At 45.2% G+C, this 144,179-nt stretch overlaps 1 protein-coding gene across 2 annotated transcripts; it reads right to left on the bottom strand.

The window, feature by feature from the left end:
- Nucleotides 1-34,601: 34,601 nt before the first annotated feature.
- LOC139231280 (retinal dehydrogenase 2-like) lies at nucleotides 34,602-119,248 on the bottom strand. Of its 2 annotated transcripts, none has more exons than XM_070862504.1 (13): nucleotides 119,057-119,248; nucleotides 118,187-118,291; nucleotides 107,633-107,773; nucleotides 93,438-93,567; nucleotides 90,415-90,476; nucleotides 87,757-87,885; nucleotides 83,505-83,618; nucleotides 76,313-76,415; nucleotides 73,129-73,313; nucleotides 38,062-38,226; nucleotides 36,610-36,767; nucleotides 36,420-36,494; nucleotides 34,602-34,819 (listed from the first exon to the last, which is right to left on the bottom strand). In XM_070862504.1, the coding sequence occupies exons 1-13, from the start codon at nucleotides 119,147-119,149 to the stop codon at nucleotides 34,747-34,749; spliced, it is 1,533 nt and encodes a 510-aa protein (XP_070718605.1). In that variant the 5' UTR covers nucleotides 119,150-119,248; the 3' UTR covers nucleotides 34,602-34,746. The 2 variants fall into 2 exon arrangements, with proteins under 2 accessions (XP_070718605.1, XP_070718611.1); XM_070862510.1 differs by lacking the exon at nucleotides 119,057-119,248 and adding an exon at nucleotides 118,372-118,405.
- Nucleotides 119,249-144,179: the final 24,931 nt, after the last annotated feature.

Raw genomic sequence — 144,179 nt, 5'->3', positions numbered from 1 at the left:
AGGTTGGGGAGTTGAGTCAGCTCTTCACAGGGCCCTCGCTCTGGGGAAGGTGTGCTTAACTCCAGCAGCTTTTTGCTTAGGAGCCACCCGAGAGGCAAATAGAAGAAACCGATGCAACATCGAGGAGGAGAAAAGAACCAACCAACAACGTAAAACACACCCCAGAGGGACCCCGAGCTGAAATAAGTGCCCCCAGAACCCTGGAGTTGGTAGGATTGTGAGTATAGTCCAAACCCCCTCACAGACTCAATTTATGATAGGAATTGGTAAGAAGGGTGGAAGTGGGAGGTGGGGTTGTGTGTGGGTGGAATGTTTCAACCTCTTATCTTCCCCTTTCCTGTTGCGAGAATGTTTCGTGTTGTTGAGTGAGATTGTGCCATTACTGCTATTTACGACTTCTTCCTATACCCTCTATCTTTGTGTTTACTATTCTAAATAAACAACATTAGCCATTTTGCACTCTTACTCACTGTGTCTGGTGCCTCGTTCCTCACCCATCCTCATAAATCGCACATACAGAACCTCAGGGGAGTGTGGATTCGAACCCACACCCAAGCTCCCCTTACAGGACTGTCAATATTGAACAGACCCAACATGCAGTGGTATATAGGTAATTTTGTCCATTATGACCTTGTTAAGAGTCTATTAAATAGAATTTTGAGCTGAATCATTTTACCAGGTTGTCCACAAGGTTTACACTGCTCAGGGATCACGTCAGGTGAGGACGTCGAGAGTTGTGTGACCATGAATTAATTTATTTTCTTGACAGCTGCTATAAAAGCACCCCATCTCACAGCTGTTCACTTTCCAAGATCAAAAGCATCTTGCTTACTCCATTTGGAAGGCATTTTGCGCTTTATGCAGGTTGCAAGTGTTTGGAGCAATCTCATTATCCAGTGTCGCCTCATTGGATAAACCTCTTTCACCATTGACAGATCACTTCTGTCATCTCAACTTCACCTGCCATCGATTATATTAGCATCGGTGTCCTTGAAACTATCTCACGTTGGTCCTCAGATTATCACCACAATCAGCCACAACACCAGCAGCACCAGGCACACCAGCAGCACCAACAACAACATCAACCTTCTCCGCAATCAATTGATGCTGCACAGGACACAGGGCATCAGCACCCGACCACATTGCTGCCCGGGACACCAGAGATGACCTCACCATGGCCACATTTACTTCACTTGATACTGTACACCTTGGCTGGCACATGATGTGCCAGGTTGGCATCACCCCGTACTAACAGCATGAAGCATCCCTACAATGCTCAAGCCGTTCCTTTCACACTCATCAGCTTTGCGGGGGTACCGTTATGTCTCACTAAGCCACTTCCAAAGGTGCACACAAATCTGTTCAAGAACGCAAAGTGTTGGAAACACAAATTTCAATGTTTGACAACAGATTAACTCAAACTTTATATGAACATTAGTTAAAACATCCAAGTGCCTACCCTTGTGTATTGTTAGTTGGTATGATTGGACTAGGATGAGGGTGAGTGTGAGGGATGGCTAGTGAGATGGGGAAGTGACAATGTAGATAGAGAGGGATGGATGCAGGTGCAAGATAAGTTGGTGTAGGATGTGCAGGAGTAGGGGAAGGAAGGCAGAGTGATGGGGACATGATGAGTGGCACAGCAGGATGAGGGGATGAGGGCTTTGCAGTAATGTTTCATGATCCACTGAGATAATTGAAATGTTTGTGCCACTGCAGCCTAGTCCTCTTGACAACATCCCTGCTTGTGTCCTCCTGTACAATATGCAACCAAGCTGCGTTGACCTCCTGGAGAGGTCTCTTCCGCCCATTGGAAGGGAAGAGACCCTTCCTGCATGCTGTGACTCTCTCAAGCATATGGAGAAAGTCATGGGAGAGCCTGGGTGCAGCGATGCACTTTTGTGCAGTGCTTGCCAGTATTTTCAGCACCACAATGCTGTAGAATGCTGACAGCACAACTATCAAAGTAAATTTAGCCATGGTCCCTTTAAGGAAACTGGCTGATGACACGTCATCAAATAACGTCATTAGAACTGCTTCCTTCAATTGGCCGGGAAATTTAGTGGGCGGACTTAACAAGCCCAATCATCATAAAATCATTTCTACACAGCGGGCTAGAGCTAGCAGCGAGGTCGGGACCCGCCACCGACCCCGGCTATAATGTATGCACCTGTGAGGATGCTGACCAGTTTGTAGAGCTGTTGAGAGCATGCGAGAGGTGGGCACCGGAGGGACTGGAGTGCCTTATCACCCCTGGCAACCAAATTTTAGTTTGATTTGAAGTCTAAATGTTAATTTGTTTATTGTGCTGGTTTTAGTGACAAAAGCTTAGTCAAAGAGGTAGGTTTTAAGGAGCGTCTTAAAGGAGGCGGTGGAGAGGTTTAGGCAGGGAAAACCGCCCAGGTAGCCAATGGCACAGCCACCAATGGTGCAGAAATTAAAATTAGGGATGCGCAAGGGACAGAATTGGAGGAGTGCAGAGATCTCAGAGGGTTGTGGGGCTGGAGGAGGTTACAGAGATAGGGAAAGGCGAGTCCATGGAGGGATTTGAAAACAAGGATGAGAATTTTAAAATTGAGGTGTTGGTGGGCCGGGAAACAATGTACATCAGCAAGCACAGGGGTGATGGATAAACGGGACTTGGTGTGAGTTTGGATACAGGCAGCAGCGTTTTGGACGAGCTCAAGTTTATATAGGGTGTGTTATGTATGAATAAAGAGTCTGACTGGACACTGTGAGCTCAAGGAAAAGTGTGACCGTAGTTTTTTATTGCAGGTCTCCAAAGTACCTCTCCAGCCTGTGAGACCTACTTAAGTACCTGTGCGCCCAAAGGATTATAGGACTCCAGGGGATGAGCCCTCTGGTGGCTGTACAAGGTATATACAAGATTACATATATAACAACACTTCCGCCCCCCCCCCCGCCCTCAAAATTCAACAGTGTAACTATTTACAAGGTGAGTCGATCTGGGGCCTTTCTTTCCCTGGTTGATCGTCTCGGTACAAATGCTGGTTTTGGTGAATCGTTTGTTGGGTCCTCGCTGGGCTGCTGTGTAGCTGGCCTTGCTGGGCTGCCTGGTGTGGTGAGTCCTGCTGGGCTGCTGCGGATGATGAGTTCTGCTTCGTGGCCAACCACGGTGTTGGTTGCCACTGGTGTGTATGTTGGGGGTTCAAAGAAGGTAGAGTCCAAGAAGGTTGTTCAGGCTAGTCCGTGAATCTGAGTTTGATTTGGTCCAAGTGTTTCCGATGAATGAGTCTATTTGAAAGTTTGACGCGAAAAACCCTGCTCCCCTCTTTACCACAACAGTGCCAGGAAGCCACTTGGGACCTAGTCCATAATTCAATATAAATACAAGATCATTGATTTCAATTTCGCATGACACATTTGCGCTATCATGATATGCATTTGTTGAAGCCGCCTGCTCTTTACCTATTCATGTAGATCAGGGTGAACTAACGAGAGCCTTGTCTTAAGTGCCCTTTTCATGAGCAGTTCAGCAGGTGGAATCCCAGTGAGTGAGTGGGGTCTCGTGCGGTAACTAAGCAGGACTCGGGATAGGCGAGTCTGCAGTGAGCCTTCAGTTACCCTCTTCAAGCTCTGCTTGATAGTTTGCACTGCTCTTTCTGCCTGGCCATTGGATGCTGGTTTAAACGAGGCAGATGTGACATGTTTGATCCTGTTACGGGTCATGAATTCTTTGAACTCAGCACTGGTAAAACATGGCCCGTTGTCGCTCACAAGGACATCGGGTAGTCCGTGCGTGGCAAACATGGCCCGCAGGCTTTCAGTGGTGGCAGCAGACGTGCTTGCCGACATTATTTCACATTCAATCCATTTGGGGTACGCATCTACAACCACAAGGAACATTTTACCCAAGAACGGGCCTGCAGAGTTAACATGGACCCTAGACCACGGTTTGGAGGGCCAAGACCATAAACTTAGTGGCGCCTCCCTGGGTGCATTACTTAACTGTGAGCATGTGTTATATCTGTGCATGCAGGACTCCAAGTCCGCATCAATACCGGGCCACCACACGTGGGATCTTTCTATCGCTTTCATCATTACAATTGCCTGGGTGGGTACTGTGGAGGTCACTGATGAAGGTATCTCTGTCCTTCTTGGGAACCACTACCCTATTTCCCCACAGAAGGCAGTCTGCCTGTATATACATTTCATCTTTCCGCCGCTGGAACAGCTTTATCTCTTCCTGCATTTCCACTGGACCAGCTCCTGTGAAGCACACAGCTTTAAACTAGGGACAGTAAGGGGTCCTGGCTTGTCCAGGTTCTAATCTGTCGGGCTGTGACAGGTGATTGCTCACTCTCGAATGCTTCCATAACCATGACTAAATCTGCGGGCCGCGCCATTTCCACCCCTGTGGTGGGCATGGCAGCCTACTGAGAGCATAGGCACAGTTTTCTGTGCCTGGCCTGTGGCGGTTGGCGTAGTTGCATGCGGACAATGTGAGCGCCCATCTCTGAATGCAGGCCGATGCATTTGTATTTATCCCCCTACTCTCAGAAAACAGGGATATCAGTGCCTTATAGTCAGTTTCCAATACAAATTTTAGCGCAAACAGATATTGATGCATTTTCTTTATCCCATAGACACATGCTAACGCTTCTTTTTCAATCATGCTGGAGGCTCTCTCAGCCTTAGACAAGCTCCTGGATGCATAAGCAACTGGTTGCAATTTCCCCAAGTCATAAGCTTGTTGCAATACACACCCGACGCCATATGACGATGCATCACATGCTAGTACCAAACGCTTACATGGATCATACAACACAAGCAATTTGTTTGAGCACAACAATTTTCTAGCTTTTACAAAGGCATTTCCTTGGCTTTTGCCCCATACCCATTTGTCTCCTTTACGCAGTAAGGTATGCAGTGGTTCTAACAGTGTGCTGAGACCCGGTAAGAAGTTACCAAAATAGTTCAGGAGTCCTAGAAACGACCGCAGCTCCATCACGTTCTGTGGCCTCTGTGCATTCTTGATCGCCTCCGTCTTCGAATCAGTGGACCTGATACCGCCCACCAGGATTCTTCTCCCCAGGAACTCCACTTCAGGCACCCTGAAAACACAATTCAAGCGTTTTAACCTAAGCCCCACGCGATTGAGTCGACTAAGAACCTCCTCCAGGTTCTGGAGATGCTCACTTGTGTCCCGACCTGTAATCAAGATGCCGTTCTGGAAAACCACCGTGCGCGGGACCGACTTCAGTAAGCTTTCCATGTTTCTCTGGAATATCGCTGCGGCTGATCAAATTCCAAACGGGCATCTGTTATAAATGAAGAGACCTTTGTGTGTGTTGATGCAGGTGAGGGCCTTCGATGATTCCTCCAGCTCCTGCGTCGTGTCGGCCGAGGTCAAGTCCAGCTTCGTGAACATTTTTCCTCCCGCCACCGTCGCAAATAGGTCGTCTTCCTTTGGTAGCGGGTATTGATCCTGCAGGGAGAAACGATTGATAGTTACTTTGTAATCACCACAGATTCTGACGATGCCGTCTCCCTTGAGGACAGGAACGATCGGACTGACCCACTCGAATTCGATCAGCGAAATTATGCCCTCTCTTTGCAGCCGGTCTAGCTTGATCTCTACCCTTTCTCTCATCATGTATGGTACTGCTCTCGCCTTGTGGTGGATGGGTCGTGCCCCCGGAATTAGTGGATCTGCACTTTTGCTCCTTAGAACTTCCCGATGCCTGGTTCAAATAGCGAAGGGAACTTGTTTAAGACGTGGGCACACGAAGTTTTGTCAGCGGACGAGAGCACTCGGACGTCGTCCCAGTTCCAGCGTATCTTTCCCAACTAGCTCCTGCCGAGCCACGTGAGACCATCGCCCGGTACCACTCAGTGTGGTAGCTTGTGCACCGCTCCATCGTAGGAGACTTTTACAGTAGCACTGCTGATTACGGGAATCAGTTCCTTTGTGTAAGTTCTCAGATTTGTGCGAATTGGAGTCAAGACTGGCATTGAGGCTTTTTCGAAAGTCTTTTTGCTCATAATGGACTGGCTCGCGCCTGTGTCCAGCTCCATTGACACTGGGAGTCCATTTAGTTCAACCTTCAGCATTATCGGGGGACACTTTGTGGTGAATGTTTGCATCCCATATTCCTCTGCCTCCTCGATCTGAGGCTCTCATTCATTGTGATCCACCATGGATCTGTTCTCCTCTGCAACATGGTGTTTTGCAGGATTAATAGGATTTGCAGCTCACCTGCACATACTTTGGAGGTGTCCCATTGTTCCACAGCCCTTGCAAATGTACCCTTTGAAGCGGCATGAATGGAAACAATGATCACCCCCCACAGCGCCATCAAGGTGTTAATGGCCTAGCATTCATCACCCTTGATGGTGGACTCTGAGACATCTGCGGACATGCAGCTGCAGGCATGTAGGGTCTGCCCTGTACATTGTGATTTGAAAACAACATCACTTTCTTCACAGTACTTGTAGCAGCACTTGTGTGCTGAGAGATTTGCTTAGTATTGTCACTGGTGGCAATGAATACCTGGGCTATCGCTATGGCCTTACTCAAGGTTGGGGTCTCCGCAGTCAACAGTTTTCGAAGTATCATTTCATGGCCAATGCCAAGTACGAAAAAGTCTCTGAGCATGTGCTCTAAATGTCCTTCAAATTCGCAATGTCCTGCAAGGCATCTTAGTTCTGCGACATAACTTGCCACTTCCTGGCCTTCAGACCTTTTGTAGGTGTAGAACCGGTACCTCGCCATCAGAACGCTTTCCTTTGGGTTCAGATGCTCCCGGACCAGTGTGCACAAATCATCATACGATCTCTCTGTGGGTTTCGCTGGAGCAAGCAGATTTTTCATGAGGCCATACGTGGTGCTCCGCAGACGGTGAGAAGAATCACCCTTCGTTTGGTAGTGTTTGCTTCTCCTTCCAGCTTGTTGGCCACGAAGTATTGGTCGAGTCGCTCCAGGAAGGTTTCCCAATCATCTCCCTCCGATAATTTCTCCAGGATGCCCACTGTTCTCTGCATCGTTGGGTTCATTATCTATATCTTGTCGCCAGTTGTTATGTATGAATAAAGAGTCTGACTGGATACTGTGAGTGCAAGGTAAAGTGTGACCTTAGTCTTTTATTGCAGGTCTCCAAAGTGCCTCTCCAGCCTGTGAAGCCTCCTTAAGTACCTGTGCTCCCAAGGGATTATGGGATCCCTTGGGACTCCAGGGGATGAACCCTCTGGTGGCTACACAGAGTATATACAGGTTTACATATATAACAGGGTGGAAGATGGGAAGCTGGCCAGGAGAGCATTGGAATAGTCCAGTGTAGAGTTAACAAAGGCCTGGATGAGAGTTTGAGCAGCAGATGAGCTGAGGCAGCGGAGGAGTTGGGCAATGTTACAGAAGTGGAAGTAGGCAGTCTTGGTGATGGAAAGGATATGTGGTCGGAAAATGATCTCGGGGTCAAATATGACACCAAGGTTGTGAACGGTCTGGCTCAGCCTCAGACAGTTGCCAGGGAGAGGGATTGAGTCAGTGGCTAAGGAACAGAGTTTGTGGGGGGGACCAAAGCCAAGGGCCAGAATTTTCCTTACTTTGGTAGGTCCAGTGCGGCCGGTGTCCGTGGTGGGTCCCGACCCCGTTGCTGGCTCCATCCCGCTGTATGAAATGAACTTAAATGCGGCCCATTAAGCCCGCCCAGTACGTTAGCCAGCCCGATTAGATGAAACGGGTCAGGTGGCGTCACTCATGACGCATTTTATGCCGGGATCCTTAAAGGGACCCTGGCCACATTTTAAATTTAATCTAATGTGGTGGGTGTTGAATCTTTACTGTACAATAATATAATGAAAGTTATATGAGTGACAAAGAAATATTTAAATAAAATTATCATTAAGTAATACGATTCCAGCTACAAAAACGATCAAGAACATAATTTTAAAAGTGCATTAATTGGGAAGTTATTGGTGCTTTCGTCATATCTATAGGGCTAGATTTTACACTTTTGTGCAGATCGCTCAAGAATAGGCATTATTTCTGGCGTGGGTGGGAAATATGGGTTTTCAAATCACCGGCTTGTCGCCATCTTTCAAACCCCCAATTTCCATTTTATAAAATGGGCGTTACCGCGAGCTATCTGAAATGGACGTTATCGTTAAATCTCTCTGACCTTCTGCCATAAAGTGTCGCCGTCCTTAGCAACAGCATGGCCACGCTCGATTCCCGCGATTCAGGAGGTCAAGGGTCATCATTACATGTGCATAAGAGGAGACACAGAAAGAGGGAGCTGAGAGGGAGTGAAGGCGTGTGTGGGTGTGATGTGGCTGCTTTGGGAGGAAGGAGGGAAAGTTTCGAGCTTAATAGCAAATTGTGCCAGAAAACTTAGCTGTTATCAGCCAGATATTTTCCCGAATTTGGTGCTTATAATGGAGGGAGTGGAGGAGGCGACACAGCACACTGTGGAGACTGATGCTGGCGAGAGCAGTGAGGTGGGAGAGGAGCACATTGGAGGACGCAAAAAAGCCAGGAGGTTCTCAGACGAGGCTAATGCCTTCCTCATGCAGGAGGTCGAGTCACGCTAGGGTGATTTGACACAGGGGGGGCATGGGAAGCCCACCCCAAAGGCCTACCAGAGGATATGGGCCAAGATAGCAGAGGTGCGTGAGGGCAACCAATGCCGCAAGCGATGGAACAACCTTGTCGGATCGACAAGAGTAAGTATTACATTTATTGACATGTACTTATGTATTTATATAATTTAATTTGTAAGAGTCATGAGTGACTATCATCAGATGTGAGGTCTTTCACTTTTACCGGGAATGTTGTACTCAAAGCCTGCGGTCACACTGCACGTCTTTAGGTAAAGAATGATAATTAGCATAATAATCATGATTACATCTATCGGTTATGTATTGTATCAGTCTCTGTGACAGTACCTAGCAATGATATCACACAATGATCTCGTGCCATGTCGTTCTGTTACCTTTTACAGAAGAAGTTATCGACGAATAGGACTGAGCAGAGACTGGGGCCACCAGTCATCAACAACCTCACTGACATTGAGGAGCGAGTGCTCACACTAGTAGGGACCCACCATGATATGATGCCACCTGAGTAAAGTATACACCATTGTGTGATGTAAAGTCAATAGATGCCACACCCACTCATGTCCGAACAATAATATATGATAGATGATTTCTAAAAGTGTCCTATAAATAATGCTGGCCTCATGAGAATCATTGCAATGCAGAATGTGTTGATGGTCATGAAATGTGATGTCTGTGATGATGTTGATAGCGGTGGTGCTTCTGTCGTGCATATGCTGTTTGTAGCGCTGGACTCATCTTGTGACCCTAGCACCACCTTCTCCTCTAATAACCTCATTTCTGTTTTGCAGCTCAGCCAGCAGCGCACCCCAAGGCAAGACCACAGAGGCCAGAAGGTGGGAGCGCAGGGCCAGACTCGCCGGTCAATCCTACATCTGGTGCTGAGGAGGTCTGATTCTCGCCTGCCAATCAACTGGGTTTGTTCTCCACGGATGAGAGCACCGACTTTGAGGAGTCTGCATCACCAGGCTCTAGAAGGCATTCGACCCCAAGGCCATCTAGTGCTCCTCTGGCCATCCCGACCTCCACTCTGGAGGTACAAAGCCCAAGCACCTCACCAAAGGGCACCCCAGGTGTCTCCAGGACGGCGCCGACCCCGCGGAGGTTTCGCCGACACAGTAGGTCTGCTCCACAAGCGTCAGATAAGAGTGGAGAGATGGTACAGTTGTCCAGGAGGATGTTAGACAGAGGTGACCAGATCCTACAAGCATTGGGGGGCATATCCCGACAGCTGGCCAGCATCTCCGGCACCATGACGGAGTACGTTCCGCAGATGGCGAAGGCCCTGGAGGCGATAGCCAGGAACACTCATGGCACAGGCCTCCCAGTGGTCCCGGAGCGCGGCACTCCACCCCTAGATTCCGTATCCCCCATGAGCAGCAGGAGAAAAATCCTGCTTCTGAATCCGATAATGTTCCCACCTCGGTACCCTCCACTCCCGGATCCGTGCAACCACAGGCTCTGCCTTCATTTCCCCCAATGAGGCACCGCCTGAGAAGCTCCTTAGCCAGGCAGCATGGAGCAAGGAGGGGAAGGGGTAGAGGTGGGGAGAAGAAGGGGAGGGGGGGAAGGAAAGTGAGGTGCATGTCTCCATCTGGGTGTATACAATTTGTTGTAAGGTATGGGGGGAGGGGGACACCCTGTTGGTTTGCATTTGTGTTCTGTGTTGCTGAACATGTTGACCATTTGATTGATGTCAATGTTCGAAAAAGTGGAGTGGGGGTGGGGTGTTTTTGCCCGTATTACTTATGATTTCAGACCAATAGTCATATTAAATGTCTTTTATTCAACATAACCTTGTTGCGCATTGTCTCAGATAGCTGGACTGGTGATTCCTTAACATGAAAGGGTATAATGACACTTCACTTGAATCAACTTAAACGTTAACTGGCATCAAGATGATGCCCACCATTGATGTCTGAGCTGCACACACAGCAATGTGTCAGCTTTGTCAATAACAGCAACGTTCTTCCAGGCAAATCGCTCATTTATGAGCTGCTGACGCAAAAGTCTTGCAGCTATGTAGCCACCATGGGCCCTTTCCTCTGGTCTGGAGGGAGGTGTGGGCATGTTTGCATAGTCAGCCTGATTGTCTGGTCCGAGGTCAGTATCCAGTCCCTCGTCCTCCTCTTCCTCTCTCTCCTGAGGTGGACCATCAGTCATTTCTGGCAATGCTTGTCCCCTCCTGATAGCCAGGTTGTGCAGCATGGAGCACACGACCGCGAATTAAGCTTCTGATCAGGGTTGTATTGCAGCTCCCCTCCTGAGTGCTCCACGCATCTAAAGCGGTGCTTAAGCACACTAATTGTTTTCTGGACCACATTGCGTGTGGCTCTGTGGCTCTCATTGTATCGCTTCACGGCCTCAGTGTGGGTGTCACTCAGGGGGGTCATCAGCCAGGTGGCTGGGCCATATCGTTTGTCACCATGCATCCAGCATTGACCTTGTGGCTGACTGGTAACCATGTCAGAGACAGCGCTCTCACGCAGGATGTGAGCCTCATTGAAGCTGCCTGGATATTTGGCATTTACTGCTCATAATTATCAGGTTGCAGTCGACAACTAGTTCTTTTCTGTTGCGAAAAACCTCTCGGTCCCGAGAAGGTGCCCGCATGGCCATGTGTGTACAGTGTATTGCTCCCTGCACCTTGGGGAAATGAGCAATTCAGTAGAATGCTCCAGCCCTGTCAGTCTGAGCCTCTGTGGTCATAGGGAAGTTGATTGTTACACTCATATAAAGGATGAAACTGGGTACTATAAGCAATGAGTAAGTGTGACCTTAGCTCCTTCAATAAGACTCTAGAATACAGGTACCTCGTGGGTGACCTGCATATATACAGTGCTCCCAAGGGATGCTGGGATCCCCTGGGACTCCAACAGGTAGGCCCTCTGGTGGTGGTGTGATACAGGTTGCCAAGGGTTCACATCACTCCTTCGTAAAGTCAATAGTACACTTATTTACAGGGTAAGATGATCTGGGGCTTTTCGCTCCCTTGTTGATCGTCTCGGTAAAAATGCAGGTGTGGGTGAGTTGGTTGGTTCTTCAATGGGCTGCTGGGCAGCCGGTCCGCTGGGGATGGTGAGTTCGGCTTCGTGGCCAACCATGATGTTAGTTGCCACTTATGTGTGTGTTGAAGGGTCGAAGTTGGTGGTGTCCTCTTCGGGTTGCTCGTAGCTGTTAGTGAACTGCAATTTAGTTTGGTCCAAATGCTTTCTGCATGTTAGTCTTATTGTGTTCCTAACACAGATGAGGCTACACACAAGGAGATTAAAGTAACAGTGACCTCAGTCTTTAATAAGACACTCCAGAGTGAAGAACAGGACTTAGGAACCGGCTTATATACAATGCTACTGTGCTCCCAAGGGATGCTGGGATTCCTTGGGACTTCAGGGAATGAGCTCCCTGGTGGCGGAACATGGGAGTACATGCTTTACACAACATCACGCTCCCCCCCAAAGTCAAAGTGAAAACTATTTACAAGGTGAGGCGGTCGAGAGCCTTTCTTTCCCTGGTGGATCGCTTCGGTACAAATGTCTGTTCTGGTGTGTTGGCTGTGCCCTCGCAGGGCTGGCATTTTGTTGGCCCTGCAGGGCTGCTAGGTGAGCCTGGCCTTGCTGGGCTGTTGGGCATGATGGGTTCGATTTTCTGATCTGGCGTGGTGTCATTGATCCTTTGGGTGTGTGTGTGGGCTCGAAAAAGGTGGTGTCTGCTGTGGGTTGTTCAGGGCAGTCTGTGAACCGCAGCCTCGTTTGGTCCAGGTGCTTTCTGCAAATTTGTCCATTGTCTAGTTTAACTACAAACACCCTACTCCATTCTTTAGCTATCACCGTGCCCGCAATCCACTAAGGACCATGTCCATAGTTTAGCACATACACAGGGTCATTCAGATCAATTTCCCGTGACACAGTGGCACGACCATCGTTTACATTTTGTTGCTGCCGCCTGCTCTCTACCTGATCATGCAGGTTGGGGTGAACCAGCGAGAGTCTGGTTTTAAGTGTCTTTTGCATGAATAGCTCAGCCGGGGTCACCCCTGTGAGCGAGTGGGATCTCGTGCAGTAGCTGAGCAGTATTCGGGACAGGCGGGTTTGGAGTGAGCCTTCTGTGACTCGTATAAGGCTCTGTTTGATGGTTTGTACTGTTCGGTCTGCCTGCCCATTGGAGGCTGGTTTAGACGGGGTCGAGGTGACATGTTTGATCCCATTGCAGGTAATGAATTCTTTAAATTCGGCACTGGTGAAACATGTCACTGACCAGTATGTCAGGCAGGCCGTGGGTGCCAAACATGGCCCTCAGGTTTTCAATGGTGGCAGTGGCGGTGCTTCCCGACATTATTTCACATTCAATCCAGTTTGAAAAAACATCCACCACCACCAGGAACATTTTACTGAGAAACGGGCCCGCATAGTCGACATGGATCCTCGACCATGGTCTGGAGGGCCAGGACAACAAACTTAGTGGTGCCTCTCTGGGCGCGTTGCTCAACTGAGCACATATGCTGCATTGCCGTACACAGGACTCTAAGTCAGAGTCGATACCGGGCCACCACACGTGGGATCTGGCTATCGCTTTCATCATTACTATACCCGGGTGTGTGCTGTGCAGATCCAAGATGAACGTCTCCCTGCCCTTTTTTGGGAGCACTACGCGGTTACCCCACAACAGGCAGTCTGCCTGAATGGACAGCTCGCCCTTTCGCTGCTGGAATGACTTGATTAGCTCTTGCATTTCAACGGGGATGCTGGCCCAGCTCCTATGCAGTACACAGTTTTTTACGAGGGACAGCAGAGGACCTTGGCTGGTCCAAGTCCTAATCTGGCGTACCGTGACAGGTGATTTATCATTTTCAAACGCTTCCATGACCATCAACAAGTCTGCGAGCTGTGCCACCATCAACAAGTTTGCAGGCTGCGCCATTTCCACCCACGTGGTGGGCAATGGTAGCCGACTGAGAGCATCCGCACAGTTCTCGGTGCCTGGCCTGTGGCGGATGGTATAGTTATACGTTGATAGCGCGAGTGCCCACCTGCAGGCCGAAGCATTTGTATTTATCCCCTTGTTTTCAGCGAACAGGGATGTGAGGGGCTTGTGATCGGTTTCCAGCTCAAATTTGAGGCCAAACAGGTACTGATGCATTTTCTTTACCCCGAACACACACGCGAATGCCTCTTTCTCAATCATGCTGTAGTCCCTCTTGGCCTTAGACAAGCTCCTGGAAGCATAGGCGACAGGTTGCAACTTCCCCACAACGTTAGCTTGTTGTAATACACACCCGACGCCGTACGACGACGTGTCACATGCTAGCACAAGTCTTTAACACGGGTTATACAATACAAGCAGCTTGTCGGAGCATAAAATGTTTCTGGCTTTCTCAAAAGCAATTACTTGTTTTTTTTTCCCATATCCAGCTCTCACCTTTGTGCAATAACACATTTAGGGGCTCTAAAAGGGTGCTTAAACCCGATAGGAAGTTACCAAAATAGTTGAGGATTCCCAGGAACGACTGCAGCTCCGTGACGTTCTGTGGCCTGTGCGCGTTCCTGATAGCCTCTGTCTTGGCGTCTGTGGGCCAAATGCCGTCCGCCACGATCTTTCTCCCCAAAAACTCCACTTCTATTGCCATGAAGATGCATTTTGACCTCTTCAGCCGCAGCCCTACGCGATCCAGTCGCTGGAGGACCTCCTCCATGTTTTGTAGGTGCTCGACGGTGTCCCGACATGTGACCAATATGTCGTCCTGAAAGACCACCATGTGTGGTACTGACTTGAGTAGGCTCTCCATGTTTCGCTGGAAGATCGCTGCAGCCGACCGAATTCCAAACGGGCATCTGTTGTAGATGAACAATCCCTTGTGCGTGTTGATGCAGGTGAGGCCCTTCGAAGACTCCTCCAGCTCCTGCGTCATGTAGGCCGAAGTCAGGTCGAGCTTGGTGAACGTCTTGCCTCCTGCCAGCGTCGCAAATAGCTTGTCTGCCTTAGGTAGCGGGTATTGGTCCTGTAGCGAGAAACGATTAATAGTTACTTTATAATCGCCGCAAATCCTGACCATGCCATCACTTTTGAGTACTGGAACAATCGGGCTGGCCCACTCGCTGAATTCCACTGGGGAGATGATGCCCTCGCATTGCAGCCTGTCCAGCTCGATTTTCACTCTCTCCCTCATCATGTGAGGTACCGCTCGCGCCTTTTGGTGAGTGGGTTGTGCCTCTGGGACCAAGTGGATCCGCACCTTGGCCCCGGAAAAGTTTCCAATGCCTGGCTCAAAAAGGGAAGAAATTTGTTAAGAACCTGGGCGCATGAGGCCGCATCGACATGTGATAGTGCTCGGATGTCATCACAGTTCCAGCGGATTTTGCCCATCCAGCTCCTTTCAAGCAGTGTGGGGCCATCGCCCGGGACAATCCAGAGTCGCAGTTCATGCACCGTGCTCTCGTAGGTGATCTTGACCATGGCGCTGCCCAAGACAGTAATAAGCTCTTTGGTGTACATTCTCAGTTTCATGTGGATGGGGCTCAGGGCTGGTCTGAGTGCCTTGTTGCACCACAGTCTCTCAAACATCTTTTTACTCATGATGGATTGGCTAGCGCCAGTGTCCAGTTCTATGGCTACGGGTAAGCCATTCAATTTTACGTTTAGCATTATAGGTCGACATTTCGTTGAAAATATGTGCACCCCGTGTACCTCAGCATCTGCCTCCTCTCTCCTGAGGCTCAAAATTGCTTTGATCCACCATGGACCGATCTTCCTCTGCCACGTGGTGGTTAGCAGGTTTTGCAGAGCTTGCAGTTCGTTTGCAAGCTCGTTGGAGGTGCCCCATTGTTCCACAGCTCTTGCAAACATACTCTTTGAAGCAGCATGAATAGGCTGAATGGAAGCCTCCACAATGCCAACAAGGTGTGAATTGCCTTGCATTCATCCTTTGTTGGAGACTCTGAGTCACCTGGGTCACCTGAGGCCTGCTGGCAGTTGCAAACTCGTGGGTTCTGCCCTGTACATTTCTGCTCGCAAACACAGTTCCAGTTAATTTATGAACATTGCTAGCACTTGTGTGCTGAGAGATTTGTTTGGTGTTATCACTGGTGGACATAAACGCCTGTGCTATTGCAATGGCCTTACTGAGGGTCGGTGTCTCTACACTCAAAAGTTTTCATAGGATGGTCTCGTGGCCAATGCCCAGGACAAAAAAGTCTCTGAGCATCTGCTCCAGGTAGCCATCAAACTCACATTGTCCTGCAAGTCGCCTTAGCTCGGCGACGTAGCTCGCCACTTCCTGACCTTCAGATCGCTGGCACGTGTAGAACCGATACCTCGCCATCAACACGCTCTCCCTCGGATTAAGATGCTCCCAAACCAGTGTACACAGCTCCACATATGACTTATCCGTGGGTTTCACTGGAGCCAGAAGATTCTTCATGAGGCTGTAGGTCGGTGCCCCGCAGACTGTGAGGAGGACCGCTCTCCTTTTTGCAGTGCTTCTTTCTCCGTCCAGCTCGTTGGCTACAAAGTATTGGTCTAGCAGTTCGACATAGGCTTCCCAGTCCTCACCCTCCGAGAACTTCTCCAGGATTCCTACAGTTTGCTGCATCTTTGCATTGGATTCGTATTCTCGTCGCCAGTTATTGTGTTCCTAACACAGATGAGGCTGCACACAGGGAGGTTAAAGTAACAGTGACCTCAATCTTTAGTAAGACACTCCAGAGTGAGGAACAGGCCTTAGGGGCCGGCTTATATACAGTGCTCCCAAGGGATGCTGGGATCCCTTGGGACTTCAGGGGATGAGCTCCCTGGTGGCAGAACATGGGAGTGCATGCTTTACAGATACACAAGTCCATTGGCCAATTTGACCTGAAACACCCTACTCCCTTCTTTGGCTATGACTGTGCCAGCGAGCCATTTGGGACCATGTCCATAATTGAGTACAAACATAGGATCATTGACCTCAATATCGCATGACAAATTTGCGCGATCATGGTCCATACTTTTTTGATGCCGCCTGCCCTCGACGTGATCATGGAGATCAAGGTGGACAAGAGAGAGCCTTGTTTTGAGCGCCCTTTTCATGAGCAGCTCGGCTGGGGGAACCCCGGTGAGCGAATGCGGTTTGGTGCGGTAGCTGAGCAGAACACGGGATAGTCGGGTCTGCAGGGAGCCTTCCGATACGCATTTCAAGCTTTTCTTAATGGTCTGAACTGCCTGTTCTACCTGGCCCTTGGATGCGGGCTTGAATGGGGCAGATGTGACATGCTTGATCCCATTGCGGGTCATGAATTCCTTGAATTCAGCACTGGTGAAACACCCATTGTCGCTGACTCGGATATCAGGCAGGCCGTGTGTGGCAAACATGGCTCATCGGCTTTCGATGGTGGCGGTGGACATGTTTACAGACATTATTACACATTGAATCCATTTTGAATAAGCATCCACAACAACCAAGAACATTTCGCCTAGAAATGGGCCCGCATAGTCAACGTGGATCCTGGACCACAGTTTGGAGGGCCACGACCACAAACTTAACGGTGCTTCTCTGAGTGCTGCACTGGCGCACGCATGACTCTAAATCTGAGTCAATGCCGGGCAACCACACATGGGATCTGGTTATGGCTTTCATCATTACAATGTCTGGGTGGGTGCTGTGTAGGTCACGGATGAACGTTTCTCTGCCTTTCTTGGACAAGATCATGCGATCACCCCACAAAAAACAGTCCGCCTACAAGGACATTTCGTCTTTGCGCCTGTGGAACAGCTTAATCTCTTCCTGCATCTCTGCTGGGATGCTGGACCAGCTCCCATTGAGGACACCGTTTTTTACCAGGGATAGTAAAGGATCCTGGCTGGTGGGCCATAATGAGTGAGTTTTCATTTTCGAATGCATCCATCACCATGAGCAAGTCTGCAGGCTGTGCCATTTCCACCCATGAGAACATCTGCGCAGTTCTCTGTGCCCGGTCTGTGGCGGATTACATAGTTGTATGCCGACAGCGTGAGCACCCGACTTTGGATGCGGCCAGAGGCATTAGTGTTAATCCCTTTGCTCTCTGAGAATAGCGATATGAGCGGCTTATGGTCAGTTTCAAGTTCAAACTTGAGACCAAACAAATACTGATGCATTTTTTTCACCCCATAAATGCATGCCAGAGCTTCTTTTTCACTCATGCTGTCGGCCCTTTTGGACTTGGACAGATTCCTGGATGCATAAGCGACCAGTTGCAAAATCCTCGATTCGTTAGCCTGTTGTAACACACACCCGACCCCGTATGACGACACATCGCAAGCTAGCACTAATTGTTTACATAGGTTATACAGAACAAGCAGTTTGTTTGAACGTAACAGATTTCTGGCTGTCTCAAAGGCAGCCTCTTGTGATTTCCCCCATACCCAGTTGTCTCCCTTTTGCAAAAGCACATGTAGGAGTTCTAGCAAGGTGCTTAACCCAGGTAGGAAATTACTGAAATAGTTGAGGAGTCCCAGGAATGACGGCAGCTCTGTCACATTCTGTGGTCTCGGTACGTTCTTGATGGCCTCCGTCTTGGCGTCAGTGGGTCTGATGCCATCTGCTGTGATTTTTCTTCCCAAGAACTCGATCTCTGGCGCCAGGAAAACACACTTCGAGCGGTTCAACCTGAGTCCCACGCGATCTAGCCAACTTACAAACTCTTCCAGATTCTTCAAGTTCTCGATGGTGTCCCGACCTATGATCAGTATCATCCTGGAAAACCACGGTGCGAGGAGCTGACTTTAGCAGGCTGTGAATGGCTTTGAGAGGACTGTCAAGAACGGGCTTTCAATAAGGTGAGGAACCTGCTGTGTTCTAACAAACTGTTGACTTTGTATGACCCCTGTAAAAAACTGGTTTTAACGTTCGATGCATCGTCCTACGGGTGTGTGTTGTAACAGGGTAATAATGACGGCCGACTCCAACCGGTGGCTTATGCCTCCAGGTCATTCTCCCAGGCAGAGCGTGGATATGGCATGGTCGAAAAGGAAGCACTCACTTGTGTTTACGGTGTGAAAAAGATGCACCAGTATCTTTTCGGTAGACGGTTCGAGCTAGAGACGGACCACAAACTGTTAACATCCCTGTTGTCCGACAGCAAGGCTGTCAATGCCAATGCGTCAGCTCGCATACAGCGATGGGCTCTCACGCTGGCTGCGTATGACTACACCATACGGCACCGGCCAAGCACGGAAAATTGCGTTGACGTGCTCAGCAGGCTCCCACTGGCCACCACCGAGAGGGCAGCGGAGCAAAGCACTGAGATGGTCATGGTCGTTGAGGCTTTTGACACCGCAGGCTCCCCCATCACAGCCCGCCAGATCAAACTCTGGACCAACAGAGACCCCCTCCTATCCATGATAAAGAAATGTGTCCTGACTGGGGATTGGGCGCCTGCACACAGGGCGTGCCCCGAGGAGGTCAGACCGTTTCAGAGACGAATGGATGAGCTCTCCATCCAAGCCGACTGCCTGCTATGGGGCAGCCGGGTAGTCATTCCCCAGAAAGGAAGGGAAGCGTTCATCAGGGAACTCCACAGCGAGCACCCTGGCATCGTGTTAATGAAGGCCATTGCCCGGTCACATGTATGGTGGCTGGGGATTGACTCAGACCTGGAAACTGGGTTCGCAGGTGCACGACGTGTGCCCAGCTGGGCAATGCCCCCAGGGAGGCCCCACTCAGCCCGTGGCCCTGGCCCACCAGACCATGGTCACGTATTCAGGTAGACTATGCGGGCCCGTTCATGGGGAAAATGTTCCTGATCGTTGTCGATGCATACTTGAAATGGATCGAGTGCATCATATTAAACTTGTGCACGACATCCATCAATGTGGAGAGTCTGCGTATGGTTTTCGCGACCCACGGTTTGCTGGACATCCTGGTCAGCGACAATGGCCCGTGTTTCACCAGCCATGAATTCCAGGAGTTTATGTCGGGTAATGGTATCAAACACGTTCGGACAGCGCCGTTCAAATCGGCTTCCAATGGCCAGGCGGAACGTGCGGTCCAAGTCATAAAACATGGCATGCTACGCATCCAAGGACCCTCCCTTCAGTACCGCCTATCACTCCTCCTGCTGGCCTACAGATCCCGCCCGCACTCGCTCACGGGAGTCCCGCCAGCGGAACTCCTCATGAAACGCACGCTCAAAACGCGGCGGTCTCTCATTCACCCAGCACTGGCAGACATTGTTGAGGGCAAGTGCCAGTCCCAAACCGAGTTCCATGATCGAAACTCAAGGGGGAGGTGTATAGAAATGGATGACCCGGTGTTTGTTCTTAACCATGCTTTGGAACCCAAATGGCTTGAGGGCACAGTAATTGGCAAAGAAGGGAATAGGGTCATAGTGGTCAGGCTAAACAATGGGCAGATATGCCGCAAACACTTGGGCCAAGTAAAGAAAAGGTTCAACATAGACACGGAGGAACCTGAAGAAGAGCATGAGATGCCACCCACACCACTGCCAGTGGATGAGCAACGAGGACAATCCACAGCATGCACAGTCCCTGCGGCCAGCCCGGACAGGCCGGAATCACCTCAGGTGACAGAGACGCGTGCCAAGGCTCAGCCACCAGAGCTCCAACTGCGACGCTCCACTAGAGAGCGTTGACCACCTGAAAGACTTAACCTTTGACACAAAAAGACGTAAGGGGGAGGTGATGTCATGTATGTAACCATCATGCAACGGTAATCTTCATGTAATTGTAACCTTCATGCAACTCCTGCACACTGTATTTATACCCTAGAAATGCACACCCTGACCACAGACGGTGAAATTGTGGGAGACACTCCTCATCTGGGTTTCCAGGTATAAAAGAGGAGGTCCCACCCAGGGTCAGGACTCCTTGGTCCTGGGAATAAAGTTTAAGGTCACGTAGTGACTGTGTCTGCATACATGCCTTGTGTGAGTTTGTAGTACGGTGCAGGAACACCACAGGGCCAGCCCGATTGTTCCAGTACTCAAGAGTGATGGCACGGTCAGGATTTGCAGCGATTATAAAGTAACTATTAATCGTTTCTCGCTACAGGACCAACACCCGCTACCTAAGGCAGATGGCCTATTTGCGATGCTCGCAGGAGGCAAGACGTTCACCAAGCTCAACCTGACTTCGGTCTACCTGACGCAGGAGCTGGAAGAGACTTCGAAGGGCCTCACCTGCATCAACACACACAAGGGACTGTTTATCTACAAAAGATGCCCGTTTGGATTTCGGTCGGCTGCAGCGATCTTCCAGAGAAACATGGAGAGTGTTAGATCTCTTAAATCCCAATGAAATACGAACTCCGATTGTAGTTTTAATTTCTTTATTTTTGGCAGCTGTAAAAAGCTCTTGGCTTTAAGCCAGGTCTTTGTCCTTCTGAGACCACATGGTCAAAATGGCTGGACTTATACCTGGATCAATTTACAGAAAAGAACTTGCCTTCTTTGACCTTATTGGCTCAATTAATAGTCTTTTAACCTTTTAATTGGCTCGCTACCCAGGGGTACTAAAATGTCAAGTTGATTGATGACTTAATGCAACATGCTACCACTCACGTAGCATCTCTGACTTGTTGTCTGTGAATTTTCACAGCCTGTCTAAATGCAGCCTGTTTGAATTCTCTATCAAAGAGCCTACTCAAGTCAGTACCACACACGGTGGTCTTTCAGGACGACATAGTGATCATGGGTCGGGACACTGCCGAGCATCTTCAAAATCTGGAGGAGGTCCTCCAGCGACTGGATCGCGTAGGGCTGCGGCTGAAGAGGTCAAAATGTGTCTTCATGGCAACAGAAGTGGAGTTTTTGGGGAGAAAAATCGCAGCGGACGACATTTGGCCCACAGACGCCAAGACAGAGGCTATCAGGAACGTGCCCAGGCCACAGAACGTCACGGAGCTCGGTCGTTCCTGGGACTCCTCAACTATTTTGGTAACTCCCTACCGGGGTTAAGCACCCTCTTAGAGCCCCTACATGTGTTAGTGCACAAAGGTGAGAACTGGGTATGGGGGAAAAACCAAGTAATTGCTTTTGAGAAAGCCAGAAACATTTTATGCTCCAACAAGCTGCTTGTATTGTATAACCCGTGTAAAAGACTTGTGCTAGCATGTGACGCATCATCATACGGAGTCGGGTGTGTATTACAACAAGCTAATGTTGCGGGGAGGTTGCAACCTGTCGCCTATGCTTCCAGGAGCTTGTCTAAGGCCAAGAGGGACTATAGCATGATTGAGAAAGAGGCATTAGCGTGTGTGTTCGGGGTAAAGAAAATGCATCATTACCTTTTTAGCCTCAAATTTGAGCTGAAAACCGATCACAAGCCCTTCTCATCCCTGTTCGCTGAAAACAAGGGGATAAATAGTAATGCCAGCATATAAAGGTGGGCACTCACGCTATCAACGTATAACTATACCATCTGCCACAGACCAGGCACCGAGAACTGTGCGGATGCTCTCAGTTGGCTACCATTGCCCACCGCGGGGGTGGAAATGGCGCAGCCTGCAAACTTGTTGATGGTGGCACAGCCCGCAGACTTGTTGATGGTCATGGAAGTGTTTGAAAATGAGAAATCACCTGTCACAGCCCGCCAGATTAGGACTTGGACCAGCCAAGATTCTCTGCTATCCCTAGTAAAAAACTGTACTGCATGGGAGCTGGGCCAGCGTCCCCGTTGAAATGCAAGAACTAATCAAGCCATTCCAGCGGTGAAAGGACGAGCTGTCCATTCAGGCAGACTGCTTGATGTGGGGTAACCGCGTAGTGCTCCCAAAAAGGGCAGGGGACATTCATCTCGGATCTCCGCAGCACACACCCAAGTATAGTAATGATGAAAGCGATAGCCAGATCCCATGTGTGGTGGCCCGGTATCGACTCTGACTTAGAGTCCTGTGTACGGCAATGCCGCGTGTGTGCTCAGTTGAGCAACGCGCCCAGAGAGGCAGCACTAAGTTTGTGGTCCTGGCCCTCCAGACCATGGTCAAGGATCCATGTCGACTATGCGGGCCCGTTTCTCGGTAAAATATTCCTGGTGGTGGTGGATGCTTTTTCAAAATGGATTGAATGTGAAATAATGTCGGGAAGCACCGCCACCGCCACCATTGAAAGCCTGAGGACCATGGTTGGCACCCACGGCCTGCCCGACATGCTGGTCAGTGACAACAGGCCATGTTTCACCAGTGCCAAATTGAAAGAATTCACGACCCTCAATGGGATCGAACATGTCACCTCAGCCCCGTTTAAACCAGCCTCCAATGGGCAGGAAAAGCGGGCAGTACAAACCATCAAACAGAGCCTTATACGAGTCACAGAAGGTTCACTCCAAACCCACCTGTCCCGAGTACTGCTCAGCTACCGCACGAGACCCCACTCGCTCACAGGGGTGTCCCCGGCTGAGCTACTCATGAAAAGGACACTTAAAACCAGACTCTCGCTGGTTCACCCTAACCTGCATGATCAGGTAGAGAGCAGGCGGTAGCAACAAAATGTAAACGATGGTCGCGCCACTGTGTCACAGGAAATTGATCTGAATGACCCTGTGTATGTGCTAAACTATGGACATGGTCACAAGTGGATTGTGGGCATGGTGATAGCTAAAGAAGGGAATAGGGTGTTTGTAGTCAAACTAGACAATGGACAGATTTGCAGAAAGCACCTGGACCAAACGAGGCTGCGGTTCACAGACTGCCCTGAACAACCCACAGCAGACACCATATTTTTTGAGCCCACAACACACACCCAAAGGATCAACGACACCACATCGGACCAGGAAATTGAACCCATCACGCCCAACAGCCCAGCAAGACTAGGCTCACCTAGTAGCCTTGCATGGCCAACAACACGCCAGCCCAGCGAGGGCACAGCCAACACACCAGAACAGACATTTGTACTGAGGCGGTCCACCAGGGAAAGAAAGGCTCCCGACCGCCTCACCTTGTAAATAGTTTTCACTTTGACTTTGGGGGGGGAGTGATGTTGTGTATCTGTAAAGCATGTAATCCCATGTCCCGCCACCAGGGAGCATCCCTTGGGAGCACTGTATATAAGCCGGCCCCTAAGGCCTGTTCCTCACTCTGGAGTATCTTATTAAAGACTGAGGTCACTGTTATTTTAACCTCCCTGTGTGCAGCCTCATCTGTGTTATGAACACAATACTGTCGAAGGCCTTTTTGCTCAGTATGGACTGACTCACACCTGTTCAGTTCAACTTTTAACATTATTGGTGGACATTTCGTGGTGAAGCTGTGTACCCTGTACACTTCTGCCTCCTCGGTTCACGTCTCAAGTTCAGCCTGATCCACCGTGGATCGATCCTCCTCTGTAACGTGATGGTTTGCAGGGTTTGCAGCTCGCCTGCACATTCGCTGGAGGTCATTATTGGTGGACATTTCGTGGTGAAGCTGTGTACCCTGTACACTTCTGCCTCCTCGGTTCACGTCTCAAGTTCAGCCTGATCCACCGTGGATCGATCCTCCTCTGTAACGTGATGGTTTGCAGGGTTTGCAGCTCGCCTGCACATTCGCTGGAGGTGTCCCATTGTTCTGCAGCCGTTACACGCATAGTGCTTGAAGCGGCATTGATGGGCCCGATGTTCACCTCCACAATGCCAACAGGGTGTTAACTGCCTCGCATTAACGATTGATGGCGGACTCTGGGCCATCTGAGGTCATGCAGCAGCCGGCGTGTACGTTCTGCCATGTATAATCCTTTTCGAAAACGACGTTACTTTATGCACAGTACTGGCTGAAGCCTCTTTTTGCTGTGAAATTTGTTTGGTGTTATCGCTGGTGGACATAAATGCCTGGGCTATCGTTATGGCTTTGCTCAGATTCGGTGTTTCAACAGTCAATAGTTTGCGAAGGATTACCTCATGGCCAATGCCAAGCACAAAAAAGTCTCTCTGCATTTGTTCAAGGAATGTCCTGCAAGGCGCCTTAGTTTAGCGACATAGCTCGCCACTTCCTGGCCCTCTGACCGTTGACATGTGTAGAACCGATACCTTGCCATCAAAACGCTTTACTTAGGATTTAGGTGCTCTCAGACCAGCATACACAATTCTTCATCGTATTTGGTTGTTGGTTTTACCGAGCTAGAAGATTCTTCATGAGGCCATAGGTTGTTGACCCACAGATGGTAAGGAGGATCGCCCTTCATTTGGCAATGTTCTCATCCCCTTCCAGCTCATTGGCCACAAAGTAGTCCCAATCGTCCCCTTCTGCGAACTTCTCCAGGATACCAACTATTCTTTGCATTTTCACGTGGTTGTTCTTTATCTCGTCGCCAATTGTTATGCTCATATAAAGGATGAAACTGAGTACTGTAAGCAATGAGTAAGTGTGACCTTAGCTCCTTTAATTAGACTCCAGTGTGCAGGTACCTCGTGGGTGGCCTGCTTACATACAGTGCTCCCAAGGGATGCTGGGATTCCTTGGGACTCCAAAAGGTAGGCCCTCTGGTGGTGGTGTGATACAGGTTGCCAGGGGTTAAATACATAACACTGATAAAGTCCATCCTACGCGCATACAGGGCCTCTATGATCTGTCTAATGCAGCAATGTGTGGCATGCTGAGACATAGGGGAAATGTCGACTGCGGTGACCTTGACCTCGATGTACAATGATGTCCTGAAGGTGCTGGCAGGCTGCAGATCTGCCCTGATGAGCTGGCATATTTCACTGATAACCACTTTGTGGAAGCGCAGTCTCCAAAGGCAGGGGTTACTGGATAAGTCGAGCTAAGACCGCTTCTCTTTGTAAGTGCTGGGGGTGTATGGTCTGGACCTCTTCCTCAGTCTGGCACATCATAGATTGGGCACGTAATGCTGTGGATTAGACGTTGTGCCATTTGCACTCTGCAGTGTCTGCATTGTAATTGATGCAGGTTGAGAAATGGCTGGCCACATTCCAATAAAGTTAGAAAGCCGATTGTTCACAAGCATTAAATTTCCACACTAAAAGACACCGACAGTGAAACCCAATCGTCCACAGTATGAAAAGATGTCTTTTCAGATGGTCACATCACCTGAGAAGAAGTCCAGAGTAAATCCAAACTCCCCCGAAGTTGAAGCAGCTTTTTCAATGAAGTGACCTGCGATTTACAAAATGGCGTCCACACCTCTCTGATTAGTTCAGAACAGTTCAACTTTTTCAGAGCGGTGTTTTGGGCGAGCGATATTGTGGGCGCGATGTGTGCGAGGTGCTGAAAGTAACGCTGGGCGATATATTGGGCATTAGTTTCGGCAAATGTGATCTATACAACAACAAAAAAGTGGGCGGTCGGGATTATTGAATCTCGGCGTTAATTACGTGCCAAAAGTTTAGCTGGCCGATATTATGGGCACTGGGTTCACCCATTCTGATGATTCCGCCCAAAAAAAGTGGGCGGGTGGTATTATTTTTTCCCAGCATCACGTACATGGCGGAAGTAACGCTCGCCGATAAGTGACCGAGAAATGGGCATCAGTTTCCATTTTGTGGCTAAATGGGCGATATCTGGGCATTACACCTCATTTCAGCGTTAAAATGGACATTAAGTGGGCATTATGCATGCAAAAATAATGGAAAATCTATCCCATACTCTTTTGTATCAATAACTGGTACAAATAAAAGATGTGTTTGTATAGGTAATATGTAAATTTAAGCAGATTTTAAATGTAATTATAAAGGGATGGATATACAATCTTATGCAAGTTCAGCGGAGGAGCTGCAGAATCCCTGACAAACACTAAGTGGTGCTTACATTTTATTTCTGGGATTTCTGTAGCCCTACTGTTGAAATTAACAATGGACAAGTGAGAGAACCTCTGCAGAAATTCATCCTAACGTCTCAGACAGAATAATTAAATTAGTCATATTCAGGAACTGAAATCAAATTGAACAAGTGGAGTGAGTGATGAGAATAAAATTGTTACGGTTGATGACTTGATTTAATGTGTAACTGTGAGAAAAACCTAACCAGAAACCACAGAAACATTTATTCAAATGGTATATGGCATTTTTTATAGTGCAGATCACTTCATTGCAATTACTGTTCAGTTGGAAGGCGGGTTCCTGACCGGCTGTCAAAAAAAACAATTTTCCCACCCGACCCGACCCGCCACCAATCGCGTCTGCCACTATCACGGAAAAGTCAGCCCAAGGGCTTGGGTCTTCCCAATATTTAATTTGAAAAATTTCTGCTTATCCAATACTGGATGTCAAACAGCGTGACAAATCCGAGGCAGTGGAGGGGTTGAGAGATGTGGTGGTGAGGTAGAGCTGGTCAGCATCAGTGCACATGTGGATGCTGATGCAGTGTTTTCAGATGATGTCGCTGCAGAACAGCATGTAAATGAGAAATAGGAGGGATCCAAGGATAGAACCTTGGGGACTCCAGAGGTAACGGTGCAAGAGCAGGAAGAGAAGCCAATGCAGGAAATTCACTCACTAAGATTGGGCAGATAAAAATGGAACCAGCAAGGGCAGTCCCACCCAGCTGGTTCACAATGGAGGAGAGGTGTTGGAGGAGGATGGTATGGCCAACCATGTCAAAGGCTGCAGACAGTTCGAGAAGGATGAGGAGGGATAGTTTATCATGGTCACAGTCACATAGGAAGCCTACAACCTGTGCAATCCCCAGAGCTCTATCCTGCTGTTTCCGGTTGTCCAAGGGGAACATGATGACAATGCTTGCTTTAGCATACATGGCAGCAATCACCTGCTCAATGCTCTGCTTGAAACGGTGGTGGAAGCAGTTTCAATAATAACTTTCAAAAGGCATTTGATAAATATTTGAAAAGGAAAACATTCTGGGCTATGGGGATAGAGCAGGAGAAAGGGACTAATTGTTTAGCTCTTTCAAAGATCCAGTACAGGCATGATGGGCCAAATGGCCTCATTCTGTGCTTTTCATTCTATGCTTCTATGATTTGAAAAGCATGAACTGCAGACAAACAGATATTGCTGATATCCCCTGTTGCAACCAGGAAAGATCTGGAGGCAAAAGGCTGCAGTGACTTTAACTGCTACAACACAAAAGTATAGTATGCAGGTACAGCACGTGACCAGGAAGGCTAATGGAATCTTGGCCTTTATTGCAAAGGGGATGGAGTATAAAAGCAAAGAATTCTTGCTACAGTTACACTGGGTATTGGTGAGGCCACACCTGGAATACTGAGTGCAGTTTTGGTTTCCATATTTATGAAAGGATATACTTGCTTTGGAGGCAGTTCAGAGAAGGTTCACTAGATTGATTCCGGAGGTGAGGGGGTTGACTTATGAGGAAAGGTTGCGTAGGTTGGGCCTCTACTCATTGGAATGCAGAAGAATGAGAGGTGATCTTATCGAAATGTATAAGATTATGAGGGGGCTTGACAAGGTGGATGCAGAGAGGATGTTTCCACTGATAGGGGAGACGAGAACTAGAGGGCATAATCTTAGAATAAGGGGCCGCCCATTTAAAACTGAGATGAGGAGAAATTTCTTCTCTCAGAGGGTTGTGAATCTGTGGAGTTCGCTGCCTCAGAGAGCTGTGGAAGCTGGGACACTGAATAAATTTAAGACAGAAATAGACATGTTTCTTAAACGATAAGGGAATAAGGGGTTATGGGGAGCGGGCAGGGAAGTGGAGCTGAGTCCATGATTGGATCAGCCATGATCGTATTGAATGGCGGAGCAGGCTCAAGGGGCCGTATGACCTACTCCTGCTCCTATTTCTTATGTTCTTATAACAGCTATGGCAGTAAGTTGTAAATCTTGCTGCAATGGTGACACAACTCTGCGACAAGCCCCCTAGAGTGCGCAGTCTCCTTTTGCTCCTCAGAGAAGTGCAGGTATGTTAATTTGGTCCTATGGACTTTGTTGGGAGGGTAAGGATTCCTGTGAGCTCACCTCCTTCTAGCTGCTCCTATAGCTACAGTTCCATATGCTGCTGCTCCTCTTCTTCTAGCTCAAATGCAATTACTTGATTTTAAAAAAGTGCATTTTCTGTAGCTCCCTTAAGATTTCAGAAGATTTTCCAGTGACCAAAAGAACTTTAAAATCAAGTAACTTGCCAAAAACTACCAGCAAAATGTCTCCCAAATAGTTGCAGTGTTTTAAATGAGAACAGGTGAGGATCCTTTTAGAAATGGGAATGGCTGCCTTGCATCCTTTACATCCATGATAAGTGGGCAGGTTGAGGAACTAGCAGTGGCATTGTTGATTGACATTGGGGTCTTAACTGCTTATTTTTACCCCATTTGAATATATTCATTGGGCCCCTGTCCTGCTATCATCCACTTTAGAGATGTAAATAGGGCGATAGGGAGACAAAATTCATCCCCTGCTTTTTTCCAAATGTGCTCAAAATGATTTTTTCAGAATGCTGTTTCAGAGAAACATCAGTTAGAAAATAGAATTATTTTTAAGGAGGTGATAAAGCTTCTAAGTCCGCATGTTTTTTTTTCAAGTTTATAACTCAACATATTTAAAATATTTTTTAAGTGTTCAATGCTGTTTAATTCTGGAATCAAAAGAAAAACCCTAACACAAATATATTGATATGCTCACATTACTCACTAGTAATGATTGAATCTTCAAAAATAACATGTAAATGTTCATGCACATATGTTGTACATTTCTAAAATACAGAGTGCGTCATAACAACAATTGTCCAGTGTAAAGTACTAAGCTATCAATTACTAAATGCTACATTGAGATATATAACAACAATTAATGAAACCACAAAAACATATAAACAGCACCTTTTGCATGCACCTTTCTGGAGCAGTAGAGCTAAAGGGCCGAGATACAGGGGAAGGAAATGGATTTGGCACTCAGTTCTCTGAATCCAAAATCTAGATTCACATTTCATAGTTTGACAATAAGTTTTAAAGTCAGCTTCAGCAATTCCCAATCAGTTATCATCCCCTCATCATCATCCCAATCACTACACCTTTAGTGAACACATTTTACTTCCAAAGCCTGAATGGACCAATTTGGATAAAATATTCACATTTAGCAACTTCTTCACAGCTCAACCTGAATGCAGTCATATGCCTTGGTAGTCTGTGACACATATTGAAGGAGTACTGTATACTACATACAAAACTTTTAGCACTATTACAAAGCAAAATTGTAACTATATTTTAATTTTTCCCTCATTAGGACTACATTTACATAAATGTTAAAGGATAAGGTAATAAAATCACTTTACAATTACAGCATGACATTGTCTGTTATGATGATATTTTTATTTAATTATTGACTAACTGAGGTGACGGACTATAGGGTAGAATTTAGGGCAGCAATTTTAACCTAACCCAACCATCGGAAAACTGACGGGATCAGGTCTAACATTAGTTTTTCACCCGCCTGATTTTGCTTTCCATTAAAGTCAATAGAGAACAATATTGGGCAGGGGTGTTAAACCAGCATTTTACCCGATCCCATGGGTTTCCTGCCCAGGGAGTTAGGTTAAAATAACCCCCTGGTGTTCTTAGCACAGAGCTTCATGCAACGGGAGCATGTATTGGAAATGTAGATGTCAAGGCAACTCGCAGAATTCCTGGTCCACACGGGTTTCTGGTCATTAATTTTAATAACTGGAAAACTGTGTGGGCCTCAAGTTAGACACAAGCACTTCCATACCTGAATTCTCAACATGCATTCCCATCACTTGAAGCTCTGTTCCAGGAGTGCTACATCATTTAAAACTCCCCCTGGAGGCATGGTACATGACAGCAACAAACTTATAAAAATGATGTGCTAAATCATGAAGTTGTGATTAGGCAGCCAAATTTTAAATCTCTGCAGGTTGTAAGAGGAGGGATAGACTGAGAGGGGCAAAGAGTTGTAAAATGTTGATGTTATGAGAAAGACTGAGTTAGAGTAGGAGAGAATCATAGAAATTTACAGCACGGAAGGAGGCCATTTCGGCCCATTGCGTCGGCCGACAAAGAACTATCCAGCCAATCCCACATTCCCAGCTCTTGGTCTACAGCCCTGTAGGTTACAGCACTTTAAGTGCACATCCAAGTATTTTTTAAATGTGGTGGGGGTTTCTGCCTCTACCATCTTTCAGGTAGTGTGCTCCAGACCCTCACCACCGTCAGGGTGAAAAAATTTCCCCAAAATTCCACCTCTAAACCTCCTACCAATTACTTTAAATTTATGTCCCTTGGTTGTTGACCCCTCTGCTAAGGGAAATAGGTCCTTCCTATCCACTCTCTCTAGGCCCCTCATAATCTTATACATCTCAGTAAGGTCTCCCCTCAGCCTCCCCTGTTCCAAAGAAAACAAATCCAGACTATCCTATCTTTCCTTGTAGTTAAAATTCTCCAGTCCAGGCAACATCCACATAAATTACCTCTGTACCCTCTTTAGTGCAATCACATTGTTCTTGTAATGTGGTGACCAGAGCTGCACGCAGTACTTTAGCTGTGGCCTGACTAGTGTTTTGTACAGTTCAAGCATAACCTCCTTGCTCTTGCATTCTATGCATTGGCTAATAAAGGCAAGTATTCCAAATGCCTTCTTAACCACCTTATCTACGTAACCTGCTACCTTCAGGGATCTGTGGACATGTACTCCAAGGTCCCTTTGTTCCTTTGCACTTCTCAGTGTCCTACCATTTAATGTGTATTCCCTTGCCTTGTTAGCCCTCCCTAAATGCATTACCTCACACTTATCTGGATTGAATTCCATTTGCCACTGTTCTGCCCACCTGACCAACTTATTGATATCTTCCTGCAGTCTACAGCTTTCTTCTTCATTATCAACCACACAGCCAATGTTTGTAACATCTGCAAACTTCTTAATCATATCCTCTTACATTCAAGTCTAAATCATTGATATATACCACAAAAAGCAAAGGACCTAGTACTGGCCCTGCAGAACCCCACTGGAAACAGCCTTCCAGTCACAAAAACACCCATCAACCATTACCCTTTGCTTCCTGCCTCTGAGCCAATTTTGGATCCAACTGGCCACTTTGCCTTGGATCCTATGGGCTTTTACTTTCGTGACCAGTCTGCCATGTGGGGCCTTATCAAAAGCCTTGCTAAAATCCATATGCACTACATCATACACACTACGCTTATTGACCCTCCTTGTTACCTTCTCAAAAAATTCAAATTAGTCAGACATGACCTTCCCTTAACCAATCCATGCTGACTGTCCTTGATTAATCCATGTCTTTCTAAATGAAGATTTATCCTGTCCCTCAGAATTTTTTCCAATAATGTTCCCACTACCGAGGTTAGGCTGATTGGCCTATAATTACTCGGTCTATCCCTCTCTCCCTTTTTAAACAAAGGTACGACATTAGCAATCCTCCTGACCAAAATGTTTTTATGCTCTCTCTCTGCTTTCCTAATTTCCTTTTTAACTTCACCCCTGCACTTTTTATATTTCTCTAGGGTTTCTGCAGTACTGAGTCCTTGGTATCTGTCATAAGCCTCCCTTTATTTCTTTATCCTACCCTGTGTGCCCCTTGACATTCAAGGGGCTCTAGATTTGTTAGTCCCACCTTTTTTCTTTAAGGAAACATACTTGCTCTGAATCCTCGAGGTCTCCTCCGTGAATGCCTCCCACTGCTCTGACACTAATTTACCTTCCAGAAACTGTTCTAACTTGGCTAAATCACATTTCAGCATATTAAAATTGGCCCACCCCCAATTGAGAATTTTTATTCCTGGTCTATCTTTGTAATTTTCCATAACTACCTTAAATCTTACTGAATTATGATCACTAGCACCAAAATATTCTCCCACAGATATCCCTTCCACCTGCGCAGCCTCATTCCTTAAAACTTCCAGAACCACCCTTTCCCTTGTTGGGCTTGCTACATACTGGCTAAAAAAGTTCTCTTGAATGCATTTTAGGAATTCTGCACCCTCTATAACTTTCACACTAATTCTATCCCAGTTAATATTAGGATAGTTGAAATCCCCTACTATTACTGCCCTAAAGTTTTTGCATTTCTCAGAAATGTGCCTACATATTTGCTCTTCTGACTGTTTGGGGATCAGTAGTTCATTCCCAGCATTTCTTCTTCAATTCAACCCATATAGCCCTATTTGATGACCCTTCTAACATGTCATGACTCCTTACAGCAGTGATTGTTTCTTTAATTAATACTGCGACCCCCCCTCCTTTTTTATCTCCCGATCTATCCTGTCTGAAAACCCTGTAACCAGGAATATTGAGCTGCCCTTCTTTCAGCCACATCTCAGTAATAGCTATAATATCATACTCCCAAGTGTCTATCTATGCTCTCAGCTCATCGACCTCATTCCCTTGACTCCTTGCATTAAAGTATATACCATTTAGCACTGCCAACCTCCCTTGTTGTCTGTTTTCTAGCCTTTGTTTCCTGTGCCTTCCAAATCCACTTTCTAATTGTCTGCTTTCCAATTCCAACTTTGCTTCTCTCCCTTCTGAATCTACTCTCAGGTTCCAATGCCCTTGCCAAGCTAGTATAAACGCTCCCCAAAAACACTAGCAATCCGCGCCCCCCCCCCCCCCCCACCACACCCCCCCTCCCCTGCTAGAATATTGGTCCCAGCTCTGTTGAGGTGTAACCTGTCTGGCTTGTACAGATCCCACCTCCCCCAGAGAGCGGATACGAATTCCTCTGATCGATATGTATTGCAATGTAATAAGCGCATTGCTGAAGATTTCTTCTGTTTGCTGTTTCTAAGGGTATATTCAGATTATAACTGTCAGTTCGCACCAACACTGCAGTTAAAGTGTCAATAGAGCTTGAATCCTGAGCCAGGGCCCAACCCGACAAGAAGAGTAAAGTGGAGAGAGACTTGCTGGAGGAAGCAGTCTCACTCCAGCTCCTGATCAGTTCGGGCCTTGTCACCTGATTTGCACTCCACCACTGAGACATTCCTTGGTGCTTCTCCCACTTCACCAACTTAACTGCGGCAGAAACCCTGTTTACTTGTGTAAATGGGGTCTCTGCCAAACATTCGCCGCAGTTTCAGCGGCAGAGCAGGAGAAGGCCAGAGGAAATTTCTGGTGCACACGTTTAGCTTTGGTGAGAAGTTGATAGCACTTTGCATTTGTGCTAAATCTGTAGCGTGAATGCACTGTAAAGAATGCATTTATGATTAGGCCGGAAATACTAAAGAGAAGAAATCTTCATGAACTCGTGTACAATTTCTCTGCACAGGTCGAGAGAAATTTTTAACCCAATATATGTCTTGATTTCTATGCAGGAATAAGAAAGGAAAAATAATTATGAAGAAACAATGTTAAAAGACTTGGATTTATACTCCTGTAGATTCTCCTATGAGACTGCCAGGCTAATATCTATCTTACTCACTGTTTACAAATGATTGATGTATTTACTATGCCACCCGATGAACATGTTCTAGTGTGTAATTTATTTTCATCGAGCTGTTTAATCACCTGCATAACTACAATCATTGCACTTCAAAGAAATTCATTGCATGTGAAGTGCTTTGAGATGTTTCTGCGAGTCGTGATAAGGTGCTCTATAAATGCAAGTCTTTTTCTTTATGTGCAGTTTAAGGCATTAGTGAAATCTTCTTTGCTTATAATATGGCTGAATTGCAGTGGTGATCATCATAATTCTAGCTGAGAGATTTCATTTTGACTGTTAAAGCTGCCATGCCCCCTTATTTTCTGAGTTTCCTGAAACCAATGCATTTATATTTTATTAAATCTCTCCTGATGTCAAATTTATTATTTATTATTTATTTTTTATCTGTCAAAAATGATTTGAAAATAGTGGGAATGCATTTTTAATGTTTGTTTTACAAGCTGCAGGATATGTGCTGACACTTCAAATAAGTTGATGAATAACTGAATTTCAAAGCAGTTTTGACAAACTTGTAGTATTAGGTAAACAGTATTACATCAAATATTTCAACAATTGAACTTTTATCACTTTGATTGACAATCAGATAAGCTGAGTCTCTTATTAAATGACTGAAACCCAAAATCCTAGAAACAAAAAATTCCAAACTAAAAATTAATAAAACTATTTTTTGATTGCTGTTTTGCTGTGTAAACACTAACAGGTAAATACTACTTTGATATATTATTCATACTTTGTGGGACAGAGCAGCTGTAATATACAGGCCTGCATTATTGTGAAACTACACAGATGAAACATGATGTATTACTTTAGACTTCAAAAGCCTCACATCGCAGTGCTGTATCTAGTCTCTAATTCTTCAGGCATAACATTTTGTAATTTAGAATATTTTAGGAATTCTTCTGTGGAATTTTGATGGTGATGGTCTTAATCTCGGTGTACTCCTGGAGACCATATTCTCCCCTAGACAAAAAGAATTATAGTCAGTAATTATGCTTTTGTATTGAATTCTATGTAATGTAGATGATGAAAATTCCTATTCATCTGTAGGTATTTACATATTTGAACACATGTCTGTATTTGATCAATTTAGCCCCAACTTTCTAAGACCAGCAAAACTGGAGCTACGCTCATACCCAGGTCCGCAATAGCGAGGGCGGACTTGACTGAACTTGATGAAGCAAGCACCTCCTCTTCATTACAACTGGCTCCCTACACATGCAATACATCCACAGGGAGGCAGACCAGCTGCCAGTTACGAAATCCAGCCTGCTAGCTGTTCTTAAAGGGCTGCTGCTAGCCCTTAAAGAGCAGACATTATTTGGCACTGCCAACAAACCCTTTGTTGGATAGGTATATGTCTGCAAGTAATAATGTGGGCTAAACTGCAGTTCCAAGTTCCACTTGCATAAGATACTACCTGCAAAAACAACGATGATAACTCTTTTACAAAATCTTGGCCCGGGAGAGAGACTATTTGGGCACAAGGGTGTTGTTTGGGATTTCTTTCATCTTTTTTGTTGTGTTCAACTTAAAAGTCCAGGCTGCACACAAGTAAAGCTCAATTACTGCCACTGAGATGCTAAAGACAGATCTCCTGTGACATAACCAGATAGGATTGGTGTTTGTCAACATGAGTCCTTAAATATTGACAGCAGTGAAATATCCCCAAGGTGTCTTTGGATCTGAAAATTCTATGCTTTCATGAATGTGTCCTCCTCATCCAATTTATGCAGCATTATGGGAACAGCCAAAATGATTCTTATTCTTGCAACTTTGTGAACTACATTTTGTACTGCTGCAGTCATTGTCAAAATTCCAGGAAAGCGGCCGTAGTAAACTGAAAAGTTTCAACAAAAATGCAAAAGCAAAAGGGAGAAATAAAAGACTGCAAGATGCTCAATGCACAAGTAGAGAAATGCTTACTGGCAAGAATCTAAACTTCTGCATTCAGTGATAGAAATTGCAACTTTATATCGAGCCACTGCGAAGCAGGCTAGGTTTATTTCCAGGTCATAGCCATTACAAGGTGTAGGCTGGCAATAGAGCCTCACCAAACTTGCTGAATTCAACGATTTTCATAAATCTTATTGAAACGAGGCTTGTGCATGACTTCAGCATAGCCTCCGTTCAGCTGAGAAAAGAAATCACATGTTGAAACATTCAGCATAATCTCCAACGCATGCCTCATTCCAGCAAGGCTCCATGCTGCTCTCAAAGCCTCAGAAAATCAGGGCTGTTGCATCAGCCTAGAGTTGTGCTGCTTTTAAAAAATGTACCTTAATCCTATACATAAAGGGTTTCCTATTAAAATTAGTTTAATTATAACTCTAATCTTAACCCTTGTTTTTCTTCACATGGTGTTTTCAGGTTTTCCTATCTTTCTGTGGGCCTTTGCGCTCTCAACAGTAGAAAATCTAATAAACCTCCTTCCCCCAGCAATACATAATTATGGTATTTCCTTATCTACATTTGTATATATTTTGCAACATAAAATGGCATTGAACTAAATGTGTGCACAAATCGTAAATATCATTAAAAGCAATATTTTTTCAATACTTACATTTCTCTACCATTTCCAGACATTTTAAATCCGCCAAAGGGGCTTTGAACATGCATTGCATTGTAGCAATTAACCCTGTCGGAATATTAATATATTCAGCAGTGCAATTCAATGCAATAGGACTTCCAGTTCATATATAGCTCAGTGGAATGTTATCATATTCTGTAAATACTTAAAAAAATCTGCTTACCACACAGTTCCAGCTTGAAGAGCTGAAGCCACGGTAAATGCTTTATTGATGTCTTTGGTGAAAACTGCAGCAACCAAACCATAATGAGTGTTGTTGGCTCTTTGAATAACTTCATCTATTGTTTTAAACTTGATAATCTGTTGCACCGGCCCAAAAATCTATTTTTTTTAAAGGAGGAAATAAATTGCTGTGGAAACAAGTCTTAATGCACAATCATTTTAGCAATCCTTACACACTGGCATTGACTAACAAAATGTTTTAAATGATCATAGTTAAAGTGTATTTGTTATATAATTTATGTTATTTTGTTCTCTTGTTTTTCCTTTTTTTAAATTAAATCACATCTTGGGTGAAGAACTGCTCTGGTCACTATGTGCAGTGATATGATAAATGTTTTTAAGAAGAATATGTTTACAATTTCACAACACCTATCAGACAGGTAATCCTCCCTCATTTTTGGTCATTTATAACTGTGGCAGGCAATGGTTATGTGGTGGCAACAAACAGTATCTATGTGTCCTATTGATTACTGCGGTCGCCAAGTAAGGCAACATTATGTTGTTATGGTCAAATAGCCTGCCAACATACACTGTTCAAGCCTAGACTTTGTTGAATTGTGACTTGGACAAATATGGAACCCTGCAGATGCCCATAGTCTTACACAAGCGAGAGTTCTTGCCTTTAAGAACAGAGCATCAATAATTGAAAAACAAGAGAAAAAAATCAGCAGTGCCACAGCATTGCTTGTTATGACAAGGCAAATACAAATTAAATTAACATAATGTATTACTCTAATTTATTCTATAATTTAAAAATGATCGTAGACTGCTTTATAAATATTGGCACCTGCAATGATACTGATGGCCTAAATGTTGATAATACTTGAAGAACAACCAGGATTAATTAGTCTGACATTAATCAGCCTGTGTTCACTATTATATTAAAAACATGTATCGTATTGAGGTCTAAAAATGCAATGGAGATAATGTAGCTTTTTGTTTAAAAAAAAGAATTCCAATGTTTCCCACTGTACTGACATTTTTTAAGTTTGCTGATATTGTTTTCCATCAGATCAAATGATCTGGGCTGCAGATGTCATGGCTGCTTTAAGTGGTATTCTGGGTCTGGTACCAGGAGGTGTACTTCTCTTTTATGAGATATGATCCTGCCAGCCTCTCCTCCCATAATATGAAGCACTCACTCCACCATTATGAAATGTTGTCTTTTATCAGCCTGGGTGAGAGCTGGGGAAGCTCCCCCATTGAGGGTAGACTGGAATCAAATACCAGTCAAGGTCAGCATTCTTACTCAGGCTGTAGTGTCAGACCCAATGAGCCATGTAAGAGAATAAACAAAATAATTATGAACTTCCCTTTTATGATGAATTGTTTAGGAGTACAAGCCTGAAATACATATCTGCATTACAATCTGGCATTTGCAAAGCTACATTACCTCTTCCTTGGTGATGCGCATTTCATCTGTAACCTCTGAGAAAACTGTAGGCTGAATGAAGAAGCCTTTATCTCCCCAGGGCAAACCTCCACATTCCAGCTTGGCTCCTTCCTTTTTCCCACTCTCAATTAAACTGAGAATTTTATCGTATTGCTTTTTGTCAATCTGCCAAAATGTTATCACAGAAGATAAATTATTACTTTTATCACACAAAGTAGTTTGATGATGATCACTTAAGTGTCTGAGCATCGGCTATCTCAAGTAAATTTTTGTACCAAAAACAGGTCGATTGTAAAAATGACTTCAAAGTTAAATAGTAACGAAAAGAATACGGTTTGCCTTGTTGAGCATAATTTCAATAAAATTTATGAAAATCGGGTCTCACATTGAATTCAACAACTTTGCTGAGGCTCTGTTCTCAGCCTGCACCTTGTCCATATATAATGGGTATGACATCGAAATAAACTTGGCCCGCTATCGACCCCTTCCCTCAGGCGATAACCTCATTGTGCCCCATTAGTGTCCCCTGGAGGCACTAATGGGGCTATCAAAAAGGGCAATTTCACCCCAATATGTTTTGCTGGTGTTGATTGAGGGACAAACATTGACCATGACACTGAAAGAACTCTCTTGCTCCTTTTTGAACAGTACCATGGGATCAGAACAGGCAGATGGGACCTTGATTTACATTTCCTCTGAAAGATGGTATATCTGATATTGCAGCACTCACTTAATACTGCAATGAAATGTCAGCCTAGATTATAATAGTAACTTTTCTTTATATAGTGCCTTTAGCGTAGTAAAACATCCCAAGGTGCTTCACAACAGTGTTACAGACAAACAGATAAATTTGACCAAGCCACAGAAGAAATTAAGGCAGATGATCAAAAGCTTGTTTAAAGAGGTAGGTTTTAATGAGCATCTTAAAGGAGGCAAGAGAGGTAGAGAGGCAGAGAGGTTTAGGGAGGGAGTTCCAGAGCTTAGGGCCCAGTCAGCTGAAGGCACGCCCACCGATGGTTGAGCAGTTATAATGAGGAATGTTCAAGAGGCCAGAATTTGAGGAGCGCAGACATCTTGTGGGATTGTGAGGCTGAAAAGGATTACAGAATTAGGGAGGGGCAAGGCCATGGAGTGATTTGTAAACCAGGATGAGAATTTTGAAATTGAGGCGTTGTTTAACTGGGAGCCAATGTAGGTCAGAAAGATTCGTGATCTTGACTTGGTGCGGGTTAGTACACGGGTTGGTGAGTTTTGGAAGACTTTAAGTTTACGTAGTGTGGAATGTGGAAGGCCAGCCAGCAGTGAGTCAGGTCTAGAGGTAACAAAGGCATGAATGAGGGTTTCAGCAGCAGAAGAGCTGAGGCAGGGGCAGAGGCAGGCAATGTTACGGAGGTGGAAAAAGGCGGTTTTAGTTATGCTGTAGATATGTGGCTGGAAACACATTTCAGGGTCAAATATGACACCTAGGTTGTGAACAGTCTGGTTCACCCTCAGATTGATGCTAGGGAGAGGGATGGAGTCAGTGCTTACGGAACGCAGTTTGTGGCGGAGCCAAAGACAATGGCTTTGGTCTTCCCAATATTTAATTGGAGAAAATTTCTGCTCATCCAGTACTGGATGTCGGACAATCAATCTGACAATTTAGATACCAAGCAGGGGTCAACAGAAGTGGTGAAGAGGTAGAGCTGGGTGTCGTCTGCGTACATGTGGAAACTGACTCCGTGTTTTTGGATGATATCACCAAGGGGCAGCATTTAGATGAGAAATAAAAAGAGACCAAGGACAGATCCTTGGGGGACACCAGAGATAACGATGTGGGAGTGGGAAGAGAAGCCATTGTTGGAGATTTTCTGGCTACGATTAGATAGATAAGAATGGAACCAGGCGAGTGCAGTCACACCTAGCTGGACATTGGTGGAGAGGTGTTGGAGGAGGATGGAGTGGTCAATTGTGTCAAAGGCTGCAGACAGGTCCAGAAGGACGAGGAGGGATAGTTTACTTTTGTCACACTCACAAAGGATGTCATTTGTGAATTTGATGAGAGCAGTTTCGGTACTGTGGCAGGGGCGGAAACCACACTAAAGGGATTCAAACATTGAATTCATGGAAAGATGATCATGGATTTCGCAATTACTTTGGACAGGAAAGGGAGGTTGGAGATGGGGTGATAGGCTAGCAAGCAAAATTGGGTCAAGGGTTGGTTTTTTGAAGAGAGGCGTGATGACAGCAGATTTGAAGGAGGGGGGAACAGTACCTGAGGACAGAGAATCGTTAACAATGTCGACTAACATGGAAGTTATGGGCTCAAGTCCTGCAGTAACCTAACTGAAAGGCAAGAGTGCTACCACTGGGACAAACTGACAAAGGGATATACTTCAAATAAATAAATTAGCACCATCACTGGCAGATGTGGTAAGAGGAGATATCTGCCCTGGCAGTAAAGTATGACCCAGGTGCTTTTTCAGTGATCGGTAGGATTTCCTCTACTTTTAACTGTGAGGATGTGACTCTCATGCAGCAATATAACCACTTGAATAGTAAGCCATTACCATCCATGGACACTCAGTGAGATATTAGGGGAAATCAGGCAATCAGTGAAAACAATGTTTTTTTTTGTTGGCCGACTGCCAGGTCGGGCCGACAATTATGCCCGCAGATTCGGCTGGGCCGTCTACAGGTAGCCTGGCACCCCTCTTGGGTGACAGACTACTGGCCCAGCCGAAACTCTCCCTGGTGGCCCAGTGGCTACAGAGTTCGCAGCGGCCGTCCCCTGTAACTGATGGGGAGGGACGTTGTGACGCGCCAGCACGATGACATCGTAGGCAACTCTGACCCGCCCCCACTTCCACCCCGCTAGTGGTGGCTATTCTTCCGCCCCTCTCCCGCTCCGACCGGAAACATCACCCAAAAAGCTGAATTTCTCTGTATTGTCCGCCCCATGCATTGGGGTGGACGGAACACTTCAAGAGCGGTAGGTGCGACTCGTTTCGGGCAAAGGGCAATTTCGGGCCCTAGACCTCTGTTGGTTTTGGTCATTTTCAGAATGAAAACATGGCAGTCCAATACCAACCTAGAAAACTAACAAGAGCTAAGCAGCAGCTGACAATTCAGTGAGTCACCATCAGTAGGGGAATATGAAAAGCAACTGTACAGCTGTCACTCTGCACCAGCTACCAGACACAAAGAGCCAGTCAGCCATCAACAGCTAGAAAGCCATTAGAAGCCCACTACAGCAGCCTATCAAACTACAGTGGGCTATCCCTCACCAGAAGCCACTCAGCCCACATCCATTCATCACCAGCAGCCAGCTAGCCAACTGACAGAAACCACCAACAGCCAGCTAGTGCTGGCTACCATGAACAGAAGTTAACGGGGGAAGCAAAAGTTCTGCTTTGTAAACTATGGAAGTAAGAGAGTTATCATCTGTGGGTGAGCAGCTTTCATTACTTCAGGATATCCCAAAATATATCACAGTCAATTAAATACTTTTGAAGTGTAGTCACTGGTGTATGTAGGAAAACTAGGGGTAAAAGACGCCGCAGCAGAATCAATAAATCCAGCAGGAGAGATGTTTATGCTGGGAGAGCCACCAGGGTAGAGTGGGAAAGGAAACAGACCAGGATGGGAAAAGCAACAGCAATGAGAGAGGCAGCAGCAGGATCTGTCGCTAGAAAACTAGCAGAAGCTGGAAGAAAACAAGACTTCCGTATTAACAAAGTTGACATCACCTTGTGCATCTCTCTGCTCCAGATTTTCAATCCCCTCCCACTCCTTCCAGCTCTTTAGCTGCAGATTCTCCTGCTGCTACTCCCACTACTGATTCTACTACTTTTGTTGAGTGGGTGATTGAGGCCAGGCTGTACCAATGTTTATAGTAGGCAAAAAGTGAGCATGAGCTGGCTTATAAAATATTATTTTGTTGTAAAACCCAACTGGTTCACTAATATCCTCCAGGGAAGGAAATCTACCATTTCTACCTGCTCTGGACTGGATGTAACACTAGTTTACACAATGCAGTTGGCTCCGCGTTTTGGAGCTTGAGTGGAGGCTGCAGTCACTGCGGTGCATCCGCGAGACTGAGCGCTACGTGGATGGCACGTTTCTAGAAGTGGTCACCCCGCAGCTGAAGACTGTGCAGGCAGAGATGGAGTGGGTGACTGCCAGACAGGAGAGGAGGACTAGGCAGGTAGTACAGGAGTACCCGGAGTCCATCTCGCTCTCCAACCGGTATTCTCTTCTGAGTACCGGTGGGGGCGACGGTGCCTCTGGGGAGTGCAGCCAGAGCCAAAACCACGGCACCATGGGTGGCTCAGCTGCATGGGGGGAGGGAGGAAGAAGAATGGAAGAGCTATAGTGGTAGGGGATCCAATAGTCAGGGGAGCAGACAGGCGTTTCTGTGGCCTCAGACATGACTCCAGGATGGTATGGTGCCTCCCTGGTGCCTGGGTTAAGGATGTCACAGAGCGGATGCAGGGCATTCTGAGGGAGGGTGAACAGCTAGAGGTCGTGATCCATATCGGGACCAATGACATAGGTAGAAAGAGGTCCTTCAGGCAGTTTAGGGAGCTAGGAGCGAGATTAAAAAGCAGGACTTCAAAAGTAGTAATCTCCAGATTACTCCTGGTGCCACGAGCTAATGAGTACAGAAATAACAGGATAGAGCAGATAAATTTGTGGCTGGAAAGATGGTGCAGGAGGGAGGGCTTTAGATTCATGAGGCATTGGGACCGCTTCTGGGGGAGGTGGGACCTGTGCAAGCCGGACGAGTTGCACCTCAACAGAGCCGGGACCAATATCCTCGAGGCGGGGGTGGCGGGGGGAGAGTTGCTGGTGCTGTTGGGGAGGGTTTAAACTAGCTTGGCAGGGGGATGGGAACCTGAGAATAGATTCAGTAGGGAGGGGAGTAAAGCTGGAATTAGAAAGCAAAAATGTAGAAAATGAGTTTGAAAGACAGTGGAAACAAGCAGGAAAAAAGGTTACAAAACAAATTTAAAAGCTCTTTGTCTAAATATACGTAGCATTCGTAACAAAACAGATCTGTTGATGGCACAAATAGATATAAATGGGTATGATTTGATAGCCATTACAGAGACGTGATTGTAAGATGACTACGACTGGGAACTAAATATTTGACAATTCGGAAGGACAGACAGAAAGGAAAAGGAAGTGGGGTAGCACTTTTAATAAAGGACGGGATCAGTGCGTTAGTGCTCAGACGATGAAGATGTTGAATCAGTTTGGGTGGAGATAAGGAATAATAAATGGAAAAAGTCACTGGTGGGCATAGTCTATAGGCCCCCTAACAGTAGCTACACTGTTAAATGGAGCAAAAATCAAGAAATAATGGATGCTTGTAATAAAGGAACGGCAATAGTCATGGACGATTTAACCTTCATATTGATTGGACAAAGCAAATTGGCCAGGGTAGCCTTGAAGAGGAGTTCATAGAGTATATCCAGGATAGTTTCCTTGAACAGTACATTGTGGAACCAACCAGGGAGCAGGCTATCTTAGATCTGGTACTGTGTAATGAGACAGGATTAATAAATGATCTTGTAGTAAAAGATCCTCTAGGAATGAGTGACCATAACATGGTTGAATTTCAAATTCAGTTGGCGGGTGAGAAAGTTGGTTCTCAAACCAGGGTCCTAAGCTTAAATAAACGAGACTACAAAGGTATGAGGGCAGAGTTGGCTAAAGTGGATTGGGAAAATAGACTAAAGAATGCGACGGTTGATGAGCAGTGACTGACATTTAAGGAGATATTTCATAACTCATAACAAAAATATATCCCAATGAAAAGGAAAAACTGCAAGAGAAGGGATAACCATCTGTGGCTAACTAAGGAAATAAGGGAGGGTATCAAATTGGAAATAAAGGCAAACAATGTGGTCAAGACTAGTGGGAGGCCAGAGGATTGGGAAATTTTTAAAAGCCAGCAGAGAATGACTAAAAACATGATTAAGAGAGGGAAGATAGATTATGAAAGTAAACTAGCACAAAATATAAAAACAGATAATAAGAGTTTCTACAGATGCATAAAAAGGAAAAGAATGGCTAAAGTAAATGTTGGTTCCCTGGAGGATGAGACTGGGGAATTAATCATGGAGAACAGGGAAATGGCAGAAACGTTGAACAAATATTCTGTATCGGTCTTCACCGTAGAAGACACTAAAAACATCCCAATAGTGGATAATCAAGAGGCTATAGGTAGGGAGCAACTTAATACAATCAATATGTAATGAACACGGTGGATAAAGGATAACCAGTGGATGTCATGTATTTGGACTTCCAGAAGTCATTTGACAAGGTACCACATAAAAGGTTACTGCATAAGATAAAAGTTTATGGGGTTGGGGGTAATATATTAGCATGGATAGAGGATTGGCTAACTAACAGAAAACAGAAAGTCAAGATAAATGGTTCATTCTCGGGTTGGCAATTAGTAACTAGTGGGGTGCCGCAGGGATCAGTGCTGGGACCCCAACTATTTACAATGTATATTAATGACTTGGAAGAAGGATACCGAGTGTAATGTAGCCAAGTTTGCTGACGATACAAAGATGGGCGGAAAAGCAATGTATGAGGAGGACACAAAAAAATCTGCAAAAGGACATAGACAGGCTAAGTGAGTGGGCAAAAATTTGGCAGATGGAGTACAATGTTGGAAAGTGTGAGGTTATGCACTTTGGCAGAAAAAAAAATCAAAGAGCAAGTTAGTATTTAAATGGAGAAAAATTGCAAAGTACTGCAGTACAGCAGAACCTGGGGGTCCTGGTGCATGAAACACAAAAGGTTAGCATGCAGGTACAGCAAGTGATCAGGAAGGCCAATGGAATCTTGGTCTTTATTGCAAAGGGGATGGAATATAACAGCAGAGAAGTCTTGCTACAGTTCTACAAGGCACAGTTTTGGTTTCCATATTTAAGAAAGGATATACTTGTTTTGGAGGCAGTTCAGAGAAGGTTAACTAGATTGATTCCAGAGATGAGGTAGTTGACTTATGAGGAAAGGTTGAGTAGGTTGGGCCTCTACTCATTGGAATTCAAAAGAATGATAGGTGATCTTATTGAAATGTATAAGATTATGAGGGGCCTTGACAAGGTGGATGCAGAGAGGATGTTTCCACTGATAAGGGAGACGAGAACTAGGGGCATAATCTTAGAATAAGGGGCCGCCCATTTAAAACTGAGATGAGGAGGAATTTCTTCTCTCAGAGGGTTGTAAATCTGTGGAATTTGCTGCCTCAGAGAGCTGTGGAAGCTGGGTTGTTGAATAAATTTAAGACAGAGATAGACAGTTTCTAACTGATAAGGGAATAAGGGGATATGGGGAGCGGGCAGGGAAGTGGACCTGAGTCCATGATCGGATCAGCCATGATCGTATTAAATGGAGGAGCAGGCTCGAGATGCCGGATGGCCTATTCCTGCTCCTATTTCTCATGTTCTTAATATCACTAATAAAGTAGTATTAGGTAAAATAATGGGACTAAAGGCAGACAAGTCCCCTGGACCTGATGCCTTATATACTTGGGTCTTAAGAGGAGTGGTTGCAGAAATAGTGGATATATTGTTTGTAATCTAACAAAATTCCCTGGATTCTGAGGCGGTCCCAGCAGATTGGAAAATCGCAAATGTAATGCCCCTATTTAAAAAAGGTGGCAGACAAAAAGCAGGAAACTATAGACCAGTTAGCCTAACATCTGTCATTGGGAATATGCTGGAGTCCATTATTAAGGAAGCAGTAGTGGGACATTTGGAAAAGCATGATTCAATTAAGCAGAGTCAGCATGGTTTTATGAAAGGGAAATCATGTTTGACAAATTTGCTGGAGTTCTTTGAGGATGTAACGAGCAGGGTGGATAAGGGGGAAGCAGTGGATGTGGTGTATTTGGATTTCCAGAAGGCATTCGATAAGGTGCCACATTAGAGGTTACTGTATATGATAAAAGCTCACGGGGTTCGGGGTAATTTATTTGCACGGATAGAGGATTGGCTAACTAACAGAAAACAGAGAATTGGGATAAATGAGTCATCTTTCGGTTAACAAACAGTGACTAAGTGGCGTGCCGCAGGGATTGGTGCTGGGTCCTCAACTATTTACAATCTGTATTAATGACTTGAATAAAGGGACCGAGTGTAATGTAGCCAAGTTTGCTGATGATACAAAGATGGGTGGGAAAGCAAATTGTGAGGAGAACACAAAAAATTTGCAAAGAGACATATGCAGGCTAAGTGAGTGGGCAAAAATTTGGCAGATGGAATATTGGGCTAGGTTTTCCACTTTTGTTTGCATGCTTAACGCCCACGTAACATCCATTTTACCACTGAAATGACATATAACGCCCATATATCACCCAGTTAGCCACAAAATTGAAACTGACGGGCATGTTTCGTAAACTTATCGGTGAGCGTTATTTTCCCCATGCGCGTAAAGCCGGCAAATAATAATACCGCCCCCTAACTTTTTTTGGGCGGAATCATCAGAATGGGTGAAATCAATGCCCATAATATCGCCCAGCATTACTTTCCGCACGCAATTAACGGCGAGATTCAATAATATCGACCGCCTACTTTTTTTGGTCGTAAAGATATTTGCCGAAACTAGCGGCGATGAGATTGCCCAGCTTCACTTTCACCACCTCGTCGCACACATATCGCCCACAATATCACTCGCCCAAAAAACCACCCAGAAAAAGTGGAGCTAACTGGAACTAATCACAGCATTATGGACGCCATGTTCTACATCACGTCGCATCCTTTAAAAGGCTGGTGTGTTTCAAACTCGGGGCAGTTCGGATGTACTCTGGAGGTCGGTGGAGTTGATGTGAACACCTGTACAAACATCTTGACCATACTGTGACTGATTGGAATTTAATAGGTGTCTTTGTTGGGACATTCATTGTCTGTGACCAATCGGTGGAAAACAGAGAGCTATTGCAATGGGGTCTGTTCTTTCTCACCCTCTCTTGATGACCATGCTGCAGACTCGAGATGGCCGAAGGTACGCTCCACAGCATTATGTGCCCAATGTAAGACGTGCCAGACTGATGAGGAGGACCAGACGTTACACCCTCGCAAGTACAGGGAGAAGCAGTCTTACCTCGACTTGCCCGACACCACCTGCCTTCGGATACTGCGCTTCCATAAAGAGGTTATCACTGAGGTATGCCAGCACATAAGGGGAGATCTGCAGCCTGCCTGCACCATCAGTACTGCACTGTCCGTCGAGGTCCAAGTCACCGCGGCACTGTCATTCTATGCATCAGGTTCTTTTCAGGCCTCAGCAGGTGACATCTGCGGTATTTCTTAGCATACCACACATTGCTGCATTAGACAGGTCACTGAAGCCCTGTATGCACACAGGAGGGACTTGATCAGCTTCCCTATGACCAGAGAGGCACAGAGTGAGAGGGCTCTAGGATTCTCCAGAATTGCAAACTTCCCCAAGGGGCAGGGAGCAATAGACATTATGCACATCGCGATGTGGGCACCTTTTCAGGATGCAGAGGTTTTCAGAAACCGCAAGGGATTTCACTTCCTGAATGTCCAACTCATTGTCGACCACCAGCAAATTATAATGGCAGTGAATGTTAAATTTCCGGGCAGCATCCATGATGCTCACATCCTGTGTGAAAGCACTGTATCTGACTTGTTTAACAATCAGCCACAAGGTCAATGCTTGATGCTTGGTGACAAAGGATATGGCCTCGCCACCTGGCTGATGACCCCCCCTGCGTGACAGCCACATCGAAGCCGAGAGGCGATACGAGCGCCACAGGGCCACTCGCAATATCGTGGAGAAAACCACTGGAGTGCTTAAGTAGTGCTTTAGTTGCCTGGAACACTCAGGAGGCGAGCTCCAATACCACCCTGAGCAGGTAGCTCAATTTGTGGTGGTGTGCTCCATGCTGCACAACTTGGCTATCAGGAGGGGACAAGAATTGCCTGATGAGTCTGACAGTCCACCTCACTAGAGAGAGGAAGAGGAGGATGAGGGGCCGGACACTGACATCGGCCCACACAATCAGGCTGACGTTGAAGCCATGCCCCCGCCCCCCTGTAGACTGCATGAAAGGGCCTGTGGTGGCATGATAGCTGCAAGAGCCTTACGTCAGGAGTTCATCAACGAGCATTTTGCCTGAACGAATGTTGGTGTTATTTACAAGCCTGACACACTGCTGGTTGTGCAGGTCTTACATCAATGGTGGGCATCACCTTGTTAAAGTTAAAGTTTAAGTTGATTGAAGTTAAATGTAATTATACCCTTTGACGTTGAGGAATCACCAACGTGTAATGGTGCAGCTATCTGAGCCAATGCTCAACAAGGTTTTGTTAAGTAAAAAACATTAAACCGAACAGTTGTCTGAAATCATCAGCATTTCTGCAAAAACCAACCCTTACCCCCTGCTTCTCCTCCCCACCTCTGCCCCTTTCCCTTCCCCTCATGACTCCAAGCCGCCTGGCCGAGGAGCTCCTCAGGCGATGCTTCATTTGGGGGGGGGGGAGATGACGGCTGAAGCGCTGCTTGGACAGATACGGGAGAGGACAATCCCGAGGTGGGAACGTGCTCCAAGCCAGAAGCAAGATGTTGCTCCTGGCTCTCGTGTGTGGTTGGCAATGGGGGTGCGGCACCGGGTGCCTACTGGGAGCCCTTTGCCACCAATGTTCCTGACTAACAGCTCCAGGGCCTCCACCATCCCTTCCATGCTATATATTATTTGTTGGACAAAAACTCGGTGCCAACTATGTTCTTGGTGCTTAGTAGGCTTTTTGCTGCTGGTGAATCTCCCTCATGCCTCCACAACAGCCAAACAAGCACACACCACAGCCACACATGCCTTTAGGTCCTCTCAGCTGCCTCTCTCTCTCTGTCTCCTCTTCTGTGCATGTCATGATGACCCTTGACCTCCTGAATCACGGGAATCGAGCATTGCCATGCCGTTGCTAACACTTTACGGCAGAAGGTTAGCGATATTTAACGATACTGCCCATTGCATATCACTCGCAGCAACGCCCAATTCCAAAAATGGAGACTAGGTGCTTTGAGAATGGGTGAGAAGCCAGCGATCTGAAAACCCATTTTTACCACCCACGCTGGAAATAACGCCCATTTTTGGGCGATATGCACAAAAATGTAAAATCTAGCCCATAATGTCGGAAAATGTGTGGTTACCCACTTTGGCAGAAATAATGGAAAAGAAAATTATAATTTAAATGGAGAAAAATTGAAAAGTGCTGCAGTACAGAGAGACCTGGGGGTCCTTGTAAATGAAACACAAAAAGTTAGTATGCAGGAACAGCAGATAATCAGGAAGGCAAATGGAATATTGGCCTTTATTGCAAGGGGGATAGAGTATAAATGCAGAGAAGTCCTGCTACAACTATACAGGGCATTGTTGAGGCCACACCTGGAGTACTGAGTACAGTTTTGGTCTCTGTATTTAAGGAAGGATATACTTGCATTGCAGGCTGTTCAGAGAAGGTTCACTAGGTTGATTCCGGAGATGCGAGGGTTGACTTATGAGGAAAGGTTGAGTAGGTTGGTCCTATACACATTGGAGTTCAGAAGAATGAGAGTGATCTTATTGAAACTTATAAGATAATGAGGGGGCTCGACAAGGTGGATACAGAGCGGATATTTCCACTCATAGTGAAAACTAAAACTAGGGGACATAGTCTTAGAATAAGGGGCTGCCCATTTAAAACTGAGATGAGGAGAAATTTCTTCTCTCAGAGGATTGTAAATCTATGGAATTCTCTGCCCCAGAGAGCTTTGGAGGCTGGGTCATTGAATATATTTAAGGCGGAGATAGACAGATTTTTGAGTGATAAGGGAGTAAAGGGTTATGGGGAACGGACAGTGAAGTGGAGCTGAGTCCATGATCAGATCAGCCATGATCTTATTAAATGGCAGAGCAGGCTCGAGGGGTCAAATGGCCTACACCTGCTCCTATTTCTTATGTTCTTATGTTAATGTTCTCTGAAGTGACTACTCAAATATACAAGCAATCACTGGTCAAGAAAAATGCCCATCACCTTCTCAGAACAAATTAAAAAAATCTTTGGCGCTGACTTACCTCATGGTGAGTAACACTGCTGTTGCACCCTTAAGAAAAGAAGCAGGAATTTCCTCAAAGTTCCTCCTTCTCTGCCGCTCTAACTGGGATTTCTGGCAAAGTTATGGCAGCGCAGTTGGATTAGCTCCGAGGAAATTCACCACCAGTATTACCTCTGCCCTTAGGCATCTACAGAGACACACATGGAAGCATATACATTGGTGCAAAACTGCTGCAATCTCACTCTGAATGAGATAGGAGAAGAATACACAACTTCAGTCATACAGTCCCATCTCTCCTAGGGGGCACTGAAGGCAGAATGAACAGACTCCTCGGTGTGGGTGCTATCAAGTCAGCCAGAATTATTACCTCTGCCACCTGGAAGTGGCACTGGCACTGTGTGCAAACACTCACCCCTGGATTTCAGAGCAATGCTGCTAGAATTACCACATCATTAGCAGGGATTGCAAGAGTACATTGCACACCTCTCCTTTATCTTCCTTTCCCATCCTGGGAACCAGCATACATCTGTTTAAAGCAGAAGTCGCACAACTAACTGTTCACTCTGCGCTCTGGTTAAGGGCCCCTAAAACTCCTTATCCTGCATTATGGCTTCACAGCTCCCTAACATAAAACAACTGTATTGGACAACCTCAAAGCCCTCCTCCAATTTAACATCCTCACACCCCCAAATCTGTTACTTCACCTCATCTATGTCACTTACCACACACACCTTAATTTACAGCCTTTTACTTATCACTTTAAAGGAGAAATTAGTACCCAATAACCAAGAAAGGCAGGCCAATGGAGGCTTTCCCCCCTTTGAATCCCTTACCCTCTTTGAGAACATAGTCAGGCATCTTGTGGGGAGGGACTTAGCTCTTGCCGTGGGAGATGGTGAGGTTGTGGCATCTTGCCAGCATCAGGTTATTGACTGAGCATCTGTACTGTCACACTGGCTTCCATCTGAAGCAATCTACACTGCCACAAGCTTTCATCCCCTTTTCTGTCTCCCAAATTGCAAAGGAGTGCCACTCATTCATGTTTGCCTTCTACCCTCCCTTCCTGCAAATCCACCACAGCACAGGAGAAGGAAGATGATGGTGTTGAAAAGGATGATGAGGACCAAGTTCCCCCAAAAAGTTGCAGCTGCATAATACTGCCATCCCCTCACCTTACCACATGGGTCTAAATAAGCAATTCTGAGGACAGTGATGGCTCAGTGCACTCTGGCGCATAGTGCAGCCTGATGAAAGCTTGTGATCTGAGTTCCCTTTGAGCCTTCTAATCAAAGCTGTAGCATTGTGGGATGATGCCAAGCTGAGGTAAGATACCTATTTAAGTGCAGTGCAGTAAGTTTCTAATGCTACAGCAAAATCTGTTATGTCTGTTCGCAATGAACCCCTCACTCTAAACCTTCCACCATGATCAGAGCACTGCAATTTAAAGGCTTGCTTATACAAGGAATTGTTTGCTCATATCAAGGAGCTAGGAGTTGAAATGGCTCCTGCCATAACATTAATTGACTGCATAAAAATAGTTATCAAAAATGCAATATTATGTGAAGAACCTGTTAACGGAGTATTCATCCATGTTCAAAGCTTCTCATCACATTCCTCATTTTTGGAAATAGTCTTTATAAATGGCAATGGACAAATTTAGAAAAATGCCTGTTGCTTGTTATGGTCAATTAATATGAACTTATGCAAAATTGTGCATATTTGGACTTTCTACGTAAAACTTTGCAAATGCAGGTTGATAAAGCCACAAAAAAGGCAGAATAGAAATTTGGCTTTATAAATAGGGATATAGCGTATAAGAGCAAAGAGGTATTGATAAACATGTACAAGGCATTGGTAAGGCCACAGTTAAGAGCACTGTGTGCGGTTTCAATGATAGAAAGAGCATATAGCATGGATCAACCAGGATGATGCCAGGGATGAGAAAATGTAGTTATGAATAGAGGCTGAAGATATTGTGACTATTTCCACTGGAGCACAGAAGGCGAAAGAGAAGACTCAATAGAGGCTTTTAAGATTCTAATGGTTTTGATAGGCTTAATAGAAAAAAAGACTATTCCTCTGGTTAGGAAATCAGTAATGAGGTCATATCTTCAGAACTGTCATGAAAACGTGAGGATAGAAGATAGGAGAAATTTTGTTACACAGGGAGTTGTTAGTGCCTGAACTGTTTTGCAAAAGAAAATAGTTCAGATAGAAACCATTTCATCTTTCAGGATCACTGACATGATGGACTGAATGGCCTTTTTGTGTGCTATAAACTTCTATAATTAAAAAGATCTACCACTAGACCAGTGGAAGGAGCCAGAAGAGTTGCCAGTCTTTGCACAATAGTCACAACAGTTCATCCTGCAGACGAACTTTTTGACCCATAGCTTAGATACAGTGGCTGTTGGTAGTTTTACCACTATGGAGAAGGAGGAAAAGACAGCTTGAACTGCAGAAGGGACAACAGATGCACAATTCACTCCATGCATTGCCCAAGGTATCAGATCTACTGTAATGGAATCACCTGCATAGGCCTGACAGAGGAGTGACTGAGGAACTTCTGGTTGCATAGGAGAGTTGCCACTAATTTGTGACATTTGCTCTAAGATGACCAGTAGTTAGAGTTTAACATTTCTACTCTGCCACCAGTGTCAATGAAGGCCACCATCCACCTCAATTTTTTGCCAGACACTAACAGGAGACATCTCAAGAGTCAATTATTTTTCTATGCATTGCTCCCCTATGGCAGTAACTGAAACCTAATTTTCCATGCACACAGCTACATGCATCTCAACAACAAACCACTGGCAACAACCTTAGATTAGATGTCAGCCTTGGCTCAGGGGTAACACACCTGCTTCTGAGTCAGAAGGCCGTGGGCTCAAAACTTGAGCACATTATCTAGGCTGACACTTCAGTGCAGTACGAAGCGACTGCTGCAGTCGGTGGTGCTGTCTTTTGAATGAGATGTTAAACCGAGGCTCCATCTGCCCTCTCAGATAGACATAAAAGATCCAACGGGACTATTCAAAGAAGAGCAGAGGAGTTCTCCTAGTGTTCTGCTAATATATATCCCTCAACAAACACAGACAAAAATCAGATTATCTGGCCATTTATCTCATTGCTGTTTATAGGACCTTGCTGTGGATAAATTGGCTGCTGTGTATCCCGACAACCATGACTACACGTCAAAAATTCTTCATTGGCTGTGAAGGACTTTGGGAGGTCCTGATGTTATGAACGGTAATATATAAATGCAAGTTATTTCACATGCACTGTGCGTCAATGTCTGGCTGTGATCGGTTAGTCCATGTTTTCCCTTTGTACATAGGGCCTCACATGACCTGCCCTCTCAGTGACAGTGGCTGAACTTTCCCACTCATATGACTGTTGTCGAGAAGGTAGGTGTGTTGTCAGCTGCTGTGCAAAAATATGATCCCCTAAATCCTTCTATTCACCAGGTAAGATAACAGGGTTCTCGTCTGAATTAATGTCTGCATTGCGGTGGCTTTGATGTGATAAAAAGAGGAAAATGCATTCTTAAAGACAACCATTTCAAATCCACCACAAAAAAACTGCAAAAGCAAAATACTGCGGATGCTGGAATCTGAATAAAAACAGAAAAAGCTGGAAATCTCAGCAGGTCAGGCAGCATTTGTGGAGTGAAAGCAGAGTTAACGTTTCAGGTCAATGACACTTCGTCAGAACTGGAGAGTATTCGGAAAGAATCGATTCTTAACAAGCACTGAAAGGGGGAGGGGAAGAAAGAACAGAAGGAAAGATCTGTGATAGAGTGGAAGACAGGAGAGATTAGAGAGACAAAAGGGATGATGGCCCAAATTCAAATGGTACGCCAATGCCAGGAGTTAGAAAAACATTAGTCAAGAAAGGATGTGAATGGTGGGATAATGACCAACTGCCATTAAAGACAAGGAGGAAAAAAAGAAAGAAACAGGCTCTGAGGTGGGGGGTTCGGCGGGGGGGGGGGGGGGGGGGGGGTGTGGAGGGGAAAGGGAGCCAATGATTGGCAGCGGTTATGCTCGGAAATTGTTGAACTCGATGTTGAGTCCAGAAGGCTGTAAAGTGCCTAAACGAAAGATGAGGTGCTGTTCCTTGAGCTTGCATTAAGCTTCGTTAGAACAGTATTGGAGATCGAGGACGGAGAGGTCAGAGTGGGAATGGAGTGGAGAATTAAAGTGACAGGCGACCGGAAGCTCAGGGTCAGACTTGCGGACTGAACAGAGGTATTCTGCAAAGTGATCACCCAATCTACGTTTAATCTCCCCAATGTAAAGGAGACCACATCATGAGCAGCGAATACAGTATGCTAAGTTGAAAGAAGTACAAGTAAATCACTGTTTCACCTGGAAGGAGTATTTGGGGCCCTGGATAGTGGGAAGGGAGGAGGTAAAAGGGCAGGTGTTGTATCTCATGCACTTGCACGAAAAGATGCTGTGGGAAGGGGAGGAGTTGCTGGGATTGACTGCGAAATGGACCAGGTTGTCGCGAAGGGAACGATCTCTTCAGAATGCTGAGAGGGGAGGGAAGGGGAAGAGGGGAGGGGAGGGGCAGTGGAGCTCGGACATGTGTCATGCTCCTCCTGTGCTATGTGGGAACTCAGGGACGCTTCCAGTGTCCCTGATGACTAAATGTGCGGGACGTGTAACCTGCTGCAGCTCCTGACAGACTACATTGTGGCACTGGAGCTGTGGGTGGATTCACTCTGGAGCATCCGCGATGCTGAGGATGCTGTGAATAGTACGTTTAGTGAGTTGGTCATACTGCAGGTAAAGGTTACACAGATAGATAGGGGATGGGTGACCAACAGGAAGAGCAGTGGAAGGAAGGTAATGCAGAAGTCCGCTGCGGTCACCCCCCTCCAAAACAGATACACCGTTGTGGGTACTGCTGGGGGGGATGACTCACCAGGGGAGGACAGCAGCAGCCAAATCCATGGCACCATAGGTGGCTCTGCTGCACAGGAGTGCAAGAAAAAGAGTGGGAGAGCTGTAGTGGTAGGGGATTCTATTGTAAGGGAAAAAGATAGACTTTCCTGCGGCCGCAATCGAGACTCCAGGATGGTATGTTGCCTCCCTGGTGCAAGGGTAAAGGATGTATCGGAGCAGTTGCAGGACATTTTGTAGGGGGAGGGTGAACATCCAGTTGTCGTGGTGCATATAGGTACCAACGAAATAGGTAAAAAATGGGATGAGGTCCTAAAAGGTGAATTTAGGGAGCTAGGAGTTAAATTAAAAAGTAGGACCTCAAAGGTAGTAATCTCAGGATTGCTACCAGTGCCACGTGCTAGTCAGAGTAGGAATCGCAGGATAGCTCAGCTGAATACTTGGCTTGAGAAATGGTGCAGAAGGGAGGGATTCAAATTCCTGGGACACTGGAATCGATTCTGGGGGAGGTGGAACCAGGACAAACTGGACGGTCTGCACCTATGCAGGACCAGAACCAATGTCCTAGGGGGAGTGTTTGCTAGTGCTGTTGGGGAGGGGTTAAACTAATATGGCAGGGGGATGGGAACCCATGCAGGGAGATAGAGGGAAGTAGAATGGGGGCAGAAGCAAAAGATAGAAAGAAGAAAAGTAAAAGTGGAGGGCAGAGAAACCCAAGGCAAAAATCAAAAAGGGCCACATTACAGCAAAATTCTAAAGGAGCAAAGTGTGTTAAAAAGCCAAGCCTGAAGGCTATGTGCCTCAATGCGAGGAATATTCGTAATAACGTGGACGAATTTACTGCACAGGCAGCAATTAATAAATATGATATAATTGGCATCACGGAGATATGGCTCCAGGGTGACCAAGGCTGGGAATTTAATATCCAGGGGTAGTCAACATTCAGGAAGGATAGACAGAAAGGAAAAGGAGGTGTGGTAGCGTTGCTGGTTAAAGAGAAAATTAACGCAATAGTAAGGAAGGACATTAGCTTGAGTGATGTGGAATCTGTATGGGTGGAGCTGCGGAATACCAAAGGGCAGAAAACGCTAGTGGGAGTTATGTACAGACCACCAAGCAGTAGTAGTGAGGGTGGGGACCGCATCAAACAAGAAATTAGGGATGCGTGCAATAAAGGTACAGCAGTTATCATGGGCAACTTTAATCTACATACAGATTGGGCTAACCAAACTGGTAGCAATACTGTGGAGGAGGATTTCCTAGAGTGTATTAGGGATCGTTTTCTGGACCAATATGTCGAAGAACCTACGAGAGGGCTGGCCATCCTAGACTGGGTGATGTGTAATGAGAAAGGAATAATTAGCAATCTTGTTGTGCGAGGTCCCTTGGGAAAGAGTGACCATAATATGGTAGAATTCTTTATTAAGATGGAGAGTGACACAGTTAATTTAGAGACTAGGGTCCAAAGACTTAAGGAAAGGAAACTTCGATGGTATGAGACGTGAATTAGCTAGAATAGACTAGCAAGTGATACTTAAAGGGTTGATGGTGGATAGGCAATGGCAAACATTTAAAGATCACATGGATGAACTTCAACAATTGTACATCCCTGTCTGGAATAAAAATAAAATGGGGAAGGTGGCTCAACCATGGCTAACAAGGGAAATTAAAGATAGTGTTAAATCCAAGGAAGAGGCATATAAAATGGTCAGAAAAAGCAGCAAAGCCGAGGACTGGGAGAAATTTAGAATTCAGCAAAGGAGCACAAAGGGTTTAATTAGGAGGAGGAAAATAGAATATGAGAGGAAGCTTGCCAGGAACATAAAAACTGACTGCAAAAGCTTCTATAGATATGTGAAGAGAAAAAGATAAGTGAAGACAATCGTAGGTCCCTTGCAGTCAGATTCAGGTGAATTTGTAATGGGGAACAAAGAAATGGCAGACCAGTTGAACAAATACTTTGGTTCTGTCTTCACGAAGGAAGACACAAATAACCTTCCGGAAATAGTAGAGGTCCGAGGGTCTAGTGAGAAGGAGGAACTGAAGGAAATCCTTATTAGGTGGGAAATTGTGTTAGGGAAATTGATGGGATTGAAGGCCGATAAATCCCCGGGGCCTGATAGTCTGCAGCCCAGTGTACTTAAGGCAGTGGCCCTAGAAATAGTGGATGCATTGGTGATCATTTTCCAACAGTCTATCGACTCTGGATCAGTTCCTATGGACTGGAGGTTAGCCTGACATCAGTAGTGGGGAAAATGTTGGAATCAATTATTAAAGATGAAATAGCAGCGTATTTGGAAAGCAGTGACTGGATCAGTCCAAGTCAGAATGGATTTATGAAAGGGAAATCATGCTCGACAAATCTTCTGGAATTTTTTGAGGATGTAACTAGTAGAGTGGACAAGGGAGAACCAGTGGATATGGTGTATTTGGATTTTCAAAAGGCTTTTGACAAGGTCCCACACAAGAGATTGGTGTGCAAAATTAAAGCACATGGTATTGGGGGTAATGTACTGACGTGGATAGAGAACTGGTTGGCAGACAGGAAGCAGAGAGTCGGGATAAACGGGTCCTTTTCAGAATGGCAGGCAGTGACTAGTGGAGTGCTGCAGGGCTCAGTGCTGGGAACCCAGCTATTTACAATATGCATTAATGATTTAGATAAAGGAATTGAGTGTAACATCTCCAAGTTTGCGCTTAGCTGGGTGGCGGTGTGAGCTGTGAGGAGGATGCTAAGAGGCTGCAGGGTGACTTGGACAGGTTCGGTGAGTGGGCAAATGCATGGCAGATGCAGTATAATGTGGATAAATGTGAGGTTATCCACTTTGGGGGCAAAAACACGATTGCAGAATATTTTCTGAATGGCGGCAGATTAGGAAAAGGGGAGGTGCAACAAGACCTGGGTGTCATGGTACATCAGTCATTGAAAGTTGGCATGCAGGTACAGCTAGGGGATTTGAGTATAGGAGCAGAGAGGTCTTACTGCAGTTGTATAGGGCCTTGGTGAGGCCTCACCTGAAATATTGTGTTCAGTTTTGGTCTCCTAATCTGAGGAAGGATGTTCTTGCGATTGAGGGAGTGCAGCGAAGGTTCACCAAAATGATTCCCGGGATGGCAGGACTGACATATGAGGAGAGACTGGATCAACTGGGCCTATATTCACTGGAGTTTAGAAGGATGAATGGGGATCTCGTAGAAACATTTACAATTCTGACGGGACTGGACAGGTCAGATGCAGGAAGAATGTTCCCAATGTTGGGGGAGTCCAGAACCAGAGGACACAGTCTAAGGATAAGGGGTAAGCCATTTAGGACTGAGATGAGGAGAAACCTCTTCACTCAGAGAGTTGTTAACCTGTGGAATTCCCTACCGCAGAGAGTCGTTGACGCCAGTTCATTGGATATATTCAAGTGGGAGTTGGATATGGCCCTTACGGCTAAAGGAATCAAGGGGTATGGTGAGAAAGCAGGAAAGGGGTACTGAGGTGAATGATCAGCCATGATCTTATTGAACAGTGGTGCAGGTTCGAAGGGCCGAATGGCCTACTCCTGCACCTATTTTCTATGTTTCTTTGTTTCTATGTGATTGGTGGTTGGATCATGCTGGAGGTGGTGGAAATGGCGGAGGATGATCCATTGAACATGGAGGCTGGTGGGGTGAAAGGTGAGGTCAAGGAGAACCCTCTCATGGTTCTGAGAGGGAGGGAAAGGGGTAAGAGCAATAGAACTGACATGGTCGAGGGCCATGTTAACCACGGCGGAGGGGAATCCTCTGTTGAGGAAAAAGGAAGACATGTCAGAGTCGCTAGTGTGAAAGGTGGCGTCATTGGAGCAGATGCAGCGGAGACGGAGAAACTGGGAAAATGGAATGGAGTCCTTTAAGAATGCGAGGTGGGAGGAAGTGCAGTCCAGTTGGCTGTGGGAGTCACTGGGCTTATAGTGGATACTGGTCAAAAGCATATCCCCAGAGATGGAGACGGAGAAGTCGAGGAAGGGACTGGAAGAGTCAGAGATGGACCATATGAAGGTGAGGGAAGGGTGGAAATTGGATGCAAAGTGAATGAAATTTTCAAGTTCAGAGCGAGAACAGGAAACAGCACCGATACAGTCATCAATGTACCGGAAAAAGAGGTGAGGGAGGGGACCTGAGTAGGACTGGAACAAAGAATGTTCCACATATCCCACAAAAAGGCAGGTATAGGTAGGACCCATGTAGGTTCCCATTGCAACACCTTTAATTTGGAGGAAGTGAGTGGAGTTAAAGGAGACGTTCAATGTGAGAACAAGTTCAGCCAGGCGGAGGAGTGTGGTGGTGGATGGGGACTGGTTGGGCCTCTGCTCGAGGAGGAATCAGAGCGCCCTCAGGTCATCCTGGTGGGGGATGGAAGTGTAGAGGGATTGGACGTCCATGGTGAAAAGGAGACAGTTGGGGCTGGGAAACTTGAAACTGTTAAAATGACGGAGGGCGTCGGAGGAGTCGCGGCAGTCGGTGGGAAGAGAGTGGACAAGGGGAGTAAAAATAGAGTTGATAAAGGAAGAAATAAGTTCTGTGGGGCAAGAACAAGCTGAAACGATGGATCTATCGGGGCAGTCCTGTTTGTGAATCTTAGGAAGGAGATAGAAGCGGGCTGTGCGGGGTTGGGGATCTATGAAGTTGGTGGCTGTGGAGGGAAGATCTCCAGAGGCGATGAGGTCAGTGACGGTCTGGGAAATTATGGCTTGGTATTCGGTAGTGGGGTCATGGTCCAGGGGGAGGTAGGAGGAGGTGTTAGAGAGTCGGCGATCAGCCTCTGCAAGGTCGAGGTCAGTTCGCCAAACAACAACAGCGCCACCCTTGTCAGCAGGTTTGATGACAAGGTTGGGGTTGGATCTGAGCGAGCAGAGTGCTGCAAGTTCAGAGGGAGGTAGGTTGGAGTGTGTGAGGGGAGCAGAGAAATTGAGACGGCCGATATTTGCAATGAAGAGGTCTAGAGATGGTAAGAGGCCAGAAACTGCACCTGAATTCTCCTCCCAGAAAAACCCACAATTCCTTTTAAAACCTGCTGGAAGTCTGTTCTACCATATTTAAATGGGTCATGGGGATACCGCTAACGTGTCCACCCCATTCCCTTCCATTTCTACACTAAACCCCTGTTCAAATAGTTACTTCCATTGTAACAGAGCTGCTGCAAGGTATCCTTGAGGCTGATACCCCATTGAGGATGAGGATGTACTAGTTGAGCAGAAATTTCCTCCAACTAAAAAATGAGAAGACCCAAGCCATTGGCCAAAATTTTCATTCTGCAGTGCGGCGGGACTGGAGGTGGGTCGGGAGTAAAATTTGAAAAATTTGGGAGCTTGTCGGTACCCCACCATCATCCCCCCTCCTCGCACCTTTAACTTGGGCACATTTGCCAGCGTGGCACGGGCCCGGACAGCAGAGGTAGGTGACCTAATTCAACTCATTAATACCTTGTGGTCAGACCCTTAACAGTGTTTTTAACCAAACCTTTTGAATTTCACGGTGTGACCACTTTAGAGCATGGAAAGCACAATAAATACTGCCACATGACACTTACTTGCCTAAAGGAAAGGCTCTTGATGAATGGATTTTGAGCAGAGATTTAGGTGTCGACAGTTTGCAAATCTTTTCTGCAAATTTGGAAGCCACTCTCACCTCATTGCTACTAATTATCACACCATTGACAGATTGCTTCTCTGATCTCTACTTGACCTGCCATCTATTACATCAGCACGGGTGATACTGTCTCACCTTGGTCCTCAGAATTGGACCATGAATAGCCCCAACACCAACAGCAGCAACAGCACCAACAACCTTCTCCTCAATGACGTGATGCTCCACAGGACAGAGGGCATCAACAGAGAGCTGCACCACGTCGGTTGCAATACCTCCAACCCAGGATATACAGGCAGAGGATGAGCTTGCTCAACATGACTGAACAGCAGTGCCAAAGGAGGCTCAGGCCATTGCACCAGGTCATCGCAGACATTTGCAATGTGCTCGAGCAAGACCTGCAGCCCAGAGGAGTGGATGGACATGCCTTACCAGTGGCTGTCAATGTCACCACTGCCCTCAACTTCTTTGCCTCAGGCTCCTTCCAAGGATCTGCAGCAGACATCTGCGGCATTTCGCAGTTGGTCGCCCACAGATGCATCACACAGGTCATCAATGCTATGTTTGACAAGTCAGCCAATTATATGAACTTTGCCACTGATAAAGCCAGTGTTACTGAGCGGGTGCTCGGCTTTACCACTCTGGCTGGATTCCCACAGGTGCAGAGGACGTCATTGACTGCACGCATGTGGCCATCAGGGCACCCCATCATAACCCAGGAGTGTTTGCCAACCACAAAGGCATCCACTCCCTCAATTGGTCTGCAATGACAGGAAGATCATCATGCATGTGTGCGCCAAATTCCCTGGCAACTGTCATGACTCTTTCATTCTACGCCAGTCCATCCTCCCTCAGCTCTTCGCACCTCAAAACACACTTACTGGTTGGCTGCTTGCAGACAAGGCTATCCACCAAAGACGTGGCTCATGACACCCTTGAGGAGACCAAGTACCGTGGCCCAGGAGAGATACAATGAAAGACATATGTCCACCAGATGAGTCATAGAGCATTATAGGCATGCTGATAATGCTCTAGAGATACCTTGACAGATCTGGAGGAGCTCTTTAGTACACGCCAGCCAGGGTCTCCAGAATCATCGTTGCAAAACATTGCAACATCATCATCATAGGCAGTCCCTCGGAATCGAGGAGGACTTGCTTCCACTCCTGAAGTGAGTTATTTGGTGGCTGAACAGTCCAATACGAGAGCCACAGATTCTGTCACAGGTGGGACAGATAGTCGTTGAGGGAAGGAGTGGGTGGGACTGGTTTGCCGCACGCTCTTTCTGCTGCCTGCACTTGATTTCTGCATGCTCTCGGCATTGAGACGCGAGGTGCTCAGCGCCCTCTCGGATGCACTTCCTCCACTTAGGACCGTCTTGGGCCAGGGACTCTCAGGTGTCAGTGGGGATGTCGCACTTTGTCAGGAAGGCTTTGAGGGTGTTCTTGTAGCGTTTCGGCTGCCTACCTTTGGCTCGTTTGCCATGAAGGAGCTCCGAGTAGAGCATTTGCTTTGGGAGTCTCGTGTCTGGCATGCGAACGATGTGGCCTGCCCAGCGAAGCAACGAGGATTAGCACTGCAAGATGAGCAAGGAGCAGAGCGCATTGCCTCTTCAGAGGAGGAGGAGGGGGAAGGTGCATCAGCTGGAAGATGAGAAGGAGCAGGAGGAACCTGAGATTTAGATGCCAGCAGCACCTGAGCACATTGCTGCTTGGGAGGATAGGGATGGCCTCACCATGGCCAGATATACATAAGTTACTGCATTACACCCATGTGCCTGCCACATGCTGTGTCAGGTTTCCTCCACCCCCCAACAACACTATAAAGCATCCCTGCAATGACCAAGTAATTTCTTTCACACTGACCCCCAATGCTGGAGGTAATTATGTCTCATCATTCACTCCAACTCACTAAGCCACTTCTAAAGTAGCATACAAAAATGTGAATGACTGGAAAGTGAGTAAAATAAATACTTTTATATGTGGCATAACAGTAACAGAACCTTAACAAAAATACTTCTTTAAACACCCATGTGCTTAACCTTGTGCATCTACTTCTGTGTCAATCTTTGCTGATGCATGCTTCTATGAGGTACAACCACTGTGGTTTCAGCAGACGTACAGCAGGCTGCTCACCTCCCTGCTGCAACTGCGTAGACACTTTTGGCGGTCGTCCTCTGGATTTTGGAGCCTGTGATAGACCTGCCAAAGTCTGCTCCTCTTGCGCGTGTACGGGGGAAGATTCGGCTATCACTATCCGAGGAGGCATCTGGGGCTCTGGCTGAGGGGATCGCAATGGGGGAGAAGTGTGAGCACTTTGAGAGGAGCCCACACTTCCATGTCCCCTCTCACCATTATCCCTCTCATGGGCCACCCGCACTTCCCTGCTAGCAAGGAGCTAGAGAGCACTTTTCCGCACAGCAGCGGGGCCATGAAGACCCCAGTCTACTTTGGCATCCCTCCGAGAGAGGAGGTCTATGAGCCTCTGTCATCTGTTCTCCATAGATAGCATGAGCTCATGTGAGTGGCACATTTGCAGCACCATGCTGGTGGCCATTCTTTCCATGGAAGAGCCTACCGTCGCTATCGCCTGCGACACAGTGGTGCTCATGTTGGAGATGGACTCCTCCATTCTCTGCACATTTGCAGACATTGTGGCCACAAAACTTGTCAGAGCCTCTTGCACTTCTTCCTACACCTCCATGATCACCCTCTTTTTGGATGGTCTCCGAGGTGCAGCGTCTTTAAGCAGCTGAACAGAGCTGGCAGCATCCAAGGCTCTCCGGCAAGGAGTCTCCATTGCTGTCCCTGTCTCCTCCATCTGCTCACTTGCTCACTTGTGACTGGTGACACACCAGATGACAACACTACTCTGTCTCGCGTAGACCCACTGAGTTGTGCGTATCTGCGCAGGTGCTGGGTGTGCTTTGGTCTGGTGACGGTGCACCCTCAGAGGCTGGAGGCTGCTCTGATGAATTGTCTTCTTCTTCAGCCTGGACGGCGGGGTGTGCTCTTTATGGACCTGTGGGAGAGTAAAGATGATTTGGAAATGTTATATTAAGAATGGGTAATGATACCATTATGCACATTCACTGGCTGCTGACATCTCCCCATATGAGTGACTGCTGTGTGCCATGTGGCTGTATGAGATGTAATTCTATTATCAGGTTGCTGAGTTGTCTCCCACAGCCAGCTGCTCCCCAACTCCTGAGACCTCCAGGGCGACCTCCTGTGTTGCTGTCAAAGTGGCAAACGATGCAGGGCCACCTCTGGTTCTCTCCCTCTCCCTGTTTTTGTGGGCTCTTTTCTCTTGCAAGGAGGGAAAGAAAAGAAGTTTGAGTGGGCGTGATGGCATGAGTGTAAGGAATGTGTGGATCACAGCTTTAGAGCGTCACTATGAGGGAGTATCGTGCCAATGCCAAGTGCCCTCCTTGTGTGTTGTTAGTTGGTTTGATTGCATTAGAATGAGAGTGAGTGTGAGGAGTGGTTAGTCAGATAGGGATGTGAGCATGTAGATAGAGAGGCATGGGTGGACATGCAAGGTATGTTGGTATGAAGAATGATGTGGATGAGTATGCTTGGGAAGACAGAGTGATGGGATGTGATGACAGGCACAGCAGAATGAAGTTGAGTGTGGCTTTGCTTCTCACCTTTCCTGATCATGAGATCATTGAAGCGCTTCTGGTATTGCCCCCAGGTCTTCCTCACCACATTCCTGCTATTGACCTCTTCTGCTATTTTGAGGCAGGCTCTTTTAGTCTCCTGGGGAGGTCTCTTCCGCCCATCACCTGCGGGCTCTCACTCGCGCCACAAGAATATGTTGAGAGTCATTTGAAAACCTGGGTGCAGCCCTGTGTTTCTGTGAAGCCATCTGTGCAAGGCTGAGCACTAACCAGATGGCGATATGAACTGCCTGCACACTCCTAGATATACCTTCAAATGCAATGTGGCCAAGGCTGCTTTAAATATCCTGGCTGGGAACGAGTCATCGATGACGTCATCAGTCCTGCACCATTGAATAGGGCTGGGAAACGTGCAGGCCTGCCTTAATAGGCGCCATTAAAGGAAAGTCGCTCCGAGGAGCAGGATTTCCAAGCAGGATTGGTGGGGGGAGGAGTTCTGACCCCAAACTCTGTGGAGTTTAGCTTTTTTTTTACACAGGATCGCCGTCTGGAAGTCAGCCTTGGCTCCCCCTTCAGGCGGAGAACACCGCAGGAGAAGCCTCAGCCCAGGAGTAGGTACGGTTGTGCTGGTTAGAGATCATGAGGGGTGGTTACAGGAGGGTCGCGGGTGGGGTCCGAGCGGTGGGGGGTGGGGGGGGAAGGGGGAGTTCCGATCACAGAAAGGGAAGCTGGTTAGTTTGGGGATCCAGGGCGAAGCACTCGTACTCCTTCTGGCCCACAGGCTATGCTGAAAAGGCAATTACCTCTTTCACGTAGGAGTCCTCGCCTCCTTTTAGCTATCGGGTTTCCCGAGGCCTGGAAAACCCGGCCGGCCAGACTTAAATTTAAATCAGAGAAAAAATCTGAGGCGCGCACCCTCACTAAAATATTTAAATGAGCGGCCTGTCTCCTAGGAACGGGTTAGCTGCCCGCCTTCCGTCCCACCTCCGTTAAAACCGGATATGGGAGAGTTCGAGACAGTTTGGGTTTGGGTTTGAGATTTAAACATTTTTTACATTCCACCCAACTCAAATCCACCAATTTTTGGGGGTAATGTTTCAGGTTGACACCATTAGACGAAAGCTGGTTGACATTAAATGCTAACCCTATTTTTCTCTCCACAGATGCTACCTGACCGGCTGAGTGCTTCCAGCATTTTGGGTATTTATTTCAGATTTCAGATTTCTAGCATCTACAGTTTAATTTTTTTTTTGTTTAATTATTGGTGAGTTAATATTCCATGTTGCAATTTCAAGGGTGAATGTGCTATGTTCTCTTTTGGAATAATATCCCTTTAAATCTGATATTTTTGCTTCTTGTGACTGTATTTCATCAATTGTTGTCTCACTGAAAATTATAATTCAATGTCTTGGGAAGACAATATATTGTAATTATTGCAATCTCTAGTTGCCAGATAGTACTGTAATGCTGATGTATTGAACTTTACTGTTACAGTATCATATTCAAACACTGATAATAACCACTCCTACAGTCATCAGCTCATTCCATTGTCACATCAAGTTAATGCTGTGACGTGTGACATTGATTAACATAAAAGAATAGGCCAGGGTAAAGCATTTCAGTTAAACAGGATAGGTACATAACATTGATCCTATATTTAACAGTTCAGTGAGATATTAAATGAATTTGTCATTGGATTTTATTTTAATAAGTGACAATGATTAATCAAGAGTTGTGGTTAACAGAGGGACTGCACTAAAGTTTGAAATATACTTGCACTCTGCAGATAACAACAGCATTAAGCAATCTCATATCATATATGCTGTAGGTCTGTTTTATTATTATGCTGATAATATGTCCAGGTTCCAATCTTAACCAAGCACCAATCAACACACAGGCCCCGATTTTAACTCCAGGTGGATTTCCCGCACAAGCCTGAGTTAAATTACTGTTAGGTTTCAATGATGAGGGACTGCGGTTGCAGACGTGACTCTAGGATGGTACATTGCCTCCCTAGTGTCTGGGTCAAGGATGTCACTGAGCGGCTGCAGAACATTCTGATGTGGGAGGGTGAACAGTCAAAGGTCGTGGTCCATATCGGTACCAATGACATAGGTAGAAAGAGGGATGTGGTCCTTCAGGCAGCATGTAGAGAGCTAGGAAAAGGATTAGTAAGCAGGACCTCAAAGGTAATAATCTCCGGATTACTCCCGGTGCCTCACACGAGTGGGAACAGATATAGAAGGACGAATGCGTGGCTGAAGATATGCTGCTGGAGGGAGGGCTTTAGATTCCTGAGGCATTGGGACCAGTTCTGGGGGAGATGCACAAACTGGACGGGTTGCACCTCAACAGGGCCGGGACCAATATCCTTGCGGGGGTTTTGTGGTGCTGCTGGGGATGGTTTAACTAGCTTGGCGGGGATGGGAATCCGAAAGTAGATTTAGTAGCGAGAGAAGCAAAGCTGGAAATGGAAGGCAGTAAATTAGTAGGTGAGTTTCGAAGACAGTGGAAGCAAAGGCTAGAAAATAGACAACGAAGGAGTTTGGCAGTGCTTAACAGTATATATTTCAATGCAAGGCTGATGAGCTGAAGGCACAGACAGACATGTGGAAATATTACATAATAGCTCCTTCAGATACATGGCTTAAAGGGCAGACATGGCAGCTCAACATTCCTGGTTACAGGGTTTTCAGATGAGAGAGGATAAAAAGGGAAGGGATCGCAATATTGTTTAAGGAAAAAAATTACAGCTGTGAGGAGGGCTGATATGTTAGAAGGCTCATCAAATGAGGTCAAAAGGGTTGAAATGAAGAACAAAAAAGGGACAATTATACTGCTAGGAGTGTACTATAGACCCTCAAACAGTCATAGGGAGATAGAAGAGCAAATATGTAGCACAAAAACAATATGGCGATGATAGTAAGGGATTTCAACAATCCTAATAATAACTGGGATAGAATTAATGTAAAAGGTATAGAGGACATAAAATTCATAAAATGCATTCAGGAGAACTTTGTTAGCTAGTACATAACAAGCCCAACAAGGGAAAGGGCAGTTCTAGACTTAGTTTTAGGGAATGACGCTGGGCAGGTGGAAGAGGTATCAGTTGAAGAGCATTTTGGTGATAGTGATCATGATTCAGTTAGGTTTAGCATAGTTACGGTTAAGGACAAAGATAGACCAGGTATCAAAGTTCTCGATTGGGGAAAAGCCAATTTTGTTAAGATGTGATTTAGCAAAAGTGGACTGGAAACAGCTACTTGAAAGTAAATCAGTGTCAGAGCAGTGGGAGGCATTCAAGGAGGAGATAGTGAGGGTCCAGAGCAAATATGTTGCCGTAAAGCAAAAGGGTGGGACTCCCAAATCTAGAGCCCCCTGGATGTCAAGGAGCATATGGTGTAGGATAAGGAAAAAAAGGAAGCTTTGCCAGATAAGGAGAGCTAAATACTGCAGAAAGCACTAGAGGAGTATAGAAAGTGAAATTTAAAAGGAAATTAGGAAAGCAAAGAGAGGGCCTGAAAAAATATTGGCAGGTAAAATCAAGGAAAACCCGAAGATGTTTTCTCAATATATAAAGAGCAAAAAGATAACTAAGGAAAGAGTAAGGCCTTCGCCATCTCCAGGCCAGGTCCAAGACCACCCCAACCTCGAGCTTCAGTACGCAGACAACGCCTGAGTCTGCACACATACAGAGACTGAACTCCAGGATATAGTCGACGTATTTACTGAGGCGTACGAAAGCATGGGCCTTACGCTAAACATACGTAAGACAAAGGTCCTCCACCAGCCTGTCCTCGCCGCACAGCACTGCCCCCCAGTCATCAAGATCCACGACGCGGCCCTGGACAACGTGGACCGTTTTCCATACCCCAGGAGCCTCTTAACAACAAGAGCAGACATTGACGACGAGATTCAACACCACCACCAGTGCGCCAGTGCAGCCTTCGGCCACCTGAGAAAAAGAGTGTTTGAAGACCAGGCCCTCAAAACTGCCACCAAGCTCATGGTCTACATGACTGTAGTAATACCCGCCCTCCTGTATGGCTCAGAGACATGGACCATGTACAGCAGACACCTCAAGTTGCTGGAGAAAAACCACCAACGATGCCTCTGCAAGATCCTACAAATCTTCTGGGAGGACAGCCACACCAACATTAGCATCCTCGACCAGGCCAACATCCCCAGCATTGAAGCACTGACCACACTTGATCAGCTCCGCTGGGCAGGCCACATCGTTCGCATGCCAGACACAGACTCCCAAAGCAAGCGCTCTAGTCAGAACTCCTTCACGGCAAACGAACCAAAGGTGGGCAGAGAAAACGTTACATGGACACCCTCAAAGCCTCCTTGATAAAATGCAACATCCCCACCGACACCTGGGAGTCCCTGGCCAAAGATCGTCCTAAGTGGAGGAAGAGCATCCGGGAGGGCGCTGAGCACCTCGAGTCTCATCGCCGAGAGCTTGCAGAAACCAAGCACAGGCAGCGGAAAGAGCGTGCGGCAAACCAGTCCCACCCACCCTTTCCTTCAATGACTATCTGCCCCACTTGTGACAGGGACTGTGGTTCTTGTATTGGACTGTTCAGCCACCTAAGGACTCATTTTAAGAGTGGAAGCAAGTCTTCCTCGATTCCGAGGGACTGCCTATGATGATGATGAGGGCCAAGGAGAGACCAAAAAAGTAACTTATTTGTGAAAGCGGATGATGTGGGTATGGTTCTTAATGAATACTTTGCGTCTGCCTTTACAGAAGAGAGGGATGATGCAGACATTGTAGTTAAAGAGAAAGAGTGTGAAATATTAGATGGGATAAACATAGAGAGAAAGGAAGTATTAAGAGGTTTCTGCTAATAGCCTCTGCTATTTTCTCTTTTGCTTCTCTTAACAGCCTGTGATACATTTCATCCGGACCTGGGGATTTATCCATTTTCAAAGCTGCTAGGCCCCTTAATAGTTCCTCTTTCACCATGTTTATCTCATCGAATATTTCACATTCCTCCTCCCTCATTGCAAAATCTGCATCGCCCTCTCTTTTGTGAAAACAGATGCAAAGTATTCATTAAGAATCATACCCAAGCCTTCCACCTCCACACACAGATTTCCTTTATGAACTCTAATAGGCCCCACTCTTTCTCTAGTTATCCTCTTGCTCTTAATGTATTTATAAAACATCTTTGGGTTTTCCCTGATTTTACGTACCAACATTCTTTGATGTTCTCTCTTTGCTTTCCTGATATATTTTTTAATTGCAGCCCTGCACCTCTTATACTCCTCTAGCGTAACTAAAAGCCAGTCTGCCTAGCCTGAGTAATTACAGGCCAATCAGCCTAGCCTCGGTGGTGGGAAAATTATTGGGAAAAATTCTGAGGGACAGCATAAATCATCATTTAGAAAGACACGGATTAATCACGGATAGTCAGCATGGATTTGTTCAGGGAAGGTTATGTCTGACTAACTTGATTTACTTTTTTGAGGAGGTAATAAGGAGAGTTAATGAGGGTAGTGCATTTGATGTAGTCTACATGGATTTTAGCAAGGCCTTTGACAAGCTCCCATAGGGCAGGTTGGTCGCACAAGAAAAAGCCCAATGAATCTAAGGAAAAGTGGCAAGTTGGATCCAAAATTGGTTCAGTGGCAGGAAGCAAAGGGTAATGGTCGAAGTGTGTTTTTTTTGCTAGAAGGCTGTTTCCAGTCGGGTTCCACAGGGCTCAGTACTAGGTCCCTTGCTTTTTGTGGCATATATCAATGATTTGGACTGCAATGTAGGGGGCATGATTAAGACGTTTGCAGAATATACAAAAGTTGGGCGTGTGGTTGATAGTGAGGAAGAAAGCTGTAGAAAAGTGCAAGAAGATATCAATGGACAGGTCAGGTGGGCAGAAAAGAGGCAAATGGAATTCAATCAGAGAAGTGTGAGGTAATGCATTTGAAGAGGGCTAACAAAGCAAGGGAATACACATTAAATGGTGGGATACTGATTAATGTAGAGAAAACAGAGGGACCTTGGAATGCATGTCCACAGATCCCTGAAGGTAGCAGGACAGGTAGTTAAGGTAATTAAGAAGGCATGCGGGATAGTTTCCTTTATTAGCCGAGGCATAGAATATAAGAGCAGGGAGGTTATGCTAGAACTGTATAAAACTGTATAAAACACTAGTTAGGCCACAGCCAGAGTACAGCGTACAGTTCTGGTCACCACATTACAAGAAAGATGTGATTGCACTATAGAGGGTACAGAGGAGATTTACAAGGATGTTGCCTGGACTGGAGAATTTTAGTTACCTGACATGTTGAGTATTTCCAACAATGTTTAATTTAATTCCAGCAGATTAATCATTAATTCCTGGAGACTTCAGGACAATCCTGAAGGGTTGGCAACTGTAGGAACAAAGGTGCATGTCCCACCAGCAATTACCTGCTTACAACAGGAGGTCTTCAGATTTTATGGGGCAAGTGGGGGTGGGGTGGTGGGAGGAAGCAGCAGAGGAAGCCCTGGTAAAGGTTGAAGTGCTGCACTTAATGTTGGCCTGCTCGTAAAGCAGTACCAGAATGCGGAAAATTTAACCCATGTGTTATAAAGGAACCAGAAGCAGACAGCCTAAAACTTAGCAGAGATTGATTCAAAAATGATTTGAACTAAAAATAAGTTTTGGGAGGGCGATGCAATTGTGGGAGTAGATGCAAAGGGGCTTCCCAATGCAGCAGCCAAAACCATTTGGAAGGAAGTGGCATTAGTAGTGAGTGGCAAGTCTTTAACCTTCAGGACCCTTCTTCAATGCAAAGAAAGGTTTAATGACCTCACAAGGTCATCAAAGCTAAGAGTGATGGTTGCTAGTTAACATTAATGTATATTTTGTGCATTTCAGACAGTAGATCCATATTTACCCATTGAAGCATCACTATTACTGTGGGAATTCTATTTGGAAAGTAATAAGAATTCTCAAATAATTGTCAAATGAAACCGTCTGTGATTAACAATGAGAAGTATTCATTTGTCAGACAAGAATGGATTCTGCTCACTAAATGCTAATGGTCAAAGATCTGAAATGATTTATCTGTTTTGAGGCTTACACTCTGAGGAGACAATTGCATGAGCTGAACAGGAAGGAAAAGACAGACAGCAGGAAACTCTTTACCTTTCTCATTCTTCTAATCTCTATGATAGCCAGAAGCAAGAAACATGTTGTATAGTGAGAAGGAACCAATGCCAGAATCTTCAGCATTTGGCTCTGTCAGCAGAAATTGGCCCACTCTGTCATGACTCCTATCATTCACATTCATCAGTCCAGATAATTAACTCACGGTGATTTTGGGCACGCATTCCCCACAATTTTCTGTGCAGTGTGGATGGAAATTCGAGGGCAGCCACAGTTCATCATATGTGCTCTCAGTAAATTAGGTTTACTGCCAGGAGTGCAATTTCAGAAAATTGTCCCTATAGTCTAGAAGGTAGCAGGCCAGGGTTAAATAATGGAAATTAATATTCTGGAGTTTTGTTTGATTACCATTGGGGATCAGGGAGTATTTATGCAGAACTTTTCCTAATAGAGTAGATTTCACATTATCTGTGAAAGGAGAAGGCTTAATGAGCTGAATAACCTTTATGAATTCTATGCTTTCTTATGTTCTTGTGATCTAATATTTTTCAGTATCTTCAGAAAACCTTCAGTGCAGATAACGAAGGACTCCATAACTGTGCCAGACTACTGCAATATAATTAGTTTAAGTACAAAAATTCAACAATAGATATTGCATAAAGCAATAGTTGGGATGGAATGAACTTGAGCTTATCAGAATATCAGTGTTCAGAAGATGTTCACAGAAGATCGTTTCTCTCATCGTTTATAGCAGCATCTTAATTATTCAATTAGTCTACAACACATTCCGTGTGGGCTGGATTTTAAGGAGGAAGGCGGGTTAGTAGCGGGGGGCTCTGAGGCGGTTGGGAAATCCGGGAGGCCGGGTTTCCAGCAGACCCTGCTGAATTTGCATGCGAGACCTCGGTTTCCCGATCACAGCCAGAAGGAGCAGGTGGGTAGGCCTGCTTCACTAGGCTGCACAGAGGAGAGAGGGAGAGTTTGTGTAGTGGCCGGGCCATTAACAGCATCGGGGGGTCAGTCGGATGATCGGGGGTCGGGCCGGGCCATTAAGCAGGTCGGGGGGATCAGGCAGAAGATCAGGGGATCAGGTTGAAGATCAGAAGTCGGGCTAGGTCATTAAGTGGATCAGTGGGTCGGGCAGAAGATCAAAGGGTCAGGCTGGGCCGGGCCAGGTCGTTAAGAGGATCGGGTGGGGGGAGGTTCGGGCAGAAGATCGTGGTGGGGGGATAAGAGAGGATCGTGGCCAGATGATTGGGGGTGGATGAAGGAAAGATCATGGGTGGCCACCGGAGGATTGTGGGAAGGGGTGGAAGAGAAGAACGTGGCCGGCCTCAGCATCATCGGTGACAGCTGGGGGTGTTCGGAAGCCTTGTGAGGGGGTCTCCCTCCGATCATAGGGGGTGGGTTAGGTAGTGACCCTGGATCCAGGAACTAAGTGTAAAGGCACTTATCTCCTGGATGTAGCAGTCTGCCAGGTATTACGAATTGTGTAAAATCCATTTGATAGAGTTAAAAACAAAATGGAAGTTACAAAAAGAGGCTTCCAGTCTCATTGTAATATTTAAATTGATATCTCGTCCCCTGGGAGCAGGTTGGCTGCCTGTCCCCATCCTGCTTCCCGTCCCGCCTCCATTAAAATCAGAAGTGGGCGGGTTGGATGCAGGGTCAGGTCAGGAGTACAATTTTTAACAATTTAACTACTCCACGCTCCAAACACATCTGTTCTTTTAGGTTAAGATTCCCCCCTTTCCTCTGATACCTGTGGCCCATGAGTGACTGCTACATGTAGAGGATTTCCGATAACACGCTTCTGTGCTAGTGTAGTGCTCTTGCAGACAAATTCTTTGTAGACAGATTCCTCCACAAATATTCTGGATCCTGCCAAACAGCACTGTCCCTGATTGAAGAAGAGACCATGATGAGCTTGTTCTACGGCAAAGTCCACTGCAAAATATAAGTCAGGTTGGCATAGTCATTCATATTTGAAAATGTGAGACATAATTTTGGGAAATTTAACACAGTTTAATTTATTTATAAGATTTCAAATCCAGCATTCCAATAGAATGTTAATTTATTCCATTTAATCCTACAGGATTTCTCTTGTAAATCTAAAAGTATCTTGTATGAACATATAGAATAATCATTAAAGCCACATTTTAGAACAGCAAAATCACATGGAAGTACTACTCACATCACATTGACTAGATCCACTTATTAAATATTAACAAGCACACAAGTTTATGACCTACTATTACACTTAGAAAGTAATTAAGTGAAGTTTCATTATTCACCATTTATATTAAATAATTTGATAATAGATTATGGAATTGAATATTAAAAAGCAAAACTTAAAATGTTACTAATCACTTAACCTGAAATGGAGGAATATTCTGGCTTCTTTAGCATATGTTGGAAATTCGATGGATTAATCCCACTAAACAGTTTCATTTTTTAAAATCACATTTACCAGTTCCCAATTGGTCCTCTACTTACAGAGGATGGAAATTCTGGCCGAGTGCCTGTTATCTCCTGTTCTTTAAAGAAAATAATAGATTCCCCATTATTTTATTTGACATTTTCTTAGAAATGTCAGTATTATTGCCGGCATGGAGCCCCTCAAGTCAGGTCTCTCTCATCGCCAGGCCGCTGTGGGGATGGGGTCTAAGCTTACGGCAGGGCCTTGGGAGCCAAGGGACTAAAGGGAATCATGTTATAGTCAACTGAGTATGATTGGAACAAGAGCAGTTCATCAAGTGCCTGGTCATACATTGTAGTTAAATAGTTAACTTGGGAAAATACATCTTGTGCTGTGGCAGTTTTATTGCCATTCACTGTTGCCTCAAGTAATCTCAATGAACAATTCCAGTGGTGTGGTATTAAACCTAGTTTGGGATTTATGAGATTTTGTCACTGATATTACTCCACATGAGTGAGATCTTGGCATAGTTTGCAAGTTACTACTATATATCATAAAGGAAATAACAGCAAATGGCGAACAGAAGACTTGGGCAATAAGTTGCAATGGCCACATTCTGGTTAATGAATCATTGTTTGAATTTTGCCAACAGTTAATCAATTACAACTGGACTTCTAAATCAACAGTTTTTATGCTGTATACATTTCAAAAAATTCATTGATAGCTGTGTTCACATATGTAAGTGGTGGAATTCAGAAAATTTATTATTGTGCAACTAGCTCTCAGAAAATGTCAGATTGTAACAATGAACATTACAACAATCTTCTATAAATGTGTAAGCTGCTTTGTCAACAAAGTAAAATATGCACTCTTTTGGCCAATAGTTATTGTAGTTTGATTATAATTTATCATGGGGTATGTTTTATCTTTCACCATCAGATGGTAAACTCAACGGGGCCAAAATTGCCCACCGCTGGAAATGGAGCGCACCTACCCTGTTTCTCGTATTTTTTAATTCCGCTCTTTGGCTTTTTATTTTCGGCAGACCATAAGTCGGTCATAATGGGGGTGGATATGTGGCAGTGAGTAAACGTTCGCACTCTAGAGTGGCGGAAGTTGGAGGTGGGTGGAGTGGCCGCGGCTCTCAGTCATCAGCGTAGTGCTGATGATGTCATCACGGTGCCGCGTCACCACGGCTCTCCCTTTCACTTAAAGGGGAGAGCCTGCGCAATTGTTTAAGTTCAGTGCACTGGGCCACCAAGCAGGGTTTCGGCCGGGCCAGCAGCCTGGCACCCAAGAGGTGGCAGCCCGGCCGAACCCAGGGGCATAATTTTCAGCCTGACAGGCAGTCGGCCGACAAAAAAGAAACACATGGCGGCAGTGGCAGTAGGTCCTCCCCTTTAATGGGAGCCACACCGCCATTTTAGAAGGACTACAACCTCACTGCGCCAGCAGAAAAAAGCATCTTTTGGCACCGCGTGGTGGGAGCCAGATTTTTTGGGCAGAATTTCACCATCGAGATGGGAACATCGGCGGTGCGTGCTCTTATGACACACTTAGGACGGATTGGCAGCAGTGGAGCGGTAGTGGGGGGAGCGGGTCACCGCCGGAATACCACTGGAGCGGAATTTAACAATTGCGGCCATTACACGAGAAATCGGCAGCCATTGCACTTGGCAGCGTGGCCGCCGATTTTCGCCAGTAACAGGCCTTAAGGGAAGGGGCAATTTCGGCCCCAGCATCTCCCGATTGCCGCCCGTTATGCATGCACCTGATAATTGGTCAGAGTGTAGAACAAGTGGCCAATCTGTGATGTTCAATTTGCTCCTCAGTGATGAAAGTTGAAATCTACCTCCAATGCATATGAACACAAAAGCAAATTTACAAATTCAAAAATATTATTTCCAAAAAAATACACAAGGATGAAAACTCCTCCAAAGAGGAAAATAATGAAGTAGTCCATGCCAGCTTACAGCAGGCTTGGACTGACAAGTGGCAGATAACATCCTCACTGTACAGTGCTAGACAATGAACTTCTCCAACAAGAAAAGGCCCAACAACCTCTTTCTCACCTTCAGCTGCACCAGCTTGACACCATCAGGAACAGAGGAAATCTGCTTGAGTGGTGCTCTTGCCACTGGTCTCAATTTCCTTCCTTCCACCACTAGCATACAATGGCTGTAGTACGTACTATCTAGAGGATGCACTCCACCAACTCTCAAAAAGTCACTTTGTCAGCCTTTTCCAGCTCCTCTACCACCAAGAAAGACAAGAGCACCAAAGTCATGGGAACACCATCAACTACAATTTCCCCTGTAAGTCACACACCATCCTGACTTGAACATGTATCGCCCATTGTTGGGTCAAAAACCGCTAAAACTCCACCACTACCTTCTTGAGATAACTAGGCAGAGGCATTAAATACAACCTTGGCAATATCACCCACATCTTGATAACAAATAAGAAAAACAGGAGAGGCATCTGATAAACATGACATTTTTAAATAGAAATAACTTTTAATACTAACAGTCTGCATCAGCAAATATGATGTTTGGATTCTTCCCTCCAAGTTCCAATGTTACTCTCTTTAGATTACTTTTGCCTGCTGCCTCTTGTATTAGTTTACCAACCTGAGTGAAAAATTATAATTATAATTGTGAATATGATATCCATATAAAGACTTATTTTAATATTGCACTACTAACGTTTCACATACAATTGATAACTTTAAAATGTAGCGACTAATATTTTTAGGCAAACATGAAAGACATTTTTTCATGCAGCATGATCTCAAAACCAACATGAGAAGATTTTTTTCCCTAGCGAGGTATTAGTTACATGGGTCAGATTGCCTCCTTAAAAAATCTTGCTAATTGCCTTTGCCCATGTAAACACAGAATGCGTTTGAGCAAGTCAGACTAGAAGACCTTTGATTCACTAGCAAAGTTGCCGGTGTCACCTGCAACTGGAGTTAACAAGCGTGGAAAATGACGGCAACGCTAATGGAGCAAAATTGGTCTGAGGAGCATGGAGATTGGTGGTGCAGCACTTACCTTTCATGCAACGCCGTCCTGGTGGCATTGCTGGAGGCATTCGAGATGAAGTTCTTGTCTAGGTGCGGCGTTGGAGCTTCCCACAACCTCTGGAATCGAGGCTGTGGAGCTCGCACAGAATTGTGGTTAATGAAGAGGTCTGAGAATTAAAGGGGCCATGCACACTGAAGCAATACAAATTTAAACAAAGTGAAACAATGCAGGTTTCAGCCCTTTCTGCCTTAAAAAAAAATTACATTATAATGAAGTCCCAATGTGAATATTCAACTCTTAAAGCTGAATTACCTTCCAAACCACAACAAATGGGAAAACTGCCTCAGCATTAACACAAATGGCTCAGCAAGCCAAGGAAGGGGCACCCAGGGTCTCCCATGCACCATCCAGTTTTGTGCAGAGGGTCAACACTGCAAGACAGACCTTCTACCCACAAGGATCAGGAAACTCTTGAGAAAGAAGGATGTGGGAGTACATCACCGAGGCCATCGCTGCCAGCAGTGTCGCCGCCCCCCCCCCCCCCACTACTTGGCTCCAATGGCCAAAGAAGCTTTATGACCTCAGACCACTGATCAAGGTCAGTGAATGCATCTTCAAAAGCCGTCTCCTACCAACTGCAATATTAGCGTCACACACTGCTCAATGCACGACCCCCAATCACTCATCTACCACCAATCTGCACTAATCAGGAGGCACATCTCCCAGTCCTAACCTCAACTCACCTCCTTGGAGGAGATGGTGCAGGCTATTCTTGACGAGCGGTGGGGTGAACGGATACAAGATGCTGGTATCCTCATATGTTATCCTCCTTCTGGCATTCACCTCATGCTTTCCTGCCCTCCCGTTACCATAACTCCATTCTTGTGCCTTCCTCGTTTCACACACCCAAGAAATGCAGCCTGCCCAGACAGTGGGTGACCAAGAAGAGGGAGAGGAGAGTGAAGAAGAACAAGGAAGATTCATTTGACACTCCCAGCCACCAGCTCTTCAAGATCAACTAGCAAGGACATTTGCTGAGTCCCCTACTGAAAGTCAGCAGCCTTCCACCAGCCAAGCTGCAGCCACTGGGGTAGCATTGCGAGACATCAGTAGGATAGGCAAAGGCACACACAAAACAGTCACTAAGAGAATGCATATGGGTGATCAGTTGATTTCCTGATGTTACATTGGATGAATAGACGTATATAGGTGGATTGGAAAGTTTGCTTTTTGGTGGCTTTTATTTCAGCATCGTGGCCAAGAGGACATTGTGATGGTAACAGATGGAAGGTTAGATGTGGGACTAATGTTGAAAGGGGAATTGGGGTTGTGGTCACTGCGGATGATTCTATCCTGCATATCCTGGCCAGAAAGGGACTGTCTGGGATGCATCCTTCTATCTGATTCCTTATCTTCTGCTTCCTCCTCTTCAGCTTCCTCCTCTTCTGTGTCTTCCTCTTTCCTCTGCAAGCAGATGCTGTAAATGTGAAATGACAGCAAAAATGCTGGAAATACTCAGCTGGTCAGGCAGCATATTGACATGTGTCCTGAACTCTGGTTTTCTCTCCATGGATGTTATGTGATCTGTTGAGTATTCACAGCATGCTCTGTCTTTTTCAAAGGCTTTCATTTACCGTCTGAGCCCTTGCAAGCATCCAGCAGCATTCCCTACACAGTTGAAAAACTTTTCAGATCTATTGTAGCAAGCCACGACTTCAATAAAATCAAAAAAAAACAATCCAAATCCTTAAATTTAAACTTATCTACCGATTTGTGTATTCCTTTAAGAACTCGAGACGTCGCCACTGCTTAGGACCAAGTGTTGAATTCAGCGCTCGGGTCGAAGGTCATGTTGGTGACATTAAGTCAGCTTTGCATGCTGATTGATATTACCACAATGCCTTTTTTTTTCAAGGCACTGTCAGTTACCAGCTGTGCAAAGGGGGAGTGGAATATAGCGGCTGTCGTGGGAACTGCCACTAGCTGCCAAAAGAGTGGCGGTGGCCATTTCAATCACTATTTCATGGTGCTACGGAGTGGCGGTAAGTAATGAATTTTTAGCTCCTCAAGTTTAATTTTTCTCCTGTGTTAATTTAGCTAGTCTCATCCTTGTTTTCAAATCCCTCCATGGCCTCGCCTCTTTCTAGCTCTGTAATCTCCTCAAGCCCCACAACCCCCAAGATATCTGCGCTCCTCTAATTCGCCCTCTTGAGCATCCCTGATTATAATCACTCAACTATTAGAGGCCATGCCTTCTGCTGCCTAGGCTCTAAGCTCTGGAATTCCCTGCCTAAACCTCTCCACCTCTCTTTCCTCCTTTAAGACGCTCCTTAAAACGTACCTCTTTGACCAAGCTTTGGGCGCAAGTTTCCACACGCGCCTAGAATGGCGCAGTCCCGACCTGGACGCCCGTTTTTCGCGCCACAAAGTGCGCCTAAAAAAATCCTCAGTATTCTCCACCTACTTGCAGGTCCTCTGGCCCTCGGCGCAGCCAGCACGAGCTGTGGGGGGGCGGAGCCAGGTCCCTGCACTGAAAACAGTGCCGGGACCTCTGCACATGCGCGCTACAGTGGGCACGCAAGTGCAGTAGCTCCAGGCGCCGAACTGTGTGGCAGGGGCCCGAAGCCCGCAGCCCCTAGCCCTGGCTGAATAGCCTCACTGGGGCTGCGTGAATAAGGCTCCTCCCACAGCCAGCTCCTGCTCCCCCGCCCCCGACCAGACCCGATACTCGCTCCCCGCCCCCCACCTGCCTCCGGACCAGACCAGACCCGACACTCAATCCCCGCCCCCCCCGCCTCCGGACCAGACCCGACACCCGCTCCCCCCCCCCCCCGACTGACCTGACCCGACCCGACCCGCGCTCCTGTTCCCGCTCCCCGCCTCCCCGCCTCGACCCGACCTGCGCTCCTGTTCCCGCTCCCCGCCCCCCCGACTGGACCCAACTCGACCTGCGCTCCCGCCCCCCGACTGGACCCGACCCGACTCCCGCTCCCGGACTGGATCCGACCTGACCTCCCCCCCTCCCTCCCTCTCTCTCTCCCCCTCTCTCTCCCCCCCTCCCTCCCTCTCTCCCCCTCCCTCCCTCTCTCCCTCTCTCTCTCCCCCCTCCCTCCCTCTCTCTCTCCCCCTCCCTCCCTCTCTCTCTCCCCTCTCCCTCCCTCTCCCCCTCTCTCTCCCCCCTCTCTCTCCCCCCCCTCTCCCTCTCTCTCTCTCCCCCCCTCTCTCCCTCCCCCGACCCAAACCGAACCTCCCCGACCCGACCCAACGCCACCTACCTGTAAATCTGGTGCTGGGGACAGGCCCTGCCCGAAGTCTCGGGCCCAGCCCATTCAGCCTTCGGTCCCGAAAGGCCTGCCTGAAGCACTTTCACATAGGTAGGAAGATGGTTTATTTAATCTTTTCTTTGCTTATAAATGTTTATTCAGGTTGGATTTATTTGTATAATATTTGTAGAAGTATAAATAAGGATTTATTGTAGAATTTAATGACTTCCCTTCCCCCCCCCCCCACCTCGTTCTGGACGCCTAATTTGTAACCTGCGCCTGATTTTTTAATGTGTAGAACAGGTTTTTTCAGTTCGACAAAAATCTTCACTTGCTCCATTCTACTTTAGTTTGGAGTACGTTTTCACTGTGGAAACTTTCAAATCAGGCATCAGTGGCCAGACACGCCCCCTTTTGAAGAAAAAATTCTGTTCCAAAGTAGAACTGTTCTACCTGACTAGAACTGCAGAAAAAAAAATGTGGAGAATTGCGATTTCTAAGATAGTCCGTTCTCCACCAGTTGCTCCTAAAAATCAGGCGCAAATCATGTGGAAACTTGGGTCCTTTAGGTCTATCGTCCTAATTTTCTCCTTATGTGGCTCGGTGTCAAATTTTTTATCTTATAATGCTCTTGTGACACGCCTTGGAAGTTTTACCACATTAATGGCGCTATATAAATCAAGTTGTTTTTATTGCTGTCTCAGCGGGATGACATTAGAAGTATCTGAGGTTAGGGAAAGAAAAATCTGCTAAGATATTTGCTTCTGATAGATATTCAGTGGTCTCTGCTATCGACTCCTGTAAGAATGAACTGAATGCAATATCCAATGATGTGACCACACGCTTTATTTTGACTACAGAATATTGATGTTATGTGTCAGAACCCTACGCAAGTTTTAATGGACTCAGTCACACTCTCTGACATGTTACAGAGCTCCCTAGCAGGTAGTCCAATACATTGTGCATTGCTTCTTTTAAAGGCTGGACCCTTTAAAGTCTGCATCCCTCGCTTCCTTAGCAGAGCTAGAATGTGAGCTGCTCCTCCAATGAACTGTTTCCTGGGACACTCTTTCCACTTGAACCTGTTCCTACTCTCTTGTGCTCTGTGAATCATCCAGTGAAGTCCCCTGTAACTCACTATCTATGTCAGATGGGGTGCCAGTTCCTGTACTGGTGCTTTGAAGGGTAAGAGCGAGTGATGGTGCATATTCGGGAGGGTTGTTCTCCTTAACTTGTGTGCCTGCAGGGCCCCAATTGTCAAAGGACCTAGAAAAAGGGTAGAAGGATAACGGATAGCACATAATTGCAAGGGTAAGTAGTAGTAGATGTCTGATAGCACAATGCAGCACTAGGTTGGCATGCTGAGTGTGTGCATACACGTGTGTGTGTGTGTGTGTGTGTGTGTATGTATGTGTGAGTTAAGTAGAAAGAGAAAAGGAAGGGCAAATGCCCAAACACCCTGTTGTGGGTAACTTCGCCATCTCCAATGTTGCGTGCCCTTTCCCTGCCAATGAGGTCAGTAGCAACCTCTTGTTCTTCAACTTTCCCTTTGATTATCTGTCAGCTTCTCCTGTAAGAAAACCGTCAGTGGGTTAATATGTATACTTTTGAAGGGTTGTGAAGATGTATTCGGCAATTTAGCAAAAAATGCATACTGAGAGGAAGAAACAGCAAGTGTGGTCAATAGGGGAAGTACATAAGAACATAAAAAATAGGAACAGGAGTAGGCCATTCGGCCCTTCGAGTCTGCTCCGCCATTCAGTAAGATCATAGCTGATCTGATCATGGACTCAGCTCCACCTCCCTGCCTGTTCCTGATAACCCCTTATCCCTTCATCGTTTAAGAAACTGTCTATTTCTGTCTTCAATTTATTCAATGTCCCAGATTCCACAGCTCTCTAAGGCAGCGAATTCCACAAATTTACAACCGTCTGAGAAAATAAATTTCTCCTCATCTCTGTTTTAAATGGACGGCCCCTTATTCTAAGATCATGCCCTCCAGTTCTAGCCTCCCCATCAGTGAAGTAGTTGTGGAGTCAATAGCAGGTCTTGAGTGTGTGAGTGCAAGCAGAAGGAGGTGTAGTGAAGTATTCCATTGTGCTCAAAGGAAAGGCATGGGAAGCAGGAAATTAAGGATTGATATACTGGAGCTAAAGTAGGGTGCTGCAGGTCTGTACAAAGAGTAAGTGCGACATGAAGGGGAGTCTTACCTTGGCAGCCTGATGAAGTCATGAAATTTCTTCCTGCACTGCAGCCAGCTCCCAGGAACAATGCTGCTGGTCGTGACCAACTCAGCCACCCCACTCCATTGCTGCAGGCTAATTCGATGAGACACATCGCCCATCGGAGAGGAAGAGGATGTCCTCCCTGTTGCTCACTTGCTTTATGAGCAGTTCCATGGCAGCATTAGAGAATCAGCATTCCCTGGATGATGTCATGCAATCTACTGCTTTAATAATTCACTGATCACAATTCAAAAGTGCACCTCCCCTTTAAGGGGATGTAGGCTGCCTTTGAGTAGCTGTCACCCTGCCAGGTTTACCACCAAGCCAATCAGCAAGCTGCTTATAAAGAACACAATTAATATTAGCAGCTGACCTAGTCATGGTAAATGAGACCCCAACATGCAAATTGATTTGGCCTTCCACCAACTGCATTGGATAGAACCATGTCCACCGCATGCCCAATATATACTGCAAATGAAAATTGCGGCAAATGTTCTTGAATTCCTGGACCATGAAAATGCCAAAAAGACAAAAATGGTTCTATGAATGTGGTATTTCATTTTCTATTATGGGATAAAAGATTCCTGCTATACACATGTCCATAGAGAGATAAACCACACTTCGAAATGACTAACAAGGATAGTGCTGCAGCCACAGCAAAAAAGGAATGCACTATTTATTATTAACACTTATATGGTCCTATTTCAATCCTTGGTAGTTGAATGGGGAAAAGAGGAGGTGGTCTGGCAGTGAGTTTGCAGTTAATTTATAATGGTTGGAATAGATCAGCCGATCGCCCACCGAATTTGCAGGAAAATGGGAAACCTTCCAGAATTTCAGGGCCTTTACATCCAACTCTATAGCAGTCCAGGCGGGAAATACATTTGAGGCTTCCCAGTAAGCATGTGGCTTCATTAGCAATTAGCTGAGGTTCTTCACATTTGTCTGCTGGGATTTGAAGTTTCAATTTTGGAATTGGAATTCACAGAATTTAGTTAAACATTCATCCCTATGTTGAACGTACTCAAGAGTAGTGTTTTAGCACAAACCATTTCCAAACCCTGGAGACAGCAAATATGGTTAGAGTCCTTTTGAAATCTGTGATTTTTCAAAAGCAATAATTACCAACATTATCCAAAAAAAACCTCCAAATTGATTTGAGATATACACAGTTTTACAAAAGAATGGTGTTTAATTCAAAGTACCTCAGTAGAACCGGTGAAGGCTACTTTATCTATGTCCATATGACTGGTTATAGTTGCTCCTGCTGTACATCCATATCCTGGTACAATATTCACCACCCCAGGAGGAAATCCTGCCTACAGAGAAAAGCAGTTAATATTCATAAAACTTTATGATGATTTAGTTAAGAATGCATTGTGCTCTTTAGTTTATAAATGACTTTAAACAGTAATCAAAAAAAGTTATCCAAATGATAACTGATCCAGATGGCCACCATTGATAGAATGCTAAGAATACATTTATGATCATGAAAATGGAGGCAGATTATAAATCCACGTAAATATATGGAGCTGTGGATATCTTTCAATGCAATATATTAAAATCGGTTACAAATTTAAATCAAAATGAATGGATGCTGAATGACACTTGATAGGTCTGCAGGTATCTCACTTGTCTTTTTTTGCATGATAATCAGGTATGACATTAGTGCCACGAGTACTGTTCTTTTTGACCTAGCAGCACTGATTAAAAAAAAGAAGTAATTGTATAAGACTTTGGTTAGGCTTCACTTAGAATACAGTGGCTCTGATTTGAACTCCAGGAGGATTCCCTGCTCAGGCTTGAGTTAAAATTATAGTCGGGTCTCAATTATGTCATTGGGCCACAGCATGTTATGTGTAAAGGACATGTATATGGAAAGAAGGCTCCGGCCACGTGTCCTTCCTGCCTGCTCAGGAGAACAGGTCAAAATTGTAGATGTTGTGATCATGGCAGCTTTCGGACCATTAAGAGCCAGGGTGATTTTAACTGCCCACCTGCTAGTTTTCTGCAGTGAGTAGAGCTAAAATCGCCCCCTGTGTCACGTTTTGATCTCCTCGTTTGGTGGGTGATCCAGAGGTCTAGGAAAAGGATCAGAAAAGTGCCACAAGAATGATGTCCACCTTAAAACCAGATAGACGTAAACATCTAGATCTATTTACTTTAGAGATGTGTAAACTCTGGGAAATCTAAGTGTTTAAAATACAGAAGAAACTGTTCATATTGATAGATTATTTCAATTAAATAGGTTAGAGAGAACCAAGGGCCATTTGTATAAGTTACACAAGGGTAGAAGTAGGTCTGATGTCAGACGGGTCTTTCTTTCCCATAGAATAGTAGACCTATGGAACAAGCTGCCAGCTCGTGCAGTGAGAGCTGATTTACTGCATTCCTTCAAAAGAGAGCTGGATCAAATCCTGGCTGCAGCAGAGATCACGGCATACAAAAGGCCGGTGGAAAACGAAGTAATATAAATCATGGTCAATGTAATCACCTGGACTAGTTTTGATGGCCAAAGGGAGCTGGAGAGGAACTTGACCATTTTTCTCCCTTAAATTGGCGTGTTTTTTAAATCTGCTTTTTATGCCTCTCCCAGGTGATTACATGGCAAGCTGGTAGGTGTTATGATTCATGATGCTTAGGTTATCACAACTGTGCGGGGCAGGTTAGGTGGACCAGCTGGTCTTTTCCTATCCATCATTTTTATATGTTCATCTGTTTGTAAGTTACCTGTACTTCCTCCCTGGGCTATTATTGGTACAGAATTACTAGCAAATCTGAAGAAAAGAGGCAGGCTGCTCTGGAAAAAGATAAGTCAGTGCTATTACTAATATGCCAGGCAAATTTCCTGTTGTGTAATGAATTGATTGGCTGTTGAGATAAGAGCATTTAGAGTCAGATCTCATTTTAACTGAAATACTTTATTTTATATTTTGAAGGTGCTTTCAAAGTTTATACAGCTGGTAGAATGGTAAACATTGCATACTCCAACCACAATCAATAGTGGAAGATAAGGAATAATCATAACAGGGAAAATGGAAAATATGTTGGGTAGACTTTCTACCATCTGCACACTGGTGTGAGTTGAGAAAAGTGGCCAAGGCAACACATGATGTTCACTTTGTCTACATAGATATATTTATGGGGTGAGGAGAATGGTGCAATAATGAATTGGAATGGAGTTTTATTTTCTTCCTGTTTCATTGGCAGGAAATACGCTTCTGCTCATCAAATGTAAAATCTGGCTCAAGTCATGCTCTACACTGATGTGGCAATTTGGTTTGTCTTCGATTGTAACAACAGGCGCTCAGTGAATCTGGGCACCAAACTGGTTCTCTAAGGCAGCAGGCTAGTTAGGGAGGTGAGGAAATTGGCCAGCTTTAAATTAAGCTTTGAAGAGTCTGTCCAAGCTCACTAGCTGATATGGCTGTGATTTGAAACATAATTTAGTTATCAATAAGCATCTGCTTTGTTACAAGAAACAGATTTCTCCAAATGTTATTCACGAATAGAGGGGAAAACAAGTAAAGAAAAGAAAGACTTAATGTAATAAAATTCTGAATGTTTCTTTGAAAGGTTGCATAATAATCCTATGCATTTTTTAAATTTTAAGCCTCATAAATTTTGCATGTGAAAATTGCAACATTTTTTTGACAAAACGATTGAAAGTGATCCAATATTGCTAGAGTGATTCTGGCTACACACATGGACCATGCACTACAGGTTTTTAAAGATTGGATTATGCAAAACAATATTTTTATACAATGCAGAAGTCTTTTAAAATCCAAACTTGGTATCATCAAATGACTACTTGTTGATTTATTCATTTTCTATCCAACTGTTTTACAAACCTGGTGGTGTTTTGTCCTCTAGGCCTCAGCCCTTCATCTAGATTTCTCAATAAAAAGTGTGGATTCTTGAGGACATTTGAAAAACAATTAATGATCTGTAGAACTTCCAACTCAATATTATTTTTAGATTGGATAGAGAAACACAGAATGCCATTGCTGTGGTCATTTGACTGATTCTGCCTGAAAAAATCAAAGTACTTTTCCCGTGGAAGTTAATTTTTAATTTTCAGTGGCAAGAAGTACCAACTTGCTGGTCTCCCTGTTTTTACTGAGTGGGAACAAGGTCACAGCTGGTTGCTAGAGTTGATTAATAATGAGAAATTTTAACTTTTCTTGTATCCACACGAAAAGAAATCTCAGAATAACTTGATAACAATGCTGAGTACTTTGATTTTAATAGCATTATGTAACTGAAGTGTTAATACCTTGCTTCTTAAAAGTACATTTGTCTTAGATTAACAGTTAATTTCAAAAAATCAGTAAGCAGGAAGTTTTGCATCCTTTATGGCAGCTGTTCAGTAAGGTGCCTGAGGATATCAACTCAAGCTTGACTTGACCTATACCTTTAGTATGAAGTGAAAGAAAAATGATCAACCAATTCCAGTTCGATGTCTACAGTTCTAGTAAATAATTTACTTGCAGTGACTTATGAAAACCACTCTACCTGCTAGATTTAACCATTTACAATTAAACTGACTCATAGCTTATTCTAAATGAGCCAGGAAAGGATGTAAAGAATTTTAACCTTGACCGTGATGCAGCAGAGGGACTGGAGAGAATAAATTGAAAAATTATGAGCAAATACTCAATGGTTATTGTAAATATTTTAGAAATCAGCGCACCCAAAAACCTGAAAGAGCTAGCCCCCTAAATTGGATCGCACCCGAATTGAGGGGTGCGGGCGATCTGGATGCAGGGCACAGTGCACTTGTCAATTGAGGCCCGCAGCAGGAATACGGCAAATGAGTCCATTGCCCGCATTAGTATAGTTGCCAGTTGCGGCCCCAAAGGCAGCTCACCAGTCATAAGGATTAGCAAGATCAGCTGGCTGAGACTGCAACAAAGGGCCTAAGGGGTAATCGGGAGCGGGGGCTGGTCGTGAGCAGTGGCTGACAGCATCCCCAGTTTTAATGTAGAGACGCCTGCATAAACAAATTTTTGGTTTGGATCTTAAAAGAGGAATTAGCTCCTTATTAGCATATTCAAGGAGCCAAAACCTGTTTTAGGTTACCTCCAGGGACACCTCTACAGCAGCTGATCCAAAATAGCATTGGATGTGTTTCCAATGCTGTTCAGGTGTGGGAGGTTGGCCCCCTAAATTGGACTTCTTTTCACACATTTTACATCCAGACGCAGGCGCAACAAAAGCCAATTTCACCCCTACAGCATTTTCATTCAGCTGGGGAGTCTTATTCATGCCAAAACATCACAGATAATGAACCTTTATTAATTTGGCACTTGGTGCTGGGTGCCAGTCCATACTTTTAAGACATTTACATGGATTGATATGAATCTACTTGAGTTTACAGCTGAAGAACCATGTATTTGATTTAGTAAGGAACATCAGTAAGTGCTTAGCTCATAATTCTCAATTTTAACCAATTACCTCTTTGATTAAAGCTCCCATGTAGAGCGCGGTGAGTGGGGTTTGCTCTGCTGGTTTGATAACGACTGTGTTGCCACAGCAAAGTGCAGGAGCAAGCTTCCAAGTAAACATCAGCAGCGGGAAGTTCCACTGTTGTGACAAAAGGTATTACATTATTAGCATCAGATTTTATCAACGATTACAGACTAGCTCTACGGACATAATGGGCTGGAATGTGCAGTGGGTAGTAACAGCAAACGAGTACCCTTTAAAACTGACCACAACTTCAGGATGTCGCGGATGTGCATCCGAACATGTAAATCCTAAAGTTGCGGTCAGCCATTCACTCCCCAACACTGGCTGTGCTGTGCCCTCAGCCCCTCCCCCTGCCATAGCTGGCAATCAGTTTAATCTGTGAAATCAGGGAATCTGATGAAAACTTTGGCTCCTCCGTGGTAATACCACTGTTAAATACCCATTAAACCTTAGACCCTTTTGGATTAGGTGTAACTGAGGTGTTAACATCATATTGACTGCAAAACAAACATTATGGCCCTGAATTTTTTTTAAATATATAGAGTATCAAATTTATCCATTTTAATAAAATTATTTTTTTTTAAGAAACTTAAAATGTTTTTATTTTTTTACAAAGTTTGTTCACCTTTATTTCAGGTATACCTTTTCCCCATGTGAGAGCTCGAACTTTTGTTTTGCTCTCTCTAACATTTTTAAAAAGTTAGAATCAAAGGAGATTACTCACTGCTTGGTTCTCAGTCTGTGAGAATTCTACATTGTGATTGGTTGCTTAGACAGCTTGTTGACGTCACAGCAGCTATGGTATTCCCACTAAACTACGCTGATTTCAACTGCACATTGGAAAGGCCGAACTTCTCGCCACAGAGATCCAGAGATCTTCATGGGAAGCTTTCTTCGGGGCTAACAGCAAAATCTTTGCTTCGTGCTGACTGCAAATTATGGCCCATTACTATTATTACAGCATAATAATATTCATATACCATAATGAGGTAAGAATTCTCTATTCATATGTATAGTGACATCAAAAATGTGTTGGTGAAATTTCCTATATTTGGCGTCTCCACTGAAAATGTAAACATGATTACAAAGTTAACACTCGTGCATCTCAGCACGGAACTGAGATCAAAGGGAATGTTGGTCAAAGACAGGGCTACAACACAATTCTCTGACCCACAAACCCTTCAAGTCCAGCTTCCTGCTGTGAGTGCGGGATCGTCGAACGTATCCTATCTTCTGAGAGAAGATAATGCTAGAAATATTGAATAGAGGAAATCTTCACAAATAAATTTCAATGTTGATACATGTAATGGACAGTGAAATTCTTATCGCTGTAAATAAATTATGTTGTAAATAAAGGATCGTTAGCATGCCAATAAACTTCTAGCCAATGTTGCTCTTGATGGCCGTGATATTTATCAGTAAGTTAATAATGAATCAAAATTAACTTGTATATAATTGATGCAAATTAACTGTTATATTCACTGTTATAGAAATTGATCATGCACAACCATAAGTTCACATACAATTTACTGAATTTGTTGAAGTATCAAGCATTAATTGTCAATATATATATATATATATTGTCTCCGCAACTCATTCATGCACATTTTTTAATTCAGTTGCCTGCCAGGGAACCATCTACAATATTACATAATTAAATGGCTGAACTTTATAAAGCAATAAATGATTCTTGTGCTGGGTAAATATTGAGGTTGCACACTAAAGCATTTAATGGAAGTTTTGAAATCATTTATTGATGAGGAACTAATGACAAATGGAAATAATCATTATACCACAGTCTAGTTCAATAAAAAAAGATGGTACTTTGTTTCTATTATTTACTTTATGCTGAAATAATAATTATGTGTGATACCACAAAGTAGATTTTCAATTTACCGCCCGGGTGTAAAGCTGTCAGCATGGTTCGGCCGACTGTTACAGAAACTGCCTGATTTGCTCTATTCTGAGCACTGATGGGTTATCGATAAGCAAGAAAATGGTAGCACTCTAATAATTAATAGGGTTTTCTTCCTCATATGAACTAAAGTGGCCAAAGGTCAAATGTCATAAATTAAAACAGTTTTGTGTTTGTACTTGAGTAATGAAATTATACAAACTCATTTTGTTTAGGGTTATCACAATCATCAGAGACAGCAAGAGAAAGGGAAAGGGAAAGAGAAGGAGGAGGAGAAGGAGGGCTTCCATGTCAACAACAACTTGCATTTATATAGTGCCTATAATGTAGGAAAACATCCCAAGGTGCTTCACAGGAGTGTAATCAGTCACCGAGCCAAAGAAAGAGTTATTAGGACAAGTGACTAAAAGCTTGATCAAATAGATAAGTTTTAAGAAGGGTGTTAAAGAAAAAGAGATAGGTAGAGCCATGGAAAGTTTTTAGGAGGGAATTGCAGAGCTTAGAGCCTAGACGGTGAAGGCAGGGTCGTCATCTGTCTGAGCTAAACTTGTAGGTGGCTCCCAGAGGTGCAAGTACAGTTTTCTAAAAGATGCCACCAACTAGTCCCCACCTTTGTGGAGTTATATATAGGTGACTATTTTGTTACTTTGTACTCATGTAACTGGAAATCAAACTCCTGACAATGCTCTTCAGAAATATTTATAAAATAAAATACAATTGTTACTCACAGGTATAATTTGTCCACACACACCAATTGGTTCATGTCTTGTAAATGTGAGAAAATCTCCATCTAATTGAAAATATGAAGTTAACTTAATAATAAATTCATAACATAACATAAGCAAACACTTGTACTGTTCTGCAGGTCAGGTGCAACATTTAAAAAAATGAATATAGACAATAGAAACACATTTGATAGAATATGCATTTAAAAGTAATAACTTTTAAAAAAATTTGTTGCTGTGATGTGAGTGTCGCTGGCAAGGCCAGCATTTATTGCCCATCCCTAATTGCACTTGAGAAGGTGGTGGTGAGTCACCTTCTTCAACCACTGCAGTCCTCCCATAGTGCAGGTTGGGAGGGAGTTCCAGGATATTGACCCAGCAACGATGAAGGAACGGTGATATATTTCCAAGTCAGGACGGTGTGTGACTTGGGTGGAAACTTGGAGGTGATGGTGCTCCCATGCGCCTGCTGCCCTTGTCCATCTCGGTGGGAGAGGTTGTGGGTTTGGGAGGTGCTGTCGAAGAAATCTTGGCAAGTTTTTGCTATGCATCTTGTAGATGGTACACAGTGCAGCCACAATGTGCCAATGGTGGAGGGAGTGAATGATTAAGGTAGCAGATGGGGTGCCAATCAAGTGAGCTGCTTTCTCCTGGATAGTTTGAGCTTCTTGAGTGTTGTTGGAGCTGCACTCATCCAGGCAAGTGGAGTGTATTCCATCACACTCCTACTTTTGAGATGGTGAAAAGGCTTTGGGAAGTCAGGAGGTGAGACATTCTCTGCAGAATACCCAGCCTCTGATCTGCACTTTTCACCACAGTGTTTATGTGGCTGGTCCAGTTTGGTTTCTAGTCAATGGTGACCCCCCAGAATGTTGAGTATGGTGGATTTCATGATGGTAATGTCACTGAATGTCAAGGGGCGATGGTTAGACGCTCTCTTATTGGTGCTAATCATTGCCTGGCACTTGTGTGGCATGAATGTTACTTGCCACTTATCAGCCCAAGCCTGAATGTCGTCCAGGTCTTGCTGTATGTGGGTATAGACTGCTTCTTTATCTCAGGAGTTGCAAATGGAACGAAACACAGTGCAATCATCAGCGAACTTGCTTTTCCACCTATCTTTATATCATCAGCAAATTTGGCTACATTACACTTGGTCCCTTCATCCAAGTCATTAATATAGATTGTAAATAGTTGAGGCCCCAACACTGATCCCTGTGGCATCCCACTAGTTACAGTTTGCCAACCTGAAAATTAGCCATTTATCTTGACTCTGTTTTCTGCTGGTTAGCCAATCCTCTATCCATGCTAATATATTACCCCCAACCCCGTGAGCTCTTACCTTGTGCAGTAACCTTTTATGTGGCACCTTATCAAATACCTTCTGGAAGTCAAATACACAACATCTACTGATTCCCCTTTATCCACCCTGCTCGTTACATCCTCAAAGAACTCTCGGAAATTTGTCAAACATGATTTCCCTTTCATAAAACCATGCTGACTGCTGACTCTGCTTAACTGCATTATGATTTTCTATATGTCCTGCTACTACTTTCTTAATAACGGACTCCAGCATATTCCCAATGACAGATGTTAGGCTAACTGGTCTACAGTTTCCTGCTTTCTGTTTCCCTCCTTTCAGAAATAGGGGCATTACATTTGCGGTTTTCCAATCCGCTAGGACCTCTCCAGAATCCAGGGAATTTTGGTACATCACAACCAATGCATCCACTATCTCTGCAGCCACTTCTTTTAAGATCCTAGGATGCAGGCCATCAGGTCCAGGGGACTTGTCCACCTTTAGTCCCATTAGTTTGCCTAGTACTTTTTCTCTAGTGATAGTGATTGTTTTAAGTTCCCTATAGCCCCTTGATTATTTATTATTGGGATGCTTTTAGTGTCTTCTACCATGAAGACTGATATAAAATATTGTTCAAAGTTACTGCCATTTCCCTGCTTCCCATTATTAATTCCCTAGTCTCGTCCTCTAAGGGACCAACGTTTACTTTAGCTACTCTCTTCCTTTATATAAAGCTGTAGAAGCTCTTACTGTCTGTTTTTTTAAATATTTCTTGCTAGTTTACTGCTACCAACTGCTTTGCAACTTTTAACAAGTTTCCTTTACATTGGTTGTAGTTATACTGCAGCTGACATGGGACCGAAGGACTTAAGTCGTCCTCACATCCTTGCCAGAATTGAGACTAGTTTACTCCACCCCTGAGTACCACGCAGCTACATTAATGTGATAAACTGTAAAAGTATAGTTGATCTATAAGTCTGAAATAGCAGAAATATTAAACACCCTTGAGTCAGGAAAGGTGAAGTCCACATTAGCTGGACTGTTGCCCTGGTCAAAGTCCAATACATTTGCATGTAACTCTATGTATTTTGTAAATTTGGTACCAAACACTGTCACGGGAACCTCCCCAATCTTAGCCAACTGCTCCTTTATATTTTTTAGGCTGCTAATGATGCAAACGAGTTGAAAACCTATTTTTTTATAGCATATCATTTACAGATAGTTGCGATCTCCAATAGAATTGCAGCTACCATGTCTAATTTTTGGTCCCTGGTGAATTAAATGATCTTATGGTAATAGGGACACTACAATTGTCCTAAGTATTTCTGGAGTAGGGAGTGGAATAGTATTCACATTGCCTATGCTGAAAAGTACATTAGTGTGGATGTCTGGTAAAGATCTATAATGAAGAATCACCATAGGTAAATGCATTTTGGGGAATTAAGTTAGAATTATATAGTTATAATTGTCTAATTATATATTTAAATATATTTTATTTCCAACACATCTGTTCAAGGATTAGTGAAGTTTAAGACCTGTACTGGGAGTAACAGACAAGATCATTTTGTTTCTGATTCTGAAAAGCCCGAGATTAGAATAATTTGGCCAAAAATAAACATTCTTGTAAAAACGTTCTCACATTATTAGAAAATTCCCACAGTGTTTATTTCAAGGGCAGATGAGAACATTAATTCAACACAATTAATGGACATCAATAAAACCTTACCCACAGGGATGGTACGTCCTTGGATTTTGTCAGCCCAGCCAGCATAGTAACGCAGTGTTTTAATTGAGCCATCTAAGTCAACAAAGTATGCATGAAGGAAGAGCTTTCCAGAGTCAATAGATTCTATTGTCTTAAATAAAAAGAAAAATCTGCCAGTCAGTGATTCTAATTATAATAACATATAGTTAGATCAGCTTTAACTGCTTCCCAAGATTGACTGGAGATATCTCCAATAATTGAGAAGTTAAAATTCATCAACATTTAAGAATAACTAAACATACATACCGTATAACAATAAAAAAAAATTACTAGTATGACATTCAGTAAAATTGTACCAGTCCTTGAAAGATATGGCACATTATTTTGTGGTTATCATATTACAGGACCTGATCCCTTTAAATTTCAGATCAAAATAGTTGATGAATGTGGAAGCTCTTCTCGTCAATATTAAAGTAACAATTAAAAATGCTGCCTTAAAATTCGGGTCAGTAACCTGGGGAGGTAATTAAGGGACCATGGGGCCCATTTTCATCAAAGCCTCTGCCCGCCCAAGTGCCGCCCAAAGTGCCGCCGATAGCCGCCATGGTACCGGACGGTACTTTGGGCGGGATATTCATCGCCGAGATCCCTCGAAGGTCGGCGGGTGGCAAATGAGGGACTTGCGCCGCCAATCTGGGTGATAGCGGGCGGGAAGTCTCATTCTCGGTGGCAGAGATGCTTGCCGCCCAAGTGCCGCCGAGGATGGAGTCGGGCCCAGAGAGGGTCGAAGAGAAATCAACAGTAAAAAATACAAAAACTATCCGAAGACCTTCAGGTAAGTCGCTGTTGAAAATGTTCACTTACCTGTTTTTCAGGTTCTTCCTACTTACCGTCGGGGACAGACCAGCCTCCAGCCAGCGGTCCAACCCCGTTCTGTCACCGAGTCCCGCCGACTCCCACCCACAGGAATATGGGAGTTCGGCGGGCGGAAGGTCAGTTGCGCCACACGGCCATCCGCTGATGTCAGCGGGCGGATCCCGGCGGCTCTTCCCTCCTGCCCGCTCCAGCCAGCTCAAGGCCATCTCCAAAGTGGCACTTCACGCGGATCTTCATGCGGAATGTCGGCGGCAGTGGGCAGCAGTCGGCGGCAGCTGGCGGTGAGTTGATAAATTTTGGCCCCCATAGTTCCATCTTTTGCTGATATTTAAATTTGCCATCATATTAATTAACTGAGGTCAAATAACTCAAATGCTTCATGGGATAGACAGGTATTGCTATAATCAGGAAGTGTTTGTTTGTCTGTGTATGGGTGGGGGGAGGTGAATGGAGTGTTGTCTGGAGGGCAGAAAACCAGGTTCGAATAGTGCAACTGTGATGATGAATACATTTTCTGGAGTTGATTGATAACCTTTGAGAATCAAGGTGTATTTGTGCCGAACTTTCCCTGAAGAAATTAAAATAAAGAAGGGAGCACAAGTTGGAGAACTTGCCCTAGTGTTGTAGCTCAATTTCTAACATTTCCTCCCTTCCTTTCCATAGATTCAACAACAACTTGCATTTATATAGCACTTATAACATAGTAAAGCAGCCCAAGGCTCAATTTCTCATCCATGTTTTCAAATCCCTTAAGGGCCTCACCCCTCCCTGGCTCTGTAATCTGCTCCAGCAACAATTGGGAGAACTGTCCTGCAGACTAGTCAAGCAACAGCCTGACATAGTCATACTCACAGAATCATACCTTTTAGTCAATGTCCCAGACTCCTCCATCATCATTCCTGGATAAGTCCTGTCCCACCGCAGGACAGACCCACCAGGTGTGGCGGCACAGTGATATACAGTCGGGAGAGAATGGCCCTGGGAGTCCTCAACATTGACTGGATCCCATGAAGCATATGGCATCAGGTCAAGCATGGGCAAGGAAATTTCCTGTTGATTATCACCTACCGCCCTCCCTCAGCTGATGAATCAGTAATCCTCTATGTTGAACATCATTTCTAAGAAGCACTGAGGGTAGCAAGGGTACAGAATGTACTCTCCCCATCTGCGATGCCACCAAGGGTGGCTGGGTAACACTATTACTGACCAGGCTGGCTGGGTCCTGAAGGACATAGCTGTCAGATTGGGCCTGTTTCAGGTGGTGAGACAACCAACACAAGGGAAAAACTACCTGACCTCATCCACACCAATCTAACTGTCATAGATGCATCTGTCCATGGCAGCATTGGTAACAGTGGCAACCGCACAGTCCTTGTGGAGAAGTCCCATCTTCACCCTCCATCATGCTGTGTGGCATTACCACCATGCTCATAGAATCATAGAAATTTACAGCATGGAAGGAAGTCATTTCAGCCCATTGTGTCCGGACCGGTCGACCAAGAGCTATCCAGCCCAGTCCCAGTTTCCAGCTTTTGGTCCATAGCCCTGTAGGTTACGGCACTTTAAGTGCACATCCAAGTATTTTTTAAATGTGGTGAAGGTTTCTGCCTCTACCACCCTTTCAGGCAGTGAGATCCAGACCCCCACCACCCTCTGGGTAAAGAAATTTCCCCTCACATCTCCTCTAAACCTCCCCCTAATTACTTTAAATCTATGCCCCCTGGTTGCTGACCCCTCTGCTAAAGGAAATAGGTCCTTCCTATCCCCTCAATCTAGGCCCCTCATAATTTTATACACCTCATACAGGTTTATCCTCGGCCTCCTCTATTCCAAAGAAATCAGACTCAGCATCTCCAATCTTTCCTCATAGCCAAAATTCTCCATTCCAGGCAACATTCTTGTAAATCTTCTCTGCCCCTTTCCAGTGTAATCACATCTTTCCTTTAATGTGATGACCAGAACTGCACGCAGTACTCCAGCTGCGGCCTAACCAGTGTTTTATATAGTTCAATCATAACGTCCTTGCTCTTGTATTCCATGCCTCGATTAATAAAGGCAAGTATTTCTTATGCCTTCTTAACCACCTTATCTACCTGGACTGCTACCTTCAGGGATCTGTGGACCTGCACTCCAAGGTTCCTTTGTTCCTCTACACTTTTCAGTGTTATACCATTTAATGTGTATTCCCTTGCCTTGTTCAACCTCCCCAAATATATTAACTCACACTTCTCCATATTGAATTCCATTTGCCACTGTTCTACCCACCTGACCAATACGTTGATATCTTCCTGTAGTTCGCAGCTTTCTTCTTCATTATCAACTACACAGCCTATTTTAGTGTCATCCGCAAACTTCTTAATCATACCCCCAACATTCAAGTCCAATTCATTGATATATACCGCAAAAAGCAAGGGACCAAGCACCAAGCCCTGCAGAACCCCACTGGATACAGCTTTCCAGTCACAAAAACATCCATCAACCATTACCCTTTGCTTCCTGCCTCTGAGCCAATTTTGGATCCAATTTGCTACTTTGCCCCGGATCCCATGTGGTTTTACTTTCGTGACCAGCCTACCATGTGGGACTTTATCAAAAGCTTCGCTAAAATCCATATACACTACATCATACGCACTGCCCTCATCGAGCCTCCTGGTTACCTCCTCGAAAAAGTCAATCAAGTTAGTCAGACACAACCTTCCCTTAACAAATCCATGCTGACTTTCCTTGATTAATTCATGTCTTTCCAAATGAAGATTTATCCTGTCCCTCAGGATTTTTTTCAATATTTTTACCACCACTGAGATTAGGCTGACTGGCCTGTAGTTACTCGGACTATCCCTTTCTCCCTTTTTTAACAAAGGTACAACATTAGCAGTCCTTCAATCCTCTGGCACCACACCTTTAGCCAAAGAGGACTGGTTGCTTCTCTTAACAACCTGGGATACATTTCATCCAGGTCTGTGGATTTATCCACTTTCAAAGCTGCTAAGCCCCTTAATACTTTCTCTCTTACGATGTTTATCTCGTCTAATATTTCACACTCCTCCTCCCTCATTGCAAAGTCTGCATCGCCCTTCTCTTTTTTGAAAACAGATGCAAAGTATTCATTACAAATCATGCTCACATCTTCTGCCTTCTCACACAGATTTCCTTTATTGTCTCGAATAGGCCCCACTCTTTCTCTAGTTATCGTCTTGCTCTTAATGTACTGAAGTCACCTTATTGGGCTCCCAACAAAATCTCTGCTCCCTTGCCCTCAATTCCATTCTCCTTCCAGCTAATAGCCCATGGTTGAACCAGATAGCATTTAATCGACCAGGCCAACATCCCCAGCATCGAAGCACTGACCACACTTGATCAGCTCCGCTGGGCAGGCCACATTATTTGCATGCCAGACATGAGACTCCCAAGCAAGCGCTCTACTCGGAACTCCTTCACGGCAAACGAGCCAAAGGTGGGCAGAGGAAACGTTACAAGGACACCCTCAAAGCCTCCCTGATAAAGTGCAACATCCCCACTGACACCCGGGACTCCCTGGCCAAGGACCGCCCTAAGTGGATGAAGTGCATCCGGGAGGGCGCTGAGCACCTCGAGTCTCATCGCCGAGAGCATACAGAAATCAAGCGCAGGCAGCGGAAAGAGTGTGCAGCAAACCAGTCCCACCCTCCCTTACCCTCAATGACGATCTGTCCCACCTGTGACAGGGACTGTGGTTCTCATATTGGACTGTTCAGCGACCTAAGGACGCATTTTAAGAGTGGAAGCAAGTCTTCCTTGATTCCGAGGGACTGCCTATAATGATGATGATGAATGTGAGTGTCCTGTTTGAACCAAAATTGAACTTTAAACTCATATCCTAGCTATCAACAAATTGTTGACTTCCACCTCTGCAATTTTGCCCCACTACATGCCCACCATTCTCTCACCACAGCTGAAACACATCCACACTTTTGTTAACGGTAGAGTTGAATTCTCCATGCTCTCCTCCTGAACTCCATTCACCACATTCTGTCCCTCATCAAATGCCACTCACCCATTATCCATCCTCATCATTCTCCATTGGTTCTCATCCCCCAGCATAACTAAACTCAAAATCCTTGTCCTTGTTTACAGATCCCTTCATGGCCTCACCGTCCAGATTAAAGGTAATGTACATTTTGAAAGCTAACAACAGGCCCATGACTTTAGAAAGTACTGATATAAGGACAATAGTTAGAAAGGTAAAAGAGCACACTTTTCTTAGACATAAGATAAGGTGCAAATTTTCATGGAGAAGGAAAGATGGACTGAGAGTAAAAGAGACACAGACCAGTGGTAAATTTGGGGGCTCACATCTAACATATTCAGGCACCTCTGACTTGATCGCAGGTCAGCCTTGCTGAATAACAACCTGCAGCTACTTCTGAACCGGGTACCCCTAGCAACATGGTTCAGTTGTTGCCAACATGAGTCACCAACTGGAAGCGATTCATGATGATCAATTTCCTTCAGCTTTTCGTGTAAAATCGTGGCCAGAGGATAATGTTCTCGCTTGTTACCTTGTTTACGTCTTTAGAATCTAAGCGGTGCGTAATGTGCCATTGCTGTTAGGTATGACTACCATTGAACTGATCCATGAGGTCGGCATTGTTACAGGAGCGATGATGTCCTGTCTGATCAGACCATCTAGGGTTTCCTTCAGCTTATCCCTTAAAGCCACTGGTACAGCGCTGGACATGTTGTCTCCGATCTACTGCCTTGTCGAAGCTGATTTGTTATTCTCCTTCCACCTGTCCTACCCCATCACTGAATACCGGGGAATGTTTCAATATTGTTCGTTAGTGGCTTGTAGTCATTGTTCGTCTATACTGTTATTCCAGTAGTTGGTGTTCTATTAATTTCATCATTATCATTGTACATAATGATGTCCGTGCCCAGGCAGGCCTTCCTACCTAGCAGAGGTTGTATAGGGCATTGGGATGATCATCACAGGCAGTGCCTCGAAATCGAGGAGGACTTGCTTCCACTCTAAAAGTGAGTTGTCGGGTGACTGCGCAGTCCAATATGGGAATTACAGTCTCTGTCGCAGGTGGGACAGACAGTGATTGAGGGAAAGGGCGTGTGGGAAGTCTGGTTTGCCGCTCGCTCTTTCCGCTGCCTGCGCTTGTTTTCTGCACGCTCTTGACGATGAGACTCGAGGTGCTCGGCGCCCTCCCAGATGCTCTTCCTGCACTTAGGGCGGTCTCTGGCCACGGATTCTCAGGTGTCGGTGGGGATGCTGCACTTTATCAGGGAGGCTTTAGGGTGCCCTGAGGTCGTATAATCATGCTTTCGACTAGCATACAGTCGAGCTTACACTTGTAGTCACCATGTTGGACTAGAATTCGTACTATCCTCTAATGGGGAGATCTGTACCGTCATAAACTACAATCGCTGACTTCAATGGTTCCTTTGCTAGTTTAAAGTCTCTGGTTGCGTTTTTGAAAGGTGCAGCAGAATCACGCTTCCTTGTGCACTTGTCTCTATTTGAAATCTTCGATAGTTGCTAGACTCCAGCTTAAGTCTAACACATTCTGCATCATTCAAACCAATGATACTGATCTTATTGATAACAAAGACTTCTTTTGTCCTTGGTCCTCCATCTTCTGCTCTAGCTATCTGTCTGTCAGTGTGCAGGCCATTCTTTTACACAGCATTTTGCTGTGCAATGGTCGCTCTTTCTGCACTTGTTGCACATTTTCCCAAAGGCAGGTCACAGCTCTCCCTTGTGGAACTCATGTTTTTTCCTGTAGTTCCAGCACTCACGAGTCTTTGGGGATTCATTAGTGTTGTCGCACTTAGGGATTTCCTTGACTTTATGTAACGCACTCACATTATGTCCCTTTAATGACTTTGAAAGAAAGAAAGACTTGGATTGATATAGCGCCTTTCACAACCACCGGACGTCTCAAAGCGCTTTACAGCCAATGAAGTACTTTTGGCGTGTAGTCACTGTTGTAATGTGGGAAAAGCGGCAGCCAATTTGCGCACAGCAAGCTCCCACAAACAGCAATGTGCTAATGACCAGATAATCTGTTTTTTTGTTATGTTGATTGAGGGAAAAATATTGACCACGACATCGGGGATAAGTCCCCTGCAAAATAGTGCCATAGGATCTTTTACATGCACTTGAGAGAGCAAACGGGGCCTCGGTTTAACGTCTCATCTGAAAGACAGCACCTCCGACAGTGCAGCGCTCTACCACAATGCTTTCAGCCGCGTGATAAATCTCATTCGTCTTCGCCCAGATTAGATTAGCCTCTCGAAGTAGCCTCTCTCACACCCATGCTTCAGCAAGTCTAAGCACGAGCGGGTCTCTGAGTATCTTTTCTGGCGTGACATTGTCAAGCTGGCAGCATTCGTCGAGTTTTTGCAGCGCTGTACGATACTGGTCATACATTTCACCAGCATCCCGCGTTCTCCTGGCGGATTTAAATCCCTCAAAAGGAACATTCTTGCATGGTTGGCAGTACTGAGCAGATTTCCCCAGCTCCGGCTCCAGCTTGTCTCTGTCTCCATCCTCAGCCCAGTCTGCCCGTGTGAAGTAGACTCCATGCGCTTCTTCCCCTGTAACCACGAGAAACGTCGACACCGGCACCAATTCGGGCTCCTGGCCCAGCTTTGTCGCCAGGGCACAACCCTTCTAGGCTCGCTGGAATCTTTTCCACTTCTCCGCAACATTTGCCCCGTGGATGTCGAGAGCCCAAGGTGGTGGTAGAGCACCTCCCGATGCCACCGTGCACACCTTCAATTTTTGTGCTACTTTAAAGCCAGTGCCGGCGACCGAGACGTCCACGAAAATAGAAACGTCACTTCAAACAATCACTATTGCCACTGGGTCGCCCCGACCTGTGTGAGAACACCACCGCAAGTCGGGGCTATAAATAGTACTGGAGCACGGACCCTGGAACATCGTGGGCGAAGGTGCGGCAAATGAGGGTACAGGTCCCAGAAGAGCCAAAGGCCCAGGGACAACACGGGACAGCCCACACTGCGATATGTGTGCGCACTAGGTCCGTGCAGCAGAGCAGGTCTCCAGTCATCCTGGTTCAACCCGTGCCACTGGATAAAGGCCAAGCTGTGTCGAGCCCACACTGATATGCAACAGTCACCACATGTTAAAAAAATCCAGGCACAGGCATCTTCCACCCCCTCAATTGGAGTTCAGGACTGGAACATCGGGTCCTTCATTGAAACATCTGTGAACTCTTGTGGAAGCAAGTCATCCTCATTTGAGGGACCGCCTATGATGGTGAATGTATTTAGAAAACATCTTTGAGTTTTCCCTTATTTTACTTGCCAACATTCTTTCATGCTCTCTCTTTGCTTTCCTGATATCATTTTAATTGCACCCCTGCACATCTTATACTCCTCTAGAGTTTTTGCAATGTTGAATTCTCGGTATCTGTCATAAGCTTCCCTTTTATTCTTTATCTTATCCTGTATGTCTCTTGATATCCAAAGGGCGCTAGATTTATTAACCCCCCTTTTTTTTAGGGAACATACTCGCTCTGTACCCTCAAGATCTCCTCCTTGAATGCCTCCCACTGCTTTGACATTGATTTATCATCAAGTAGCCGTTTCCATCAAGTAACTGCTAAATGGGATAGATTCAGAACAGATCTAGCAGCTCAAAACTAGGCATCAGTGAGGCGCTGTGGGCCATCAGCTGCAGCAGAATTGTATTCCAATCTGTAACCTCATGGCTCAGTAAATCCCTCACTCTACCTTTACCATCAAGCCAGGGAACCAACGCTGATTCAATGAGGGGTGCAGAAGAGCATGCTAGGAGCAGTACCAGGCATACCTAAAAATGAGGTGCCAACCTGGTGAAGCTATAACACAGGATTACATGCATGCTAACCAGCGGACGCAGCATGCTATAGACAGAATAAAGTGATCCCACAAACAACTGACCAGATCAAAGCTCTGCACACATCCAGTCCTGCCACATCCAGTCCTGAATGGTGGTGGACCATTAAACAACAAACAGGAGTAGGAGGTTCATGAACATCCCCATCCTCAATTATAGCACAGCCCTGCACGTGAGTGCAAAAGACAAGGCTGAAGCATTTGCAACCATCTTCATCCAGAAGTGCCAAGTTGATGATCCATATCAGCCTCCTCCTGAGGTACCCACCATCAGAAAAAACAGTCTACAGCCAACTGAATTTACTACACGTGATATCAAGAAATGGCTGAGTGCACTGGATACAGCAAAGTCTTTGGGCCCCAACAACATTCCAGCTGTCATGCTGAAGACTTGTGCTCTAAAACTAACTGTACCTTGAGCCAAGCTGTTCCAGTACAGCTGCAAAACTGGCATCTACCCGACAATGTGAAAAACTGCCCAGGTATGTCCTGTCCACAAAAAGGAGCAAACATCCAATCTGTCCATGTCCAATTACTGCCCCATCAGTCTACTATTAATCATCAGCAAAGTGATGGAAGGTTTCATCGACAGTGCTATCGAACATCATTTACTCACCAATAATCTGCTCACCGATGCTCAGTTTGGGTTCCGCCAGGACCACTCTGTTCCAGACCGCATTACAGCCTTGGTCCAAACATGGTTAAAAGAGCTGAATTCCAGGGATAAGGTTAGAGTGACTGCCCTTGCCATCAAGGCAACATTTGACAGAGTGTGGCATCAAGGAACCCTAGTAAAACTGAAATCAATGGGAATCAGGGGGAAAATTCTCCACTGGCTGGAATCATACATAGCACAAAGGAATATGGTTGTAGTTGTTGGAGGCCAATCATCTCAGCACCAAGACATCACTGCAGGAGTTCCTCATGGCTGTGTCTGAAGCCCAGCCATCTTCAGTTGATTTGTCAATGAACTTGCCTCCATCATAAGGTCAGAAGTGGGGATGTTCGCAGTGTTCAGTGCCATTCGCAACTCCTCAGATAATGAAGCAGTCTATGCCCGCATGCAGCAAGACCTGGACGATATTCAGGCTTGGGCTGATAAGTGGCAAGTGTCATGTATGTAACCTTCATGTAACTGTAACCTTCATAACAACACTGTATACTGTATACACCTAAGAAATGCACACCTTGACCACAGGGGGTGATCTCGTAGGAAACACTCCTCACCTGGTCATCCAGGTATATAAAGGGAGGTCCCACGCAGGGTCATCACTTCTTGGTCCTGGGAATAAAGGTTCAGGTCACAGAGTGACCTTGTCTGCAGAATGTGCCTCGTGTGAATTTATAGTAGTGTGTAAGGACATTACAGCAAGTAACATTAGCACCACACAAGTACCAGGCAATGACTATCTGCATGAAGAGAGAGTCTAACCACTGCCCCTTTATGTTCAATGGCATTACCATCGTCAAACCCACCACTATCAATAATCTGGGGATCACCATTGACCAGAAACTTAACTGGACCAGCCACATAAATACTGTGGCAACAAGAGCAGGTCAGAGGCTGGGTATTCTGCGGTGAGTGTCTCACCTCCTGACTCCCCAAAGGCTTTCCACCATCTACAAGGCACAAGTCAGGAGTGTGATGGAATACTCTCCACTTGCCTGGATGAGTGCGGCTCCAACAACATTCAAGAAGCTCAATACCATCAAGGACAAAGCTGCCCGCTTGATTGGCGTCCTATTCACCACTGTAAACATTGCAAAAAAAAAATTCACTCCCTCCACCATCGGCGCATCATGGCTACAGTGTGTACCATCTACAAGATGCACTGCAGCAACTTGCCAAGACTTCTTCGAAGCACCTTCTAAATGCAGAATCTCTAACTAGAAGGATAAAGGCAGCAGGCAGCATACTCACCACCACCTTCTCAAGGGCAAATAGGGATGGGTGCGAAATGCTGGCCCTACCAGCAACGGCCACATCCCAGGAACGAATCAAAAAAAAATTGAGGAAGCAGAAGAGAAGGAAGCAGAAAGAAAGACTTGGATTTATATAGTGCCTTTCATGACCATCGGCAGTCTCAAAGGGCTTTACAGCCAAATAAATATTTTTGGAGTGTAGTCACTGTTGTAATGTAGGAAGGAAGGAGACAACACAGACAGCCCCTTTCTGGCTAGGATATCTGGGATCGAATCATCTGCCTGTGGTACCAGTGAACACAACACCAATTCCCCATTCAACATTAGTCCCACATCTTACTTTCCCTCTGTTACTGACCATCACAGCATCCTCTAGACCATAATGCTGAAATAAAAGCCACCACAAAGCAAACTTTCCGATCCAACTTTACCTATATATTACATTAAAAAGCAACTCATCAGCCTTGTGCATTCTCTTAGTGACTGTCTTTGCCTGTCCTAGCGCTCCTATGCAGTGCTACCCTAGTGGCTGCAGCATGGCTGGTGGAAGGCTGCTGACATTCAGATGAGGACACTGCAGATGGCCTTGCAGGCTGACCTTGAGGGAATGTGAAATTGAGTGACACTGTTGTTTCTTCTTCTTCTTCTTCTTCTTCTTGTTCATCCACTGGCTGGGCAGGCTGGATTTCTTGGATGTCTGAAATGAGACAGGCACAAGGATAGGGTTGTGGTGATGGGATGGGGGAATGCAAGAGGTGCATGCTTACACCATGTGCAGCTTGTAAATCAGAAGAAATTTGGGATGAGGGGAAATGGCATGTGAGAAGGAGGATAACTTATTACGATACCAGCGTCTTGTGTTCTCTCAGCCCTGTCGCTGGCCACGGGCTCAGCCATGCCCCTGCCCAGAATGGCCAACACTGTCTCCTCAAATGGGGTGTGATTCAGATGAGCCTATCCTCCACCGGTAAAAGTCTGCTCCCATTGGTTATACGCCCACTTTTCCTACAAGAGAAAAGGAAGTGTGTCAGTGAGTGTGGTGGAATGTGTTTGGGTGACGTGGCTCTCATGGTTGAATAACTGACAGTGTGTTCAAGTTATGTGATGTGGATATGAGGCTTGCAACAGTGGTAAGTGTGTGAGGTGAGGTGAAGCTCGGAATGTGAGGTGTGCCTCGTGTTTTGTAGAAATTGTTGGCAGGTGAGTGATGTGGGGTTGTGTATTGTGCAGTGTGTGAGGCTAGTGGTGTAGTTGGTAGAAGATGGCCTTTGAAGACGCATCCACTGACCTTGACCAATCATCTGAGGTCAGTAAACATCTTTGTGCACTGCAGCCATGTCCTGGGGGTGACACTGCTGACAGTGACCACCTTGACAATGTGGCCCCACATTAGTCCTACAGTGTTTCTGGAGGGCTTCCTGGTCCCCCATGGGTAGAGGATCTCTCTTCGAGTATACCCACTGCACAAAGCCTCGAATGCTGTGCCTGAATCCCTGGGTGCCCCTTCCCTAGCTTGTTGAGCCATGTTGGTTTGTGCTGAAGTCATTTTAACATTTTTCATCACCAGAAGGCATCTCATCTTTAAGAGGTGCAGACTGCCTTAAAGCAAAGCTCGCCTCGCATAACCATCACAAACTTTGGCCAACTGCTGAGTGCACAGCCTGTCAGCAGCATGTTCAGCACTGAGCTGTGTGCTGCAATCATGTAAAGTAGCAGGCAGTACGATGTTTACATGCTACCTGAACTCCTTTCAACGGGCGCGGGCAGATTGTGCATTGCAATCCCCACGCCTCTTTTTGAGCTTAATCGAATTTCACCCCGAGTCTTTTAACAGGGCGAACAGAGAAACCCTGCAGTACAGATACTTAGATTTTAAAGGTGGAAATGCAGATAGAAAAGGCCAATAAAAAGGCAATCCAATTCTAGGTTTTTCACACGGGGCACTGAATATAAAAGGAAGTAATGTTGCATTTATACAGGTCTTTGCTGAGGCCACAGTTGTACAATTACATTGCATGTTACGGGGACCCTACAATAGGATAGTAGAGTTTGCCAACCTTCCAGGATTGTCCTGGAGTCTCTCGGAATTAAAGATTCATCTCCAGGACACCACTGTGAGAAACTCAGAAGAAACATTTCAAAAATTGTACGTATTTTTCATTTTCTTTGAACACTTTTGATTACTAATTACAAAAATATTGAAGCTGAGAAAAAAGACTGTTTGGCTGATAGTCAGAATCATCCACTCAGGTAACAAAGAGTCGGTTCAGTTTCTAATTAATGTGGGAAGGTGGTATCCTGTGAGGATGGACTTGTTGTTTGACCAATGTTGGGATCAGGCCATTGGAGGCGTGAGATCATAGGATGAAACCTCCAGGGAAATGTCCAACCAAAGTTGGCAATCCTATATTAGAGCCACAGAAAGGATACAAGAACTATCTACTAAAATGGTACCAAGAATGAATGGAATAGTATGTGGAAAGTCTTGAAAAATTGTTTTTTTTTATTGAAACAGAGGATTTTTTTTAATGTTGAATCTAATGAAGGTTTTCAAAACTATGAAATATTTTGAAAGGGCAAACAGTGAGAAAAGTTTTTCCACTCGATCAGTAACAATGGGTTATAGACTCATCGACCTCGATTTTAACATCCCCCCCCCCCCCACCGCCACAACATAATACTAACGTCAAGGCAGGGGAAGTACTGCACTGTATGCTGCCCGGCAGCAGAAACCTGGTGCCAGGAATTCTGCATCAACAGCCTGGGTTATGCTGAGCAGTCAGTATACTAGAGCCAACACAGTATACTAGAGCCAACGAGACATACCAGCCCTTGGCATGATAGATTTGTGGCCCACCTGGGGGACCTGACTTTGGCCCCTGCATAAAGTGCCTGTACCACAAAGAAATTGGCTGCCTTATGAAGGAGATCGATTGGCTTTGAAAAATAAAACCGTCTGCTCTGCCGGGCCTACTGAGTGAATAACTGGTTGCCCAGTGCTGCATTATATAATTCCCTCCCACCCCTCCCCCCCACACTTTCTGAAGGGCACCCATAGTGGCACAACAATATGAAAACGAGGGACTTCCCCAATCCTAGATGCTTCACCCAGGTTTAAATGAAGGTTCTCAACGGCCGCTTCCTGGTAATTGTGTGTGCTGGCAAAGCTTTCTCGCAGATTCTCTGACTCAAAATACTATCACAAAGAATCCTTTCAAAAATGATTTGTCCATTTTTTGATTTAAACTAAGAATAGTATTTCTAATGTGTAAAGGTAACTGTGGTTAAAAAAAGGAACTGCATAGTTTTGAGAGAAAGCTGTTGTTTTAGAGCAGTTGTACCTGTACAAATGCTCTTAAAATAATTTCAAACAAACATGAAAGGGAATGTTGTTCTTGAAGTCACGCTCTAGCTATTTGTTAAATGTGAATTTGTAAGCAGCACTTTTAGTACATTAGTGTACCATTAAAGTAACGTTGGAATCTTCACATGTATGGAACATCATGGAACTGTGAAATATAACTCACACTTAACATAACACGATCTCGTTCCATCAAATCAGCAAGTTTATTCAAAAGCCTTCCTCTTTCAGAAGCATCCATCCTGCGCCATGGTGATCCAATCTGAAAAGCTTCCCTGGCTGCTTTTACTGCCTTGTCAACTTCCACCTTAAAGGCAACAATTCACAAGCAAAACAGTTATGTTGAGATTTTATGAAAGTTTAACAGTGTGAGTAACACTGTTATAATTAGGCAACATATTAATAGGTAACAGAACAGTAGTTAAACTTAAGACACTCTACAGTAAATAACATTAAGATATTCTACACTTGATAATATTAAAGCTTGAAGTAATGGTTAAATATATATCCACTGAGCCACTCACATTCAGCTTTTCAATGCCTGAATATAATGATACATTTTAGGGCACAGACACATTGACAAATCAAGAGACACAACATTAAATGAATAGCGATGCGGTTGATGAAAAGAGCTGGCATACTTAGAAAGAAATAGGCCTAGAAATTCAGCTGCATAGCACTCATTTTTCAGGTGCTGAACGGCCTCCTAAGCATTGTTCCCATTCATTTCTTTTGGGTGCGCGGCCCATTCAAAATACCACACATGCATGGTTTTTCCCATTTAAAAGACGGTGAGCTGGTGGTGTGGGAGCTGCAGAGCACTGCGCAGCCACGCAGCTTAAAGGGAACATTACTCCTAAGCCTCCAATATGGCGGGCAGGAAATGCGTGGTCATTGTGAGACAGCAGTGCATTCATATTGGTAAAGTTAAAAAATTAGCGTCCAGAGTCTGTGCCTGAAACAGGCATTAGGCACTTTGCATATGCAAATAAGGGCATCATGCCTATTTGTGGTCCCCACTGTAAGATTGGTTTGCTCTAAATCAGCCAGTTGGTACCAGTGCTAGCTGCACTCAGGAAAACCAGGTCTATATACTGCCAAACAGGTGGTCCTTAAAGGAACTGCCTATTAAGTAGCAACCAACAGAGAACTTACCTGAATATGGATCCAGGAAGAGTAGAAGCATCCTTCTGACGCAACTGCATTCCTTCTGACCTGGTCGCCATCCCACCCTGCCTTGCTCACGTACCAGAAGGCATCTGCGATCACAGTTTGTCGGTGAGTTGTCTGTTTTATCCCAGCTTGCCAGCTCCATGGAAATGAGGCCCAAGGCCGAATATTGGGGGTACTTTGGGCCTTACCATTCAGTATTGTACCCTGTGCCCCGACGCATCCAAAATGGGTGCACCTGAATTTCTAGGCCATAACCTTTGGATTCACAAGACATGCCAGTAGTGCAGTTTTATTTGGAAGTGATTTGGCTATCTTTTAGGAAAACAAAATTAAATTTAACTGTCACATTAGAACAGGAACAGGAGTTGGCCATTCAGCACCTCATGCTTGTTTCACAATTCAATTAGATCCTGGATGATCTATATCTCAACTACATTTACCTCTCAGTTTGTCGTACAAACCCAAGTGGTTAACTAATGTCCTTTAGGGAAGGAAACCTGCCATCCTTACCCAGTCAGGCCTATATGTGACTCCAATTCCACACCAACATGGTTAATTATTAACTGCCCTCTCAAGTGGCCTAGCAAGATATTCAGTTGTATCAAACTGCCAAAGTGCTCCAAGAAGAAGGCCCACAATCATCTTCTAAGGAAAACTAGGATGGGCAATAAATGCCAGCCTTGCCCATGTCTCCCACATCCCATGAATTTAAAAAAATGACAGTAACTAAAAGCAATTATCTGACAGGGTTTGCTGTTTGGTTTCTGGCCACATTACTAAAAGCCTACCTAGATCTCAAGACAAGAATAGACACTTTCAAAGGTAATAGGAGTTGGGATTTGCTCGTGCGGCTGATCTAAGATACAAAAGCTGAAACAGTTTTCTTTCAGATGCTGACTGACCAGCTATGCATTTCCAACATTTCCTATTTTTAATATTCCATACTTTCTTATGTTCTTAATGCAATACACAAGAAATACAAAGAGTAATATGGAAAGGCAAAAGTTTCGGTAAAACTAGCAACATGCAATGTCTGCAGCAACACAGCTTGTTGCCCTAACAATTAGAGAAAAAGGCACCTGTGGGCATAATGGCATTATCCATTCTCTCATCTCTATATGGAGAATGACTGCCAGTGAAACAGAGCATTAAGTGAGCTGTCAAAAAATGGATTGAAGTAATTCAATTACAGTTCATCTTGTAATTCCGGCCTGGTCAAATATCAGAGAAACTAAGTGTGGTGGTAACTTAATCTTAAGTAAATCTGTACTTTTAATTCAGTGTAAACAGAATTCTACCTTTTAATTAGGATAATTTAATTTATACCCAAACTTACACATATCATTACATGTTTGGAAATTATTTCTCACAATTTTATCTTTAGAATTCAGAACAAAAGTCCAGTAAATTAACAAAAGCAAGGTCCAAAAAATATTATTCTTTCATGTGGTGCTATACGTAACTCTTTAAGGAATAATAGTGAGTTTTCGTTAAAAAAAATGTTTGTTTTATTTTAACTTCATATTTGTCTATCCCTTTGAATCTCTGTACGTCATGTACAATTTTATCTTACAGATGACCTACTCCCAGGCTCCTGCTAATGGACAATAGGAGGTACTTTAAAGACGCTTGGATGATCACACTCTGATTTTCTTTCATTCTTTACTTGAAGAGAAGCCTGAAATGGCTCAGATCTGAAATTAATTATGTAGGGAATTATAGAATTTAAACTACTATTGCACAGCACAGTGTCTTAGAGCATGAATGTGAAGGGCCTACAGCAGCAAAGGAAACAGAAAGAGTAATGGTATCGGGAATTAAAAGAATTATCACTTTACAGTAGCAGGCAACATGTGTACAGAATCTACAACAGCAAATACATGAAATTTAAAAGTCATTAAAGCTCAAAACCCACAAGTGAATACCATAAGAATGTTGCCCAAACCTTCATACAGCTTTTTGTGACTGCAGCGAAGGATTTCTTTAACTATCGCTGGAAATGGGTGGCTTTTGACTTGTACTGACCTTGGTTAATGGGCAGGAGCAGCAACTGGCGGTAATCCGGCAGGCTGAGCCTAAAAAATGGCATTGGGGTATTAACTGCTTCCTCTGACCTCGATTTACCTGTTTCCGGTCACCAGAATCAAGCCCCATCCAAAAATCAGGTGCATGACAACTTGGCAGTAAATTCCACCAGTCACATCATTTTGGTCCTGTTTCTACCCTGTTTTTATGTGCAAACAGGATGGTAGCGACACAGAAGTTGTCCCACAAGATTGTAGTCAAATTCTGATATCCTTAGCAGACATTCCACTCCATCATAATTGGAATTTAATGAATATACAAGTTATTTTTTTTATATTTCCTTCTTGAAATGTAGGCAATGCAAAGCTCCATTTACTATTTGTCTCTAGTTAGCCTGAGAATGTGGGCCTTCTCCTTCCACTGCAGTGCTAATGGTGCTCCCATGACGGTGTTAATTGGGGAGTTCCAAGATAGTGAACCAGGACATCGCTGCAAGAGTTCCTCAGAGCAGTGTCTAAGGCCCAACCATCTTCAGCTGCTTCATCAATGACCTTCCCTCCATCATAAGGTCAGAAGTAGGATGTTTGCTGATGACTGCACAGTGTTCAGTTTCATTTGCAACATCTCACTTAATGAAGAAGTCCATGCCCGCATGCAGCAAGACCGGGACAACTTTCAGGCTTGGGCTGATACTCATATACTGTATCCCAAAATGTTATTTTCTCAAAGATCAAGGTACCCTTCCATTGTTAGTAATCATAAGATAAAAGAAGATTGGCAGAAGATGAACTGCTTTGGTTTAATTTTTGAGGTTCATATGTTATTCTCTTCTAGTTTCTAAGAATACTGCAGTATGACTTTCACAGAAAAAGAACTGTAACATCACTGCTGTAAGTCTACGGGCCCAAGTTTCCACATGATTTGCGCCTGATTTTTAGGAGCAACTGGTGGAGAACGGACTATCTTAGAAATCGCAATTCTCCACATTTTTTTTTCTGCAGTTCTAGTCAGGTAGAACAGTTCTACTTTGGAACAGAATTTTTTCTTCAAAAGGGGGCGTGTCCGGCCACTGATGCCTGATTTGAAAGTTTCCACAGTGAAAACGTACTCGAAACTAACTTAGAATGGAGCAAGTGAAGATTTTTGTAGAACTGAAAAAACCTGTTCTACACATTAAAAAATCAGGCGCAGGTTACAAATTAGGCAGCCAGAGCGAGGTGGGGGGGGGGGAGGGGGGGGAAGGGAAGTCATTAAATTCTACAATAAATCCTTATTTATACTTATACAAATATTATACAAATAAATCCAACCTGAATAAACATTTATAAGCAAAGAAAAGATTAAATAAACCATCTTCCTACCTGTGTGAAAGTGCTTCAGCCAGCCTCACAAGTTCATTCCCGACGGCGGGAGGAAGGGAGTGCGGGCCCGCCCGCCCGAACGCAGCTGGGGGGGGGGAGGAAGACTTTCCTGACGGCGGGAGGAAGGGAGTGCGGGCCCGAACGCAGCGGGTGGGGGGGGGAGGAAGATGTTCCCGGGGGGGGGGGAAGGGAAGGAGATAGTGAGAAGGCTGCAGGAAGCCTCAGTGCTGCTGTGCTGATGGTAATGTGCTTTTATTAAAACATTTTCAAAAATTAAACAGCTACAAAGAACTACAAAAATGGCCGAGTGCCAATGTTTCCTTCACACTGCGCGTGCGCGAACGCTCCAACACGCACGCGCAGCGTTGCCGGCAGGAAAAAAACCTATTTAAATAGTACCTGCCCCCTCCCACTTACAAAATCAGTGCAAGTGTAGGCTCCGCCCCCCTGGGCGCCGCGCCAAACAGACAAGGAGCTGCAAAGCGCTCCAGAATCGTGAGTTTATTTTTCCGGCGCCGTTTTAGGCGCGAAAAACGGGCGCCCAGCTCGGAGGGGCGCCCGTTTTTTATCGTGTGGAAACTTGGGCCCTACATGTTAATGAATGGAGGAAAATTTATCTCAAGTTACAACAAGGTCACTTTTAAAATGTATTTAAAGGACATTTGAGATTAATTAAAATGGGAGGGAGAACAGCCAGTTGTCGTGGTGCACATTGGTACCAACGACATAGGCAAAAAAAGGGATGAGGTCCTACGAAACGAATTTAAGGAGCTAGGAGCTAAATTAAAAAGTAGGACCTCAAAAGTAGTAATCTCGGGATTGCTACCAGTGCCACGTGATAGTCAGAGTAGGAATCGCAGGATAGCGCAGATGAATACGTGGCTTGAGCAGTGGTGCAGCAGGGAGGGATTCAAATTCCTGGGGCATTGGGACCGGTTCTGGGGGAGGTGGGACCAGTACAAACCGGACGGTCTGCACCTGGGCAGGACTGGAACCAATGTCCTAGGGGGAGTGTTTGCTAGTGCTGTTGGGGAGGATTTAAACTAATATGGCAGGGGGATGGGAACCAATGCAGGGAGACAGAGGGAAACAAAAAGGAGCCAAAAGCAAAAGACAGAAAGGAGATGAGGAAAAGTGTAGGGCAGAGAAACCCAAGGCAAAGAACAAAAAGGGCCACTGTACAGCAAAATTCTAAAAGGACAAAGGGTGTTAATAAAACAAGCCTGAAGGCTTTGTGTCTTAATGCAAGGAGTATCCGCAATAAGGTGGATGAATTAATTGTGCAAATAGATGTTAACAAATATGATGTGATTGGGATTACGGAGACGTGGCTCCAGGATGATCAGGGCTGGGAACTCAACATTCAGGGGTATTCAACATTCAGGAAGGATAGAATAAAAGGAAAAGGAGGTGGGGTAGCATTGCTGGTTAAAGAGGAGATTAATGCAATAGTTAGGAAAGACATTAGCTTGGATGATGTGGAATCTATATGGGTAGAGCTGCAGAACACCAAAGGGCAAAAAACGTTAGTAGGAGTTGTGTACAGACCTCCAAACAGTAATAGGGATGTTGGGGAGGGCATCAAACAGGAAATTAGGGGTGCATGCAATAAAGGTGTAGCAGTTATAATGGGTGACTTTAATATGCACATAGATTGGGCTAGCCAAACTGGAAGCAATACGGTGGAGGAGGATTTCCTGGAGTGCATAAGGGATGGTTTTCTAGACCAATATGTTGAGGAACCAACTAGGGGGGAGGCCATCTTAGACTGGGTGTTGTGTAATGAGAGAGGATTAATTAGCAATCTCATTGTGCGAGGCCCCTTGGGGAAGAGTGACCATAATATGGTGGAATTCTGCATTAGGATGGAGAATGAAACAGTAATTTCAGAGACCATGGTCCAGAACTTAAAGAAGGGTAACTTTGAAGGTATGAGGCGTGAATTGGCTAGGATAGATTGGCGAATGATACTTAGGGGGTTGACTGTGGATGGGCAATGGCAGACATTTAGAGACCGCATGGATGAAGTACAACAATTGTACATTCCTGTCTGGCGTAAAAATAAAAAGGGGAAGGTGGCTCAACCGTGGCTATCTAGGGAAATCAGGGATAGTATTAAAGCCAAGGAAGTGGCATACAAATTGGCCAGAAATAGCAGCGAACCTGGGGACTGGGAGAAATTTAGAACTCAGCAGAGGAGGACAAAGGGTTTGATTAGGACAGGGAAAATGGAGTATGAGAAGAAGCTTGCAGGGAACATTAAGGCGGATTGCAAAAGTTTCTATAGGTATGTAAAGAGAAAAAGGTTGGTGAAGACAAACGTAGGTCCCCTGCAGTCAGAATCAGGGGAAGTCATAACGGGGAGCAAAGAAATGGCGGATCAATTGAACAAGTACTTTGGTTCGGTATTCACTAAGGAGGATACAAACAACCTTCCGGATATAAAAGGGGTCAGAGGGTCTAGTAAGGAAGAGGAACTGAGGGAAATCTTTATTAGTCGGGAAATTGTGTTGGGGAAATTGATGGGATTGAAGGCAGATAAATCCCCAGGGCCTGATGGCCTGCATCCTAGAGTACTTAAGGAGGTGGCCTTGGAAATAGCGGATGCATTGACAGTCATTTTCCAACATTCCATTGACTCTGGATCAGTTCCTATGGAGTGGAGGGTAGCCAATGTAACCCCACTTTTTAAAAAAGGAGGGAGAGAGAAAACAGGGAATTATAGACCGGTCAGCCTGACCTCAGTAGTGGGTAAAATGATGGAATCAATTATTAAGGATGTCATAGCAGTGCATCTGGAAAATGGTGACATGATAGGTCCAAGTCAGCATGGATTTGTGAAAGGGAAATCATGCTTGACAAATCTTCTGGAATTTTTTGAGGATGTTTCCAGTAAAGTGGACAAAGGAGAACCAGTTGATGTGGTATATTTGGACTTTCAGAAGGCTTTCGACAAGGTCCCACACAAGAGATTAATGTGCAAAGTTAAAGCACATGGGATTGGGGGTAGTGTGCTGACGTGGATTGAGAACTGGTTGTCAGACAGGAAGCAAAGAGTAGGAGTAAACGGGTACTTTTCAGAATGGCAGGCAGTGACTAGTGGAGTGCCGCAAGGTTCTGTGCTGGGGCCCCAGCTGTTTACATTGTACATTAATGATTTAGACGAGGGGATTAAATGCAGTATCTCCAAATTTGCGGATGATACTAAGTTGGGTGGCAGTGTGAGCTGCGAGGAGGATGCTATTAGGCTGCAGAGTGACTTGGATAGGTTAGGTGAGTGGGCAAATGCATGGCAGATGAAGTATAATGTGGATAAATGTGAGGTTATCCACTTTGGTGGTAAAAACAGAGAGACAGACTATTATCTGAATGGTGACAGATTAGGAAAAGGGAAGGTGCAACGAGACCTGGGTGTCATGGTACATCAGTCATTGAAGGTTGGCATGCAGGTACAGCAGGCGGTTAAGAAAGCAAATGGCATGTTGGCCTTCATAGCGAGGGGATTTGAATACAGGGGCAGGGAGGTGTTGCTACAGTTGTACAGGGCCTTGGTGAGGCCACACCTGGAGTATTGTGTACAGTTTTGGTCTCCTAACTTGAGGAAGGACATTCTTGCTATTGAGGGAGTGCAGCGAAGGTTCACCAGACTGATTCCCGGGATGGCGGGACTGACCTATCAAGAAAGATTGGATCAATTGGGCTTGTATTCACTGGAGTTCAGAAGAATGAGAGGGGACCTCATAGAAACGTTTAAAATTCTGACGGGTTTAGACAGGTTAGATGCAGAAAGAATGTTCCCAATGTTGGGGAAGTCCATAACCAGGGGTCACAGTCTGAGGATAAGGGGTAAGCCATTTAGGACCGAGATGAGGAGAAACTTCTTCACCCAGAGAGTGGTGAACCTGTGGAATTCTCTACCACAGAAAGTAGTTGAGGCCAATTCACTAAATATATTCAAAAGGGAGTTAGATGAAGTCCTTACTACTCGGGGGATCAAGGGTTATGGCGAGAAAGCAGGAAGGGGGTACTGAAGTTTCATGTTCAGCCATGAACTCATTGAATGGCGGTGCAGGCTAGAAGGGCTGAATGGCCTGCTCCTGCACCTATTTTCTATGTTTCTATGTTTCTATATCCTCAATGGTAAAGTTTTGGATAAAATCAACTTTATAGATTTTAACTGATAGAAAACTCATACAATTTCTACTCTATGTAAAGAGTATATATATTAAAAAAACACTATAATACAACCTTCTTAGCCTTTGAAAATAAAAAAAATAATTTACTATCTAAGTTATTCTGACATAATCACAATTCTCCACCGAATTTTTATGACCTTGTAGTGATGACTGTGGTGCTTTAACCATTTGAGCACCAGAAGAGTACTTCTGCACCCAAATAGAACTAGATGGACAATAACTTCAGAAATATGCTGTTGTTCAATAATTTATTGATTCCCTTATGATTCTTTTTGGAACAGCAGAATATGTATTTTATTATGCACTCATATCAATCACCAAACAATATGTTTCTGTAATGATGACTTTACAGTCATTACTTATTGTGCTTTATAATGTCACTTCTGAGATGCTTCTTACTGAAGTTATCATGGCTATCATTTTATTGAGACTATAACATATATTGCAAAAATATTAAAGGTGCTGAGTAAAGACTGTTTTGGTTTGACACGATTTCAGTTAATGTATATCTTACTGGATGCGCTTATTTGTACTGCAAAAATGACTGCCATGCTCCACCCTTTGTCTATGATTGGTTACATTGGAGGATAAGCCACACCCTGAAGTTTCACAGGAATGTGTAACTGGAACCGCCCATCCAAAGATCTCACTGACTTTGCAAATTGTAACTCGATTCACTTTGATTTTCTAAAGTGACAGCGGACAGAGCTACCCGGAAGACAGCAAGGGCCAGCCAGAGTGCCTTGCCCCAGTTCAAATGCATGCCTCCCCCAGCTGAAGTGCGTTACCCCAGTCCTAGTGCATCCCTCCCTCAGCCAAAGTCAACGCAAGTACATGATCTTACCCCCCTCTCCCCCCCCACCCCCGCCACACCATAGATGGGGCATTGTGTATGGATTGTTAACAGGTTTATTGGGTATGAAGTGAATAGTGACAGTGTTGTGACTTCTGGATTTCATCCACTCCAATGATGTCCCTTGGCGGGGGTTGGAAAAACGTGATCTGCCTTTCCTGAGTTCCTTCTCTCCCCTCCGATCCCCCACCCATGTCTCTCCGCGCCCCCCCCCCCAAAATTTTCTATGTTTCTATGTTTCTCTTTCTTTCTTTCCCCCAGCCTCTGTCTCTCACTCCCCCAGCCTCTCGCTCTCTCTCTCTGCCCCTTCCTTCTCTCTCTCTCTCTCCCCCCAGCCTCTCTCCCTGTCTCTCTCTCCCCCAGTCTCCTTCTCCCAGCCTCTTTCTCTCCCCCCACTCACTCCCTCTCTCCAGCCTCTCTCTCTCCCTCTCTCCCAGTCTCTCTCTCGCCTTCTCTCCCAATCTCTCTCTCCCCCCAGTCCCTTTCTTCTTCTCCCTCCCCCAGTCTCTCTCTCTCTTCCACGCACCCCCCACCCTCCCCGGCTCCTCGCTGCCATTCTCGGCCCCCCACCGAGATCAGGTTGCAGTCTCGGGCCTCAGGTCCTGTTCTCGGCACCACATGGAGTGAATGATTGGGGGGGGGGGGGGGGGGTAGTGACCGGGGGGATGGAGCTTGATAAACATGGCATAAGGGGGGCAGACTTGATAGATGCATGCTCAAAACAAGTGCAGTGCAAATAGTTACATTGTATCTTATTACTCAAGCCCAACCATCAAGAGTTCAAATTCAATCTCTTTGAAACTAGTTATATATACTTATCCACAATTAACTGAAGTGTTCAGCAAAGGATACTTCATACCTCATACTTGAAGTAAAAGTTAAATATACCAAACATCAAAGAACTCTGAATACTACCATATGCATTTCGAGCAGAAAGAGCTCCAGTGTTTAAGTCCAAACATGGATTCAAAGATAGTCTTATTTCATTTGTTGTTCTAATATGCCTGAAAACTAAGGGACGACTGACAAAGATTTAACAATTTATTTAAAAAATCTCAAAGCACACATTAGGAGTAATTCAAAAAAATGTTTAAATTGTTAAGTAAACCCACTTTGTCGCCTTCTTCCACGTCACAGATCTTCTCTCCCGTGGCCGGGTTACAGGTTGCGAACTTGTTGCCGCTGCTCGAGTTGTGCCACTCATTGTTTATAAAGATCTACAATAAAACAAACAACTAAAAATGGACAACGGTTCAAAACAGCCCCGCTGGCAAACCCCGCTGTCGAGCACGCTTACTTGTTCTTTCTTTCCCTGGTTGTGTGCGGCCCAAATTTTACGGTAATAGAGTAAGGGGAAAAGAAATCCCAATCTGTGAATCCTCGTAACATCTGAAAACTGTCTGCTTTTCTAGTTAATACTGCGCTTTATACAACACAAGGTTCCTGATATTCATGTGTTGTTAGACACTTCATAACACGTGTTTTTTTAAAAATCGTAGTTATATGAGAGCATGTTTTGTCTTCGTTATCAACAAATACTTTGATCTTCCAGTTTATTGCACCGGTGAGATCGGGGCATTCTGCTGGCTGCTCGCTCCAATTCTGCAGGTTGCTGGCTGCAGTCTCCCACTTCTGCCGCAGCTCTGTGTGAAGTTGATTGGGAGCAAGCAAAAGCGTTCACTTTTTGTTTATACATTTTTAAAAATCCATTGAAATCGACCTAAGTAATAACAACTATTTTTTTTCTGATCATATATTAGGTTCCATTGTGACTCAAACTCCCTATAAGTCTGATATCATTTGTGGGATTCATAGCATGCTTGCAGCCCACGTAAGAGCAAAGATATTAGTTTCAGATATAAAACAAATGATGTTACAGCTCAATGAAATAACAGATCGGACAGGGATGACTAAGCGCACAGTGCTGCAGTCGGGAATGTTGTAAGCGCCGGAACTGTTGCGATTTAAATGAAGGCACTCACCTTGGTGTGTTTGATTTCCAACTCAGTAACGGGCACGGGCACATTGGGGGGACCTGGCGCTGGACTTTCGTGGTCGGCAGCTGGAGTACTCATGTTGTGCTTGTTTGCTTGTGTTCCTGGAATAGGCACAGTTCAAGTTCAGGCACAACAAAGCTTCCTTTCCTTCCAAAATAATAATTTTTAAAAAAAAGTTTGCAGTACTTTCCTGCTGTTGTTGTCAGCCACAAGGTGTTGAAACAGAGTTATTAAACACTATTAACATTCGGAGAACCGATTGGCTGAAAGCACGGTACAGTACATGGCACGTCCAAAGAGCAAAACCCCACCCCTCAGCAGCATATAGAATCACCTAGGTCACGGCTGATTGAAAACCATCTGCGATCATTACAATCATTCCTAAGAAGATGAGGTTATAACATGTGACGGTTATATATTTTTTAAATTATGTACATATATATATATATATATCAGAAAGTCAAAATCCTGGAAACTTATTACCAAAGCAATCTTGAAAGATCTGTGCGTTTCAAAATTACCAGGTAGATGAAAAGCTTATAACTTTATTTTCCACAATATACTTAAAATATGGTACAGTATCCATTCTTTGCAATCAGCAGATCCATACATACGGATTATGGGGTTAAAGTGGACAGTGATGGTCCAGAACACCATTGCTGTTCTTACCCCACTGGGTATTACAATATCAGTTCTTGATTTTCTTACCAAATCACTAGATCTCATTGGCTATTTGATCTCATGAGATTAATAACAGACTTTTGCACATCCATCACATTCCTGGTTCTTCTTACACACGCACTTAAATCAGTGGTACCTCATTGCAAGTACTTGATAATCATTCATGAGGGTTTTGTCTGTCCCAATGGATGTAGCTCCTGAATCTTATTGCCTTGACGTTGAACCCTTCCACTTTGCCACTGCTCCTAATCTCCTTGGTTATTTTTGCCATAAATCTTGATAGATCGAACTTGCATTTATATAGCGCCTTTCATGAACTCAGAATATCCATAAGTGCTTTTTCAACTAACAAAGTACTTTTTGAAGTGTAGTCACTATTGTAATGTAGGAAATGCAACAGCCAATTTGAACACAGCAAGGTCCCACAAATAGCAATGTGATAATGACCAGATAATCTGTTTGTTTAGTGATGTTGGTTTAGAGATAAATATTGGCCAGGGGAAACTCCCCTGCTCATCTTCAAAATACAGCCATGGGATCTTTTACATCCACCTGAGAGGGCAGACGGAGCCTCGGTTTAACGTCTTATCCAAAAGACGGAACCTCCGCGTTTCGGCCCAGGTTTGGTGCTCAAGTCTCTGAATGAAACATAGAAACATAGAAACATAGAAAATAGGTGCAGGAGTAGGCCATTCGGCCCTTCGAGCCTGCACCGCCATTCAATGAGTTCATGGCTGAACATACAACCTCAGTACCCCATTCCTGCTTTCTCGCCATACCCCTTGATCCCCCTAGTAGTAAGGACCTCATCTAACTCCTTTTTGAATATATTTAGTGAATTGGCCTCAACAACTTTCTGTGGCAGAGAATTCCACAGGTTCACCACTCTCTGGGTGAAGAAGTTTCTCCTCATCTCGGTCCTAAATGGCTTACCCCTTATCCTGACCCCTTTTCTGGACTTCCCCAACATTGGGAACATTCTTCCTGCATCTAACCTGCCTAAACCCATCAGAATTTTAAATGTTTCTATGAGATCCCCTCTCATTCTTCTGAACTCCAGTGAATACAAGCCCAGTTGATCCAGTCTTTCTTGATATGTCAGTCCCACCATCCCGGGAATCAGTCTGGTGAACCTTTGCTGCACTCCCTCAATAGCAATAATGTCCTTCCTTAAGTTAGGAGACTAAAACTGTACACAATACTCCAGGTATGGCCTCACCAAGGCCCTGTACAACTGTAGCAACACCTCCCTGCCCCTATACTCAAATCCCCTCGCTATGAAATCCAACATGCCATTTGCTTTCTTCACCGCCTGCTGTATCTGCCAACATGCCAACCTTCAATGACTGATGTACCATGACACCCAGGTCTCGTTGCACCTCCCCTTTTCCTAATCTGTCACCATTCAGATAATAGTCTGTCTCTCTGTTTTTACCACCAAAGTGGATAACCTCACATTTATCCACATTATACTTCATCTGCCATGCATTTGCCCACTCACCTAACCTATCCAAGTCACTCTGAAGGCTCATAGCATCCTCCTCGCAGCTCACACTGCCACCCAACTTAGTGTCATCCGCAAATTTGGAGATACTACATTTAATCCCCTCGTCCAAATCATTAATGTACAATGTAAACAGCTGGGGCCCCAGCACAGAACCTTGCGGTACCCCACTAGTCACTGCCTGCCATTCTGAAAAGTACTCATTTACTCCTACTCTTTGCTTCCTGAGTGACAACCAGTTCTCAATCCATGTCAGCATACTACCCCCAATCCCATGTGCTTTAACTTTGCACATTAATCTCTTGTGTGGGACCTTGTCGAAAGCCTTCTGAAAGTCCAAATATACCACATCAACTGGTTCTCCCTTGTCCACTCTACTGGAAACATCCTCAAAAAATTCCAGAAGATTTGTCAAGCATGATTTCCCTTTCACAAATCCATGCTGACTTGGACCTATTATGTCACCTCTTTCCAAATGCGCTGCTATGACATCCTTAATAATTGATTCCATCATTTTACCCACTACTGATGTCAGGCTGACCGGTCTATAATTCCCTGTTTTCTCTCTCCCTCCTTTTTTAAAAAGTGGGGTTACGTTGGCTACCCTCCACTCGATAGGAACTGATCCAGAGTCTATGGAATGTTGGAAAATGACTGTCAATGCATCCGCTATTTCCAAGGCCACCTTCTTAAATACTCTGGGATGCAGTCCATCAGGCCCTGGGGATTTATCGACCTTCAATCCCATCAATTTCCCCAACACAATTTCCCGACTCATAAGGATTTCCCTCAGTTCCTCCTTCTTACTAGACCCTCTGACCCTTTTTATATCTGGAAGGTTGTTTGTGTCCTCCTTAGTGAATACCGAACCAAAGTACTTGTTCAATTGGTCTGCCATTTCTTTGTTCCCCATTATGACTTCCCCTGATTCTGACTGCAGGGGACCTACGTTTGTCTTTACTAACCTTTTTCTCTTTACATATCTATAGAAACTTTTGCAGTCCGTCTTAATGTTCCCTGCAAGCTTCCTCTCGTACTCTATTTTCCCTGCCCTAATCAAACCCTTTGTCCTCCTCTGCTGAGTTCTAAATTTCTCCCAGTCCCCAGGTTCACTGCTATTTCTGGCCAATTTGTATGCCACTTCCTTGGCTTTAATACTATCCCTGATTTCCCTTGATAGCCACGGTTGAGCCACCTTCCCTTTTTTATTTTTACGCCAGACAGGGATGTACAATTGTTGTAGTTCATCCATGCGGTCTCTAAATGTCTGCCATTGCCCATCCACTGTCAACCCCTTAAGTATCATTCGCCAATCTATCCTAGCCAATTCACGCCTCATACCTTCAAAGTTACCCTTTTTTAAGTTCTGGACCATGGTCTCTGAATTAACTGTTTCATTCTCCATCCTAATGTAGAATTCCACAACCCACAACCTTCTGATTCAGAGGTGAGAGTGCTATTACTGACACAGTCAGAATGTATAGAATCTATTAAAGGATACATTTACATAACAACTTAAGTGTCGCTTTCCCCTTTATGGCAACGCTAAGGTTGTAGTATAAATCTGGATTCAGGTCCCCACTTGACCAAAGAGAGAAGTGGTGGGAGATTCCTGGAGGAGGTAGTTTCACATTGCATTGACACTGCGTGAAGAGTACCTCTGGTGGGATGTCTATCCAGAATTAAAAATACCTGGGCCCATTGGATCTTCTAGACCTCTTTTAAATCTATCTGGAGCTAATCCAAGTGTCTGCATTGTGTTTGGATATTCCCATAATTTAGCAATTCCACATAATTAAGCATTTTAATCAATGTAATTCGTTATGTTTAACATTTTATACTTGGGTTAAACAAAAGAAATAAAAAGTAAAATTGAAATGTTGAGTTCAGTCCACTTTTCATATGACCTTCACAACCAACCTACTTGCAACTTTGTAATGAGGCCATGAGATCTTTTCTAGTAATAGAAAGGCCTGTATTTATATCGCGCCTTTCACGACCACAGGACGTCCCAAAATGCTTTACAGCCAATGAAGTACCCCTTGGAGTGTAGTCACGGTTGTAATGTGGGAAATGTGGCAGCCAACTTGCACACAGCAAACTCCCACAAATAGCAATGTGATAATGACCAGATAATCTGTTTTTATGATATTGATTGAGGGATAAATATTTGCCAGGACACCGAGGATAACTCCCCAGCTCTTCTTCGCAATAGTGCCATGGGATCTTTTCCGTCTACCTGAGAGGACAGACGGGGCCTCGATTTAACGTCTCAACTGAAAGATAGTGGGATAAGTTACATATTCCCATTGTACCTAGGATCATAGAATCATAAAGGATAAATTACACATTCACTTTGTACTTAGGGTCATAGAATCCACAGCATAGAAGGAGGCCATTCATGCCTGAGTTGACTCTTGAGTCAGCTGTGGCTCAGTTGGTAGCACTCTCACCTCTGAGTCAGAAGGCTGTGTGTGGGTTCATGTCTCACTCCAGAGATTTGAGCACAAAAATCTAGGCTGAGACTCCACTGAGTACTGCGGGAGTGCTGCACTGTTGGAGGTGTCATCTTTTGGATGAGATGTTAAACCAAGGTCCCATCTGTTCCCTCAGATGGACATAAAAGTTCCCATGGCACTATTTTGAAGAAGAACAGGGGAGTTATTCCTAGTGTCCTGGCCAATATCTATCCCTCAATCAACATCACTAAAACAGATTATCTGGTCATTATCACATTGCTGTGGGAGCTTGCTGAACGCAAATTTTCTGCCGCGTTTCCTACATTACAACAGTGACCACACTTCAAAAAGTACTTCATTGGCTGTAAAGTGCATTGAGACATCTGGTGGTCATGAAAGGCGAGATATAAATGCAAGTCTTTCTTTTTTTCTTTTCTTTGAAAAACCTATCCAATTAGTCCCACTCCCCTGCTCTTTCCCCATATACCTTCTGCATTACATCAAACCAAAATTAAATACGCAATACATTTGAGATTTATGCCTTTGTGAAGCAATTTGGGACATTTTTCTATATTAAATATGCTATATAAATTCAAGATGTCATTGTCTGTGTTCATGTCACTGTATTAATGTACCTTACAAAATTTCGGTATCGCCCATTTTGAGGCGTTAATCCTGGCTGGTCGGTAACTGTAGCACCTTGTGAAATATAACGCCATCTACTGCGAAATTTGGTTTCAGCGCTGTTATGTCTCAAATAAAGCAATGTGACTGAGTACTGTAGACTTGAGTAAATGTGACCTTATTCTCTTTATTCTGACTCCAGAGTGCTGGCACAGCATGGAAGGCCTGCTTGTATGCAGTGCTCCCAAAGGATGCTGGGATCCCTTGGGACTCCAACAGATGCGCCCTCTGGTGGCGGTACAATGATGGTTACAAGGTGATGCATACATAACATCACTCCCCTACCAAAGTCAATAGTACACTTATTTACAGGATGAGACGATCTGGGGCTTTCCGCTCCCTAGTCGATTGTCTCGGTACAAACACTGGTGCAGGTGAGTTGGTTGGGCCTTCGCTAGGCTGCTGCGCAGCTGGCCTTGCTGGGCTGCTGGGGATGATGAGTTCAGCTTCGTGGTCAACCGTGATGTCGGTTGCCACTTGTGTGTATTGGAGGGTCGAAGTTGGTGGTGTCCTCTTCAGGTTGCTCGTGGCTGTCTGTGAATCACAGTTTGGTTGGTCCAAATGCTTTCTGCAAGTTAGTCCATTTGCAAGTTTGACCTCAAACACCCTACTCCCTTCTTTGGCTATGACAGTGCCAGTAAGCCATTTGGGACCATGTCCATAGTTGAGTACAAATACAGGGTCATTGACTTCAATATCGCGTGACAAATTTGCGCGATCATGGTACATGCTTTGTTGATGCCGCCTGCCCTCGACATGATCATGGAGATCAGGGTGGACTAGAGAGAGCCTTGTTTTGAATGCCCTTTTCATGAGCAGTTCGGCAAGGGGAACCCTGGTGAGCGAGTGAGGTCTTGTGCGGTAGTTAGAAACATAAAAACATAGAAAATAGGTGCAGGAGCAGGCCATTCAGCTCTTCTAGCCTGCGCCGCCATTCAATGAGTTCATGGCTGAACATGAAACTTCAGTACCCCCTTCCTGCTATAGAAACATAGAAAATAGGTTGAGCAGGACTCGGGACAGGTGTGACTGCAGGGAGCCTTCCGACATGCGTTTCAAGCTTTGCTTGATGATTTGGACTGCCTATTCTGCCTGGCCATTAGATACGGGCTTGAACAGGGCAGATGTGACGTGCTTGATCCCATTGCAGGTCAGGAATTCCTTGAATTCAGCGCTGGTGAAGCATGGCACATTGTCGCTAACAAGGATATCAGGCAGGCCGTAGGCTTTTGATGGTGGCAGTGGACATGTTTACATACATTATTACACACTCAATCCATTTTGAATAAGTATCCACAACAACCAAAAACATTTTGCCTAGAAATGGACCAGCGAAGTCAACGTGGATCCTAGACTATGGCTTGGAGGGCCATGACTAGAAACTTAGCGGTGCCTCCCTGGGTGCATTGCTCAGTTGAAAGCAAGTATTGCATTGACACATGCAAGACTCCAAATCTGAGTCAATGCCGGGCCACCACACATGGGATCTGGCTATAGCTTTCATCATTACTATGCCTGGGTGGGTACTGTGTAAGTCACGTATGAACATTTCCCTGCCTTTCTTAGGCAAAACCATGTGATTACCCCACAAAAGACAGTCCGGCTGTATGGACATTTCGTCTTTGCGCCGCTGGAACAGCTTGATCTCTTCATGCATCTTTGCTGGGAAGCTGGGACGCTGGACCAGCTCCCATGGAGGACACAGTTTTTTACAAGGGACAGTAAAGGATCCTGGCTGGTCCAGGTTCTGATCTGGTGGGTCGTAACAGGTGACGTTTCATTTTCAAATGCATCCATAACCAAGAGCATATCTGCAGGCTGTGCCATTTCCACCCCGGTGGCGGGCAATGGTAGCCGACTGAGAGCATCAGCGCAGTTCTCTGTGCCTGGCCTCTGGCGAATTACATAGTTATATGCAGACAGCATGAGCAGCCATCTTTGGATGCGAGCAGAGGCATTGGTAATACCTTTGCTCTCTGAGAATAGTGACATGAGCTGCTTATGGTCAGTTTCTAACTTGAACTTAAGCCCAAAGAGATACTGGTGCATTTTTTTCACCCCGTAAACGCATGCCAGAGCTTTTTCAATCATGCTGTAGGCCTTTTCGGCCTTGGACAAACTCCTGGACGCATAAGCGACCGGTTGCAATGTTTCTGATTCGTTTGCTTGTTGTAACACACATCCGACCCCGTATGAAGACACATCGCTAGCGAGCACTAAACATTTACATGGGTCATACAGAACAAGCAGTTTGTTGGAACATAACAGATTTCTGGCTTTCTCAAAAGCAGTCTCTTGTGATTTCCCCAGACTCAGTCATCTCCCTTGCGTAGCAACCCATGTAGAGGTTCTAGCAAGGTGCTTAACCCGGGTAGGAAATTACCAAAATAATTGAGGAGTCCCAGGAACGACCGCAGCTGCGTCAAGTTCTGTGGTCGCGGCGCGTACTTGATGTCCTCCGTCTTGGCGTCGGTGTGTCTGATGCCGTCTGCTGCGATTCTTCTTCCTAAGAACTCGACCTCTGGCGCCAGGAAAACACATTTCGAGTGTTTCAACCTGAGTCCCACATGATCTAGCCGACTTAGAACCTCTTCCAGGTTCTGCACATGTTCGATGGTGTCCCAACCTGTGATCAATATGTCGTCCTGGAAAACCACGGTGCGCAGATCCGACTTTAGCAGACTCTCCATGTTCCTTTGAAAAATAGCTGCGTCCGATCGAATCCCAAACAGGCATCTATTGTAGATGAACAGACCTTTGTGCGTGTTGATGCAGGTGAGGCCTTTCGAAGATTCCGCCAGCTCCTGCGTCATGTAGGCCAAGGTCAGGTCCAACTTGGTGAACGTCTTCCCTCCTGCCAAATTCAAAGTAGGTCATCTGCCTTGGGTAGTGGGTACTGGTCCTGCAATGAAAAACGTTTAATCATTACTTCATAGTCCCCACAAATTCTGACTGTGCCATCGCCCTTGAGAACCGGAACAATTGGACTGGCCCATTGTTGAATTCAATCGGCATGATGATGCCCTCTCGTTGCAGCCTATCCAGCTCGATCTCCACTGTCTCTTGCATCATGTAGGGCACCGTACGTGCCTTGTGGTGGATGGGTCGTGTACCGGGAACCAAGTGGATCTGCACCTTTGCCTCAGATAAATTTCCGATGCCTGGCTCAAACAACGACGGGAACTTACTCAAAACCTGGGCACAAGACGGACGAAAGTACTCGGCTGTTGTCCCAGTTCAAGCGGATTTTTCCCAGCCACTTCTGCCGAAAAGTGTGGGGCCATCTCCTGGTACAATCCATAGTGGTAGTTCGTGCACCGCTCCATCATAGGAAACTTTTACTGCTGCACTGCCAATTACAGGGATCAGCTCTTTAGCGTAAGTTCTCAACTTGGTATGAATAGGGCTCAGCTTGGGCCTTTGGGCTAGGCTTGCCACTTCACATCGCCCATCTAAGGCCAATCTATCACCCAAAATGGACCTCTATTGCCCATTTTGAACAAAAAGTGGAAACTAGGCACAAAATATCGCCGGAAAAACAGGTGCCTAAGTTTCCACTTTGATCGCTGAGATGATCGCCCACACAAGGCCCATCCCAAGTTTCAGCACCTAGCATGCACTTTGCTGGGCCGATGAAAGGCCCAAAAGAGTGCTGAAAAATAGTTGCTTTTTCTGGGCCTAAGAGAAGGAAATGGGCACTACGGACGCCATTTTGAACTTCGGAGGAAGGGTGGAGAATTAGTTGTGAGTTATTTAGAGAGTAAAATTGAAGATAATTGTACTCAGAATATTGGGACAGGGAATATAAATAGGTATTAGCAACTTATTTTTGGTAAATAGTTTTTATATATTGAAATTATTTTGTAAATAGCATTTACAAAGTGAAGTTATTTACTGATATTGTTGGGGCCTATCAAACTGACTGGTATACAGCATAGAGAGTACAGAGAGTGAAGACTACAGTGATTAGAGAGTATAGAGTACAGAGATTAGTGAAAGTAATTATCGATATTGATGGGGCTCATGTTTTCCCTGCCTTTAATTGCAACTGCTCACACACTGGTTACTGAAAGGATCAATCGAAGAAGTGGCAGAGTAATGCATAGATGGAGACGAAGACAGAGGAGGATACCGTACAGCCAACGAAGGTACTTGGAAAAGCAATCTTATCTGAACTTATCTGAAAATGCTTGTCTTAGGAGGCTGCGATTCCGGAAGGAGGTCATGGATGAGATATGTCAACTGGTCAAGGGTGATCTGCAGCCTTCCAGCACCATCAGAACCGTACTGTCCGTTGAGGTGAAGGTTACTGCTGCCCTAGCCTTCTACGCATTGGGATCTTTTCAGGCTTCAGCTGGCGACATCTGCCATATCTCTCAGCACGCTACACACTGCTGCATTCGACAGGTGACTGAAGCCCTTTACCCTCGCAGGATGGACCTCATAAGCTTTCCAATGACCAGGGAGGCACAGACCGAGAGGGCTTTGGGTTTCTCGAGAAAGCAGACTTCCCCAAGGTGCAGGGAGCAATAGAATGCACGCACATTGCCCTGAAAGCACCCTTGAAGAACGCAGAGGTGTTTCGTAACAGAAAGGGGTTCTACTCACTAAATATGCAGCTTGTTGTCAACCACAATCAAACAATCATGTCAGTAAATGCTACATTTCCTGGCAGCATCCATGATGCGTACATCCCTGACCTGTTTGCCAATCAGCCAGAAGGTCACGGTTGGATGCTGGGGGATAAAGGATATGGTCTTGTCAGTTGGCTGACGACCCCTCTGCGTAATCCTGTCACTGAAGCATGGAAACGGTATAATGAAAGTCATATAGCGATTCGCAACATCGTTGAAAAGACAATTGGAGTCCTAATGCAGCGCTTCAGATGCCTGGATCATTCCGGAGACAGCCTCCAGTACCACCCTGATCAGGTAGCAGAGTTTATTGTGGTGTTTTGCATGTTGCATAACCTAGCTATAAAGAGAGGACAAGTAATACCAGATCATGCTGCAGGTCCACCTCCAGAAGGAGATGAGACAGAAGAGGCAGCCGGCGAGGATGAAGAGGAGGAACAGGCGGGAGAGGACACGGGCGAGGACACAGGGGAGCTCAATCAGCCTGGCGATCTAGCACCGGTCCCACCACACCCCTCCCGAAAACCAGTAGCCAGTGGCAGTTACACGACCGCTAAGCTTTTGCGTCAGCAGCTCATTAATGAACGCTTTGCATGAACTATTATTGGGGATATTCAAATGTTCATTTACAGTTAGGGTTAATCAAAAGTTTCATTTCCATGGGATTTCCTTGTTATCTTTCCTGCACTGGCCTATCTTCTAAATTAGTTTAAGTAAAGTTTAAAGTACTGGCAACGTAAAAGTACTGGTATAATAACAGAATAAACAAACAAATATGCATGAAAAATGTTTGAAAACTAATGTAACTAAGAGAGAAGGCACAAAAGTTGTTGAATAATTTTTTTTATTAACAAACATAATTTTTTTAATTAACTAATGAACAACACCCTCCCTCCAACCCCTCGCCCCCCCCACATCAACCCACCCTTCCCTCAAATCCCCAAAACGTTAGAAGAAGAAGAAATTGAACATTTAAGTATTAATAACAAGTGACCATTTAAGTGATAATAACAAGTGACCATTTAAGTGCTGATATAAAGTGACCATTTAAGTAATGATAACAAGTGACTATTTCAGTAATGATAACAAGTGACCATTTTAGTAAGAATAACAAGTGAACAGTTAAGTAATAATAACAAGTGAACATTTAAGTAACAACAGAACTAATGAAAAACACTCCCCTCTCCCTACCTGCGGCCACATTTCCCTCCAGATCCTGTCCCACCCCGTGTTCGCACCCCACCCACCCGTTTTGGTCTACGCAGCCCAACACAAACGCGTTGTGCAATTTGCGACGGCAAGACTTCCTGCCGTGGTGGAAGTGACGGAGCTGAATCAGAAGCCTCAGGCTCTACTTCCGAGTCAGGAGGAACTGTGTCCTCCGTACTCGCTTGCGTGCTTGGGGTCTCGCTGTGAGTGGACATGACACCTTGGGGTGCAGCACCATGTCCAGCCAGCGACGCATGCCATAGGGCATTTGTTGCGGCTGTCTGCTCCCTAATCGCCTCCAACGTCTCCCGGGCAGTCTGTGACTGCTCAGAAGACCAGCTGGAGAAGCGCGAGCAGAACTCGCTCCAGGTTGTGGGGAACTGGCTCCAATTGTCTGAGAAACCGCGAACCCCTGGATAAGGTCGAGACAGATCACGACCGTCTCCCTGCACAGGGATAGTAAACTCTCTGTCTGGTCCTCTGTGGTAGGTGAGTGCATATCACGCTGACCAGACCTCCATGGGATTGGCGTATGCAAAGTCACGCGCCTTGGCATTGCTTGGTCCCGGTGCCTCATCTATGTCAAAAGAGATGGCCGCAAGTTGTTCCGCCCCCCCCCCGCAAAAAAAACTCTTCTTCTTCCTCCTCCTCCTCCTCCTCCTGCTCATGCACAGCAGCAGCAGGGGTCTGCACTGGCTCCTCCTCTGGCTCTTCCTCCTGGGAGGTTCCGGAAGGAACTCCACGGATACTTGTTGACCTTTGAAAGACAAATGAAATTTATAAACAACGTTTAACAATTCAAATCAATACATCTCAATTTTTCAAGAACTCAAAACATTACAATGCTTTCCATTAGCCCATATTCACAAGCGATCACCAGGCCTAACATGACCTCATTTGAAGATCAATAGTACATCTCAATAGTACATCTCAATTATATATCAAATTAAATTATAATTACATAGAATTACCTGCAAACAAATATTTACTATTGATTCACACATTGCACAATGCACAGTTCTCATTACTCACGTGACTCAAGGGTGGGTTCGGCCACACCACGGGTTGTGGCCAAACGGCTTTCTGGCCCCACCAAGGCCACTGCAAGCTTCTCATAAGTAGTAAGAGACTGCAGCATGGCACAGCCCCCGCCCGTCCTGTGTTGCTCACGATGGTTGATAGATATCATCTTCTGTAATTGATAAGATAATATTGCATGGCATAAACAAATAGATTTGGCAATAAACATTTAAGACTGACAGATTTATATGTTCAATTACAAATTTGCATTACATTGCATAGGAATAAAATATTTCATACTGTAACATTCAAATTTATGTTGCGGTGCATAAATTTAATCATAATTTAGTTATTTAGTTATGTTTAAAAATTACGAGATAACATTGCAGATTCTAGTTACAATTTCCATACATCATTAAATAATACATATGGATGATTTCAAATATAAATTTCAACTTACTCTAGCAGCCACCAGTAGACTGTTCCATCTTTTGCGGCACTGGTCCGGTGTCCGGGCTTCATTAGATGCCGACGTCACTACGTCGGCAATCTCTGCCCAAATCCTCCGATATGCACGGGGTGGAGGTTTCCCATGCCCACCCCGTGTCAGATCCTCCCACCTCGCACTGACGATGTTGACGAGGGCCTCATTGACCTCCTCATTGAAGGGCTTGGCCCTTTGTCTTTCCAATGATCCCTCCATATTAGAAATAAGGGTAGTATTTTTATATAAATTCGATCACTCCAGTAACTGTTTGCTCCTATCTTCTCTCCTTTCTCCTCTTTCTCTCTCTCTCTCCCAGACCCACACAGGGCTTCTGAGCATGTGTGACGACCCCTGACCTCTCAAAACGTGGCAAAGAGAATCAACCTGAAAAAAAAAATCAAGCTACACATGCGCAGTAATGCGTTGCTAGGGAAACTTTTTTTTAATTCACTTCCGTTTCTTTGGGCGATCGTGAGATCACTGAAAAATCACATCGCCCATTTGACATCGCTGGGGTAAGGCCAAGTGGAAAATCGCAAAAAAAAAGCCGGCGATCAGCATGGGTGATACGTCCCACATCACTGGAATAAGGCTCATTTTTTTGGGCCTTAGCCACCTTGTGGAAAGTCTAGCCCTTTGTGCCTTGTTGCACCACAGCCTCTCGAAGGCTTTTTTTGCTCATGATAGACTGACTCGCACCCATGTCCAATTCCATGGATACTGGAATTCCGTTCAGTTCAACTTTTAACATGATCGGTGAACATTTCGTGGTGAAGATGTGTACCCTGTACACTTCTGCCTCCTCGGTTCGAGTCTCTAGTTTAGTTTGATCCGCCATGGATCAGTCTTCCTCTTCAACATGGTGGTTTGCAGAGTTTGCAGCTCGTCTGCACATTCGCTGGAGGCGTCCCATTGTTCCACAGCCTTTGCATACATAGTGTTTGAAGCGGCATTGATGGGCTCGATGATCATCTCCGCAGCACCAACGTGTCAACTGCCTCGCATTCACACTTGATGGCAGACTCTGAATCATCTGAGGTCATGCAGCTGCACGCGTGTACATTCTGCCATATGCATTTCTGCCTGAAAACGACATTACTTTGTGTAAAGTACTTGCTGATGCATCTTTATGCTGCAAAATTTGTTTGGTGTTATCGCTGATGGACATAAATGCCTGGGCTATCGTTAAGGCTTTGCTCAGGTTCGGTGTTTCAACAGTAAATAGTTTGCAAAGGATAACCTCATGGCCAATGCCAAGCACAAAAAAGTCTCTTAGCATTTGCACCAGGAATCCACCAAATTCGCAATGTCCTGCAAGGCGCCTTAGTTCGGCGATGTAGCTCACCACTTCCTGGCCTTCAGACCGCTGACATGTATAAAATCGATACCTTGCCATCAGAACGCTCTCCTTCAGATTTAGGTGCTCCTAGACCAGTGTACACAGTTCTTCATACGATTTGGTTGTTGGTTTCACCAGAGCAAGAAGATTCTTCATGAGGTCATAGGTTGTTGCCCCACAGACAGTGAGGAGGATCACCCTTCGTTTGGCAGCGTTCTCATTCCCTTCCAGCTTGTTGGCCACGAAGTATTGGTCGAGTCACTCCACGAAGGCTTCCCAATTGTCACCTTCTGAGAATTTCTCCAGGATACCAACAGTTCTCTGCATTTTCGCGTGATGGTTCTTTATCTATTACTCATCGCCAGTTGTTATGTCTCAAATAAAGCAATGTAACTGAGTACTGTAGACTTGAGTAAGTGTGACCTAAGTCTCTTTATTCTGACTCCAGAGTGCTGGCACAGCATGGGAGGCCTGCTTATATGCAATGCTCCGAATGGATGCTGGGATCCCTTGGGACTCCCAACAGATGCGCCCTCTAGTGATGATAGAATGCTGGCTACAAGGTATTGCATACATAACAAGCACCCCAAGAGAGAAATGGATTGGTAAATCAGTCATTGCACAATGATCTTAGGACGGTGAAGGCAAAAATCCTTGTGATAAATTCCTTGTGATAAATTCCAAGAGCGAATGTGGATGAGGCGATGGTCGGCAGACATTCTGGCACCAGTCTCTTCTTAAAGGGGATGTAAGATGACTGTGCAGGCACAGTTTCACCATTGCAGTCTGTTCAGAACGGCAACATGGCTGAGGCTGGAGTTTGCCAGCGTGGCCACCGGTTTCCCAACGTGGCCCTGGTGACTTTGATGGAGCCTGTTGAGAGGCGAATGGATGTTCTGTAGCCTGAGAGTGGCAGGAGGCCACCGTCAAGAGTATTTCAACATTTGTGGAGGGAGGTGGCACAGCACGTGTCTGCAAGAAGCATGGTGCCCAGAACTGCGACACAATGTCACAAGAAGTTGAACGACCTCACTCGGGTCGTCAGGGAGGACAGCACCTTCCATTTCCATCCACACACTGCCACTCTGCCGGGACAGAACCTCAGCATCTGGAGCAATCTGCTAGAGCATAGATGCTTTCTATGAACCTTACAATGCCATAATTTGAACCTCACTGTCTTACATAATGTACAGTCTGTGCAGTACCTGCTCCTTCACTATGTGTACCAGAACAGGATCTTGGTTGCTGAAGAGAACTGCAAAGTTCCACCTCAGTTCAGCAGCCATATCCTGGGCCTCCATGTGTAGCTCTCCTTCTTGGTCCCTACTCAGCCCCATCCCACCTTTTCACTCTTTATATGCATTAGCAAAACTTTAGCCTTATCCTTAATCTTAGCTGGTCGCCACCAAATCCCACCGTCCACAAAGCCACTCTGCGCAGCTACTGAGAGTCAAGACTCCATCAAGAACTGCACACTTCCATAAAGTAGTAGCTATTCAACTCTGCAAGGCACATGTGGCAAATGATTAGCTGCCCACTTACACATTCTTCTGTTTGTTATTGCAGGCGAAACTCACTCACAACAGGCGACAACAAATGCGGACTGGAGGAGGGGAGCCTGATCTCCGCGCCCTCACAGAGGTGGAAGAGCAAGTGACTGCCATCATGGGCACACAAGTGGATGCGGTAGCGGTCGGAGAAGCCGAGCCCCCTGAGGACAGTGACAGTATGTTCATCCCTTTTCCCTCTTATATGAGACCACTTACCCCTGAAACCACATGCCTTTGCCACTTTACATATACATATCCTCTGTCACCTCCTTCTTCCCTTCTGCCCCCTCCCCTGTTGCTAATCACATTTCTGTTGCTTTGTGCTGACAGATAATGAGCCAGAAGCGCAACAGCCTGTCCATGAGGCGTCCACCTCCAATGATGGGGGAGACGAGGAGGTAGGGGACGACAATTCTGCACCAGTCTGGCAGGATCCATCTGCTGCAGGTAATGGTGGAGGAGCCGATCTTCCTGGGATTTGCCGAGCCTGAGGCTCCTGGACCCAGTGGCCTGCAGCAATGTCCAGCACGCAGGAAAGCTCAGGGGCCAGCTTCACGGAGGGTGAGTTGGTGCCTGAGTCCTGCTGAGCCTGACTCAGATGTGGACCTGGATTTGGTGGGTATGATGAGAGAGTCTCAGGGGAGGCTCTGCGACCTTATGGATGCACTGGCAAGGCTCCTGCAGAGCATGGATGCACTTGCTGTGAGGTTGGGGGAAGCCACCTCAAGCATTGCCCGAACCTCTCAGCAGCTCATCAGGCCCATTTTTGTCAAGTACCAAAGGATGTTGGAGTCGATGAGCGACTATGAGGATCCAGAGGTGATGGCGCATGCCATGGCTGATGTGGCAGCAGCTATTACAGCATAGGCCAAAGCTACTCAAGGCCTTCGTGATGAGATGCAGTCACTGGTTGGTGGCATCAATTCTCAGTCTGCTGCGTTGGAGACTCAGACTGCTCTCATGCAGACTCAGATTGATGCCACACAAGTACTGATTGCTGCCATCCTCTCTGGATTCCCCACAGTCCAACGGGGAACTCATGGTGCTGAAGCAGGCCAGCAATCTATGCTCTAGCAGATTGCTCCAGATGCTGAGGTTCTGCCCCGGCGGAGTGGCAGTGTGTGGATGGAAATGGAAGGTGCTGTCCTCTCTCGCGCTGACAGTATTCTGGCTCCCACCACTGCAACTCCACCTTTGCAACAGCCGTGTTCTGCACCCCACTTATCCCAGACTGCTGTTGCCCATGCTGAGGTGGTGCAGTCTGCAGCCGGGCCTTCTAGGCCCAGAGCTGGGCAAAGGCATCCTGCTAGGCCATCTGCAGTCACTGCCTCACAGACACAGCAGCCTTCAAGCAGCCTTGCTGCAGGCACTGCTGACACATTAAGGAAGAGCACTTGGTGTGGGAGGAGGGAAAAGGGAAGGGATGGGAAATTTGCGAGTAAGTCCAAATAAGGAATTTTCCGACCATGGCCAGATGTCCACATCTTGTAAATATAATTATACGTATTTTGTTGCTGATGTTTGATGCCTATTATTTGTGAAACTTACGTATTTAACCCTTTGTAACCTGTATGACACCTGACCACCAGAGAGCCCACCTGTTGGAGTCCCAAGGGATCCCAGCATCCCTTGGGAGCACGGTATATAAGCAGGCCACCCACGAGGTATCTGCACCCTGGAATCTTATTAAAGGAGCTAAGGTCACACTTGCTCATTGTACACAGTATTCAGTTTCATCCTTTATTAGGAGTGTACCAAAAACGGTCTTGGCATGATATGATTCGTGGGAGCTGGTCTTGCATTTCACAGGGGAGGGGTGTTTGTATATATAATTTTGAAGTTGCTTGTGTCTTATGCTGTTTCAAGGGGCATTTGTTACTTTGTTTATTAGTTGCTGGTGAAGGGTTGTTGGTGTGCTGTTTGAGGGCACACTCTTGCTGGAGATAATAAAATTTTGATTTGATCGTTTGCATTGCCGTCCTGTGTATGAATTGAGAATTTCAAGGAGCTGCGCCATCAGTCTAGCACATAATGATGTGACTATGAGGCCCAGTAGTCATCTGGTCGTTGATCATCGGAATCGAGGCAGGATGATGTGCTGATGTGCTGCTGATCCTCCTCCTCGTCTGACTCGCCATGTTATACATCGTCATGCTCCTCTTCCTCTTCCTCCTCCTGAGGGGGAGCTGCAATCCTCAGTGGCAATGCCTGGGCCCTCATGATGGCCAGGTTATGCAGAATGCAGTAGAGCACAATGAAGCGTGAGACTTGATCAGGGGAGTACTGAAAGCTGCCTCCAGAGTGGTCAACGCATCAGAACCACAGCCTTCTAACACACTGCTCCTCAATCATGTCTAGGTGTGATAAGTGCTCCCGATAAATCCATGAGGGGTAAGGCCAATTGTCCCGACGTCAACGGGGTCTCCTCATTTGTTTCCACTCTCCTTTCTCTGTAGACGTCGTCTATCAATTTCTTGGAGGAGACGAGCGTGGCTTGTGTGCACTGCACCCATCTAAATGCACAACTCAATCACTATTTAACTGTAAATTTGAAGACTGTCTCAGCAATCCCAGAAATATACACACTGTGCTATGTGGAAGCATAGCACTCACTGTGAACTCTGAGTAACCCGGTTGCTCATCCCTTTAATTACCCTCCCAATACTGCCCAAAGAAGCGGGGACCGCCTGGTTTTTCAGGCATGTCTGGCAGCTGCCAGTAAGTGAGGCACACAAACCAAAGTTTGGGTCCGGGGCACTAGCGGGTCATTGCACACATACTGATGTCATGATCTGGCTGTCATTAGACGGTGTGGTAAAAGTCAACCAAAGTTTCCGGGTGCCGCTAAAATCTTTGCAACCGGGCGTTAAGCCATGAGCGACGCTTTGCCGCTTCTCCGGGGTGCTAACGGGAGGTGATAGCCTACCAAAGATTTAGCCCCATATACCTTTGTAAGTTCTTCATCCACCTTGCAAATTATAACTATGATGCGCATCAAATGCCACAATAACTGATGCTCATCAAGTTCCATTGTATCTGCATTTTTTGCACTTTCACATTATCACTTCATATTCTCTCTGGTACTTGTTTTTAGTTTAAAAGGCTTGATGTTATGGTTTTGGGTCAGACAGAATTCTAATCCTAGCACTTTTATTTGTGCCATGAATTTCTTAATATTAATTCTCCCCACCTCACCAAGAATGCATGGACCATCACGTTAGCCCTCTGCAAGTCTTATATGGAGGTGCTATTAATATAAAACCAACACATAGTTTGCTTTTGAAATATTAAATTAATGGAATCCATTCATCTCACAATGACAGGTTCCAATGTCCTCCCAATGTTTAAAATCAATTTAAATCATGAGGAGTGCATCCTCATCGTTAATTTTATCAAAACCACGCTGATGTAAGGCAGTGTTCATGAATTGGCATTTGTTTCCCTATTTATCCAGGAATCTGATATTGAGAACTAATTCGTAATTTCTAAAATAACAGGACTCTGTCCAATCTAGATTCTGATAACCACAAGATCACAAGATACTTATGGATGAAGACAACTGATGGCCCATCCTAATTCATCCATCCAAAACAAATTTACACTCCCTGTTTTGCTGTATTTAATTGCTTCTTAATTGATTCCAGGGATTTTGTTTTCACCAGTCTGCCCAGAATTCTATTCCAATTGTTGATCACCCTCTGCGTTAAGTAGAATCTCCTGATATAAGTCCTAAAGTTACATTTTACCAGCACAATATTAAGAACATAAGAAATAGGAGCAGGAGTAGGCCATATGACCCCTCGAGCCTGCTCCGCCATTTAATAAGATCATGGCTGATCTTCTACCTCAACTCCATATTCCCGCCCTATCCCTATATCCCTTGATTTCTTTAGTGTCTAAAAATCTATCGATATCAGTCTTGAATATACTCAACGACTGAGCATCCACAGCCCTTTGGAGTAGAAAATTCTTAAAATTCACAACCATCTGAGTGAAGAAATTCCTCCTCATCTCAGTCCTAAATGGCTGACCCCTTATCCTGAGTCTATGACCCTCGTTCTATACTCACCAGCCAATATTGTCCACGTATAAATCAATTCAATACTTTATCGCATTTATTATTCCCTGAATTTCAGGAAAAATGCAATATTATCTAAGTCAAAGGCTCTAGTCGAAGGAAAAACAAAAATTAGGCATTCCTGTCTTGTACCCCATTCAAGTTGGAAGATTTCCAATAACAGCCCACTAAGAAGGATTAATGGATAACATTTGAAGCATATTATTGGAACCCATCCAATAAAACACATCTGAAGTCTGAAACAAAATCTCCATAAGGTGAGAGACAAATAAAAATGAGTTTGTTTATTGAAAGAATAGAATTTGCTTTGTGAAGAGAATTCAAACTACAACCGACATAGTTTACATTTTGAATATGCTTGCATTGCAAAATGTAGCTATGTGATATCCTCTGTGAACATGTGCTGCAACATTTGAGGGTTATTTTTATACTTTGAACTCATTATTTTATTTAAAATAATGTTCTGAAAATCATAGCAGGTCCTCGCTTTTTCAGTAAAAACATGGCATCCCAGATCCGTCTCTGCACATTAGTACCAAATAATTACCATCAATTACAACAATTTTTTTAAGTCCCTAATAACAGTGAAAAACTTATTTCATTACTACCTAGGTTGACAAAAGAATGGCTCTAAGATTAAACACACGGCAACTATGACTTCAGCGACTGAGGTTGCAATGTGGATATTTGCACCATATCAACTTGATTTTAGAAGGTTGAGATGTGATCTAATTGAGGTTTTTTAAAATGATAAAGTGATTCCATAGGGTAGATACAAAACAAGTCGTTTTTCATACAAAGGTAGTGTGAATCTGGAACTCTCTCCCGCAACAACCTATGGATCCTGAGTCAATTGAAATTTTCAAGTTTGAGATCGATAGATTTTTGTTAGGTAAGGGTATCAAGGGATATGGAGCAAAGGCGGGTAAATGCAAATATAGATCAGGAACATAGAAACAGGAGTAGGCCATTCAGCCCCTCGAGCCTGCTCCACCATTCAGTGAGACCATGGCTGATCTGCGACCTAAGTTCATATACCAGCCTTTGGCCCATATCCCTTAATCCCTTTGGTTAACAGAAAGCTATATACGTGGCCTTCTTTGACCTTACAAAGGCCTTTGACACTCTCAACTGCGAGGGTCTATGGAGCGCCTCCTCCGTTTCGGATGCCCCCAAAAGTAAATCACCATCTTCCGCCTGCTCCACGAAGATATGCAGGCCGTGATCCTTACCAATGGATCCATCACAGACCCAATCCACGTCCGGACCAGGGTCAAGCAGGGCTGCATCATCGCCCCAACCATCTTCTCAATCTTCCTCGCTGCCATGCTCCACCTCACAGTTGACAAGCTCCCCGCTGAGGTGGAACTCAACTACAGAACCAGTGAAAACCTGTTCAACCTTCGCCGTCTCCAGGCCAGGTCCAAGACTACCCCAACCTCTGTCGTCGAGCTACAGTATGTGGATGACGCCTGTGTCTGTGCACATACAGAGGCTGAACTCCAGGACATAGTCAACGTATTTACTGAGGCATACGAAAGCATGGGCCTTAAGCTAAACATCAGTAAGACAAAGGTCCTCCACCAGCCTGTCCTCGCCGCACAGCACTGCCGCCCAGTCATCAAGATCCACGGCGCAGCCCTGGACAACGTGGACCACTTCACTTATCTCGGGAGCCTCCTATCAACAAGAGCAGGCATTGACGACGAGATCCAACACCGCCTCCAGTGCGCCAGTGTAGCTCTCGGCCGCCTGAGGAAAGAATGTTTGAAGAGTGTCACCAAGCTCATGGTCTATAGGGCTGTAGTAATACCCGCCCTCCTGTATGACTCAGAAACATGGACCATGTGCAGCAGACACCTCAAGTCGCTGGAGAAATACCATCAATGATGTCTCTGCAAGATCCTACAAATCCCCTGGGAGGACCGACACACCAACATTAGCATCCTCGACCAGGTCAACATCCCCAGCATCGAAGCGCTGACCACACTTGATCAGCTCCAATGGGCAGGCCACATAGTTCGTATGCCAGACACAAGACTCCCAAAGCAAGCGCTCTACTCGGATCTCCTTCACTGTAAATGAGCCAAAGGTGGGCAGCGGAAACGTTACAAGAACACCCTCAAAGCCTCCTTGATAAAGTGCAAAATCCCCACTGACACCTGGGAGTCCCTGGCCAAAGACCGCCCTAAGTGGAGGAAGTGCATCTGGGAGGGCACTGAGCTCCTCGAGTCTCGTCGCTGAGAGCATGCAGAAATCAACCGTAGGCAGCGGAAAGAGCAAGTGGCAAAGCAGCCCCACCCACCCCTTCCCTCAACAACTATCTGTCCCACCTGTGACAGAGACTGTGGTTCTCGTATTGGACTGTACAGCCACCTAAGAAATCATGTTAAGAGTGGAAGCACTTCTTCCTCGATTCTGAGGGACTGCCTATGATGTTGATGATGCTTAACAGAAAGCTATTAATCTCCGATTTTAAATTAACAATTTATCTAGCATCAATTGCTGTTTGCGGAAGAGAGTTCCAAACTTCTACCACCCCTTGTGTGTAGAAGTGTTTCATAACTTACCCCATGTAATGTCTGGCTCTAATTTTCAGATTATGCCCCCTAGTACTAGACTCCCCAACCATCGGAAATAGTTTCTCTCTATCTACCCTACCTATTCCCCTTAATATCTTGAAAACTTTGATCAGATCACCCCTTACCTTCCAAATTCTAGGGAATACAACCATAATTTGTATAATCTCTCCTCTTAACTTAACCTTTGATGTCCGGGTCATGATGTAATTGAATCATGGAACAGGCTTGAGGGATTGAATTCTGACTCCTGTTCCTATCTTCCTTTATATCTCAGACAATGTCTGCTTTGTGGGCTACAGTTAGTTGGCCACATCTGGATCACACATTCATGCATTGCACTTAGATGTGCACTCAAACTGTGTTCCATGGAGCCGAATGATTTTCTAGCACTCACAACATGTTCTAGCACGTACCATCCAAACAGATCAACAGAGAACTCTTGATCCCTAGGCAACACGTGAGTGGCAACAGATGAGATAAATATCTGCAATATACTGCTGTCCTTTCTGAAGACTTCCCTGGATCCGCCAATGACCTGGTGTTGCGTTACTATCATCAGGTGAAGTATGTTCTTGTTGAGAAAGTGAGGTGCTTGTGCTCTTATGAATATGTGAAGTGCTATGTGTAAGTGAGAGTGGGCTGACTGTGGTCGTGTGAATTTGTCTAGCTCTTAAATATCTGCCTCCTGTAATACTGGCACATCACCTTCATCTGCTAAGAGAGCACAAGGGTAAATATAAACTTTGGCATATATGGTGCAATGTACTTGTAGCAATAACAATACCACTAATATGAGATTAATGTCAGCATGCTTTTAAAGGCTGAGTAGATATATTGTCCTTTTATCAACATCATTGCTTACCGAACACATACCTCTTTATTGTTGATGGCCATTCACTACTGTCAAATTTTTCTACTATAAACTGCTACGGCCACATTTATAATAGAAATTGCTCCTGCAAACATATCATGCTGTAATTACATCTTGCTATCAGTGGTGGCACTGTAGCACCTTAGTTTTGCATCCTCCAGTTCCTCAGCCTGTAACATAGAAACATAGAAACATAAAAAATTGGTGCAGGAGCAGGCCATTTGGCCCTTCGAGCCTGCACCGCCATTCAATATGATCATGGCTGATCATTCAATCTCAGTACCCCACCCGAGCCTTCTCTCCATACCCACTGATCCCTTTAGCTGTAAGGGCCACATCTAACTCCCTTTTGAATATGTCCAATGAACTGGACTCAACAACTTTCTGTGGCAGAGAATTCCACAGGTTCACAACTCTCTGGGTGAAAAAGTTTCTCCTCATCTCGGTCCTATATGGCTTACCCCTTATCCTTAGACTGTGTCCCCTGGTTCTGGACTTCCCCAACATCGGGAACATTCTTCCTGCATCTAACCTGTCCAGTCTCGTCAGAATTTTATATGTTTCAATGAGATCCCCTCTCATTCTTCTAAATTCCAGTGAGGATAAGCCTAGCCGATCCAGGCTTTCCTCATATGTCAGTCCTGCCATCCTCGGAATCAGTCTGGTGAACCTTCACTGCACTCCCTCAATAGCAAGCACGTCCTGCCTCAGATTAGGAGACCAAAACTGCACACAATACTCAAGGTGTGGTGTAACCAAGGCCCTGTACAACTGCAGCAAGACCTCCCTGCTCCTATACTCAAATCCCCTCGCTATGAAGGCCAGCATGCCATTTGCTTTCCTTACTGCCTGCTGTACCTGCATGCCTACCTTCAATGACTGATGTACCATGACACCCAGGTCTCGTTGCAACTCCCCTTTTACTAATCTATCACCATTCAGAAAATAATCTGCCTTCCTGTTTTTGCCACCAAAATGGATAACCTCACCTTTATCTACATTATACGGCACCTTCCATGCATTTGCCCATTCACCTAACCTGTCCAAGTCCCCTTGTAGCCTCTTAGTATCCTCCTCACAGCTCGCACTGCCACCCAGCTTAGTGTCATCTGCAAACTTGGAGATATTACATTCAATTCCTTCGTCTAAATCATTAATGTATATTGTAAATAGCTGGGGTCCCAGCACTGAACCCTGCAGCACCCCACTAGTCACTGCCTCCCATTCTGAAAAGGACCTATTTATTCCCACTCTTTGCTTCCTGTCTGCCAATCAGTTCTCTATCCACGTCAATACATTACCCCCAACACCATGTGCCTTAATTTTGCACACTAATCTCTTGTGTGGGACCTTGTCAAATGCCTTTTGAAAGTCCAAATACACCACGTCTACTGGTTCCCCCATATCCACTCTTTCATCCTCAAAAAACTCTGGAAGATTTGTCAAGCATGATTTCCCTTTCATAAATGTATGCTGACTTGGACCAATCCTGGCACTGCTTTCCAAATGCGCTGCTATTACATCTTTAATAATTACATCTTTAATAACTGACTCCAGCATTTTCCCCACCACTGATGTCAAGCTAACCAGTCAATAATTCCCTGTTTTCTCTCTCCTTCCTTTTTTAAAAAGTGGGGTTACATTAGCTACCCTCCAATCCATAGGAACTGATCCAGAATCCAAGGAATGTTGGAAAATGCCCACCAATGCATCTACTATTTCTCAGGTCACTTCCTTAAGTACTCTGGGATGCAGACTATCAGGCCCTGGGGATCTATCGACCTTCAGTCCCTTCAATTTCCCTAACACCATTTCCTGACTAATAAGGATTTCCTTCAGTTCCCCCTTCTCGCTAAACCCCCGGTCCCCTAGTATTTTTGGGAGGTTATTTGTGTCTTCCTCAGTGAAGACAGAATCAATGTATTTGTTCAATTGGTCTGCCATTTCTTTGTTCCCCATTATGAATTCAGCTGATTCTGACTGCAAGGGACCTACATTAGTCTTCACTAA

This window comes from Pristiophorus japonicus, chromosome 1, assembly GCF_044704955.1.
Source record: "Pristiophorus japonicus isolate sPriJap1 chromosome 1, sPriJap1.hap1, whole genome shotgun sequence".
Classification (NCBI taxonomy): Eukaryota; Metazoa; Chordata; class Chondrichthyes; family Pristiophoridae; genus Pristiophorus; species Pristiophorus japonicus.
Note: the sequence above shows the minus strand (reverse complement) of the source record. Positions and strands in the feature narration are given on the sequence as shown.

Bases quoted from the DNA above. Each gene is read 5' to 3' on its own strand.
- LOC139231280 (XM_070862504.1), bottom strand. From the start codon at position 119,149: ATGAGTACTCCAGCTGCCGACCACGAAAGTCCAGCGCCAGGTCCCCCC. The intron at 73,314-76,312 runs GTTAGTATTAAA...TATATTTTGCAG, and splicing joins CATATTTGCTGATGCAGACT to TGGACTTTGCCGTAGAACAA. The intron at 36,495-36,609 runs GTAAGCAGATTT...ATATTCCGACAG, and splicing joins CTTCAAGCTGGAACTGTGTG to GGTTAATTGCTACAATGCAA.